The sequence below is a fragment of the Labeo rohita genome, chromosome 14 (genome assembly GCF_022985175.1).
Source record: "Labeo rohita strain BAU-BD-2019 chromosome 14, IGBB_LRoh.1.0, whole genome shotgun sequence".
Taxonomy (NCBI): Eukaryota; Metazoa; Chordata; class Actinopteri; order Cypriniformes; family Cyprinidae; genus Labeo; species Labeo rohita.
The window spans coordinates 24,202,728-24,341,636 of NC_066882.1; the positions used below are offsets into that span (position 1 = coordinate 24,202,728).

At 34.9% G+C, this 138,909-nt stretch overlaps 4 protein-coding genes and 1 long non-coding RNA gene across 9 annotated transcripts in view; 2 read left to right on the forward strand and 3 right to left on the reverse strand.

Annotated features, from left to right (window-relative positions):
- Nucleotides 1–51,500: 51,500 nt before the first annotated feature.
- Nucleotides 51,501–81,599, reverse strand: slc34a1a (solute carrier family 34 member 1a). The gene is made up of 13 exons (XM_051128329.1): nucleotides 81,468–81,599; nucleotides 77,149–77,208; nucleotides 75,668–75,802; nucleotides 75,342–75,485; nucleotides 72,944–73,087; nucleotides 67,380–67,491; nucleotides 65,314–65,509; nucleotides 65,068–65,163; nucleotides 63,020–63,140; nucleotides 60,774–60,941; nucleotides 60,468–60,584; nucleotides 58,354–58,478; nucleotides 51,501–55,328 (listed from the first exon to the last, which is right to left on the reverse strand). The coding sequence occupies exons 2-13, from the start codon at nucleotides 77,198–77,200 to the stop codon at nucleotides 54,750–54,752; spliced, it is 1,989 nt and encodes a 662-aa protein (XP_050984286.1). The 5' UTR covers nucleotides 77,201–77,208; nucleotides 81,468–81,599; the 3' UTR covers nucleotides 51,501–54,749.
- A 3,575-nt stretch (nucleotides 81,600–85,174) lies between these two features.
- LOC127175871 (uncharacterized) lies at nucleotides 85,175–95,571 on the reverse strand. The gene is made up of 5 exons (XR_007829035.1): nucleotides 95,348–95,571; nucleotides 91,232–91,307; nucleotides 91,054–91,125; nucleotides 86,997–87,053; nucleotides 85,175–86,044 (listed from the first exon to the last, which is right to left on the reverse strand). It is a non-coding gene; the product is annotated as an uncharacterized LOC127175871 (long non-coding RNA).
- A 1,794-nt stretch (nucleotides 95,572–97,365) lies between these two features.
- On the reverse strand, nucleotides 97,366–115,622 carry rgs14a (regulator of G protein signaling 14a). The gene is given in 15 exon segments (XM_051127893.1): nucleotides 97,366–98,500; nucleotides 101,549–101,623; nucleotides 102,553–102,634; nucleotides 102,728–102,854; nucleotides 104,537–104,622; nucleotides 107,274–107,489; nucleotides 108,252–108,355; nucleotides 109,408–109,486; nucleotides 110,758–110,925; nucleotides 111,235–111,378; nucleotides 112,348–112,440; nucleotides 113,059–113,225; nucleotides 113,373–113,394; nucleotides 115,420–115,479; nucleotides 115,481–115,622. Coding segments are annotated over 15 exon segments (1,707 nt in total). The 5' UTR covers nucleotides 115,601–115,622; the 3' UTR covers nucleotides 97,366–98,336.
- Nucleotides 115,623–121,692: 6,070 nt separating this feature from the next.
- Nucleotides 121,693–125,219, forward strand: LOC127176326 (uncharacterized). 5 transcript variants are annotated; one of them, XM_051127938.1, is made up of 8 exons: nucleotides 121,693–121,747; nucleotides 122,227–122,291; nucleotides 123,450–123,512; nucleotides 123,629–123,664; nucleotides 124,319–124,345; nucleotides 124,482–124,718; nucleotides 124,891–124,992; nucleotides 125,070–125,219. In XM_051127938.1, the coding sequence occupies exons 2-8, from the start codon at nucleotides 122,243–122,245 to the stop codon at nucleotides 125,201–125,203; spliced, it is 648 nt and encodes a 215-aa protein (XP_050983895.1). In that variant the 5' UTR covers nucleotides 121,693–121,747; nucleotides 122,227–122,242; the 3' UTR covers nucleotides 125,204–125,219. The 5 variants fall into 5 exon arrangements, with proteins under 5 accessions (XP_050983895.1, XP_050983898.1, XP_050983899.1 ...); XM_051127941.1 differs by having other exon boundaries at nucleotides 121,712–121,747; nucleotides 125,065–125,219; XM_051127942.1 differs by having other exon boundaries at nucleotides 121,712–121,747; nucleotides 124,894–124,992; nucleotides 125,065–125,219.
- A 5,222-nt stretch (nucleotides 125,220–130,441) lies between these two features.
- The window catches only part of arl3l2 (ADP ribosylation factor like GTPase 3, like 2), a 9,574-nt gene continuing 1,106 nt past the window's right edge, over nucleotides 130,442–138,909 (forward strand). The window contains exons 1-4 of the mRNA XM_051127896.1: nucleotides 130,442–130,662; nucleotides 134,404–134,547; nucleotides 135,405–135,521; nucleotides 135,624–135,674. Of these exons, the coding sequence (XP_050983853.1) occupies nucleotides 130,645–130,662; nucleotides 134,404–134,547; nucleotides 135,405–135,521; nucleotides 135,624–135,674 (330 nt within the window). The 5' untranslated portion in view covers nucleotides 130,442–130,644. The remainder of the gene's footprint in view (nucleotides 130,663–134,403; nucleotides 134,548–135,404; nucleotides 135,522–135,623; nucleotides 135,675–138,909) is intronic.

Below are 138,909 nucleotides of genomic sequence, written 5' to 3' on the forward strand. Positions count from 1 at the left end.
TGTAAAACATTCACAAGTCAAACTACCTTTTACTAACTGTAACCACATTGTCGGAATAAAGTATTAATGCTGTTTGTTCATGCAAAAGTTGTTATAGTTAAATTAGGTAAGAAGTTATAGAATATTTGTTATAGTACAATTAGTGGTGGTATTCAGGGTGTTGCCATGTGGTTGCTAAGAACTTTTTTTAAGCTAATTATGAATACTGATGAGTTGTAATGAACATTAAGGTGATTAGTTTGTAGCTATTGCTATGGGCAACCTCTGTGGAACCTAAAATGCAATCAAATGCAGTGACATTCAGCCCACACAGTAAATTAGTTGTAAATTCACATTTTAGTGCATATTAATCTTGTTCTGTACACAGAGTTCAGTCATTTACAGGAGTGACGACCACATTCTATAACCGAATTTGTTCTAAAAAATAAATTCTGCTTTTACAGAACTGCATTTACAGAAATTTAACAACTAGTTGTTAATGATGTATTTAAACATATCAGAGTCGTGTCTCTCTTCTGTATACAGGATGAAAGACAACGCAGAGCATGTTTTGACTCACTGTTGCTAGATATTGCTATAAAAATGGCAAATAAGCACAAAGCCTATAATAACTTTAAATCTAAATGCTTTATGTTGGAATTAAGCCACATACTAAAATATCGCGACCTGCACTTGCCTTCTTTATTAACTCTATTAACTGGATCGCTTTATGAGCCAAGCAAACAAGAAGCCCAAATAAGTGTCGCTTAAGTGGACATGGCAACGCTTCAAGAGTGCGCTCTGCAAAGTAGCCTTTTTCAACATAAACAAAACACGACATCTCCGTCAACAGACTTTCGGTTAAAATTGGCAAACAATTGACCCTTCGCAAAAACTTGCCCTCTTTAGTTATTGTTGCTATGTCCGACAAACAATGCTGCTCTTACACATCATGTTCTCACACAGTGAAAAATGTATTGCACAGCAAAGAGGAAACTGACAACATGCTGACAGACAAGACAGAGCAGGTTACTTCTGGTATGAAACAAATTCTAAACTTTAAAATGTTGTCATTTTTTAAGAAATTCAAACAATAAATAATGTTTTGTGGCTCTTTAATGTGTTGTGATAGATCATTGCCTTATTATATCAATGGCACATGAACAGATTGCTTTTCTTCTATGCTTAAAGCACGAAAAAACATGAATAACCATTATTTCAACCACGGAAAGACAGAATGTATTCAGACAGAATGGCGGATTCAGCATTATGATTGGTCAGATCGCCTATCAATAAAGCTGTTTGCGAAGGCTCAATTTTCAAGTCTTTAGTCGCTGTAATATCACTTTGGTTAAAAACAGCATGTACCAAATGTGTTGAGATACCAGAACATTGCTATAGTCACCACAGTGTCAATCATTGCAGTTTCTAGAGTGAGTTCTGTTCAGAAAGCACAAAACCGTAATTTAGACGATTCACTCCTGTATTTAACTATGGTTCGGTCACTTCTAAAACTTTACAGTGTGTGCATCGTGTTTAAGTGTGAATTGCATGTCTATTTTAAGGATGCTCCATACAAAGTGCTACATGGATGATTTTGTAGCCTAAAACTCACAAACAAGCATTTTAGCACTTCTGGTTCCATTGTACTGGGTTTTTTGAATGGGTTTTTGGTCAAATGCTGAAAATAAAGTATAAAGATATTATCACATTTTATTCTACAACATAAAATAACATAATCAGATCCTCCTGTCCACCCTCTCTCATCACTGGGCATTACAGGGATTCCACTTCGCTGGTTTGTATCCTATCTTGCTGGTAGGTCTTTCAGGGTGGACTGGAGAGGGGAGTCCACTACAGTTTCAGACATCAACTGGTCACTGGGGTACCTCAGGTATCAGTTCTTGAATCCTTCCTCTTCTCAACATGTACTACATATACAGGCACATGTTTACTCCTACCATTCCTATGCTGATGGCACACAGCTCTATCTTTCATTTTAACCAGATGATCCAACGGTAGCTGCATAGATCTCAATCTGCCTGGTGGACATCTCAGCATGGATGAAAGAACATCACCTATAACTCAACCCTTGCAAAGTCTGAGCTTGATTTCACCATCCAGCTAGGTTCATCAACAATTACCCTATCAAGTTCGGACAGAAATTGGTGTAATCTTTGAGGGCCAGCTGACTTTCAAAGACCACATTGCAAAAAAAAAAATTTGATCTTGAAGGTTTGCACTGCACAAAATCAGAAAGACCAGGCAGATATCTAGCATGACATCTCAAGACCAGACATCTCAGCATGGATGAAAGAACATCACCTACAGCTCAACCTGGCAAAGACTAAGATTCTCATCTTCCCAGCCACTCCAACTCCACAGCATGATCTCACCATCCAGCTAGGTTAATCAACAATTACCCCATCAAGTTTGGTCAGAAATCTTGGTGTAATCTTTGATGACCAGCTGACTTTCAAAGACCACATTGCAAAAACCACTCAATCTTGCAAATTTGCATTGCACAACATCAGAAAGATCAGCCCCTTCCTAATGGAGCACAGCTGCTGCAAAACTTCTTATTCAGGCCCTGGTCATTTCTAGGTTGGACTACTGCAGTGCTCTTCTGGCTGAACTTCCATCATGTGCAATCAAACCTCTACAAATGATTCAGAATACAGCAGCACGACTGGTTTTCAACAAGTCCCAAAAGGGCCCATTTTTTTCACCATTCCTGGCTGGTGGAATGTTATTCCCACCCCCATCCGCAATGCTGAATTCCTGGCAACTTTCAAGCGACATCTGAAAACTCATCTCTTTCATCAACATTTGACTGCATCCTAAAAAAAACACTGCTTTCTTCTTCTCCCCCCTGTCTAGTTGTACTAATCTAAAGAATGTCTGAAACTTTGTATTACAAGCACTTCCTGTGTTTATCTGACTCTTTATGATGAATCGCTTGTTGTGTTCCTCAACTGTAAGTGACTTCAGATAAAAGCGTCTGCTAAATGAGTAAATGTAAATGTAAAATAAAATAAATTAGTAATACCCACTTGGGAGTTTTAAGCTTTTACTTGTCTTGAAAAACACGGCTGCTAATGAGTGTCTAAATGGGACTACAGAGGTTGCTGGGAAATTAAACATCAACACTCCCAAGAGATAAACGCATCTACTCACTAGTTGCTTTCACAGCATCATGTTCATAATCACACTCTTGCAAACTATTCTAATTCAAAATTTCAGGAAAAAAAACATGAAGACTGAAAGAGTAGTCGGAAGGTAAATGGTGGTGACTCAAAGTCATGTGACATCGATGTAGTTTGTTTATATATACATATAGTCATGGCCAAAAATATCGGCACCCTTGCAATTCTGTCAGAAAATGCAACCCTTCTTTTAGAAAATTGTTGCAGTTGTGAATGTTTTGGTACTCACATGTTTATTTATTTATCTATTTATTTATTGCATTGGAACAACACAAAAAACAGAGAAGAAAAGTCAAATCTGATACAATTCCCCTGGTGAAAAAACAAGCATATGCTGGTAGGTATGTTTTGATGCTGGAATGCTGGTTAGGTAGGTTTTGATGCTGGTTTAAGCTGGTCCTTTGCTGGTTTATGCTGGTCCTTTGCTGGTTTATGCTGGTCCTTTGCTGGTTCATGCTGGTCCTTGACCAGCAACATGACCAGCAAAAACCAGCAAAGGACCAGCTTAAACCAGCATCAAAACCTACCTAACCAGCATTCCAGCATCAAAACATACCTACCAGCATATGCTGGATTTTTCACCAGGGTCCACACAGAACCCAAAAAATGCACTGGACAAAATTATTGGCACCCTTAACTTAGTATTTGGTAGCACCCCCTTTGGAAAAAAATAACCAAAATCAATCGCTTCCTGTAACCATGAATGAGTTTCTTACACCTCTCTACTGGAATTGTGGACCACTCTTCTTTTGCAAACTGCCCCAGGTCGGAGGATGCCTTCTCCCAACTGCTGTTTTGAGATCTCTCCACAGGTGTTCTATGGGATTCAGATCTGGACTCGTTGCTGGCCATTTCAGAACTCTCCAGTGCTTTGTTTGTAACCATTTCTGAGTGCTTTTTGAAGTGTGTTTCGGGTCATTGTCCTGCTGGAAGACCCATGACCTCTGCTGGAGACGCAGCTTTCTGACACTGGCCACTATGTTGCGCCCCAAAATTCTTTGGTAATCATCAGATTTTATGATTCAAAGCAACCCCAAAACATCTTTGAACCACCACCATGTCTGACTGTGGGGACTGTGCTCTTTTCTTTGAAGGCCTCATTTCTTTTTCTGTAAACAGTGCCATGATGTCCTTTAACAAAAAGCTCTACTTTTGTCTCATCTGTCCACAATACATTCTCCCAGAAGGATTGCGATTTTGTCACATAAGTTTTGGCAAACTCCAGTCTTGCTTTTTTATGCCTTTGTGTCAGCAGTGGTGTCCTCCTGGGTCTCCTACCATAGCGTCCCTTTTATATATTGCCCACAACTGTTACATGCCACAGGTGTGTCTAAATACAAACTACAGGAGGATCACATGCTTGAAAAGCAATTATTTTTCTAAAATTTTGACAAGAAGCCAATAGTTTTGTCCAGTCCATTTTTGAGTCCTGTGTGAAATTTTATCAAGTTTGACTTTTCTTCTCTGTTTTTTGTGTTGTTGCAGTGCAAACAAAAACAATAAGCATGTGAATACCAAATCATGTGCAACTGGAACAATTTTCTGAGAGAAGTGTTGCATTTTCTGACAGAATTGCAAGGGTGCTGATATTTTTGATACAATGACACAATGATACAATGACTGTAGCCTACAGAGCTAACCTTGAGCTTTTTACTTATGACAAATCCAAAGTTCTGTCATGAAACTCTAGTAGGTGCACTCCGATAGGTCTAATTCAATCTGTCATATTGCTGCTTAGCATTCAAACTGGCTAGTGCTTGCTGTAGCAGTTGCAATGCACTTCAGAAACCCTCCACCTTCCCCAGCTCCACCTTTATAGATCTGCTATGGGGTAATTCATGTATGCTATATATTGGGGTTATTTTATATATTTTATATGTGCAGCAGCAGTATTTCTTACAAACTCACAGCAGCAAGTCTCAGCAGCAGCAAGACTTAGACTTTTTGTCTTGTTTCCAGCCAAAATATCTAAAAATTCTAAAATCAAGAAGGATTTTCTAGACTAGCAAAAATTATTGTCTTGTTTTCAGAAAAAAGACATCAAATTTAAGTGTGTTTTTGCTTAGAACAAGTAAAATAATCTGCCATTGGGGTACGCAAAATAATCTTATTTCAAGCAGAAAACAAGATTATTTTGCTTACCCCATTGGCAGATTATTTTGATTGTTTCAAGCAAAAACTCTCTTAATATTATTTGTCTACAAAATTCTTCTTGATTTTAGATTTTTTAGATATTTTGGCTGGAAACAAGACAAAAAATCTAAGTAAGAAAAGCATTTTTTGCAGTGCAAACACATTAACATTGTCATGTACATTACCATGCTAAACTCTCAGAGCGTTGTCATGATGAGCATAAGAAATTATAGAGGTTGTGTTAAATTATGAACAAAACATGTAAGAATTTATTATTGGTCACAGATCCTGTTTTTTTTTTTTTTTTTTTTTTTTGTTTTTTTTTTCGTGGAAACCAGGGTACTACGAACTTATTGGTTGGCTTACCAAAATACATCATCATTGCAGTGCTCATATTTCTACACAGCTGTTATTTGTACCTTACTTTGACCTTGATCTGTTTGGCATTTATTTTGCAGATGGGGTGGTGGAGTGTTAAAAACCTGAAAAAACAAGTAACCAACTAAAAACTTCCGTTAATAAAATACTCTGTCACAACTGTTAGTTACTTTCATTAATCTGTGTGAAGAAAGCTTGTGGTTTAAACAAATATATTCTGACTGATGCTCCAAAAAAGCACTGTGTAGCAGAAAGACAGGATGAACTCTGTGACCAATCACTGGAGGCCTGAGAGTTTGACTCAGCAGAAGGCCAGGCTTATGTAAAGGGGATTTATTCAAACCTTCAGAGGGATTCACTCTGGATCAGAGAATTGTGAAGACATATTCAAACCGAACTGCTTGTCTTTCAATAGAGGAAGCCCCATCTGAGAGCAGAAAGGTCATACAAACTCCTTAAATCTCATGCGTGTCAGTTTAAAAAGTCACATTCTAGAATTTATTTTTGGAGTTATTCCACTTATAACCAGAGTAAAGCCTTCTTGCACCATGACTGAATGACAAACTAGGCACCCAACTAACAAAAATATGTTCTAAGACCATTTTGTTAATGTTTCCAGTGAGTTTAAGTGTTCTAAATGTTCTAAACTTAAAATGTTTTAAAACCTTTTTTTCTTAGCTATATATGGGAATTAAAAGAACACTTCATTTTATAATTTTGCAAAAATTCTGTGAATGTTACTTCTGAATGTTCTCTGAACATTCTGAAAATGTAGTAACATTTAAAAAAACCTGAGATGAGCATTCAGCTGAAATATGAAAAAAAAAAAAAAAACCTTTACCTCATATGAACAAACCCCTTTGTAAAAACCTTCAGATTATAGAAAGGTATAAAATGGTAAAGTGTGGTTTATGAAAGAAGTTGTTATGAAACAGTGGATATAAAAAACAGTGATTGTGCTTGTAGTGCTCTGCCTAAAAACAAAAGACAATAAACCAAATAACTTTTCCTTCTCCAAACCAGGACAAGAGATAAAAACAAGCATATAATTGTGGTGATTAAACAAACAAATACTGGCTTGCTCAGCAGAAACATCAGCTTATTAAGTCCAAGGAGAGATAAATCTTACCCGTGCTGCTCTTGACAGAAAATCTCTCACATCCCCCCTCTTTCGCTCTCTCGATCTTGCTTTCTCCGTCTTTATTAACATCTTCCCCAAGCTGACCCCTTCACTTAAAGCTGCTGGTTTGTTTGCTTTGCACCGAGGCCTGATTGATCACATTGGTATTTTAGCCTTAATTCACCTCACTTGCATCTAGATGGGAAGTCTGGCTTTAACCCGGGTACGAATTAATCACCCAGGAAGGCCAAATTTACAGCTATGTGCGTAACAGGCCAGAACGAAGGATTAATTGTAAAAGTTCACAATCTGAGTGGGGAAATTCATCACGCACCTAAACGACACACATTTGTTAACTGAACACACATAAATGCAGGTATTTTGTGGTTAATGCTGGTATTTGTCTTCCATTTATGCCTTGTTTGTTATTGCAGCGTTTCACATGGCAGACTTTAATAATGCTAAACGCAATCCAGATTTTGTTGTCTAGCTACATCAAGCAAGGGCCTAGAAGTCCCAGAAAATCATTTAAATCAACATGAAAACCCATTTGCAGTATGCTTTACTTCAGTAATGTGACATATTTCCAATTGAAGCCTACAACACCTGAACAAAGCCTATTCATCCCAATTGCATTGGTTGGGCTGGCTTGTGAGAATTGGAAGTTCATGCTGACTTTAAATTAATAGTTAAAAGCTAGAAAAATCACTGCAGTTACTTTATACCAGTTAAAATGAGATCATTTTTATTCATTAGGCCCGACAGTTTAATTTGACTTTGGGAGAGATGTTAGCTCTGCTTCAAAACGTAGTGATCTGCATTGTAAGATACCATAATACTGTAAATCTAATTTTCTGATTAAGGAAAGTACAAATAATCACACAGTCAGTTATCATGTCACTAAGCTAATGGCACAACAGGCTTAAAAATACATACGCTAGCACACAAAAAATTTTGGTTTCCCAAAGAACTTTTAAAGGGAACAAATTGCACACAGAGTACAATCATTTCACATCATTGAAACAATGCTCACCCCCTCACCCCCCCCTTCAGTTATTACAGGTTTTATATGATTTTTTTGGAGCTGATTAACCATAGTGCTTATGCACTTCAGTTTTTGAGTGAACATAGTTTTTTTTCCCCTTCATAAACTAAAGCACTACCATCAATCAGTTCCAAATACAAAACCTCTGCTAAGAAAGAAAACAAGTTTACAAAAAGACTGAATACAAGATTTGGTGATAATATTGCATAAGACATTTACAAGCTATTTTTAAAAGGCCAGTCATTTTTGACTGGGAACACCAAATTAGGGAAAGGGTTTTCAGCCCAGCACAAGGGTTAAAGAAGTAGTTTTTCTTACTGAAAGGATCATTTTAAAAATCTAAAGAAACTTTTATCACTGTAAAGAACTTTTTGTGGAATGGTGAAGTTCTGTTCTACATGGGACCACTGAAAAAGAATCAATTAAAGTGCCCCTATTATGAATTTTTATTATGAAAAATACCCTTCATGTAGTGTGTAACACAACTCTAAGTGAATGAAAGCATCCTGCAAAGTTTTAAATCTGAAAGTGCTTCTGGTAAAAAGTGATTGTTTTTCAAAAGAAAGAGTCGATTCTGTGCCATTTAAATGAGTCATTTTTTAAACGAATCTCAAGCTGTTTCAAGTTGAAACATTAGCATATTGCCTGTCCACTTGTTATACACACAGACCCCAACTCCTTCAAAAACTGTAGTGGATTCCTGACAGCATCATGTCAAAAAGAAGCTGTGCTCTGCACTGAGAGGGTAAATCCATTAGGGTACACTTAGGGTATGTCAAAAAAACTTCCATCTCATTTTCTCCTCTGTAGTGGACAGCACATTCCAGGGCCCAGTTTATGGCAAGGGGGCCCCTCTCTGACCACATAGTGGACAGAGGTTTGCTACATTTTGATTGGATCTTGGTGAACTAACATAAGCAAACTGTCCAACGCCATCAGATAAAGATGCCAGGACAACGGCCAGACATCTCTTAGAGCGCAAGAAGACCACCTTTGGTACAAAGCCCGGGAAGGACAGAACTTCCTACTGGTCAAAATGCAGTTTGTGCCCTTCACCCACCTTGAGACTGATTCCTAATGGTTTGGCCTGTGACCGACCATAAAAATTCCTTAGGACCTCCAGATGCAGCAGCAGTAGGTGAAACTAAGAGAGATCATGGAGATCCATCCAAATCCATTCATAACTGTTTTCAAACCTTAAAACTGATGCACACTACAACACACACATCTTATACTTATTTAGAGAAATAAGTATTCTTGGTGACAGCTATGTGTAGTGCAACATCTTACACAAATTTAGCTGTTAATGGACAAATGAATGCATGCATGACAGTTCAATCTTTTCCCATCATGTTTGGACTTAAAGTGTTCGTAACATTGCCAAATGCATTCTGGTTATGGTTTGGAAAGTGATAAATGCACCGATAAAACTTTAGTGACACTTTTCTAGCTTTGTGTTTGGACTATGCAAATAAATTCCACAGGGGGAAAGAAGGGTGGGCCACCCCATGTCCCCCGACTCTGATGGAACCAGCCAAATCACAGCACAGAAAAGGAGAAGCGCCAAATTGCAATCTCCTCCTCGTTGGAAAGGGATAAAGGTACCCTTCCAAAAGACACTCCTTGTTCTGAGTCTCCCGTTCAGAGAGACAGTAACAGATACACAGTTCTGAGTCTCCGGCACGTCCAGGGGACATTAACAGATACACAACGTTCTGAGTCTGCCGCCCGTCAGGGTGAGACAATAGCAGAAACACCTCCATTCTGAGTCTCCGGCCTGCAAAGGTGAGACAATAACAGATACCAAGTCCAAGTCCCCAGCTTTTGAGGCAGCAACAGATACGACCACGTTCTGAGCCTCCAGCCGGCAAGGAAAGTGATAATCTACGTTCAGAGTCTTCGTCCAGAGAGACAACAACTGATGCAGCGTCCTGCGTCTCCATCCTAGAGAGACAAAGCGGACTGACCAAGTTCTGAGTCTCTAGCCCAGAGAGGCAGAAGACACACAGACATTTGCAACAAGGTTAAGCTCCGGCGAGCAAACATTCACTTCAAGGTACTTTTGCTTGCATGTTCCAAGCTAAGGACCTTCAGCACCTACTCCAGGGCCACATCTGCGTGTTCCAGATCTTAGGACCCTTGGTGCTCCAGGAGATCAGCATCCTACAGCGCTTCATCTTTAAGGCTGTCGAAACGGATTCCTGCTCCTTTCCCCACTGTACTGCCACCAGCGCAACCAGTGGAAGAAGTCGCCGCCACCGGACTGCTCATCAACCACAGCGAACGTAAATATCACTTCCAAACCTCTTCCAGAGACCTTTGCATTGTTGTATATTATCAGTATATGATTTTCTAATTTACATTAGATATTATATAGCTGATTGCAGTTGATAACAAATCTTACACGTATTTGTTTGATGCATAGTAAGGTTATTCACCATATTTGTCTCAGAGTAGCAACAGTTTATCTTTCCAGATAACGTAGCTCTGACATAGCAACTCCCAACATAACCACTTGCTTTTTATGCATCTTATGCACTTTATCCCTTCTTCATCCATGGTATTCATTTAGTAGTTGATTACTCTTGTCTATCTTTTGTTAATAAAATTTATTTTATTACAACTTGTGTCTTCCTTGTGTTGATAATACAGAAGAGGTTCTACAAGTTAGAGATCCCACCAATCTTTCTTATGTGATGTACTCATAACCACACATTAATTGACACGTGATCCAAGAATCATAACGTCAGCTGTGACATTAGTACCCATCACTACCCTATTTCACCTCCCTAGGTTGGCGAAAGTTAAATTCACTACCTTAATTGGCGTCCCTAGGTTGGTGAAAGCGAAATTTATTACACCTCCAACTTCAAAATCGTCCTACATTGCTACAGAATTACCGTCCCAGTGTTTACAAAGTGAACCTGCAAGGAGAGTCATTTTACAACATTTTTTTTACGACTGAAGAAAGAAAGACATGAACATCTTGGATGACAAGGGGGGAGCACATTATCTGTAAATTTTTGTTCTGGAAGTGGATTCTCCGTTAAAGAATAGAGCAATACATTGCTGTACAAACTGCAGTGCTTTATCAATACGTTTCTGCATTTTGCTAACGCATATTCCATATCTGTTTGGGTGTTTAATGTAATGGTAATGGGCGTTTCATTTCTGACATGCGCTGCACGCAGTAGACCAATCACAACAGACTGGGACATCGGACCAATCACTGCAGATTAGCATCACGCAAAGGAGGAAATGAATCAACCGTTGGGAGTCGCTGAGCAAATACGGTACAAATAAATGCATATTTTTTGACCTTGCATGCATGTCAACCTGTTGTTGGGGACTTCTAAAACCAAAATATGAACCTTTCATAATCCATAATAGGGGCACTTTGAAAACCTTTATATATAAGAGTCTATTTCTATTGCTCTTTGCAATGCATATAAAGATTGTCTTCTCTACAAAGGATGCATGATGTGATGCAGCCTTATAACGTAGTCAAAAGACGTTATCTTAGAAGGATGCATAATCGTGCTGCCTACTGTTTGGAACAGGCCTCTCGTCAGGAACACGCGCCTTTAAATGCTGCCCACGTAAGCAGCTCACTAGATTTGAAACAAATCCAAAACTGCAGTCTTCCATTTGATATCATTTCAGGAAACAGACGTTAAGTAATGCTAAATGCTTTTTATATTGTTGCCTGATCTCTTTCAATGTTAGAGAAAGACCAAAAAAGTTAAATAAACAGCTGAATCCTAAACAGAGCTACTTTTCAAGTAGTTCACAACAACTTAATTATTTAATAGGCCTGACACTTCATTATGCGCTGGGAAAAGGTGTTTTGTTAACATTAAGTATTTCATTCAAAAACCATCACAATGAAAAATGCTTTATCTAATAGCTATTAATCTCCTGTTAGTCCACATATATGCCAACTTATAATATATTGCCGAGCACAAAACACAAGTCAATTTAATTAGTTAACAGGATCAAGTACGTTCACATTTCCTTAGAGGAAAATTAAGTGCTCTATCTTCAGCGCGAGAGTCGTTTGGCATATGGTGATGGATGTTTCTCAGGAGACTGAGAACCTACATATGTAATGCAGGATGATTTCACACTGCGGAGGCACGAGAAGAGAGAAAACACGGCTTCAGACGCCACTATATTAGGGTACACGGCTCTTGATTTTGGCTCTGAGCGATGGAGGGTAAATTCGATGTTGACTTTCACTGTTTGATTATGTAATGTTGCGTCCAAAGGTGAAATACGACTGGAGGAGTGGGAATACATGGTGGGTTGAGACTGCATTTAAAATATGAGTAATTTACTGCCACCTAGACCTGGACGTAAACAAAGTTTTAGGAAATTTTGAAAGAAAAGTTATAATCAGGTTTGTTTAAGGCCGCTATCAAGAAAGTAAAAGAGAGACACATTAAATATTAAGAGATTCTGAAACCCATATTCACATTTTACTTCATTGTTTACTCAAATTGATTTGCTGATTATATAAATGAGTGTTGTCAAGGGTAACTATACCTTAAAACTAATAAAAACTTACTTATTTATTGGCAAAACTGAATAAAATAAAATATTAATATATATTAGATGAACTTCAAAATTACTCAAATGAAAACTGGAATAAAAATAAATTAAAGCTAAATAGAAATATTAAATAAATTATAAAAGTTTAAGTACAACTACTTGATGAAAAAAATAGAAATTGAAAAAATAAATAAATAAAATCAAGCTTAAAATGACTAAAAATTAAACTAAAATGAAATGAAAATATGAAAACAAAAGTTTATTTTGAATTAACTTTTGTTTTTATATTTTCATTTTCATTTCATTCAGAAGCAAAATGAAACTAGTTGAAAAATAAATTAAACTAAATAGAAATATTTTTAAAAAATTTATGTTTAAGTGCAAAAATGACTGAAACTGAAATAAATAAATAAATAAATAAAAATAAAATATATAATTACAAAAGCATATGACAAAATGACTAAAACTTAAACTTAAAAATAAACATAAAATAAAAAATATATATAAAAATAAAAGTTAATTCAAAATAATAGAGTAAATAAGCTTTATTAATACTTTGCTGTCAATAAAGTAAAAGAGAGACACACTAAATATTAAGAGATTCTGAAACCCATATTCATTTTTAATTAAATTTTTCACTCAAATTGATTTGCTGATTATATAAATGAGTGTTGTTATGGGTAAATACACTTTAAAACTAATAAAAATCTACTTCTTTTTTGACAAAACTGAGTAAAATAAAATATGAATAAATATTAGATGAAAAATATAAATAACTTGGAAAAAAAGTAAAAATTACTAAAATGAAACTGGAATAAAAATAAATTAAAACTGGAATAAAAATATTAAATAAATTATAAAAGTTTAAGTACAATTACTTAAAAAAACAGAAATTGCAAAAAGAAATAAATAAAAATAACAAGCTTAAAAAATGTCTAAAACTTAAACTAAAATTAAAATGAAAATATGAGAACAAAAGTTTATTTTGAATTAACTTTTGTTTTTATAATTTCATTTTCATTTTAGTTTAAATTTGTCCAGAAGCAAAATGAAACTAAATAGAAATATATTTAAAAAATGTAGGTTTAAGTGCAAAAATGACTGAAACTGAAAATAAATAAATAAATAAATAATATATAATATAATTACAAAAGCACATGACAAAAAGACTAAAACTAAAATAAACTTAAAAGGAAAAAAAGGAAAATATAAAAACAAAAGTTAATTCAAATTCAATAATAAATATTATGACAGTACATTCAATTACAAACAAGCCTAGTAGTCTTTTTGCACAGCACTGTATTTATAAGACAAATATGTAAATTCATGTGTGCACAGTTGCATGCCAAAGTTTGATTGGAGGTCATAATGTTCTTGTTTTGCAGCATGTCCTGAAATTTGTTGTTTTATAAATTAAGATACTTAATGACAGTACTTAAACATTTACATTTGAAATTGTGTTTGCCAATGTCATTTACAGTAAAACATGTGCTACTCACAAGCGAGACTTGCAGCACCTGAATTATCAGTCTAATTCAACAAAAACTCCTGCCCTTTCAGATGACTTATGATTAAGCATGATAATACACCAAATAAGAGAAAGTCCTGAGGCAAAACTGTCCCAACCAAAGTCAATATTAGAAAGGTTTAGTATGAACAGTCATGAGTTGTTCTCTTTTAAAGCAAAGCTGATATTACAGATATGAAAGAGCTACATCAACAACTCAGGCATGGCCAAACAGGAAGAGAGAAATGGATAAATATTTAACGTAAAACTAGATGTACACCAGTGTTATTTTAGTATTAATTATAGACTATAACATATGCTTTTCTTGATATTCTGAATTAGCTTTTATTTGTATTTTCAGTTGCATTTTTACTTTCGTTACATTTTTAGTAATTGTGTTACAGTTTTTTATTAGTTTATATGTATATATTTAAAAAAAAACAAAACAAACAAAAAAAAAACTCAGTTTTAGTTTCTTTTTAGTTTTTTTTTTTTTTTTTTTTTTAGGTTTCGGTTGATATTCATAACTCTGGAAAGAATCTTTATTGGCATAAAAACTAAAATAAAATAAAGATTAGATTAACTATAATATAAAGTTAATAATAAAAGAGGTAGTTATAATAACCCAGGGGTACAGGGGTGTTAAATTTAGACTCTGGTGGTAATTCATGGTGCCCTAAACAACATATGGCACGACCTGAAACACAATTTCTGCGCCAAAGTCATATGTAATCATTTGCATATCAGTGGCTGCATTTTATAAATGTGGGAGTATTTTGGTTGCATTTTATTTTGTGATTTCACTGGAACAGAGAGTGGGCCGAAAAGCCAGTTGGAACAAATGTCTGAGAGAAAAACGAGGATCGTTCTAGCCCAATTTAACCCTTGGAGATGCACACACACACACATATGCGACAGCAGGGGAAAACTGCTCTTTTGGATTACACAACAAATAAACACATAAACTTTTAAAGAAACAAAAATAAAAAGGAGGTAAATTTCCTGCCAAAGTTACAAGACATTTAACACTGTCATTTTTCACTCGTAGCAGAAAAATGCAGTGACTGACTCCAAAACCCATAAACAAACAGTACTAACATTAGAGAACATATTTTAACATCAAATTAAATTTAACTCAATAATATAACAAATAAAATCCATTTATTTTATGCAAGGCAAAAGGCATTTCCATCATGCGAAGTCCTTATGTTGCACTGTGTAAAATAATACAACCTGCACAGTAAAGACTTTATAAATGAAATAAAATGTATACAAACCTTTATTTTGCTGAAGAAGTGCACCGAATTGGCAGCATTGAGAACCACTCAAAAAGCCAGAGTTCTTAACTGTAACCCAGCAGCTGGGTTGTTTTGTCAGAGATAGACAGCGGTTGGGTAGAAAAAAAAAAAGCCAGTAGCTGAGTTACAGAAAAACTACTCAGCACCTGGGTAAAAAAAATATTAAAAACAACCCAATAAAATGACCCAACAAGTTGAACCCAGCATTTGGGTTAAAAACAAATAACTCAGCACCTGGGTAAAAATATGAAAAATAACCCAATAAAATGACCCAACGGGCTGAACCCAGCATTTGGGTTAAAAAATAACCTAGCATTTTTTGGAGTGTAGAAGTGGAGGATGAACCAACTCCAGGGTAAGGCTAAGTATCCTGTCTTTTTAGACAAGTAACATGGGTGTCATGCCTTAAAATGTTTTTAATATGAATGAACTTGTATTTACGTGATCACAATTTAATAAAATATTGTAAGTTAATTATAACGCTTTCATTTCCAGTTATTCAAACAGTGAATAAATTATATATAGAAAGCGACATTATCAAAGAATATTATCACTGATTAGTCTCGCATGACACTCCCGTTGTAATCAGTGAAGCTGTTTACACATTGAATTGAAACTTATGTACATCTGCACCTTGCTGTTTATGTTGAAGGATTTTCATTTTATTTGTGACAGCCATAATTTCGTTTAAAGGGATAGTTCACTCTCATATTGTTCCAAACCTGTATGAGTTTCTTTCTTCTGTTGAACACAGAAGATGAAATTTTGAAGTATGTTGGTAACCAAACTGTTGCTAAGAGCCACTGACATTCCAGCATTTGTACAAAGAATTCATTGAGAATTCCCCACAAGACGCATCAGGTTGCAGGAAAACAATGTGTTTTTCTAAAAACAAATAAATAAGTAAAGCACATAAATAAATAATCCAATGCTCAATGACACTGACACGTTCTGTTTACTATTAACAAGCTTCGACTGACCTTCCCAAAGTCTGCGTATTGAGAACTATCGAGGGAAGTCACAAACAATCGCACTGACTTTCAAACAAGCGGCATCTTTCACTTCAGTGTTCACAGCACATTTATCTCATCATGACGCCATTTCCTTCAGAGTGCCAGGCAGCTGTTGTAAAATTAACTTTTACTCTCGGGTTTTATAGAAGTGACGTTTAAAGGCAGAATTCATTACGACACCGGACCCGGCGGACATGAATTATGCAACATTTAAGCAGCAATCTTTGCTCGCGATAACAGCCTGGCACAACGCTGTCAGAATGGCTCGCCCCAATGTCATGTACCCCGCTTTGGTTGTGTGGAAGATTCCGGGCGGTCAGAATCAGAATACATTAAAGCCATAAGCCTGGAAGAAATATGAATTATAAATCGCTCTTGTACCGGCTGCTGCTGACAGTTTAAAAGACATACAGCTGGATTTTACCTTCGCTTGCTGCACTACAGCCGTCTGCAGGTTTTTAGGGAATGCAAAGTGAATATAAATTTACCTGCATTTCTTCATTTTCTCCATTATATCTTCCTTCCTTTATTTTATTCCTGAAATGGAATTGAAGTTGGCTTCTGAGGCCCTGTTTACACCTATTCTGTTGGTAGTTACTCACCCTCATGTCTTTATGAACTCGTAAGACCTTCGTTCATCTTCGGAAAACAAATTAAGATCTTTCTGACCCTGCATAGACAGTGACACAATTACCACATTCAAGGCCCAGAAAGGTAGTAAGAACATCATTAAAATAGTCTATGTCACATCAATGTTTAAACCGTAATGTTATTAAGCTACAGGAATACTTTTTGTCCTCTGTAAGTCTTATAGGGGTCTTATTATGCTCTTTTACAAAGTCTTGATTTTGTTTTGGGGGTGTACAAGAACATGTTTTCATGCATGGTGGTTCGAAAAACACATTATTTTTCACATAATTTACACAATTACAATACCTTTCTCCCAGCCTGGCACAAATGGCTCAATTAGTTCCGGGTTTAATGAAGGCCCACCTTCCGAAAAACAAAATGTGTTGTGATTGGTTAGCTGTCCCACTGCGTTGCGATTGGTGAACAGCTTAGACGAAGTTTCAGTACTGCCATGCCCCTTACCAAAGTAGCAAGTTCCGTGTACAACTGTTAGCGCAAGCTAGATTAAAGCGATACTTACGTTTTAAATATGGATATTTTTCTTACAAAGACTCACTGATTCGCTACAGAGGCCTTTATTAACCCCCGCAGCTGTGTGAGGCACTTATTATTATGGATGGATGCACTTTATTGGACTTGTTTTGGGCTGATGAAGAGAAACACCCGTCTATGCCATTCTAAAGCTTGGAAGTGCCAGAATTTTTATTATAACTCTGATTACATTCGTCTGAAAGAAGGAAGTCATATACACCTAGCATGCATCGAGGGTGAGTAACATAATACGCTACAGTAGTGTTGGGTCCTATCGTCAACCTGCCAGATCGCCAATACAAGATATTTTTGTGCTAATTTAATTATTTACATATTTAGTTTCATTGCCCGAAACCAGCTCCAGCATGATGCTAAAAGCAGCCTAACATTATCAAAGAACATTATCACTGATTAGCCTAGCCTATTCTAGTGCAAGTCTGCATTTTAAAAAACACTCACGTTATAAGTGAAGTTATCTACACTGTATGATGAATGAATCTCTTACCACACACTGCATACATCTGTGGCGCGTTACAGCTCCGATGTGACCACTCTAGCCAATGCTTGTGTTTATACCTGGCATGCTGCGGCTCATTAAAGCATCTTAGAAGTTGCTCTCAGCGCTGCATTGCTAAAGTTAGGCTAATCTACACACACCCCCCAACCATTCGAAATTCCGTAGGTGGGATTTCATTTAATGATATTCTAATGTATAATGATAGTATAATGTACGTTGTGACATCATAACATGCGGAAAACAAACGTTGTAGTCCAAAGGAGCTGTTCGTCAACATTTGAAGTGGATGTTCATTAGTTCAGGTATTGTTTTGGTTTTAGGAAAAGGGACTTCAAATGTTGACTACTGTAGTTTTCTTTTTTTTTTTAAATGAAATATCTCCATTTGGAGTGGACTTTGAGATTTGTAACTTTGTAGATCTTTTTAATGCCCAAACATACATACCACACGCTGGCTAAAATTTCAAAAAGTGAAAAGGCATAATAGGTCCCCTTTAAGATCTATGTTTTGCTGGTTAGCTAGTTAGACCTTTTTGCTTAATCAGTCATCTGATAAATCTGAAGCTCTTACAGTCTTACTCTGTTCAGAAATGAACAGCCTACTGAAGATATCTGGACATATCTGGTTTGCACATGTGGACACATTTAACCTTTTCGATCTTCCTTACTAATAGACATGGATCGATAATTATAAAAATGTGTTTCAAAATGACCTAAGGAAGGGCTAAAGACAAGATGTGAAGAATTCTTCGCCTTCAGCAATTTCATTATCCCTATTTATGCATTTGTGACAACAAATGAGACCAAAGGTGGATTAAACAAACTGAAATGATCGAAATAGGTCACTATGTACTAATGTTCTCCAAGCTGTCTTCAGTCTGAAGCAATCAGATAAACAACAAGTTATTGTGGGCTTTTAAAAGAACCAAATGAGCTCCAGATGTCTTGCTGCTCGAACTCTAAATATGGCCGAAATTGAGCGGCCTGCCATAAGGTATCTCAGCACTGACACGATTGTTTCTCAAGGCCTAAATCACCAAAGTGGTTTCCAAATTAGTCACTTCAACACAAGCCAAAGAACAAAACTTTCTTATTCCACCAGTTCTGATGCTGAGCAGTGAACCATCAGGCTCTTCTTGTTGACTGATATTTTGCTTTGAATTCTCATGATTGTTTTTCTCAAGAAGATTTTTTCAATAGGGTCTGGCTGCAGACATGCATTTTCAGACAAAAAAAAAAAGCTAAATTACAATGTCACTCGCAATCGCCACGTGCACTGTCTGCTGTACCTGCGACGTCACTTGCAACTCACACAAAATTGCGCGTGTTGGCAATGGAGACAAGACACTGTGGTGGTTAAATGATTAAAATTTAATAGCATAACGTACAGGGTCATGCAAGTCATCTGTAGGAGATAAAGACAAGACCCGCAAAATCCGTTGCCACTGAACACCAGAATATGAACGAAATGCGCAAAATCTCTTGTTAAAGGAGAACTTCACTTCCAGAACAACAATTCACAAATAATTTACTCACCCCCTTGTCATCCAAGATGTTCATGTCTTTCTGTCTTCAGTCGTGAAGAAATTATAGTTTTTGAGGAAAACATTTCAGGATTTTCTCCATATAATGGACTTCACTGGTGCCCCGATTTTGAATTTCCAAAATGTAGTTTAAATGCAGCTTCAAAGGGCTCTAAACGATCCCAGCCAAGGAAGAAGGGTCTTATCTAACGAAACCACTGGCCTTTTTTTTTCTTGAAAATAATTTTTTTAAGCACAAAAGCTTGTGCACAGGCTCTGGGATGCGCGTTCACAATGCTACGTACTATTGAATCACGTAGAAAGGTCATGTGGAACGTACAGACGGAGCGTACAGACACTACAGACCCAGTGTTTACAAGGCAAATGCGCAAAGACTAAGAAAGTGCAAGTAAGTTTGTAAACACTGTAAACACATTTGAGTCTCGTTCAGCAAAATGAACGAACCTTTTTTCCGAGTCATTTCGTTCATTTTAGCAAAATATAATTAAAATGTTACATGTTACTTCCCTAACACATCTACTGCTTACACAAATGTTGATCACACTACAAACAAGACAAAACTATAATGCTATAAGAAACAGAAAATATTAATTCATTGTTTACTTGGGTCTTTAGTCTATGATTAGCTTACCTCACCTCCTATCTGACAAATTTTCGGGTTTGAGTCGTTCGTTCATCACGTGACAGCCCCATAAGATGAACGAACGACTCGAAAAACCCGAAGACGAGAAACAGGTGAACTAATTCTAATATGAACGTGCATTGCGTCTCTTCCAGAAGTGCTGTTATCTGAGAGTACAGGTCTAAAAACGCAAGTGCATGTCTGCAGCCAGACCCTTCTCAATTTTTTACCGCCCCAGCAGGTGGTATCTGACTAAAATATCTTGACAGCATCATGACAGACATCCAGGAAAACCATTTGATGGGATCTGCATCCTATCAGCAAGTTCTGCTGTGTTCAAACAAACTGATTAAACACAGCATTTTTGATTTATATTGTCAGTTGTACTTGGAGTTACATGATGGACGATGTTCAGATACTGCCTGTACTCTTTTGAAAAAGGTGCATGCTGTGTTTTGTGACCATACTCAGCACTGATCTGGCAGAAGAAGAATCGCATAAGATTAGAGTGCTTACTGCATTGCAGTGCTAAAGCCAGCATCATTAGCATTACTAATGTTCATACTCGGCATTAGGGATTTCAGCAAATCCCTAAAGGTGATTTGCTGAGTTACTGTAGAGTTACTGTATATGTTTATGAATGGATACTGGAGAAAACCTGTTAGTGACCCCATCATCTATAAAAGTTCACACTGAAAACTTGCATCCATATGTAGTAAAAACTAGAAAACTTGGACTCAGGGCCAACTTTCCGTTGGCAAAGAGGGGGAAAAAAAAAGATCAAGGATTTTCCCTAAAGAATTATGCATTAAAAAGTTACTGCAGGCACACAAAGTTCAGGAAGCTGCAGGAAAAAGCTAAATTTAATGTACCTGCAACCTTGATGGGAGAAATGGGAAAGTCCAACACAGGATCCTTTTGTTTTCCATATAAGCAATATATAGTTATATATTTAGTTTCTAATATATTTGCATTGTACCACAATATTGTCAAAATCAAACATTTAGATAATAAATATATAATAATTTCAGTTAAATTCATGGATATCTTAATTAACATTAATTATATATATTAGGGCTGTCAGTTTAACGCGTTTAAAATGTTTTAACGTTTAACATGATTAAAATGTTTTAACGCAGTTAACGCACTGGCCTCGCCCCCAGGCGTCATCTTATTATTTTTGTTTCATATTTTTATATATCACATATCACAGGATATCACACCAGCAGCAAGAGCAATATGAGTATAACAGTGCAGCTTAAATGTGATTTTGTACAACAGTTCAGTAAATAAGAAGTTGATATTGTGTTATATTTTAAATAAAATATTATGTGTAATAAATTCTATTTCGAATCAAATAAAATAAATTCCTAGAAATCGCATAACTTGATATAAACCACTCCCAACACCCTAGCAAGGCCCTGGAAACCACCTTTAACATTCATTGGAGTGACTGTTGCATGTACAATCCCAACTCATTTCTCATTCACACAATTAAAAAGATTAGTGAGCTTCTACTGTGTGTTCTACAGAAATATCTTTTAAAAATTTCCTGCAAGAAGCAAGCAATCGTTACAATTGCACCTCTGAGGAAAGAGCAACTTTAGGCAATCATGCACTCAGAACATTTCACATTCTTGTATTTCAGTAATGGCTCCAGACTCGGTTGTGATGGTTTTTCATTAGGGAATGCCGTGAGGGATGGTTCAATATTTAAGTGCTCTGGATGGAACACCGAATAATGACGGATATGGATTCAACCCATATGGTGTGTGTAGAATGCAAACCTGGGATCGCGAGAACAGCTGCCAAAATGAATCCGTCAGTTCTTCCTAAACGATCCGTTTTTCACCTGCTTGTCATTTTGAGTCAAAACAGGGACACCTTTTCTCATTATTCCTAATCGTAATTTAATTGACAGGATGTGCGCGGGCATACCTAATCCAGCACGAGCGGCACGGCGGAGATGACACTGACGCTCAACAGATGGAGGAGTAAAGCAGGATCTGGTGAGGTGACATGATCTGTGCCAGGAGGGGCTGGAGCCACTAATGCTAACTGTCATCAGTATTCTAATCCTAGCGTCTCCCGCTCACATTAGCGGATGTGCTGCTGTTTAAGGTTGGGCAAATCTGCTACAGAAACGCACTACTAATTTGCATTGCAAGTCCGTGTAAATGAATTGTATTGCAGAAACACCTTACAAAGACTGAACTAGTACTGGAAAATGGAGAGGGAGCATCCATTCAGGTTGTAGCGGTATTTGCCAGTTGAGGCGGTAGCTTTCCCATGAGTGGGCGTGGTTTAAGCATGACAGCAGACACGCCCCCAGCGTTTGAGAGAAGAGAATACTGCTTTTTTTTTTTTTTTTTTTTTTGTTTTTTTAAAGATTTTGATACCGTATTTTTAGGGCTGTCAGTTTAACACGTTAACTGAATTAATTAGAATTAATTAAAATATTTTAACGCAGTTACCGCATTGGTCCCGCTCTCATACCTCTACGTCATCTTATATTTCATATAGTTGACTGTTGACAAATATGATGCAGAGCAGGAACTCCATAAATGCACTAAAATTCAAGATATCGGTGCCAAAAAAATCCCTTGCATGTGTTTTGTCTCTGTGTTAAGTTTCTTACACCTCTCTACTGGAATTTTGGACCACTCTTCTTTTGCAAACTGCTCCAGGTCATTTAGATTTGAAGATGCCTTCTCCCAACTGCTGTTTTGAGATCTCTCCACAGGTGTTCTATGGGATTCAGATCTGGACTCATTGTTGGCCATTTCAGAACTCAGAACTCTTTCAGAACACTGCCCACTACGTTGTGCCCCAAAACTCTTTGGTAAACGTCAGATTTCATGATACCGTTCACACAGTCAAGGCATCCAGTGCCAGAAGCAGCAAAGCAACCCCAAAACATCTTTGAACCTCCACCATGTTTGACTTTAGGGACTGTGTTATTTTTTTTGAAGGCCTCAATTCTTTTTCTGTAAACAGTGCCATGATGTCCTTTACCAAAAAGCTCTACTTTTGTCTCATCTGTCCACAGTATGTTCTCCCAGAAGGATTGTGGTTTTGTCACAAAAGTTTTGGCAAACTGCTTATTTAGGCAGTGGTGTCCTCCTGGGTCTCCTACCATAGCGTCTGTTTTAATTCAGATGGTGACGGGTAGTGCGAGCTGACACTGTTGTACCCTGTGTCTGCAGATCAGCTTGGATTTGTTTGGAACTTAATCAGGGTTCCTTATCCACCAATTTTATCCTCCAGTTTTTCCTTAATTTTGCTCTTCCGTCCACATCCAGGGAGGTTAGCTACGGTGCCATGGGCTGTAAACCTCTTTATGATATTGTGCACAGTGGACACTGGAACGTTAAGATCTCTGGAGATTTACTTGTAGCCTTGAGATTGTCCATGTTTTTCCACAGTTTTTTCTCTCAAATCCACAGACAACTCTTTACACTTCTTTCTTTTCTCCATGCTCAGTGTGACACACAACACAAAGGTTGAGTCAACTTTTCTCCATTTTAACCGGATGCAAGTGTGATTACTATATTGCCCACACCTGTTACTTGCCGCAGGTGTGTCTAAATACAAATTAAAGGAGCATCACATGCTTGAAAAATAATTATTTCTTACTATTTTGACAAGATGCCAATAATTTTGATTTACACTGACCAAAAAGATAAATGCAACACTTTTTTTTGCCCCCATTTTCCATGAGCTGAACTGAAAGATCTGAGACTTTTTCTATGTACACAAAAGGCCTATTTCTCTCAAATATTGTTCACAAATCTGTCTAAATCTATGTTAGTGAGCACTTCTCCTTTGCCGAGATAATCCATCCACCTCACAAGTGTGGAATATCAAGATGCTGATTAGACAGCATGATTATTGCACAGGTGTGTCTTAGGCTGGCCACAATAAAAGGTCACTCTAAAATGTGCAGTTTTACTGTATTGGGGGGGTCCGGGGGATCTGAAAACCAGCCAGTATCTGGTGTGACCAAAATTTGTCTCCCACAGTGCAACACATCTCCTTCGCATAGAGTTGATCAGGTTGTTGATTGTGGCCTGTGGAATGTTGGTCCATTCCTCTTCAATGGCTGTGCAAAGTTGCTGGATATTGGCAGGAACTGGAACACACTGTCGTATACGCCAATCCAGAGCATCCCAAACATGCTCAATGGGTGACATGTCCGATGAGTATGCTGGCCATGCAAGAACTGGGATGTTTTCAGCTTCCAGGAATTGTGTACAGATCCTTGCAACATGGTGCCGTGCATTATCATGCTGCAACATGAGGTGATGGTCATGGATGAATGGCACAACAATGGGCCTCAGGATCTTGTCATGGTATCTCTGTGCATTCAAAATACCATCAATAAAATGCACCTGTGTTCGTTGTCCATAGCATACGCCTGCCCATACCATAACCTCACCGCCACCATGGGCCACTCGATCCAGAACGTTGACATCAGCAAACCGCTCACCCATGCGATGCCATACACGCTGTCTGCCATATAGTGAAAACCAGGATTCATCCATGAAGAGAGCACCTCTCTAAAGTACCAGATGCCATCGAATGTGAGCATTTGCCCATTCAAGTCAGTTACGACGACGAACTGCAGTCAGGTCGAGACCCCGATGAGCACGACGAGCATGCAGATGAGCTTCCCTGAGACAGTTTCTGACAGTTTGCGCAAACATTCTTTGGTCATGCAAACTGATTGTTGCAGCAGCTGTCCGGGTGGCTGGGCTCACATGATCTTGGAGGTGAAGATGCTGGATGTGGAGGTCCTGGGCTGGTGTGGTTACACGTGGTCTGCGGTTGTGAGGCCGGTTGGATGTACTGCCAAATTCTCTGAAATGCCTTTGGAGGCGGCTTATGGTAGAGAAATGAACATTCAATTCACGGGCAACAGCTCTGGTGGACATTCCTGCAGTCGGCATGCCAGTTGCACTCTCCCTCAAAACTTGCGACATCTGTCGCATTGTGCTGTGTGATAAAACTGCACATTTTAAAGTGGCCTTTTATTGTGGCCAGCCTAAGGCACACGTGTGCAATAATCATGCTGTCTAATCAGCATCTTGACATGCCACACCTGTGAGGTGGATGTGCTCACTAACACAGATTTAGACAGATTTGTGAACAATATTTGAGAGAAATAGGCCTTTTGTGTACATAGAAAAAGTCTTAGATCTTTGAGTTCAATTCATCAAAAATGGGGGCAAAAACAAGTGTGTTGCGTTTATAATTTTGGTCAATGTAGTTTCTTATTTAGAGTATCATTTCATAAAAAATAATAATAATAATAATAAATAAATAAAATAATAATAATAAAAAACATTAATATGTAAAACAAAGTTCACCCCCCCAAAAAAAGTCAATTCTGTTGGTAACAAAACTGTTTTGGTTACCATTACTTTTATTATATGAACAAAAAATAGTGTAATGTATATGTCTCAAATGATCTTTTCTGTTCCATAGTTTATGTTAGGCTGTTGCAATCTAAATGTTTATGTAATTTTATGCTGAATCAAATAAAATATTTCTTTCTAAAGCTGCAGTTTGTGATGTCTGCTTGCTTAATACTCATTTAACACAAAAATAGCTTTAAATAATCTTTTGTGGGTATTTTCACAGTCCAATTTATTTTGCGTTTATTATGCGATTAATTAGATTAATTTATCAACACATCATGTAAAAATTTTAATCAACTGACAGCCTTTATTTACTTGGTGTTTTTTATCATTCAAATTTGGTTAATAACACATTTTTTGCTGTTGTGTGACAAACAAACACATATTTAATATTGTTTTACACAGACTTAAAGCTATTTAAGTTCTGCGGGAAAAAATATTTCAATGTATTAGCTTAACTGTTTATACTAGACAGGCCATTTACTGAATAATTTCACAAAATGTTATGATTATATATTCTAAACATTTGTCTTCTTTGATGGCATCTGTTCACAGCCCACTGGAGCTCAGCAGTAGATAAAATACCCATTAAGTGTCCTGAACTATGAGCGATCTTTGAACATTTTCCCTTTGGGGGAAAAGATTGATCTGGATCAGAAAAGGGTCAAAAAAAGGTCAGAGGTGTTGCTTTGTGCCTGTAAAACTTCATCTGAACTCAGCCATATAACAGTCTGCTTTGATAGCTACACACTGAATCAGCTGGCAACAATGAGCATGTTCTGCTAAATAGGGTCTAATACTACTGTTCCCTTCTTTAATTAGCATTCATCTCCAAAATGAGTTCTGCTGGGAAGGCCAGACAGCTAGATTCATTTGTGCTAGGGACAGACTGAGTGCAGCCGCACAGCGACATTTAAGGGCTGTGTTGAGAAAAGACTACACTTCATCGTCCTCTGACTCCCTCTGAAGGCCTGGGCTTTAATTAAAAAGAGTCAGTTGTACTTTGAATGGGGTTTAGAGCTGCACTGGATTACTGGCTCATACTTTAGCTGAGCCAGTCAGTGACTCTCGCTCTAAAATCAAACAAATGCTCACACTGAGAAAGAAGAAAGTCGGCCTAAAAACACTCACTATTCTTCCCATTTAACTGCCTCTGTTTAAATCACAGGAGAAAAATAAGACAACTTAATATGCTTAATCTACACACAATTGATGTGAATTTTCTTAGTAATGTTTTTAAATGTTAATTCACATTTAAAAATGTAAATAAATACATAAAAAGTCTACCATCGAAGGAAGGGAGGAAGGAAGGAAGGAAGCTGAGGTATTGTATCAAACTTAATGGGCTTATGACTAGCTGTCTGTACTTTATCCTGCTTATTAAACATATATTCTAAATAAAAAAAAATTAAATACCTAAATAAAAAAATGAAATACATTTAGTTAAAGATGTAAATAAATCAAACATTTGAAATAATAAATAAATAAACAATTGATTATGAAAAATGAATTAATACAAAGAATATTTAATAATTTAATAAATAAAAGTAATATAATAAATAAAATAATTAAACAAAAATAACAATAAATAAATAAATAACTTTAAAAGAGTCTATCTGCCTATTTATTTAAAGAAAGAAAGAAAGAAAAGAAAACTGAGTTATTGTATCAAACTTATGGGTTTATGACCAGTGACTGTACTTTATCTTGCTCATTAAACATACATGCTAAAAAAAATAAAAATAAAATAAATAAATAAATAAAATTAAAAATTAGATAAAAACATAAATAAATTTTGCATTTTAATCAAATCAAACATTTTAATAATAAATAAATAAATTAACAAACAAACATTTTATTATGAAAAATGAATTAATACTAATAATTTAATAAATAATTTAAAAAATAATAAATAAATAAATAAATAAATAAATAATTTTAAAAGAGTCTATCTTCCTATTTGAAAAAAGAAAACGGAGGTATTGTATAAAAAATGTAACAAAAAAAGAAATATAGATAAAACTGTAAATAAATAAATACTGAATGTGTTTATGACCAGCTGACTTTACATTATCCTGCTTAGTAAACACATTTAATACATATATATATATATTTAATAAAAGCAAATAATACACAAATATTTAATAAAAGCAAATAATACACAAATATGTAATAACAACGCTGGAATGATTTAATCGATTGTCATGAAAACACATATGAGACACGCAAAATATATTATTATTCCTAAACAACAAGACAAAAAAAATGCTAACACAGCTGGTATATAACCAGTTAAATAAATAATTTTGATATGTAATAGAGGTATATAGTTTTAAATTTGAATAAAATCCCTGATCAGTTCAAGCTGATCTTAACAGTGTGTTCTTAATCTGTTAGCTTTATGAATCTCTTGCATAATATGATGCAGCTGTGCAAAGAAGCTGTTACTTCAGAGCAGAGCATAATGGAGTCATAACGGAGGTCATTTACATATAGAAGTCTTAAAATGTTGAAAAAGGAGGCTGTTCAATGCTTCGGTTCAGAGAGAGGGTGGATAGAGGTCATGTGAAAGCAAATCAAGTTTGCGCTGCAAGAAACCTTGACTAACATTATAAGTGGCTTGTATAAGACATAAAATGCTACAGAGTGCAGTGGATTTGACCTCTGCAATGTAAATACACCAGTGGGACTCCAGTTCACTGCACTCCCTTCTTTAATAAATGTAGCTTACACATTCCAGCAGTGACTCCAACAGAGGACATGCATGCGGGACGGATGTAACCCACAGTTTGTTGATCCCACACTAGTGTTAGAGAGCTGACTACAGCTGAAATTTGTTTGCCATTCACATAATTTCATAACTCAACTTTGCTTTTACCTACATTTAAAAGTGTCTTCTCTGATTCTTCATGAGCAACTATAATTGCTCAAAACAACAAATCCATCAAGTCAAATCCCTAGTCGAAAATAACTTTCATAATAGGAACACGGCCTTAAAACAACATACTTGACCAAACACACATGGTACACACAAGTAGCAAAAATATATATTTATATATTTTTACTATTGACATTGAGTCCTGATGATCATATGTGGAACACAAATCAGAGAATCAGTGACGCTAATGATGCAATCAAATATGAGACAAATGCAAATGTGAAGCAGCTCTAACAGGTCAATAGTGTCATTATTCAGCTCAAATTGGTGTTGATTCAATTCAGTTCAATACCAAAGCTGATGTTTCAAAATTTGGTTAAAAAACAGTTCTACAGAACATAACTGTCATTTTCCAGCTTAGTTTAGTTTACTTTTTGCTCTCATCTGTGCCAGTGCAGCCAGGTCAATCATAAAAGTGGATGTCAATTTTTAAAAATGTTAATATTTTCAATTAATGTACATTTAAAAAAAAATACTTAAATCCATAAATAGCCAAATGAATGCATATACACAGTATACACAGTAATATTCTGAAATATTATTACAATCTAAAATAACTATTTTCTATTGCAATATATTTTAAAATGGAATTTATTTCTGTGATCAAATCTGAATTTTCAGCATCATTACTCCAGTCTTCAGTGTCACAAGATCCTTCAGAAATCATTCTAATATGCTGAATTGCTGCTAAAGAAATATTTCTGATTAATGTAATTAATTCTGAATAAACAGTTGTGCTTCTAATGTTTCTTTAATTAATGGAAGGTTCAAAAAAGCAGAATCTATTTAAAATAGAAATCCTTTGTAATATCTTAAAGGGGTCAAAATCGGATGCCCATTTTCCACAAGTTGATATGATTCTTTAGGGTCTTGAAAAGTCTATAATATACGTTGGTTAAAAATTCTCAATGGTAGTGTAAAACAACACCCTTTTTACCTTGCCAAAATCAGCTCTGCAAAATCATCCCATTCTGGTCGAGGCTGCTTTAAATGCAAATGAGCTCTGCTCGCCCCGCCCCTCTCTTCTCTCTGTGGAGTGACAAGCCTGTTTACTTTAGCCGCGTTTAGCCATGTTTAGCCGCTAAACTTGCTAACTAGCACATTGTTCAAAGATTCATTAAAAAAACCCTTATACTCATATATGCTGTAAGTGAAGCTGGATCATGAATGATTCACGCGAACATAGACAGATATATGTAGATCGGGAGGTGCATTCCCTTCACAAACAAATGTAATCCACTGCATCTTCAGCGGCTCAGATGTCGGGTGTAAATGACGACCACTATGTTCATTATTTCATCCACCAACACAACACCTCAATCGCTCAATTCTTGTCTAACTTACATCCCTGCTCTGGCATCAAAACATGGAGGTTGGACTGTTACAACTGATCTGAGGTAAGACGCTCATGTCAATCAACTATGATGGGAGCGGCCTCTGAGGGTGTGATGCCACAACGACAGGCATCTGAGAATGGCTCGATTTGAAAAAGGGGATATTATTTTTACAGATTAATTAAAAACCACATGGATTTTTATCATTACATACACTGCCAACACACATTAATGTTCAAACAACATGTAAAAGTGAACTTAGCATCCGATGACCCTTTTAAATCCTTACCGTTTTGATAATTTAATGCATCCTTGCTGAACAAAAGTATTATTTAAGTGTCCATAATCGTATCTGTATCATCTCTCTTTCTCTCTCTTTCTCTCTCTCTCTCTCTCTCTCTCTCTCTTTCTCAGATAGGCAGTATAATGGTGACACCAAAGTTTTCCATTAACTAATCTACAAACAATAAATCTGTGAACCTTACAGAGACCTTTCAAATACTTCATCTTCCCCTGGTCATGGTCTCTAAGGATACCAGTGTAAAATAAACATCATTAAAGAATGGCCATTAACATCTCTGCCGAAATGCAAATCAGCCTCTTGTTTTTCCTTTTAAAAATGTTGAAATCAGGCAAGTGTGGCAGTTACAACTGAATGCACCAAATGTTCCAGAGCCTCTAATGGCTTTGAAAACTTACAGCTTTATTCAGAGCTGCAGCTGCTGATAGTCATGTGCTCTTAACCTGACTGCGCTTCAATCAGTTATTACTGTAGAAAATAACAGTCATGCTTACAGCACCTCCAGCATTCTAGAGCAGCTGCCATGCGATTGCTATGCAGTTGCGCAGGTGATATGTGGTTGCCACAGTATTGCTACACAGTTGTGAAGGGGATGTGTGTTTGCCATGACATTACTATACAAGTTCAAAGGTGGTATGTGGTTGCCATGGCGTTACTATACAGTTTTGAAGGTGGTATGTGGTTGCCATGATGTTATGCAGTTGTGCAGGTTATATGTGGTTGCCACAGTATTGCTACACAGTTGTGAAGGGGATGTGTGTTTGCCATTGCATTACTATACTGTTCTCAAGGTGGCATGTGGTTGCCATGGTATTACTATACAGTTCTCAAGGTGGTATGTGGTTGCCATGATGTTATGCAGTTGTGCAGGTTATATGTGGTTGCCACAGTATTGCTACACAGTTGTGAAGGGGATGTGTGTTTGCCATTGCATTACTATACTGTTCTCAAGGTGGCATGTGGTTGCCATGGTATTACTATACAGTTCTCAAGGTGGTATGTGGTTGCCATGATGTTATGCAGTTGTGCAGGTTATATGTGGTTGCCACAGTATTGCTACACAGTTGTGAAGGGGATGTGTGTTTGCCATTGCATTACTATACTGTTCTCAAGGTGGCATGTGGTTGCCATGGTATTACTATACAGTTCTCAAGGTGGTATGTGGTTGCCATGATGTTATGCAGTTGTGCAGGTTATATGTGGTTGCCACAGTATTGCTACACAGTTGTGAAGGGGATGTGTGTTTGCCATTGCATTACTATACAGTTCTCAAGGTGGTATGTGGTTGCCATGACGTTACTATACAAGGTCAAAGGTGGTATGTGGTTGCTATTGCATTGATATGCAGTTGCAAAGTCATATGTGGTTGCCATGGCATTACTATACAGTTGCGAAAGTGATATGTGGTTGCCATGGCGTTACTATACAGTTTTGAAGGTGGTATGTGGTTGCCATGGCATTGCTATAGAAGTTCAAAGGTGGTATGTGGTTGCCATGGCATTACTATACAAGTTCAAAGGTGGTATGTGATTGCCATGGCATTGCTATACAGTTTTCAAAAGTGATATGTGGCTGCCATGGTGTTACTATACAGTCATGAAGGTGGTATGTGGTTGCAACACTGTTGCTATGCAGTTTCAAAGGTGGTATGTGGTTGCCATGGCACTACTATACAGTTCTGAAGGTGGTACGTGGTTGCCATGGCATTGCTATGCTGTTGTGAAGGTGATATGTGGTTGCTATGGCACTACTATATAGTCGTGAAGGTGGTATCTGGATTCCATGGCATTGCTATTCAAAAGTGATATGTGCTTTGCTGTTGCCAAGGTGATATGTGGTTGCCATGGCATTGTTATGCAGTTGCGAAAGTGAAATGTGATTGCCATGGCTTTGCTATGCAGTTGTGAAGGTGATATGGGGTTGCCATGGTGTTGATACATAGTTGTGAAGGTGGTATGTGGTTGCCAAGACGTTGCAATGCAGTTTAGAAGGTGGTACTATATGTAGTTGCCACAGTGTTGCTATGCAGATGTAAAGGTGGTATGTTTTCCATGGCATTCCTACGCAGTTACAAAGGTGGTATGGTGTTGCCATGACATTGCTACACAGTTGCGAAGGTGGTGTGGGGTTGCGATGGCATTGCTATACAGTTTAGAAGATGGTATGTGGTTGTCACAGTGTTGCTATGCAGTTGTAACGGTGGTATATGGTTGCCATGGCATTGCTATGCAGTTACAAAGGTGGTATGGGGTTGCCATGGCATTGCTACACAGTTGCGAAGGTGGTGTGGGGTTGCCATGGCATTGCTATACAGTTTAGAAGATAATATGTGGTTGTCACAGTGTTGCTATGCAGTTGTAACGGTGGTATGTGGTTGCCATTGCATTGCTATGCAGTTACAAAGGTGGTATGAGGTTGCCATGGCATTGCTACACAGTTGCGAAGGTGGTGTGGGGTTGCCATGGCATTGTTATACAGTTTAGAAGATGATATGTGGTTGTCACAGTGTTGCTATGCAGTTGTAACAGTGGTATGTGGTTGCTATGGCATTGCTATGCATTTACAAAGGTGCTATGGGGTTGCCATGGCATTGCTATGCAGTTGTAAATGTAACATTTGGTTGCCATGGCTTTGCTATAAAGTTGCAATGGTGGTATTGTGATGCCATGGCATTGTTATGCATTTGTAAAGGTGGTATGGGGTTACCATGGCATTGCTACTGTATGCAGTTACAAAGGTGGTATGTGGTTACCATGGCTTTGCCATTCAGTTGCCAAGGCATTACTATGAATTTCCGAAGGTTCTCAGAAAGATTTTTCTAGCTGGTTGCTAAATGGTTACTTATTATCCCAGAAACTCCTGAATTTATTATGGTATTCTGATACAGCTTGTGTTGCTTAGTATGCATGCAGTAGTGAAAGTGATCATACAACACTAACTAGTAAGAAAGATACCAATACAGCATACTGATGTTTCCACAGCATAATAAAAACTCTTTCCAGTGATCATTTAAATTTGTGTCGTTCATTTGGTTAAAATCTTGTTTGCTTGTTGTACAGCACATTTCAGCATTGTGTTTAATATTGTGGCTTCGGGTCTGCAGCTTGATTTAGACCAAGCTAGAACAAGATAACAAATTACGCCTGGAAAAAGTCAAATGGAAGAGAACTGCAAAAAAACACTACGTTTTAGACAAGCACAGTCTCCTAGAAATTTCAGTGGCCTGAAGCTGTATTCAACCTCAGATCAACATCAGCCGTGCTCTTAAAGTTCGGTTCATTTAATGCGTATCGGGCCTTATTGATTTTCTCATATAAATGGAGAAAAGGTTTTAGAACATAAAGTCTTTACCCGTCTGTATTCAGACACTTGATAACAATGTCTAGTGAGTTTACAACCAAACACTAAGTTCAGGTTGGAGTGAGATTTTTTTTGTTTTGTTTTGTTTTGTTTTGGGGTGGGTGGGGAGTGGGGGGGGTCTCGATTCCATGTCTGTTTATATGTATATACTGTACATATAAGGGGATAAAAATGCAGCTGAATGCCTTTTTAGCACAATTTTAAACTTGGTTTAAATTCAGTATTTGCTTGCATTCACTGTGTGTACTTATACACGTATCATTAAAAAAGGATGTAAATTTCACATTTAAAAATATAGTGTTTAATAATTTCTAAATATTTATTCAAATGAAAAACTTAAAAATAAGTAAGTAGGTATGACCTGCAATATTCTAGATCCATAGTTTTTCTACAAATACTATGGTTAAACTATGGTTAGTGTAGCAAGACCATGGTTCATTTGTGGTTACCATGGTTTAACTATAGTAACCATGTTTTTTTTTTGGTTTTATTTGTAGTAAAACCTTATTTAATTTTCGTAAGGGTTGCCTCTCCATCACTCTCCAGAATAAAATTATATTGTAAATGTAATCAACGTAAAAATCAATGCATAATATGCTGTAATGTTTACCAAAAATTGCTGCAAATACCTGTATAGTGAAGCTGTCGTCTCTATCCTACTTAAACACATTCAAGTATACTGTCAACGCTGGTTTGTCCTGAGAGCTTCGTGAATCAGGTGACCGCGTGAGATCAAAGCTTGTTCCAGCTCTGATTTTCAATGCCTCTGGCATTAACAGAAGCGTTACATTTTATGATTTACGCCACATTACGTGCGCCTAAACGATATTTATCGTTTGAATTTAGTATGAAAACTTACAACATTTGAAAGCTGAAACTTTGCAAGCAGGGTTGCCAATTTGGTGTGAGATTTACATGGCCAAATGCATGAGAGTTGGCAACCCTGCACTCTGGGGCAGTACCACAAGGTACAAAAGGTCCAACTTTATATAGCTGGAAAGTAATATAGTTACATTTTGCAATTAAATAAATCAGGCGATTGAAATTAGCTATAGAGAATATATCACTTTATGTTATGCATGTATGAATGTGTATGTGTGTATATGAAGATTTCAGATGCAAAAGCCTCTAAATCCATCTGATGTATTTCTTTAAAATTAGCATTTCTTTCTAGCTACTTTGTATAGGTTTCTATGCAAGTATTGGTACTTCTGATTGGAATTTAGCGAGTTTTAAGTAAAAGTATTTGATGGACGTATACTGTGTGTCAGGAGCATTCACTCAGTCATTATCTAATTTTTGACCGAGATGGCTTTTAGCTGGCTTTGCATCTGAACTCTTCATATATATAAGGATGTACTTGTAGAAAATGTTGCATTCATACAACATGAGTAATTCAATTCAAATAAGTTTTATTGTCTTTCCCACAAGGCTAAACGCTTCAGTCCTCTTGACAGCTGCTCTCAAGGTCAGAAACACACACACACGTTACTCAGATGTATTCTAAATGTAAACACAGCGAGCATAAATTATGCATATCTTTAAAGGTCTTGTTTCTAAAACTCCTTTCTCTACAGATTTCATCAGCGTGTTGTTATACCGCATAGCTGCTGCCGGTCAGGCTGTCCACCAGGGACGTGTGCATCATTTATATGGTCTGATAAAGACCGTCACACATCAGAATAGATGCATTCGAAGGTTAGAGAATTGCTGCATGCGTAAAGGGCAGCCGTGTCCTGGGAACGGGATGTTTAGAGACACCCACATCTCCATCAGCCCGCTCATTTCAATATCTCAATCACAGAAATGGCCCCAGGGAAATCAAAATATTGAAATATGTTTTATACAAGATGTCTTCTTATCACAACCTCTACGTCACAGTGTCTCATGCCCTACAGGAATACAAACAACATATTCTACATATTCTCTAATTTGATTATTTCTTCAAATGTGATTTTACTTCATTTTCAACCGTTGCAATCTTCCTATCTCATTATCTATGAGAAGAAATGTTTAAGAAATTCTGAGCTTCTCTTTTCTATAGAAGAACAATTTGTAGAAATCACAGCTAGCAAACTCCAACAAGGTCAAAACACGAGAAACTCCCACATGACTCCATATTGTATCTCCATATCTTAAGTCATGCGATACCTTTATGTAAGGAACAGAATGAAATGTAAATATTCCTCTCCACTGAAGCACCAAAACCTCATTCACATTCAGATTTAATGTTACTGATGGCAAATGCTATTAATTCTGACATGTTGTAACAATAAGGCACAAGAATTTGATGTATATATGCTGAAGCAAGAATGAAATTTAAGGAAACTAAATTAATAGTGAACTACAGTGTTAAATAAAATATGGTCTCATGAAAAAAATGCATATTTGGGGGTAAATTACACCTTTAAATGTCATCATCCATGCTGTGTCTCTCACTCGTTTTCTCTCCCAGTCTGTTTCTCCAGGTGCTGTTCAAAAAAATACACAAGACTGGGAAACTTGAATTCTTAAAAAATAATAATAAAAATAAAAAAAGGGAAGAAGAAAAAGATAGAAAAAAAGTTCAAGCAAACCAAAAATGTTCTTTATCTGAACAGAGTTGGAGAAATGTAGCATTACATCACTTGTTCACCAATGGATCAGGTGCCGTCAGAATGAGAGTCCAAACAGCTGATAAAACATCACAGTAATCCACAAGAAAATCCACATTTTATGAAGTGAAAAGCAAAACAGTCCAAAACAGTCAAATAACAAATATGTTGCTGGATTTTGATGTAAGAGGACAACAGTGGATGGACTTTTTCACTGGAGGACACATTATTATGGATTATGGACTTTAGCTGGAAGTGATGTTTAAAGTTAATATCAAAATGCTGGATTTGTTTCATACAAGCTTTTCACTTGTTGAAGATGTTAATTAATGGACTGGTGTGGTGTGGATTGCTTGTGGATTATTGTGATGTTTTTATCAGCTGTTTGGACTCTCATTCTGATGGCACCCATTCACTGCAGAGGATCCACTGGTGAGCAAGAGATGTAATGCTAAATTTCCCCAAATTTTATTTACAGCAAACAGCTCGTCACACACTTAAACGCTTATAGTTAAAGACATTCACTGACCTTAGTGTCTCACGAAGGTCTGTGCTCTCCCTGATGGAATTTACATTTTCAAGGAAATCCAGCATGAAATCTCTGTTTATCCCATCTGCCCTTCTGGAATGTTGCACACGTCCATATGAGCATTAATATTAAACCTGTCACAGGCGTGTTTTCAGAAAAGAACTTACTGTTGATGGTGCAGTTTGGAATTTTAAGTATGTTTATTCAGGAATTCATTGTTTTTATGACCCTTAGGGAAACCTCTAGATGAGTTTCACCTGTAGGTTTAGGAAATAGCATTATATAACATGAACCAGCTGGTATGGAATTAATAAGCCACATAATGCAAATTTAGCATTCCATTTACATTTTGCTAGTTGATGCCCTGCTGACAAGATCACATTAAGTCATACATTTAATGTAGTCATTTTCAAAAATACTGCAGTAAAAAAAAACAAAAAAAAAAAAACATTTAATGTACTGCACTGAAAAAAAATGGTGTAGAATGTTTTTTTTTTTTTTTTTTCCTAGGATTTTTTCTAGGAGCTACCATGCATATACAGTTGAATTACAGAAGGTTCAAATGCTGACTGATGCCTCAGAAGGAAACACGATGCATTAAGAGCCAGGAGGTGAAAACTTTTTGAATTTGAAGATCAAAGTAACTTATTTTGTCTTCTGGGAAACATAAGTACCTTTTTGTAGCTTTTGAAGGGCATTACTACATGAAAAAATATATATGATATTTAGGAAAAATTAGAAAAACTTACACATCTACATTCTGTTCAAAAGTTTACATCCCCTCAGCTCTTAATGCATTGTTCCTCCTTTTGTAGCATCAGTTGAACCCTCCAATAGTTGCATATGAGTCTTTCAGTTGTCCTCAGTCTGAAAAATGGATCTCAAAATCATACAGTCATTGTTGGTAAGAGTTCAAATACACAGAAAAAAAAAAAAAAGAATTTGTGGGACCTGAAGGATGAACAACTATCACTAAACAAAAAACAAAAAAAAACACAGCTGTGGATCAGCAACACAGTATTAAGAACCAAGTTTATGTAAACTTTTGAACAGGGTAATTTTTTATAAATTCAACTATTATTTTCTCTTGTGGATTATATGTAAACGTCTTTTATGTGAAATATCTTATTCAGGTCAGTACTACATAAAAAATAAACATGCATTTTGTATGATCCCTCCTTTTTTGGTAAAATAATATTTTGCAGATTCTGCAAGGTGTATGTAAACTTTTGACTTTAACTGTGTGCTGAACAATAGGTAATTTTGTGACAATGCAATACACTTTATAAGTATATATAATATAAAAATACTGAAATGATGTATAATTTATGGTGGAACTGTTTGTTTTAAGACTAAATTTACAGTGTAGTAATTTAAAAAGTTTCCACCTTTCATGCATATGAATAGACGTGAATAGAGGTCTATTGATTAGCACGTTTACTGTTTTGATTATGTACTAAATAAATCAAATCACCACATTAAATATTTCAGTTGACACTAAATACTAAGTTCCATCTGTAATTGTCATTGGTAAGACAAGTTCATTAAAAAAAGGAAATAAAACAGATGACCAAACATCTGACTATCTACTGCAGCAGATCCTGCTATTAGCTGTTATCCTGGACCTTCGCCATGGCCGTAAGCCAAACTTCATTTGTTACAGTCAACCAATGAACAATTAAGTGCTTGACGTATTCGTCTGAGTGCATAAGCGTGTGCGATTGGCTCATTGGGAATCAATGTGCACGATGTTAATGCATAACACGCCCTCCACGCTTGAGCCAAAAAAAAAGCAGTTGTAGATTAAAACTGATGTTTATGTCGTAGACTGAACATCTGTGAGAGCCACAGAAAGAGAAAGATAAAGAGCAGCACTTCAATTCTAGTAGAGGGTTCTCAAAAGGAATAGTTTACCCAAAACTGAAAATATGCTCAAAATTTACCTTCAGGCCATCTAAGATGTAGATGAGCTTGTTTCTTGATCAGATCTTGAGAAATTCAGCATTACGTCACTTGTTCACCAATGGATCCTCTGCAGTCAACTGGCGCCATGATTTAAAACAGCTGATAAAAACATCACAATAATCCAAAAGTATTCCACACCACTGCAGTCCATCAATTAACATCTTGTGAAGTGAAAAGCTGCATGTTTATAAGAAACAAATGCTTGCTTTATTTTAATTTAACTCATGGCTAACTCATTAAGTTTGCTGAAGCTCATGTTTTTAAATCACATTCTTCAACTTTGTGAAAGGTAAACAGCAAATTTCCTAAATAACTTACCCAAAATCCATGTTTTTCACCATCTGGTCAAAATATTAGTTCATACTCCATAATAACTTGCTTCAAATCTGTTCAGGTGAAGACACAAACTCATCTACATGACCTGAGCGTGAGTACGTGTTTAGCATATTTTCATTTTTTTGGCTGAACTATTCCTTTAAAAAGCATTTTACTGCGCTTTTGCACTGTATAGTTCTAAGAACTCAGTTCTTAGAACTGCTGGCTAGTTCATAGAGAACCAAATTCCCCCCCTCAGGCCATTTTCCTGGTTGCATTCGCACCGGTAGCAGGAACTCTGAAGCGGCCGACAACAACATCTATATTCGCGGCATTGACAAGCATCAACAAGCGGTGAATTGAGGACATCAGTGGTCTGGTAGTTCCTAGGCTTACACACAGCCAAGTGCATAAGATATTTAAATTTTCCCTGAAGGAAAGAACAAAACCTCTATATTTTCAGCATTCAGGATCCCTCGTGTGCCAGAGATAGTTAAAAGAGACTGTAAATGTTAACATTCTACAAATTAAAGAAATGCTTCACTGTATTATTCTCCCTCACCGCATTGGCAGCTGCCCAACACAAACCTGGGCAGAGGATATGGAGACGTGGGATACTTTAATTTCTGTTTGTTCTCGCAGACGGATGAACTCCAGGGCCGGTAGAGCTCCACTTTGTTTCTGCGCTCGGATGCACTCACAGCAGTGCTGGATAGAGTGTAAATAAGAAGCAGCGCTGCTGAGAAACGATCCCACAGCTCAACACAATGTTCTTACCCTGTATGGCATCAGGACCCCCGCACACTCAAGAGGAGCCGAAAACAAGAAGCTAGAGAAGAGTTAGAGTCAAAGAAAATACAAGAAGAAAGGAAAGAAAAGGACAGAGAAAGAGAAAGAAACAGGAGAAAAATAAATATACAGTTATGCTCATATGTTTACATGGCCTTTGCAGAATATGCAAGATGTTAATCATTTTAACAAAATAAGAGGGTTCATAAAAATTGCATCTTATTTTATTTAGTCCTGTCCTGGATAAGCTGTTTCACATGTCTACTCCACTACAAGACTAAACCATCCTAATCCCACCACAGAATTGTGAAATAAAATACTGTAATTTCTTTTAGTATTCTATTCTGTAAACAAAAACAAAAACAAAAAAACAGAATTGTGGAATAAACTTGGAATTTTGAAATCGGAATTGTGTCATGTAAACTGGGAATTGTGAGATCAGAACAGAGATGTAAACGGATTTGTAAGATTTAAACTGGAAACTGTGAGAATGAAATGAGATGTAAATATGGAATTGTAAGATGTAAACTAGAAATTATAAGATTGGAATTGAGATGTAAACATGTAATTGTGAGATGTAAACTGGAAATTGTGAGATTGGAATTCAGATGTAAACATGGAATTGTGAGATGTAAACTAGGAATTGTGAGATTTGAATTGAGATGTAAACTGGAAATTGTGAGATCAGAATGAGAACAGAGATGTAAACTCGAAATTGTGAGATGTAAACTGGGAACTGTGACATGTAAACTGTAAATTGTGAGATTGGAATTGAGATGTAAACAGAATTGAGGTGTAAACTCAAAATTTTCAGATATAAACAGAATTGTGAGATTGGAACAGAGACGTAAAACGAAATTGTAAGATGTAAACACTGAATTGTGAGATATACAGTAAACTGGGAATTGTTACATGTAAACTGAATTGGGAGATCAGAATTGAGATGTAAACGGAATTGTGAGATGTAAACTAGGAATTGTGAGATCGGAATTGAGATGTAAACTGGAAATTGTGAGATCAGAATTTAGATGTAAACTCAAAATTGTAAAATGTAAACTGGGAACTGTGACATGTAAACTGGGAAGTGTGAGATTGGAATTGAGATGTAAACTGGAAATTGTGATATGTAAACTGTGAATTGTGAGATCAGAATTGAGATGTAAACTCGAAATAGTGAGATGTAAACTGGGAACTGTGACGTAAACTGGGAAGTTTGAGATCAGAATTGAGAAGAAAATATGGAACTGAGATGTAAACCCAGAATTTTAAGATGTAAACTGGAAATTGTGAGATTGGAATAGAGATGTAAACACGGAATTGTAAGATGTAATCTCGGAATTGTGAGATACAGTAAACTAGGAATTGTGAGATCGGAATGGAGATGTAAACACAGAATTGTAAGATGTAAACTTCAAATTGTAAGATGTAAACTGGGAATTGTGAAACTGGAATTGAGATGTAAACTCAAATGTCAGATGTAAACTGGGAATTGTGAGATCGGAATTGCGATGTAAATTTGAAAGTGTGAGATGTAAACTGGGAATTGTGAAGTCAGAATCCAGATGTAAACTTGAAACTGTGAGATGTAAATTCGAAATTGTAAGATGTAAACTTGAAATTGTGAGACGTAAACTGGGAATTGTGAGATCGAAATTGAAATTAAAATTTGAAACTGTGAGATGTATACTAGGAATTTTGAGAAAGAAATTGTGAGATGTAAACAGGGAATTCTGAGATTGAAACTGAGATATAAACTCAAAATTGTGAGATGTAAACTCATAATTGTGTAACAAAGCAATTAGAATTCGACTTCGTATCTTGCAGTTCTGACTTTTTTTTTTTCTCAGAATTGCGAGAAACAAAGTAAAAATTGTTAGATAGAAAATGTTACAATTACCTTTATAAAACTGATTTCATTCTGTGGAGGAAACAGTCTTCCAGACTTCAATAATAGTGCCTATTATGTCAAAAATAAGTAAAACACATTAGATATTATTCAATAGTATGCCATACTATGTATGATAGTATGTCATTATAACAGTATGCCATTATTCATTAATAGTATGCCATATTGTTGTCATTGCTATTCAGAGATCATAGAGATTGGAACCTGCAAACAGCTTCCTAACAACTACCCAGAACAACCTAGTAACATTTTAAAAACCACTCAAAACACCTTGGTGAGAAGAATAGCCTAGCATTGTGGTGGTGAGTAACACAGGCAACCACTGCACATCACAAAATGTATTTGGCAATTTTGCTGCGTGCAAACAGCATAATTTACTTTATTTTGAATAATGACTCTGATGCTTCTACTGTATTAAAAGGCTGTTTCAAAGCTGAATACAGATACATACAAACAGACAAAAAAAACAAAGCACTGCATGTACACACAAGCTTGTGTTTGTTAAAACAGAGCACTATTGTACATTAAACATAAAAAAAACAACTGCTCAAAAAAAAAAAAAAAAAAAAAAACTTTTGTAACACAAAGACCAAAAACATCTCTGGAACAAACTGTTCAGGCTGTCCTGAATGTTTATTGGCTTTGAACAGAAAACCCTTTTATTCCAAGAGTGAACAAACTGAGGAATTAAGGTGTGAAGGACATTTGTCAAAATATCAAACTCATTCTGAAGCCACAGCACATGGTTTTTATTGCACAGTGATATCATATTCCAAATGTGTTTTAAGTCAGACACTGTAAACACTAAATGCTTAACACAGTGTACCATTCACAAATGGCATCAAACTGGTTAGGTTCACATGCAAAAGAGAACAAAATTCCCAACTAAAGATGTATTTTTTAGCCCTAAGTAGTCTTGAAGAAGTCTGAGACTGTGAGCTGATTCGTGAGCGCTTGCACAATATCACTATACAAATTTATTGGCATGCACCACGTTTTTGGTTCAGAGATATTGTATGAGAACGGCACAACTTAATAGTCAACTCTAAAAAACATGCACACAGAACCAAACCTCAACTATGATTAGCTAAACCACAAAAAATGATCTCTGATTAGCCTGCTGAGATGGATTTAATAGTTACCGAAGCACATAAATTTTCATGACATCAAAAATCATGCCAAGAACCGATGGAGGGAAAAACAGAGATTTTGGATAAATTATGTAGAGAAGGACAATACAAAGTTGAGGAACTGTTGGTTTAATGTTTAGCTCAATAAGGCAGCTTCAACAAACTTAAAAAGGAGGCCATGGCTTAAAATTATTGGTTACACTTTATTTTGATAGTCTACTTTAGACATTCTACTAACTATAAGTAACTTTGCAACTACATGTCAACTAATTCTCATTAATTTGTAACTACATGTCTACTAACTCTCATAGCAGACTGTTAGGTTAGGTTTAGGGTTAGTAGAATAAGTTGACATATACTTGCAAAAATTTAGAAGAGTGTTAGAAGATATTAAGCAGACAGTCTACTAATACTCTAATGGCTAGTTGACATGCAGTTGCAAAGTTACTTACTGTTAGTAGAATGTCTAAATTGGACTATCATAAAGTGTTACCAAATTATTTTAAATAAAATAAAACAAACGTTTTTTGTGTTTTTGGTTTTTTTTTTGGTTTTTTTTTCTCACAAACTGTCACGGATTGGCCAGGCTCTAACCCCAGTCACACCCAGCGATCACAATCACCTGAATACTAATCATTTCACACCTGCATCTCATCACCAGCACCCTTCATAAGCACACACCGCACAACAGTCATTGTCTGGGCTCGTCCTTACGATACGGACTCATTGTGCTTCTCTCTACGAGTTCACAAACCTAATACTTACCTACCGTTACTTACCTGTATCTCTTGTGTTCTAGTCCTGTCGTCCTTGTCTCCCAGTCCTGTCAGCGGTGTGTGTGTGTTCAGCCGTCATCTCCAACCTGGATCATCTGCAAAGGGAAAAGATCGATCATCATCAGCGCTGTATCCAAACTATTCAAATCAAGTCTTCACCAGTTTACTCACCTGTCAAGTCTCATCTGTCTTCATCTTTCATCTGTGCTTATTCAATAAACTGTTTTACGATTCACTTACCTGGTTGTCCGTCTGCTTCCATGACACAAACATGCAGCTTTTTGCTTTGCAATTTGTTCATTGTTAGACTGAAGTGGTGTGGATTACTTGTGGATTATTGTGATGTTTTTATCACCTGTTTGGACTCTCATTTTAACGGCACCCATTCACTGCAGAGGATCCATTAGTGAGCATGTAATGTAAATTTCTCAAAATTTCTCAAAACTCATCTAAATTTTTTGAACTATTCCTTTAATTCATTCCCTTAATAACTGTTTGTTTTCTTTGATGAATTTTCAACAGCCTTGGGAAACCTGAATATGTATAAGGAAGCCTCATTTTAAACACATAATTTAGACCTGGTAAATTAAAGTGCCCCTATTATGGACTATGAAAGGTTCATATTTTGGTTTTGGGAGTCCCCAACAGCCGGCTGACATGCATTGAAGGTCAAAAAACACTTTCATTGTCTTTTAATATGATTTTTGTCCTTTTTTGCTCAACAACTCCCAAACAAAACACTCAACGAATCATTTGTAAAAAAAAAAAAAACAAAAACAAAAAAAAACACTCATATGCGTGACGCTAATCTGCGGTGATTGGTCCAATGACCCAGTCTGTTGTGATTGGTCTACTGCATGCAGCGCATGCCGGAAACAGAACACCCATCACCATTACTCTAACCCACAGCTCAGAGATAAACACCCAAACAACCATGGTATATGCGTTAGCCCAATCCAAAAACTTATTGATAAAGCACTGCAGTTTGTACACCAAGGTATTGCTCTATTCTTTATCAAAACTCCAAGTAATAACAACAACAAACTTTCACTATTCATCAACACATTTCTAGACAGTTGCTAGTGAACAGATATTACTGTTAGCTGGTAATAACAACACAAATAAATAATAAAATGTTGATGAAAAGTCAATAATATATGTTGGTTAAAAATTCTCAATGGTAGTGTAAAACAACATCTTTTTTACCTTGTCAAAATCAGCTCTGCAAAAATCATCCTGTTCTGGTCGAGGTTGCTTTAAATGTTAATGAGCTCTGCTCACCCCGCCCCTCTCTTCTATGTGGAGTGACGAGCCTGTTTACTTTAGCTGCGTTTAGCCGCTAAACTTGCTAACTAGCACATTATTAGGAAAGGCGATCGCAAAGATTCATAAAAAAACCCTTATACTCACTTCTGCTGTAAGTGAAGCTGGATCACACATGATTTGCGCGAACATAGACAGATATATGTAGATCGGGAGGCACATTCCATTCACAAATAAACGTAATCTACTGCATCTTCAGCGGCTCAGATGTCAGGAGTAAATGACGACCACTATGTTCATTATTATCTCATCCAGCAACACAGCACTTCAATCGCTCAATCAGAGATATTCTTGTCTAACTTACATCCCTGCTCCAGCATCGAAACAATGAAGGTCGGACCATTCCTGCTGATTTAACGTGGGTCTGAGGTAAGACGCTCATGTCGATCAACTATCGTGGGAGCGGCCTCTGTCTGTGTGACGCCACACCGACAGGCATCTGAGAATGGTTCAATGTAAAAAAGGGGATATTGTTTTCACAGATTAATTAAAAACCACAGATTTTTATCATTATAGGGTAGATTTGTACATGCACTGCCAATGCACATTAATGTTCAAACAACATGTAAAAGTGAACTTTGCATCTGATGACCCCTTTAAAAATGACTCGTTTAAATGATTCAGAACTGACTCCTTCTTTTGAAAGACAATAACTTTGTATATGGTGCACCATCAGATTTAAAACTTTGCAAGACGTTTTCATTCACTTAGAGCTATGTTACACACTGCATGAAAGGTCTTTTTCAAAAATCTGTAATAGGGGCACTTATATAAAAATGTGAATTAATTTATGCATGAATTCAATTTTGAAATGCTTTGTTTTTTGCATTTTCAAGCCAAGCTCTAAAATATTTTATACAGTAGAAAATATATGCATAAATATTTTCGAAAATCATCACCTTAATGCATCAAGTAAACTGGAAGAGTCGTTTTGAGACTTAAGTGGGATTCCTGAAGAACACTGAGTTTTAAAGCTTGATTATTGAATTTAACTACTTTATTTGCCTTTTAGTTACTTTTCATTTAATCTACATAAACTAGAGGTGCCTATAGATTAAAAAGAGTTTTGAAAACAAAACTTGGGCTAGTAGGCCTTCACATTTTGTGGAATGACTACATGTCAATGCATATCTTTAGAAAAACATTAAAATTAAGACTTGCCCAAATCCTAATCTCTGTCCTCTTAAGTGTCTCTATTTTAGGGTTTGGGGGGAAAAAACACAGGTTGGTATCCAGCAGAGCTGTTTCCACTGCCTGGGCCATTTACAGCGGACAAATAAGTGTTTAGTGACAGTGCAAATGAGGCTGAAATGACAGAGACACACACTCAGCCGTGACCCACTGTCACGACACGGACAGGCCCAGATGCACAAAATAGACCTTCACACGCAGTAGCAGCACTTACACACTGAATCTAAACATGAACATGAGAGAGAGTCTATGGCATGATGACAGGTTAGAAACTTACTTTTGTAAGATTCAACTCAACACAAAAACATTCCGAATGAGTAAATGCCCATAAAAATGATCAGGATCTAGATTGCCTTACCCTGTAAGCCAACAAAAAATAAACAGTCTGAATATCAAGTGGTTTATTCTCTGGATAAATTTCACACACGCACTCATCCGTGACATAATGGCCCAGTGCCTGATATATATTAGTTTTAGCTTTAGTGAAATATTAGTTTCATATACAATCAATAAAGGGTTTTCGAATTTGTTCCTCCAGGTCCTCATTTCTATGTTCATGTTTAGAAACACAATCGAATCTACGTCTATGCAGTGGAGACTGGTTAGTATGCACGTATGCATTTGCATGGAGTCGTGTGCGTTCGCAAGCAGCACGTTCATTAGAATGACTGATGGTGAGGAAGAGGAACAGAGAACGTTGCATCATTTAAAAGCCTGCATGCAACTTTGCCTCATTTCCCTCTGTTATATAACTCAAAGTTGCTGTATAGGCTCTGTACCAAAACTGAGCGAGCTGTCAACTATATAGGCATCTGTCTTCTAAAGCAGCATTCTAACAGAAATAGAACCTAGAAAATGACCACTTCGGGAACGCTCTGTGAGCAGAATGTCAGTGCATCATACAAATATATTATATAAGCTACATTATAGGTTTTTTGTTGTTGTTTTTGAAAGAAATTAATACTTGTATTTAGCAAGGATGCATTAAATGAACTGAGAATTAAAAATCCCCTTAATCTTTTAACATATACAGTAAGAGATTGTACTAGAAAAACATCCTGTTTCAAGTTTCAGAACTCAAAACGTTCTTGTTAGTCTAAAAACAGCTTATATTGAAGCCAAGCTGCTAAAATGACAGGTTGTGAAATGTGTTACTTTATGACGTAATAGTTCTCTCTGCTGGAGAAGATCAACGCTTGCTTCTAAATTAAAGAATCCTGAAATAACATGTAGGAGGGGGATCATTATTCTAGAGAACATCTGATTGGTCAAAACTCTGTGTAGTGCAAGATGAGTCATCAAAGTAAATCAGCTAAAAGCTGGTGAACATTTAGGAGCGCACTGGCATAAACATGAACTTAAAGCTAAAACATATAGACTACTTCATTTTGGAACAGAGCCTGAACGCTACAGCAATGAGTGTATGTGTGTGTGTGTGTGTAGTTAGCCAACACTTGTCCTCTCTTACTAGATGTATGGAAAGATGATTTCAACCCAACACTGATTACATAACCCTCTTAACATTTATGAGGCAAAAGTAGCACTCATTAGCAAAGAGACATGAGTGTGTTTTATGGCATCCCTGTTAAAAAAAATTCTGCATTAAACATCACTCTCTTTCAAATAAAGCACTTGTCCATAGCCATCCATTACAGGTAAATTGAAGGTGAAAGTTTTTGGTCTGGCAGAGCATGGCTAAAGCTACAACAAGGTCACATACTGATCAAATAATATAGTCTGAATGCACTGTAAATCACTTTAGATAAAAGCATCTGCCAAAAACATACTGTGCATATTATGTATTATTCGTGAAGAAAAATGTTAAGTGTGGAGTTCTGAAATGAGAAGGCAAAGTCCTTAAAGGGGTCATCGGATACAAAGTTTACTTTTACATGTTTTTTGAACATAAACGCATGTTGGCAATGTGTGTACATATCTACCCTATAATGATAAAAATCCACCAAGTGGTTTTTAATTATTCTGTAAAAATAATTTCCCTTCTTTCAAATCAAGCCATTCTCAGCATCTTGTTTGTGTGACGTCACACCGACAGAGGCCGCTCCCAGATAGTTTGATTGACACTGGCATCTTACCTTAGACCCACCCTGAATGAGCTGTTACAGTCCGATCACCATTGTTTCGATGCCAGAGCAGGGATGTAGACAAGAATGGCTCCAAAGCGACTGAGGTGCTGTGTTGCTGGATGTAATAATGAACATAGTGATCGTCATTTACTCCCGACATCTGAGCCGCTGAAGATGCAGTAGATTACGTTTGTTTGTGAAGGGAATGGGCCTCCCGATCTACATAAATCTGTCTATGTTCATGCAAATCATTCATAATCCAGCTTCACTTACAGCAGAAGTGAGTATAAGGATTTTTGGTAACACTTTACAATACGTGTTCACAAATATGCATTAATTCATGCTTAACTAATGCAGAGATAATCATGAGTTAATATATAACTCATGAAGAACTAAGCCATTTATTAATAATTACTTCATCAGCAACAAATGAACATTCTATATGATTCATAGATTAAGTAATCTGTAAATTGTTATTAGTTAAATGTGTCATGATGTATTAATTCCCTAATAACTTATTTTATTAACTAATGGTGTAAATTCATGTGTTAATTACCACAATGAGTTGAAGCCACACATTTCATCTTCCAGTTGTCTGCTTTAATTAATCATTAGCTAATGATTTGCAAAGATATCATTATGTTATGACTTTACTTGTTGAGGCACAGAACTATTAACTAATTGTTAAGCAATATGTCATTGTGGCTATGGATTTAGAATTAGTATGTGTGCCTCAACACGTTTGTCATAACATAATGATATCTTTGCAAATCATTAGCTAATGATTAATTAAAGCAGACAACTGGAAGATGAAATGCATGGCTTCAACCCATGAAAATGCATGGATCCAACTCATTGAGGCACATGACTAATGACTAATTCTATATCCATAACCACAATGACATATTACTTAACAATTAGTTAATAGTTCTGTGCCTCAACAAGTAAAGTCACAACATAATGATACATTTGCAAATCATTAGCTAATGAGTATTTAAAGCAGACAACTGGAAGATGAAGTACATAGCTTTGACCACTGTGGTAATTAACATATGAATTAACATCATTAGTTAATAAAATAAGTTATTAGGGAATTAATACATTATGACGCATTTAACTAATAACAATTTATTGATTACTTAATCTATGAATCATATAGAATGTTCATTAGTTGCTGATATAGTAATCATTAATAAATGGTTAAGTTCTTCATGAGTTATACATTAACTTGTGATTATCTGTGCATTAATTAAGCATGAATGAATGCACATTTGTGCACACATATTGTATAAGTGTTACTGGATTTTTTTATGAATCTTTGCAATCACCTTTCCTAATAAAGTGATAGTTAGCAAGTTTAGAGGCTATATGCAGCTAAATCCAGCTAAAGTAAACAGAGCAGGCTCCTCACTCCACAGAAAGAGGGGCGGGGTGAGCAGAGCTCATTTGCATTTAAAGGAACATGCATCAGACATATCAACTTGTGGAAAATGGGCATCCGATTATCCCTTTAAAGTTTTTACTTACACTATCAGAAAAAGACAAAAAATATATATTTTATATTTTTATATTAACAATGTAATCAACATTCTGTTTATTAAAACCAAGTATAGCTCATCAAGTTAGTATTTTTAAGCATTTTAACTCAAGGAAGTAACTATTTAAACAACATATTTTAGTTGTGAACTTATGTTTAGCTCTTCTTTAAATAGCTTACTTCTATTTTTTATTTTTATTTTTTCAGAACATTAGTTAAAGTCAAAGCTTTGTAAATAGAGTGTTTTTACAACGTCATCAATCGGCCATATTGGTGGCATGGAATGCAAACAATGCCACTGTACCGTGCAAATTTTGCTGGTCATTATTGCTGAAAATGGTCAATTATTGTCACATTTTGGGCTGTACTAATCGGTCAGACCAGGAAAAACATTACTATACTATAGACTCTCAAAAGTTATAACAAATCAAGGAGAAGAGCGCAAAAAACTGTCTTAGGAACAAAATGCTTTTGTGGTTGGTCAAACTGAACCAGGATTTCCAGAGCAAGAATTTTGACAACATTCATGTTTGTTCTTATCATTTCCGGTCAGGCAGGTGAAATATTACGCTAATATTTTAATTAATACTGCTCGTACGTATCTTTACCACCTATTAACTTTAGTTTGTCCAAATATTGCACCCTTTCCTGCTTACTAAGTCCTTCTCTGTAAGATTTAGCAGCTTTCACACGTTTTTTCCATGGTTTAGACAGCATAAATTAGAAGAACAACGTATTCAGTAGTACATTTACTGTACAATCCATGCTGTTGTTTACATCAGAGTATTTCCTCACATCCAGGTAAAAGACCAAATCGCAAAGTAAGTGCAAACCTTCATATTGGTCACAGAAACTGAGATTTACTTTAAATTTCACCAAGCTGATTACTCACTAAAAACTCCCACAGATCATGTTCCATGCCATTATTTGACATAACAAAGTGGTTCCATCTAAGTGTGAGTTGTTTACTTACTTACTTTTTAAAACTAGTCTTCCCAGTAAGGCCATTATATTGTTCATTCACAAACACAGAACGTGCAAGAACACAAGAGGTGGGATCAGTGACAGGAAAATCTGAAGGCCGTTCGTCACTGATGGTGATCTATTGTAAATTGTAATTCCCACCCCTGTCCAGTTGGTGGCGAGTGTGCTTCAGTGTAGCAGCAGAGCACTGGATAGAGAACAAAAACGAAACTGTCACAAATCTTTTGCTATGCCTTTGATTACACACAAGTGAGTGCCCAGAAGCTACAACGATCTATCATGCCACATTAAATAGCGCCAGAACCATATTTATTGCTTGAATTTCCTAATGAAATGGACAGAACTATGAGACTGTTTCATATCAAAAGGCCTATTGGCCTATTGCGATTTATTGTAATTTACTGTTCATTCATCAAACAAAAACAAACAGCATAGACCAAAAGATCAATTGGGATTTACAAATCGATATTGGTTCATAAAAATGAAAATATATTAAAATCACTGTCACTGCGGTGTGTGTGTGTGAGTCTAGTGTGAGCTCTAAAAATGCATCTTTAACATGTACAATGTGTTCAGTATGTGAAATATTAGTATTCAAAATAGCCTAGGGTCTGTTCGGCTTTTCTGGCCATTTATACATTTAAGTAATCTTAAGATAACAGCTGTGTTTTTCTTCTGAGACGTTTCTAGGGGATTCATCAGAAACTTGTTTTATATTATGGCTTCTGAGCTTTTATCATCAGAGCTGCTGTGCCGAGCAAAAACACTCTCAGGAATTTATCTCCGATCTTTCCATGAAAAGACTGCAAATCGCAAAGTCAGACACCAAGAGATGCTCGAGACTCTTACAGCTTGTTCAAGGACTCGTCACCGTTTGCGAGATAATAATCTTATAAGCAAAGGTCTGTGACAAATTCATGGAAAAAATCCTCTCAGAAAACACTTACGAACATTTAGTACATTCTCACCTTAATTACTTCCATTGCATTTGGCAGAAGTCTATCTTGAGCTTTCAGTCGCATACCTGGAACTCGCATTATAAGACCCAGGCAGGCAGACGTTTAATTAAAATGGTGTTACGTCCTTCACGTATACCACTTAATCTACCATTCACTCCTATGAACACACAATACAGCCTCAGCATATCAGGTTTCCAGTGCTGTTCCCAAGAAAAACCTCTAACATTTGGTTTAAATAAGCTCTTTTACTCCTTGACCCAAGACATAAAAGACCCGTCATTCAGACCCCAATTAAAATAATAGATTAAGCCTGGATGTGGATTCAACTATAATTTTTCATCAAAAATGTTTGAGTTGGATTTGCGTCCTAAGAACTGACCCATGGATACTTAAAGGCGTAATTCACACAAAAATGAAAATTTTCTGAAAATGTACTCACCCTCAGGTCATCCAAAATGTAGAGTTTATTTCTTCATCAGAACAGATTTTGAGAAATTTAGCATTACATAACTGGCTCACCAATCCTCTCTAAAAAGTAAAATATAAGTCCTCTATCTATATTTTTTCCTCCAGTAAAACAAAACTTGTCTGGTCTGAATCATGGACGTGTTATTATGGATTATGGACTCATATTTTGGCCTGAAGCAATGTGTTGAAGCTAAAGCACATAAAAAGCTGGATTTGTTTCTTACAAACATGCATTTCACATCACAAGACATTACCTGGACTGGAATGGTGTGGACTACTTGTGGATTACTGTGATTTATTTATCAGCTGTTTAGACTCGCATTCTGGCACCCATTCACTGCAGAGGATCCATTGGTGAGCAACTGACTATAAGAATTGTTTTAACTAGTACATTAAGGCAAAGCCCATCATTAAAATGATGAAAACTTGCCCTCTGCCCTTAAATTAACCTAATGTGCGTTGCACGTTCCACATCTTCTGCACGGACTGACACTGTTGTGCAACTGTTTAAATTATAGTATTTTTACACACGCAACTATTAACTGCAGTATCAGCAAAGGAAGTATGTGACACCCGGAGAGCGCTATCCGTTAGCATTCCCATTCATCTCAACGGTAGTCTACGTGTGTTTGTGTTCGTTTCTGTGAGTCAATGCGGCTATAAAAACATCTGAAATGTCATCTCCACAGTATCCAGATAATTAGCGTGCAGCCTGTCACGCGGACCCTAGCATGAGATGCTACCTGGGAATTAACATCACATCTGGTTTTCAAAATGGAACTTATTGAAAACAATGGTTACTATATACTGCATAAAAAATAGCATGAGAAACAGGATGCATTATGCAGTACCCTGCTGGAGACTCAGTCTGAGCTGGTTTGGAGGTCCTAGCCAGTCTCTTGGTTTTGTAAAACTGGGAGACTGGCTTAAACCAGCTAAGACCAACTTAGGTTGTTTTAGGTAGGTTTTACCAGCATTGTATGAAATGTTATTTTCAAATAAATGTTTATTTCAATGTAGAAATTGCAACATAAAAGAACATTTACACCAAAATAACATGCATGCTTTCATGCAAAGTCAAAAGTTTACATATACCTTGCAGAATCTGCAAAATGTTAATTATTTTACCAAAATAAGAGGATCATCCAAAATGCATTTTATTTTTTATTAAGTACTGACCTGAATAAGATATTTCACATAAAAGATGTTTACATATAGTCCACAAGAGAAAATAATAGTTTACATACACTTGATACTTTTTTTTTTTTTAAAGATTTATATATGGGCTTTTTATGCCTTTATTTGTACAGGACAGTGTAGAGTAGACTTTTTTATCCTGAACAGTTAAACTGCCTGCTGTTCTTCAGAAAAAATGTTCAGGTCCCACAATTATTTTGGTTTTTCAGCTGGGGGGAACAGAATCAAGATGTGTACGTTTTTCTTATTTTGCCTAAATACCTTTTTTTCATTTAGTACTGCCCTTCAGAAGCTACAGAAGATACTTACATGTTTTCCAGAAGACAAAAAAAGTTCAATTTACCCTGGTTTTCAAATTCAAAATGTTTTCACCCCCCGGCTTTTAAAGCATCGCTTCTTCCTTCTGGAGCATCTGTGAGTTTTTGAACCTTCTGTAATAGTCTCAAAATCATACAGTCATTGTTGGAATAGGCTCAAATACACAAAAATGCTGGAAAACCAAAGAACTTGTAGGACCTGAAGTAGTTTTAACCGTTCAGGACAAACAAGGAACTCATGAACAATTATCACTAAACAAAAAAATACATCTGTGAAATGTGAAATATCTTATTCAGGTCAGTACTAAATAAAAAATAACGTGCATTTTGTATGATCCCTCTTATTTTGGTAAAATAATTAACATTTTGCAGATTCTGTAAACTTTTGACTTCTACTGTATCTTTAAAAATATCAGATCTGTTCCTGAACATTTATCTAAAATGATGCATTTTTGACTATGAAGAAATACTTAATGAAATTTCAGTGTTTCTAAAACAGTTTTCTTGCAATTTCAGCATTTTGTAAGTAAAGCAAATATTCAGCTTTAAAATGAACTTTAATACAAAACACTGGAGAAGGTTTAATGCTTAATTAAAAACTATTTTCCAATAATACTCCATATGGTCCGTTCTCTCATTAACATTATGCAAGAAAACTAAAAAAAGCAAACTATTTGGGTTTTAATATCTGTATATTTAATAACACAAGGCATGGTGGGATGGCCCTGAGTTATTATGTTTGTGCCATACAGATCCCGTCTGTCGGTGCAGACTGTCAAACCGCTTATTCAGCGAGATTTACACAGCGCTGCAGATAATAAACATTCATGCATGACTGCAGGACAAAACAACAAAATGTTCACCCAGATTCCTCAGAGACAATGGCCTCAAGCTAGAGCTTCATATAATTCTCTGAATCTATTGTAAAAATATTACGGTGAATAAAATGAGAATGATTTGCTCAAAAAGTGCATTTGGACTTTGAATAAGCACCGTATGTAAAACTAAGCATCTGTTGCAAAACCTAGTGAAAGAAGAAAGAGTTTGGCATATTAGAATGATTTTTGAAAGATCATGTGACACTGATGCTAATGATGCTGAAAATTCAGCTTTTCATCACAAGAATGACATTTTGAAATATATTCAAAGAGAAAAGAGTTATTTTAAATTGTAATAATATTTAATCTGTTTTGGAACAGAGATTAAATCTGAGACTGACCATTTAGACCATGATGGTTTATTTTGGAATGACTACAAATCTACAATGGTGTGCTGTTGCATCTTTCTAGTCCTCTAAGTCTAAACACTTTTGGCTCTGAGGAGATCTCCTCAGGTAGGGACAGGGCAGGGTTGTCGTACCACTGTTCGGTTTGTTTCTTTGATTCTGGCTTGATGTTTGTTGTGTCTGGAGTCACTACAACCACATCTGGGTCATTAAGTCGAGCTGGACTACAGCACAGCGCCGTCGTTTTGGTAATGAGCTTGTCCAGCGGTTTAAGAGAGCGCATCCACTGCGGGAGAAAGTCCCAGCTGCGCAGTGTCTTCGGCAGGTGCGTGGGACTGTGGGACTGCATCAGGTTGACCAGGAGGACGAAGATGGTGAGCGCGACGAACGGCGCACCCACGCCGACCATGGCCTGCCATCCGGCCAGAGAGATGCCGAACACGAGGCAAGGCAGCAGTAGAAAACAGACCAGAAGGTACAGCACAGCAAACCAGCGGTACTTGGCAGTGCGTTCGCCCAGCGCAGACGCCATTCGGATGGGCAGACGAGTAAATGGGAATGGATACCACAGTAAAATCCCAAAAATATTGAAGTAAAAATGACACAAGGCAATCTGGAGGGAATAGAAGAGTACAAGAATAAAGCAAACTAGATTTCTCACTTTCTTGTGTGAGTGGGGCTATAGACATGGCTTGGATCTGTTTTTAAATATTCAGTATTTAAATGTTTTTTCTAACATTTTTAAATATTAATATTTATTGATTTGACTGCACTGATTTGATAAGAACAAAGCTTGAACTAAATTCAGCTGAATGATGAAACTATTATCTTCTGTGCACTGCAAAAAATGTCTTAGTATTTTTGTCTTTTTCTCCAGTAAAAACATCTAAACATTCTTAGATCAAGATAAATTAAGAAACAAAATTATGCAAGATATTAAAGGGGTCATCGGATGCCCATTTTCCACAAGTTGATATAATTCTTTCGGGTCTTAATGAAAAGTCTATAATAAACTTTGGTTAAAAATTCTCAATGGTTGTGTAAAACAACACCCTTGCCAAAATCAGAGTAGAATGCAAAAATCATCCCATTCTGGTCGAGGCTGCTTTAAATGTAAATGACCTCTGCTCGCCCCGCCCCTCTCTTCTCTCTGTGGAATGACGAGCCTGTTTACTTTAGCCACATTTTGCCACGTTTAGCTGCTAAACTTGCTAACTAGAACATTATTAGGAAAGGTGATCGCAAAGATTCACAAAAACCCCCTTATACTCACTTCTGCTGTAAGTGAAGCTGGATCACGAATGATTTGCGCGAACATAATAGGATATATGTAGATCGGGAGGCGCATTTCCTTCACAAACAAACATAATTCACTGCATCTTCAGCGGCTCAGATGTCAGGAGTAAATGACGACCACTACGTTCATTATTACATTCCTTACATTTATATAGCGCTTTTCTGGGCACTCAAAGCACTTTACATAAAAGGGAGAATCTCCTCAACAACCACCACCATGCGCAGCATCCACCTGGATGATGCGACGGCAGCCATATTGCGCCAGAATGCCCACCACACACCAGCTTATTGGTGGAGAGGAGACAGAGTGATGAAGCCAATCAGAATCAGAATATGGGGATGATTAGAAGGCCATGATGTTCAGCGCCAATGGGCAAATTTGGCCAGGATGCTGGGTTACACCCCTACTCTTCTCGAAGGACATCCTGGGATTTTTAATGACCACAGAGAGTCAGGACCTTGGTTTTAACGTCTCATCCGAATGATGGTGCTCTTTTGAGAGTACAGTGTCCCTGTCACTACACTGGGGCATTAGGGACCACACAGACCACAGGGTGAGCACCCCCTTCTGGCCTCACTAACACCTCTTCCAGCAGCAACCTAGTTTTCCCAGGAGGTCTCCCATCCAGGTACTAACCAAGCTCAACCCTGCTTAGCTTCAGTGGGCAACCAGTCTTGGGCTGGAGGGTGATATGGCTGCTGACTAACACATGTAATACATGTAGTGCACATGTAAATGCACATGTAAATTAGACTGCATTTAGGGTTCATATTAACTTATCATTCAGATCTGAAGTTGGGTTATTATTATTATTATTATTAATTTAATGTGTGTACAAATACCTACGACAGCATTTTAGCGCCACAGTAAAAAAAAATAATAATAAAATTACAAGATTAAAGTCGTAATATTTCGAGAATAAAGTTGACATGTTTTGAGAATGAAGTCAAAATTATGAGAATAAAATCTAAATGTTTCGAAAATAAACTCAAAATTACGAGAATTAAATCATAGCAGTTAAAGTTATAATATTTAATATAATATAATATAATATAATATAATATAATATAATATAATATAATAATATAGCCTGCACATGCAAATTGCCCAGATTGGGAGCACTGGGAGAAGTTGCTAGGCTACCGGAATTCATTTGAATATATATGGATTATTAGCAGAAATCATACCATGTGTTATATTCGTAGGGACAATATGCTTGGAAATAATATTTCACGTCTTTGATTGCCTTCATTAAGCCTATTTGTAGTGCACCAGCCACAAGTCTCATCTTTTATAGCAAAACACAAACAATGTGTCTTGCAATAATGTGTTTTTCACACTCTGTAATGTGGCGGAACAGATCGCTGTATTCATGTAAATCAATTGTCTTTTCGATTACAATGAGATATTCGTTTCATTAAATTATACTGTTTTCTTTATGCAAATTCCACCACCTACTCTGCAAAAACGTCTGTGGCGTCCAGCCTTGAATTCCTCACATGTATTTATTTAAAAACAACAATAAAATGTTCTAAAGGTTGAAGTGGACTCCAACTCCTTAACATAAGTTATATTGTTGTCTTTTCTGAGGTATATAAGTGACTATTCACAAGCTGTTTAATTCATGGTATAATAAAGTAAATGATTGGAAATAATATTAAACGTCTTCCATTCATTATTGTAGTGCGTTTTTGTGCTCCCAATCCGGGCCTTTGGCTTGCGCCGAAAGGCTAGAACATACTGTCAAAATATTATAACTTTGATCTCGTAACTGCTACAAATTTTGATGTTATTCTCGAAATATTTTGACTTTATTCTGAAAACTATTCGACTTTATTCTTATAATTTTGACTTTATTCTCGTAATATTTAGAATTTATTCTCAAAATATTATGACTTTCATCTTGTAATATTAGATTTTTTTTTAACGTCGCACTAAAACGCCATCGTATATATCCAGTGTAAGTCTATGAGACTTTTTCTTGAACATTTCATTGCCTGCCATGAAAATATAACAGTTTTCAAGAAGTAATAGTACGCCTTTCTTCAACATGCTGAAACGGTTTACTTATTCATGACATGATTCATAAACAAATGATGCAGAACGAGTTAAACTCTGAGTTAAATACTTCTGTTTAGGGATGTGAAAACCCCAAACCTTCAGTATAAGTAAGCACCACTAAAATGCATAAATAAATGCAGTAATAATGCTATATCCTAAGTGCTATGTGTCCAGAAGATATATTTTGCTCATCATCCAGTTGTAAAACCAAGCAGATTTGCCCTGAATTTTTGATAAGGTGCACTGAGTGTTCAGTAATGGCTGTGTGTCGTTCTCGTACCTGGCAGGCAGCAGGAAGCTTCTCTCTGGGGCTGGCGAGAGCTGCGAGGATGGCCGTGGTGGTCGTGCCAATGTTGGAACCCAAGGTCAAGGGATACGCTCTGTTGAGACTGATCACTCCAATACCTGCAGAAGTCAGAGACGGATACACAGGAATCAAAACGTGTTTTGCCCAGGGTTATGAAGCATATATGGTATTGTCTTTTGATCTGAAAACCAAGACAGTTTGTATCAAGACTTACAAAACAGCTGATAGAGTATCAGCTGTTTGTGAACATTTGGGAACATTCATAGTTGCTGAAATTGAAGTCCAACTACACTGTAAAAAATAAAAGACACAATTTGTTGAGTCAGCTTAAAATAATTTGTTACCCTGCTGCCTTAAAATTTTAAGTTCAGTCAACTAAAATAAGTTTAGTCAACTTGAAATGTTAAGTTGTACTAAGTAACAACTTAGATATTTGTGTTTGCTAAACTTAACAGATGGGTAAGTAACCCAACTGCCTTAAAATTTAAAGTTGATTCAAATCAAATATCTAAGTTGTCACTTAGTATAATTTAACATTTCAAGTTGAATAAACTTTTTTTGAGTTGACTTAACTTAAACTTTTAAGGCAGCCAGATTACAAATTATTTTAAGTTGACTCAACAAATTGTTTGTTACAGTATATGAAGTCCAATTTCATAATTAGTTACTGGGATACAGCCCTTGTGACAAGTTAATATTTTATGTTTTTGAAATATATCTGCTCACCAAGGATGCATTTATTTGATTAAAAATACAGTAAAAACAGCAAAAATTTGATATATTTTTAAAATTTAAAAGAACTGTTATCTGTTTTTGTCTATGTGAATATACTGTAAAATGTAATTTATTTCTGTGATGCAAAACTACATTTTCAGCATCATTACTCAGCATCATTCTGCTCAAGAAAAATTTATTATGATTATCAAGGTTGAAAACAGTTCTGGAGCTTCATATTTTTGTGTAAGCTATTATACTTTTTCAGGATTATTTGCCAAATAAAAGGTTCAAAAGAACAGAATTAATTTCAAATAGAAATGTAACAAATGTCTTTACTGTCACTTTTGATGAACTTAATGCATCCTTGCTGAATATAAGTATTATATTCTTTCAAAAATTAAATATATATTTATAAACAAACCGCAGGGACATGTAAATGTTCTTCTCATAATGAATTGTAACAAAGTCTGAGGTCACAGGGTTTCTGTCCCTTTGTCAGCGCTGATGATCTTTTAACCCTCTTTCTACAATTAATAATACATCCAGTGACACTTCAACTCTTCAGGGGCTTTAATAAATGATGATCTCCATAGTAACTGTAATCTCAGAGACACAGAGGGATCCCCATTGGCTGAAAAGTTAATAATTATCATAATCATGTGGCAGCCGATGAATCATTTCCAGATAATGGGTGTAAATTAATGATGAAATAATTGAATGGGAAAGCACCATCATTTTGCCTGATTTCACAGAGGTGCGGTCAATATTTAATTTGAGCCAAAAGCACCATTAGCGACTAGTTCACACTCACATTTGCTCTACTTCTGAACAGGCTGAAGAAAACATCAGGGTGTATGTCAAAAATTAAATTTTAATCAGAGCTGCTGATTATTTGTGTTATTAATTTACAGCAGAACAAAACAGCTGAATCGTCACATATGGTTTTGTAAAAGTCTTGTAGTTAAATAATAATAATTTTTGAACTTAGAACTTATTACAACATTTTTCCAGCTCCTTTTTAAACGTTTGCACATCGAACCAAAACACAATCCTCTTGACAGACTTTCACAATTGCCTCAAACTTCATTTCGGTGATGGAGGTTTATGGTTTTACCTAAAAAAATGCAAGAGATTCTCCTCGATTTTGTTAACTTGACTGTTGCATGCTCATTTTTTACATTCCTGGCCTACAGTATGAACTTTTGGAGTCTTTTTAGACTCGGGTGGATGCATTATTAATGTGTTTTTAAGCAATCTTGTGCTGCTGCCTGCTGGTCGTCTCATTCATGCGATGTCAACAATGAGCTTTTGTTGGCAGGATGACTTCTAACACAACAATCTGTTGAAGAAGTCATTCATTAGAGATGTACCTATGAGTGGAGTCATGGCCGAGGTGAAAACAGAGCTGCTCTGGATGATAAAGGTCATTCCTGCTCCCATCAACATGGCCAGATATCCTGACAGCCAGCCGAGAGGGTATGGGAAATCTATATGGAGTTAAAAATAGACACAAAAGAGACAGCTGTTGATGTACAGTATAAGAGTACAGGGCTGTACCATACATTTTCAGTACAAACATGTGTACAGTTACACCTCTACACTAAACCCTACTGTAAACACGTCAGTAAAAATTGTCATTCACTGGCTCTCCCTCCTCCAGGCCTGCGGCTGCTCACCCGTGTTGATGACCCCTTCGATGACCTTTGCGACTTGACCTTTGAGGAGAGAGTTCAGCACTTTGACGATGAGCAGCAGGCAGGTGCACAGCACCATCAGAGAGCTGGCTAACAAAATGAGTCCCACCGCCAGGTCTGACAAACCAGAGTCCACAAACAGATGCCGGCCTGTGGAAACCAGACAGAGGAACAAGAGGGGAAAATGAAAATGAATGCAAAAGCAAGGTTGACAGTAATCAGGTCATGACAAATGACTGAATACCAAACAACTTTTTTTTTTGTGTGTGTATAAATAAATAAAAAACTAAATACAAGGTACACTACATAAAATACAAATACATACAGAAAAAGAAAAAAATAGAAATAAAAAAATAAAGATAAATAAATACAAATGAATTATTAATAAAGCAATTCAATTATCAAAAGAAAGAAACTAAGACAAAAATTAAAAGTACATAAAATATAAAAAAATAAACATAAATAAAAATTAATTAATTAATTAATTAATAATAAATAAGTTAGAAAGTAAATAAATGGGTATAAATAAAGTAAAGATAAAAGGGAATACAAAAGTAATGAATAAAAACAAAATAGTACAAATAAATAAAAATAACAAAGAATGAGAAAGGAATTAAAATGAGAAAAGTACATAAAATACAAAAATAAATACCAATAAATAAAAATAAACAAAGAAACATAAATAAAAAATAAAGATAGATAAATAAATAAACAAAAAATACATAGAGAATAAAGAAATTACACTGTGAGAAGAAAGAAAGAAAGAAAGAAAGAAAGAAAGACATTAAAAGTACATAAAATATAAAAAATAAACATGAATAAAAATGTAATAAATTAATTAATAATAATTTAATCGATAGACAGTTAGAAAGTAAATAAATGAGTATAAATAAATAAAAGTACAAATAAAAGGGATGACAAAAATAATTAATAAAAACAAAATAGTACAAATAAATAAAAATAGCCAAGAATGAGAAAGGAATTAAAATTAGAAAGTACATAAAATACAAAAATGAATGCCAACAAATAAAAATAAACATACATAAATAAATAAATAAATAAATAGAGAATAAAGCAATTAAATTGTGAGAAGAAAGAAAGAAAAAAAGAAATTACAAGTACATAAAATACAAAAAAAATGTAAAAATGAAATGAAATAAAATAAATAATATATAATAATAATAATAATAAATAAAGAGATAGATAGTTAGAAAGTAAATAAGTAGGTATAAATAAATAAATACATATACAAATAAAAGGAATACAAAAATAATTCATAAAAACAAAATAGTACAAATAAATAAAAATAAACAAAAAATAGGCATAAGAAAGAAAGAAAGAAAGAAAGAAAGAAAGAAAGAAAGAAAGAAAGAAAGAAAGAAATTAAAAGTACATCAAATACAAAAAAATGATATAAATATATAAAAATTAAATAAAATAAATTAATTAATAATAAATAAAGAGATAGACAGTTAGAAAGTAAATAGATATGTATACATAAATAAAAGTACAAGTAAAAGGGAATACACAAATAATTAATAAAAAACAAAATAGCACAAATAAATACAAATAAAAAAGAATGAGAAAGAAATTAAATTAGAAAGTACATAAAATACACAAATGAATACCAATATTTAAAAGTAAACAAAGAAATAGAAATCAAAATATAAAAATACAAATACAAGTGAACACAAAAATAATTAATAAACACTAAATAATAAAAATAATTAAAAACAACAAAGAATGACAATGAAAATAAATAATTAGAAAGTACATAAAATAAATGCCAATAAATAAAAATAAACAAAGACATAAAAATACATTATAAATAAAAATAAATTGATAATAAAGAGATAGAAGGTAAACACATATAAATTAATGAAAATACAAATAAAAATAAATACAGAACAAAATAATACAAATAAATAGGAATAACATATTTACATTTTTACAATTTTCACATGCACACCTTTACTCTAACCCCTCACAAGATAAATGCTTCAAATTTAAAATAAATCATTTCATTTCATTTCATTATTAAGCCTTTTGATTTATAACATCACAGGAAGTGTAAACCTCATAAACCATGTTTATTTTTTAGTACCCACGTTATTATACACATTTGTGTGCCCATAAACCAAGCACACACACACACACACTAATCCTGGACTGGAGAAATAAGTCAAATCACACATTTCAGTTTTAAATTCCTCCAAAATTACACTCACATTTCTCTGTGTTGATCTGCGAGGTGATATTTTGTGTGAACCAGGTGAGATCACTGTCCTTCCCACAATCCAGTTCACTGGAGCAGTTCTTGGCAGCAGCTGCTGTCACATTCATTGAGGACTGGAGAGGGAAAAAGAGTAATATTGCCCTGAAAACCACTACAGAACAGAAAAGACTAAGTGTTTTCTTGTGAAATATAGTCAGTTAGAGTGGATAAACATGAGAAGGTGCCACACAGTCTTGTGAACTATGACGTGACAGTGTGGAGCAGATGACAAGTGGCAGAATGACTGACACAGATCATCTGGAGAGGAGATGTGTTTTCTCAATAGTCTGTAAGTGTCTGAAAATCCTGTCCAAACACAACCTGACCAGGAAAAGTTTATTTATGAAGTGTTGAACTGACTACCAAATGTAGTCCTGTTCACCATTAGGGTGAAACTTACAAAACCAGTTCTCATTTCACCCCAAAACCAGAAGAACATTTTTTTTTTTTTTTTTTTTTTTTTTGTATCCACCCAAATTTCTATTGCTATGTGACAAAAATGGTATATTATTTACATTGTGAAGCATTAAACATTATAGTATTCATATTTTATGCTGATTTATTAAACAGAAAACAACTGCTTCTGTATTAATGAGAATATTGAAAATAAAATAAAAAGCAACAAAAAACACATCAGTAAACCATTTTGATGAATTGCAGCATTGAGAATTTGAAATAAATCAGAGAATGTGTTTAAAGGTTGACAATTACACAAATCATTCTGTTTTATATTTATATTACTATTTAAATATTTATATTTATTATTGAAATCTTTCTTGTCTCTTTAATTTTGTGTTTTTATTTATAATAATATTAGAGTACATTTTTATTTTTTATTTACTTATTAACTTATTCATTCATTTATGCAAGCTTAATTTCATTATCTTTTTCACAGAGAAGAAAAATAACAAAATAACAAAAATAATAGGCATAATAAATAAATACAGAAAGAAAGAAAGAAAAAAAAAAAGAAAGAAAGAAAGAAAGAAATTAAAAGTACAAAAAAAATAAAAATAAATAAAAATTAAATAAAATAAATTAATTAATGAAAAATAAAGACGTAGATAGTTAGAAAGTTAATAATATTTAATAAAAACAAAATAGTTCAAATAAATACAAATAAAAAATAATGAGAAAGAAATTAAATTAGAAAGTACATAAAATACACAAATGAATACCAATAAATAAAAGTAAACAAAGAAATAGAAATCAAAATATAAAAATATAAATACAAGTGAATACAAAAATAATTAATACAAACTAAACAATAAAAATAATTAAAAACAACAAAGAATGACAACGAAATTAAATAATTAGAAAGTACATAAAATAAATACCAATAAATAAAAATAAAAATGATATTAAATAAATGATAAATAGAAATAAATTGATAATAAATAGATAGAAGGTAAACACATTTATTAATAAATTAATAAAAATACAAATAAAAATACAAAACAAAATAATACAAATAAATAAGAATAACATATTTACATTTTTACAATTTTCACATGCACACTAATGCGTAATGTAAAATGTTTTTTATACTGTACATACTGTATTTTCTATTTTTACATCCCCTTACTCTAACCCAACCCCTCACAAGATAAATGTTTCAACTTTAAAAGAAATAACAATTTAGTTTAATTTAATTTAATTTAATTTAATTTATAAGCCTTTTGGTTTATAATGACACAGGAAGTGTAAACCTCATAAACCATGTATATGTTTCAGTACCCATGTTACTATACACATATTGAAATCTTTCTTGTCTCTTTAATTTTGTGTTTTTATTTATACTATTATTAGAGTAAATTTTTATTTTTTATTTATTAGTAACTTTTTCGTTCATTTATGCAAGCTTAATTTCATTATCTTTTTAACAGAGAAGAAAAATAAACTTCAGGTTAATGGGAAAATTTATAGGTAAAAGTTTCTGAGTAAATTTGTGAGGTGTGCAGATTTGGAGCATGAAAAATATTCGTGTCAGGAGAAAGTTACCACAAAGATGCTCGACTTGCACCAGACTTTCACAAGGCTGTGATTCCTCACGGACTCGTCGCCCAGAGCGATGCCCGTTATTACCGATTTATCCAGCTAGAAGTGTGAGACGCCACAGTCAATATCAGACTCTCTGTGTCACTGACAGAAATAACAGCCTCACACAAAATATTCTGCATATCTCAGCACTTAAAGAAATATGAGCATGTCTAAAAACATAATGCATGCACACACAAACACACACACCTGTATTATGAGTTTGGTGAAGGGTTCGGTGAGCGTCTTAAGCAGTTCAGGTGCTTCTTCTCCACTGTGCAACTGAAAGCTGCTGACAGTTACTCTGGCCAGGTAACTCACCAAACCAGACGCCACCTCCAGCGGCAGCATCACCAGCACAGACAGCCAGTTAAAACAGTCGTGGATCGTCGCCCCGGCAAAAGCCCTTGAGAACAAGAACGGAGGAGGTCAACGGGAGGTCAAAAAAAGAGACATACACGTACATGTAATCACTATTAAAACATAAATAAATAAATTAGGGCTGGCAAACGATTAATCACGATTAAGTTTGCCTAATATATGTGTGTGTACTGTGTGTAGTTTTTATGTATATATAAATACAAGCACATTCATGCATATATTTAAGAAATATTTACAAGTATATGTATTTATTAGAATTTTTATAGAATTTCTATTATATATAAATAAAAATATGTTGTACATAACATATATCTCTTAAATATATACATTAATTTGTGTGTATTTATATATACATAATAAATACACGCTGTACACACACATATATTATGCAAACTCAAACTTTTATTTTGTATGCGATTAATCGTAATTAATCGTTTGCCAGCCCTAAAATAAATACATAAATAAATAAAAAGAAATAAAAATAACAATGGAAATAGAAAATAAATAAATAATATAAATAAAAACAAAATAATACAATTCAATCAATCAATAAATTAACACATGGATAACAATGAATGCGAACAGAAATAAAAAAAAAATTACAAATTAACAAAGACAGAAATAAATATGGTAAGACACCATGAGTGAACAAGAGAAAAACATGTAAAATTAAATACAATTAAAATTACATAATTAAAATAATTAAGTAAATTAAATAAAATAATAAAATTAGTTGAATGAATGTATGGAAATAAATAAGAAAGTAAAAAATAAAGAAAGACGGAAATAAAAACAAAACAGGGCAAGACGCCATGAGAGAACAAGAGGACAGGAAGTCAGCAAATAAAACTAATTTTGAATTTAATACTACTAATAATAATAAACAAATAAACAAAATAAATATAAAAAAGATTAAATCAAGAGGCACTTACTTAATAAACGAAATTACACAATGTATAAAGACTACTTTATGCTAAAAAATAAAAACAAATATATTTGGAAGCCCATTTCCGCCACTGAATAATAATAAAAAAGACTTTTTTTCTCAGAATTGTGATATAAACTTGCAATTCTGACTTTTTTTCTTGCAATTATAAATTTATATCTCAAAATTCTGACATTTTTTCATGCAATTCTGTCTTTTTTCTCAGTCCAGTCCAGTTTTGAGGAGAAAAAAATACTGATAAGTTCTCAGAATTGCAATTTAATAACTCACAATTCTGACTTAATAATTTGCAGTTGTGTGTTATAAAGTCAGAAATGCGAGATATAAACTCATAATTCTGAGTATATATCACAATTCTGACTTTACAACTCGCAATTGCGAGTTTATATCTCATAATTCAGAGTAAAGAATCAGAATTGCTAGTTTGTATCATGCAATTCTGAGAAAAAAGTCAAAATGTAATAAAAAAAATATATATATATTTATTATTCAGTATAGCAGAAATGGACACCATATGCAGATTTTTGTTTTATTGTTTTAAGTATAAACTTTTAAAATTATTTTTTTTTTTTTTATAAAACAAGAACAAGTACTTTTAAGTAATTTTGCTTCTCATGTAGATGTATCTTGAATTACAATATTTGTACTGATAAACCAGACAAAAACTACTTGACTATAGCATAACAGTCAACAGTTATTGCATTTTGATAACAGATTAGAAAGACAATTTGTTTTCTTTGGAATAACATGCACTGACGAATTAATCACAATAAGACGCAGAACATGCAGTGACAATGGTAATGGGAAAATGTTGATTTTTTTAGAAATCAGTTCTGCCAAAATTAAGAATGCATTTTGCAAATGAACCCAACTTTAAGTGATCAGAATGGTTGCATACCAGTTTGATTAAAAACTGAAGATAACAGCAATGGTGAAAATCAATATGTACCGTTTAAACTCATTCCTCTCTCCTGCTTGCATCAAGGCGACGATGGTGTTGGTGACAGACGTGCCGATGTTGGAGCCCATAATGATGGGAACAGCAGACTTCACTTCAAGCACTACACACACACACACATCACATGAATCAATAGCAGCAGTGACGCTTGCTTTAGCAAATACCACTAAATATGGTCCATCTCTTGTTCTATGACGGCACATACGTCACCGTGTTTTTTTCATTTGTTTCTAATGACTCTTAAATCAGGCGAGCATTAAAGTCAAGTCAAATTTCCATTCGCATACTATGAATGGGTAGTTTAGCATCAGTAATTGCAGTAATTACTGCCCTTTACGCTGCTGGGGTTTGCAGCTGGAGCGAAACGTGGTTCTTGTTTTAGCTGAAGGCCCACAGAGCTTCGCGTGAATGGACACACACCCACTCCTGACATCCATCAGCTTCAATTCATTTACTCAGAGAAAAGCCAAGTCACATGCAAAGAGCTTTGTGACACTCAAGGTTGATCTCTTCAAACCATTTCAAAAGAACAAGATTTGATTGCTGTGGCCTCAGAAATACACAAAAACAACTACACATACTCTATTCATGTTGCCTTCACATGCTATCAGAAATGTTGCCGGAAGTCGTGATTACGAGATTGTCGTACTCAAGTGCTTTAATGTCAGAAAGAATAAAATGTAGTATCCGACTGGTTGGTAATCATATATAACATTCACCATGCTACACATGCAGTTCGCTGACAATTCTGAAATTCTGGACAAATACATAATTATTTTGCTGCTTATAAAACATACAACATGCTTCGAATGATCTTTCATATTTAGCCTATACACTAAATATGAATATACTACATACATAGTTGTTGTGAGAACATAATTGACAGCAGCAATGGTTGTTCACTCCACCATGTTTAAAAGTGGACTTGGCTGTGTTTTGTAGTCTGGAAAATTTCCACTCTATGAATACTTTTGTTCGAGACGGATGGCTGTTATTTGTTTTACAAACAAGTCTTCAAATTTAATCAAAATTATACTCAATACAGAAAAGCCATTTTTCAAGTAATTTCAAGTAATTAACAAAAATATGTGGCACAATTCCAGATGTGAATCAGCAGTTACAAACTAGATTTGACTAGGTGTTTTTCTAGGCAGATGACTGTTCTCTCTAAAACACATGTACGGTTTTCATCAGGCATTCTGGGTGTTTGTGCATTATTTAAAATTTATGACTCACCTAACTGTGGTATCAAAATTATTTCTTATTTATGCATTAAATCCAATCCAGTAGTAAATACGACTTGAGAGGAGTTCACGTCTAATTTTTTGATAAGGAAACTCGTATTTCTGATATTTCCGATAGCAAGTGAAGGCAGCATTACTATATCCACACTCATTTGGTGAGGTTCAAAGGTTAAGGCCACTAGTGAAAATGCATTTATTTTGCTTTTTTTTAGTTGAAAGAATAGTTCACCCCAAAATTTAAATGTGCTAAAAATTTACTCACCCAGATGAATTTGTAGTTTGTTTTTTCATGGGAACAGGTTTGGAGAAATGTAACATTGCATCACTTGTTCACCAATGGATCCTTTGGTATGCAGTGAATGGGTGCCGTCAGAATGAAAGTCCAAACATCTGACAAAAACATTACAATAACGCACAAGTAATCCACACAACTCCAGTCCATCAATTAACATCTTGTAAAGTGAAAAGCTGCATGTTTGTAAGAAACAAATCCATCTTTAAGACGTTTAAAGTCCATAATTCATAATAACTCTTCCACCAGTGAAATTCCATTGCCTGTTGTTCTCTCATATCCATCAAGATATTTGTTTGCAACTGTTTTGGACTGTTTACACTTGTAAACATTGCTTGATCTGTGCATATTTCTCTCATTATTCAAATGAGACAACTTTTGCACAGAAAGCATTTTGGATAAAGGACTGGATAAAGCAATGGTTTTTAGTTAAAATATCTTAAAGCTGGAATTATTTGCAAACACAATGTTTGGCTTCACAAGATGTTAATTGATGGTCTGGAGTGGTGTGGATTACTTGTGGATTATTGTGATGTTTTTATCAGCTGTTTGGACTCTCATTCTAATGGCACCCATTTAGAATCCACTGGTGAACAAGTAATGTAATGCTAAATCTGTTACAATGAAGAAGCATCTTGGATGGCCAGAGAGTACATTTTCATTTTTGGGTGAGCTATTCCTTTAAAGGACACCTATTACGCCCCTTTTTTCAATATGTAATATAAGTCTCAGGTGTCCCTAGAATGTGTCTGTGAAGTTTCAGCTCAAAATACCCCACAGATCATTTATGAAATAGTTTTGAAAATTCCTATTTTGAGTGGAAGAAACATGCTGTCTCTTTAAATGCAAACGAGCTGCTGCTCCCCGCCCCATTTTCCAATAGGGCTGTGCCTTTACAGCTTGTACCTCTCTGCTAAAAAACGTCTGTTTGGTTTTGATTATCATATTGCGCTGAAATCATGCATTTTAAACTGATTAGTATTTTCTGAGCACACACATCCGAAGCACGCTCACAGAAACAGACTGACACACGGCATGTGAGTACTAAACTAAGTTCTCTTTCAGGTCTTATTGCGCTTAAAACTGTCAAATACACACAAGTTTATGATAAAAACACACAGGTGTTACAAAAACAGTCGGTTATATCCAGTGTTGGGGAAAGTTACTTTTAAAAGTAATGCAATACAATATTGCGTTACTCCCTAAAAAAGTAACTAATTACGTTAGTTACTTTTTATTGAAAGTAATGTGTTTTCTTCGTTACTTTTTAAATCTGGGCAGGACTTGCTTGTTTGTTTTTAATATAAAAAGTTCTATTTTTGGCAAATGTAAAAGCCCTTTCATACCAAAAGACTCAGGCTGAAGGAAAAGTAAATTCATGTCTGTACAGCTGAACACAGAAGAAGAAAGTTCAACACTCTTCAGCAATAAAAAAAGAACAAATTTTAGTTTATCTTGAGTAATTTTTGCTTATTAGTATGGTTAAGCTGGATCACTGAAGGTCAGCAGCAAAGACACTGGTTAATAAAATGGCATTAAATACACAAAGGATATTTGTGTTATTTAAAATATTTAATTATTGCAGGTTTGCATAATATTTTAAGTTGCATTTCACTGTTTTTATTAATTTTGAGGAATACTGAATCTGTTTTTTGTGAGTGGGATTAATTAATGCATGTTCACAATTATTCTAGAACTAAAGTAACATCTTACTCCTGATTCTCTCAAAATGGGAAAAGGATAGCTTTAAATCAATAAATGGAAAAAAGTAACTTGCGTTTTTATATTAGATCTGTGTGGCAGCAGCGTAATATACAGTAAATAAACTAATAAATCCACTGCTCTCTTGTCTCCTTTGAGGCTGGGACTCTAAAGTGTGCAGCCAATGACAGAACAGTTAGCATGCTTTGCTCAAAGTTTTGCCATTAGAACTGCTTCACCCTTTTCGCTTGCGAAAACAAAATGATGGCACCGTGAGCCGAACATGGTCTCATACTTTTGGTCCCCATGCATCTATATATTAAAACTCTTTATTGTGTCCAACATGAGCTCATTAACCCAAACAAAACTTCCTAATTATATTGCCGCATCTGTTGTGATTCCGTCTGAACTCTGATGTTTATTTGGAATGAGCTCTGACAGTCACACTTCACAAGCTTCTCAGACTTTGAGGCCACCGCTGCATATGCACAAGCTAATTAGCTCATTTGTGAGAGATGCCACTTAATTAAAGCAGGAACAACATCTAGAGATAAGGATTTCTGGAAATAATGTGGAATAGAAAAAGGACATGGTTGCGTCGTCCAAGTTTTGCAAAGAAGCTAAGTATCTAAAGTCACAACAGTTTTACAGATGATCGCTGTGAAAAAAGCCACGAATCACAGCTGTTTTGTTAAGAGACAACTGAAAAGGAATGAAGTTTTGCAACAGATAAAAAGTTAAGCTACTGTCAAAAGGCTTTTAAAATAAAGCTGACTTCAAAGGCAAGGTGCCAAGATGGTTTAATGGCCTTTGAACACAAGAAGTTCTTATTTTACGCCTGTCTGAACTAGTACACAACCGTTAAAGGGGTCATCAGATGCCCATTTTCCACAAGTTGATATGATTCTTTAGGGTCTTAATGAAAAGTCTATAATATACTTTGGTTAAAAATTCTCAATGGTTGTGTAAAACAACACCCTTTTTACCTGCCAAAATCAGCTCTGCATAAATCATCCTGTTCTGGTCGAGGTTGCTTTAAATGTTAATGAGCTCTGCTCGCCCCGCCCCTCTCTTCTCTCTGTGGAGTGACGAGCCTGTTTACTTTAGCCACATTTACCTGTGTTTAGCCGCTAAACTTGCTAACTAGCACGTTATTAGGAAAGGTGATTGCAGAGATTCATTAAAAAACCCTTATACTTACTTCTGCTGTAAGTGAAGCTGGATCATGAATGATTTGCGTGAACATAATAGGATATATGTAGATGAGGATTCATTGCGCATTCCATTCACAAACAAATGTAATCTACTCCATCTTCAGTGGCTCAGATGTCAGGAGTAAATGACGACCACTACGTTCATTATTACATCCAGCAACACAACACCTCAATCGCTCAATTGTTGTCTAACTTACATCCCTGCTCCGACATCAAAACATGGAGGTTGGTACAACTGATCTCAGGTAAGATGCTCATGTCAATCAACTATGGTGGGAGCGGCCTCTGTGCGTGTGACGCAACAACGACAGGCATCTGAGAATGGCTCGATTTAAAAAAAAAAAGGGGGATATTATTTTTACAGATTAATTAAAAACCACTGTATGGATTTTTACCATTAAAGGGTCGATTTGTACATACACTGCCAACACACATTAATGTTCAAACAGTATGTAAAAGTGAACTTAGCATCCGAATACCCCTTTAAAAGAACCCCTATATCTACCTTAGAAAGACTAAGTGTAGGATCAAGAATGTAGTAAGTCTGTAATATTTTGACAAATTATTATAATTAAGAACAAATGCTTTCTATTGTAATATATTTTAAAATATAATTTATTTCTGTTTATTTTCAGCATCATTACTCCAGTCTTCAGTGTCACATGATCTTTCAGAAAACATTCTACTATGCTGATTTATAGCTCAAGAAACATTTCTGTTTATTAATGTCAAAAACAGTTGTGCTGCATATTTTTCTTTTCTTTTCTTTTTTTTTTTTTTTTTTTTTTTTTTTGTAGAAACCCTGATGCATTTTTTCATGATTCTTTGATGACTAAAAAGTCCAAAAGATCAGCATTTATTTAAAATAGAAAATCTTTTTAGCATGTCTTTACTGTCACTTTTGATCAATTTAATGCATCTTTGATGAACAGCTATAATTTTTAGCTAATAGAAAAAAAAATACCAACCCCAAAATTTTGAACAGTATTGTACTTCAGTTAATTAAATGTAATCTTTTGCTAGACATAATGAGAAGATATTAATCTGAGGTTATTGGTTTAGTCTAAAAATCTGACTGTACTAAAAATGAGTTGTGTTTCTTACATCCAGATGAGACCAAGCTGACTATAATGGATGTGGAAGTACTGGAGCTCTGGACCAGAACCGTGACCAGAATCCCCACCATGAGTCCTGCTACGGGATTGGACAGGATGGCATTGTCCTGGAAAATGTCTCCAGCCACTTTGCCTGACAAAAGAGCATAACATTTGATTTATTTTATTGAACTAGGTTTGATGTTGTCATCATCTTAAAGGGGCCAGTCCACCCAAAAATGAGCATTCTGTCATCATTTACTCACCCTCATGTCATTGTAAACCAGCGTGACTCTGTTTCTTCCTTGGAACACAAAAGTTTACGCGCAATGAAACTGTATAGGGACAGGTACTGTTGAATATTTTGATTTCATTTTTTCCATCTGTCCCTATTCACTTTCAATTTATAGGAAAGAAAAACATACATGTTCTTCAGAACAACATCTTTTGTGTTCCACAGAAAAAATGTATTCAAATAGGTTTGACAAGGTATGACAGGTGAACAATGGGGGAAAAAAAACATTTTTAGGTGAACTGAACCTTTAACAGTTTTAACATTACGGTTTGTTTTTGGACAGATGACATGCACCACGGCACTGCTGAAGGTAATCATGCAAAGCCATTTCTTCATTGTCATAAACATATATTTAGAATTGATTAACTAAATCTTAATGCCTAACCAGTGATCACAACCTTGAGAACACAGCATTTTTGAAATATGTCACAGTCTTTGAAATATGACAAACAATCCTCTTTATAGAGAAGCAGGTGATCAATAATATATTTAAAAAAAAAAAACATACTGTACCATACCAGTAAAAAGTTTTCGAACAGTAAAATTTTTATTGGTTTTAAAGAAGTCTCCTCTGCTTACCAAGCCTGCATTTATTTGACATATTTGAAATATTTTTACTATTTAAATTAACTCTTTTCTATTTGAATATATTTTAAAATGTAATTTATTCCTGTGATTTCAAAGCTAAAATTTTAGCATCATCCTCCAAAAATCATTGTAATATTTTGATTTGCTGCTCAAGAACATTATTATTATTTTTATTATGTTAAAAACAGCTGAATAGAATTTTTTTTTTTTTTAGGTTTCTTTGATGAATAGAAAGTTCAGAAGAACAGCATTTATCTGAAATAGGAATCTTTTGTAACATTATAAATGTCTTTATCATCACCTTTGATCAATTTAAAGCATCCTTGCTAAATAAAAGTATAACATTTAATAATTTCTCTAATAATAAAATGTTTCTTGAACAGCAATTCAGCATATTAGAATGATTTCTGAAGGATCATGTGACACTGAAGACTGCAGTAATGACGATAAAAATTCAGCTTTGATCACAGGAATAAATTACATTTTAAAATAGATTACAATAGAAAGCAATATTACTGTTTTATTACTAACTGTTTAATATTATTAACATTAAAAATCCTACTGTTCAAAAACTTTTGACTGGTAGTGTAGGAGCTTTAATAACTAAAAAATTGTGTCTTGCATAAAAACAAATCACATTTGACCCCAAAGAGAAAAGAAAAGGAATACAAAAAAAGGCTGAAAAGTAAAAGTAAACATCAATAAATATATATTATGAAATAAAAACAAATAATATATTTACTAAAGGACATGATTTGTCTATAATAAATTAAATATTTCAATTTTCCATTTCAGGGTTCAAAAGTTTGGAATCTGTCAGATTTTTTTAATATTACAAGAATACAAATTACACTTAACCCTGAAAACAAACCAAAGGAAGAAGAAATTGGGAGTTTGTCTGGAAAATGTGTTCAACTGTCAAGACAAGCTGGGCTGTTAAAGTAAGTAAATATATGAAGAGTTCAGATGCAAAAGCCTCTAAATCCATCTGACGTATTTCTTTAAAATGAGCATTTCTTTCTGGCTACTTTGTATAGGTTTCTATGTACTGGTACTGATACTTCTGATTGGGCTGAGGCTGGAATTTGCAATATACTGACTTCAAAAGATACTTTTTGTCTATTTTTTTCATCTTTCAATTATCTTCATTAAATTGTGTTCATCAGCAAAAATAAAATGTATGTATATTTATGTAAGTGCAATATTCATATTTATGTATAGTCTATGTACGTAGATAAATAAATAAAAAAATAAATGTAAATAAAAAGTTTGGAGTCTGTGAGATTTTTTTAATATTGCACAAAAGCAAATCACATTTGACCCCAAAAATAAAAGGAAAAAAAGACATTGGGAATTTGTCTGGGAAATGTGCTTAATTGTCATGACAATAAAGTTTGAAGGCAAAAAAAGGTTGAAAATTTTAAAGAAAACTTTAAAGCAAGTAAAATGCCAGTGTGCAAGAAGAACAGATGTGGTTAACAGATGCAGAAAGTGGAGTAAAGTACCGTTAAGGATGAATAATTACCTCCAGCCAGCTGAAAAGCAGAGCTTAGGATGTCCAGTGAACACACAAACCCATATAGCAAGAGCAAAAGGATAGGAATCCTCAGTAAACTAAAGAACGGTGAAGACATTTCTCCACGTCGGTCCTCGCTGGTCTTTGTAGGCACTACCAGAGGAGAGCAAACGTCATCAGATGTAGTTTATTACATTTTCAGCTACAATGTTCCTGTCTCAATGTGCATGTGAGCTAATTTATACACAATGTTACTTTGTAGAGTTAAAAATAAGCATTCTAGAATGCCTAAAAAGTCCTGTAAAATTCAAACAGAACATTTGACTTAGACCCACAGTGGACTTTGGGAAGATGCCCTGCTTCCCAGGGTTTGGATGAAGGATGGTCAGCATCGGTGTTGGAGGTCTGGTCATGGCAGCCACTCACCAGGTCCAGGACTGTGCTGGTTTTTCTGGGGTCGTGACCCCCAGCTAGGTCAGAAAGGAGAAAATAAAGAAGAAATAAATTATGAGTATTAGGTTACTCATGCTTTGTTCTACATGACAAATATGTGACCAAAAATGTATTACACATACATAAACATACATACACTACCAGTCAAAAGTTTTTGAACAGTAAGATTTTTTTGTTTTTCAAAGAAGTCTCTTCTGCTCACCAAGCCTGCATTTATTTGATTCAAAGTACAGCAAAAACGAAAAAAAAATTGAAATATTTTTACTATTTTAAATAACTGTTTTCTATTGTAATATATTTTAAAATGTAATTTATTCTTGTGATCAAAGCTGAATTTTCAGCATCATTACTCCAGTCTTAAATCTCACATGATCATTCAGAAATTCTAATTAAAATAATTCTAATATGCTGATTTGCTATTCAAGAAACAATTTTTAATATTATTATTATTAATATTTAAAACAGTTGAATAGATTTTTTACAGGATTCTTTGATGAATAGAAATATGCAAAGATCAGCATTTATCTGAAATAAAAAGCTATTGTAACATTATACTCTATACCATTCAAAGTCAGTTTAATTCTTTTTTTCCCCTAATTTTTTAAAAGTGATGATACAGACATTAATAATGTTACAAAACATTATATTTCGGATAAATACTGTTCTTCTGAACTTTCTATTCATCAAAGAAGTCTAAAAAAATCTGTTCAGCTGTTTTCAACATAATAATAATAAATGTTTACTGGAGTAATGATGCTAGCTAAAAATTCAATATTTTAAATAGTAAAAATATTTCAAAATTTTACCGTTTTGCTGTACTTTGGATTAAATAAATGCAGGCTTGGTGAACAGAAGAGACTTATTAAAAAAAAAAAAAAAGCATTAAAAATCTTACTGTTCAAAAACTTTTGACTGGCAGTGTATTTGTTAATATATGAAATTGTTCAAATTTTGAATAGGTTTATATATATTTTTACTTCATATGACTTTATTTAATATATGGAAATGTAATATATGTACATACATAACATTTGTCTATACTTTAAGTTTTGGGGTCAGTATATATATATCAAATTAAAGTAAATTTTAGTGTCTTACGCTCACAAAGGCTGCATGTAATATATAAAAAATTCAGCAAAAATATTACTCAAATTTTAAATAACTTTTAATTTTTACATTGTAAAATGTTATTTATTGCTGTGACGCACAGCTAAATTTTCAGCATCATTACTCCAGTCTTCAGTGTCACATGATCCTTCAGATATCATTCTAATATGCTAATTTGCTGATTAATAAAAATTATCAACATTGAAAATTTAAAAATAACTTAAAAATAACTGTCTAAATGTTTCAGACAACTTACAACTGAAGATAGTTTGCTCCGCTGTGGTGATTCTGATCGGTCGTGAGGACATGTTGCAGTCTGTGTAGAGATCAAACGATATTTCATGACAATTTCCATTTATTGCACATTGATCTTTGACTAGAAGGTGTTCAGTTTTTTCCATTTAAAGGTTACAGTAACAACAAAGAGGATTTGCATGTTTATATTCATATGCAAATGATAAGTGTTCTACAACATACAGATTTGAAACAACACGAGGGTGAATACATAAAATGTTCTACTCTAGTATTTGTTCAAACAACATCAAAATGATTAACCTACTGTCATTTCAGATCCATTAACGTCTGCTTAATTTACTTTTATTCGACTTCTGCCTGACAATCTTTCAAATGACTGAATGCTTGTCAAGATAGTGAAGATGACAACACATTTGTGGTCCCTCACGGGCCCGTTTCCCATCTGAACGCCTCTACAGCCATCAGCTTTGTTTCACAGGTGCTCTGTTTTAATAACAGGTAAATGTGCTTTTTATGTCAAGGTTACTGTCGAACACGCAGTCTGACTGGAAAGCGCTCTCACAGGACGACATACTAATGCGTTTCTGAAAGCAGGGGCTCTTGAATGTCAAAGCAATTAAAGTGAATGACAGATTATGTTCTTGTTCAGCGGACGCGACATCGTCACAGGTACTTCTTCTGGCTCTCTGTGGAGGAACACACGTTTAATCTGAGTTTTAGTTAAAGCCACTTTAGTTTACCTTGAAATATTAGTTTTAAAATCATTCTCCGTCTTCATATGGCGAATATGCTTTGGCTTCTTTCCCGCGATCTCATCTAGACTTTATGTAGCTCCGCCCCTTTTGAGCGCTGCGCTCCTTGTTTTCTATTCCGTTTACTTCCATAGCATAAAGGTAAGGTCGTACAAATTTATGAATGAACCACTTGTTTTAAAGTCTTCTGGTCTACTAACATTTGTTATCACATCCACTTAAAACATTACAATGCTCAACCGCGATAACATTCGTTAACATTCGGTAAGTAAATCCACTTCATCAGCTAATTGCTCTTGAGTATTTTCACGACACGTCATCAGTCGGCCATATTAGTGGCACAGAGCGTAAACAGTGCCACTGAAGTCGCAAATTTTACTCATTATTGCTGCTGAAAATGGTCAGTTATTGTCATGTTTTGGGCTGTAGTAATCAGTCGGACTGGGAAAAACATTTAGAGTACTAGAGACTACCAAAAGTTATAACAAATAAAGGAGAAGAGTGCAAAAAAACTGTCTGAGAAACAAAAGGCATTTTTTGGTTGGCCAGACTAACCCAGGATTTCCAGGGCAAGAATCTTGACAACATTCGTGTTTGTTCTTATCATTTCTGGTCAGGTAGGCGAAATGTTAGGCAAATATCTTAATTAATACTGCTTGTACGTATCTTCACCACCTGTTAACCCTCTGGGGTGGAAGCCCTGTCTTGTATTTTCTTGATGACCGCGAAAAGAACCAAAAACACTTAATCATATTTGATCATACAGATTAGAATAAAGTACCGTTTGAAACTGCAAAGGGTCTACTTTTATTTGTGTATAGTCATAATGGCAACAAAACAATGTGCTTTTGTAAAATAAAGAAAATAAATGTTTCGACAGCATAAACTAGCAGAACAGATTCAGATTCAGTAGTACATTAACCGTGCAATCCATGCTGTTGTTTACATCAGAGTATCTCCAATATGGTCGCACATCCAGGTAACTGACAAAACTGTGACGTAAGTGCAAACCCCCTATAGAGATACCACAAAAAAACGGAAGTTTAAAGACAATTCTAAAGATGGCTGCACGCTTGTTTCTCTCTGTAATGTCTGTACTTGGAGTATGTTAGTTTGTTGAGCGGGTAAGAAGTTAAATGGCGATCGCAACAAATGCGTGTGTACAGGAAGTCACTGAATAAAAACGAAAACGTTTTCCTCAGAACTGCGACATTTGAACAAGCAATTGCCACTTAAGTCACAATTCCGTGTTATAAAGTCAGAATTGCATGTAATGAAGAAAAAGTCAGAATTGTGAAATAAAAAGTTTTTAAAAATGATTGTATCTCACAATTCTGACTTTTTTTCTCAAAATTGTTTATATTTCTGACCTCATAACAAGCAATTGTGAATTATAAAGAGATCGCCAATACATGATATTATCGTGCTAATGTATTTAATTATTTACATACTTAGTTTCATTGCCTGAAACCAGTTCCAGCATAAGGCTAAAAGCAGCCTAACATTATTAAAGAACATCATCACTATTTAGCCTAGCCTATTCTAGCGCAAGTTTATGCATTTTAAAAAACACTCGCGTTATAAGCCGTTGCGGCTCGGTGAAGCGGTTCTTTGCACTGCATCGCTAAAGTTAGGCTAATCCCCCATCCCGTCCCTACCCTCCCTCCAACAATTTGAATATCAGTGGGCGGGATTTATTTTAATGATATTCTAATGGACTGCATTATGACATCATTGCATGCAGACAACAAATGCTGTAGTCCAAAGGAGCCGTTCATTGTTCTTGAAAAGGGATTTTTTAAAAATTAAATATCTCCTTTTGGATTGGACTGAGATTTGTAACTCTGTAGATCTTTTTACGCCCAAAGATACACACCACACTGACTAAAGTTAAAAAAGCATAATAGCACCCCTTTAATGGCTAAAGTTGTGATTACACTGTAATCAGCACCAACTGGGCTACAATAATATGTAAGCAACATGAATGTGCATGTTTGTGTTTTTGACAAAACAAGGTGTATGTGTGGTTAGTGAAAAACATTTTGAAGTGAAATAAGGCCATGAAACACATACAGAACATTTGAACATTTTAAAAGGATCTGAATGCTTGTATATTTGCAAAGTCAAAAACTTTGAATATAATAACTTTGAATATAATTTATAGGCAAGGAAACAAATGTACTGGAATGAATCTGCACAGTCAAGACTTGTAATATTTCCAGTGAGATGTCAAAACAAATACATAATTTCATTTTGTGTTAAATTATTAAATTGTTGTGGTAAAGCTCTAAAAGTTTGCTGGTATCACATGTTTTTCCTCAAATGAGTAACATTTTATGTCAATTTCAGAACAAATTGTTTTGTACATTTGAGCATGCCAACTAGCTCAACACAAGTTTGGAGTGAAAATACATGTTTCTAGAACTATCAACCAATGACAGATTCGAAAAAGATTATAGTGAAGTGCAACTATGCAGTGTTTGACTTTTCTAATTATTTTAGCTAAACCATTATATTGTGGCTCAAGCATGGACGAGAGTTTCCCTGCCCTAAAACATATGTTTTAAGATGAACCAAGACCTAAACACATACATTCCACACATTTGCAGCAAATACATGATAAGCCCAAAGACACCATTTCATTCTCAGCTGTGCCACTGAATGAGCTCTGCATTTGGAGCCTGTGCTCTCACACTGACCTGCTTTTGTATAAATGGAGCCGCACATGGCATTAAAATCTCACCCTTATCAGCACAAGAGCACAGCAAGCGACAAAATGGCAAGACGGCTTGTGCAATGCCATTCTGAGCACTGGACCGGGCTCTCCATTGTGACCCTGAGAGCCAAATATGGTTTTATTGAATGCAAGCCCGCCACAACACTGCATGAACTCAATCAGGAATACGTGCACAGAACAACAAGAGTCCTGAGAGTACTTTCTTTCAAATAAATGTCACTTGTTTGTTGTCAGTGTAATGACATCAAGACACTTTAAAGTGTCCAAATACGTTTTGGAGTCACTATATATATACACTTGGGGGGGGAAAAATAATAAAAAATATCACAATTACAAAGAAATTTTACTTTTTTGAAGTAGAAAGACTGAAATAGTATCTTCTTGTAAAACATACTTCAATAATCTGTTTTTTTTTTTTTTGCATTTTGCATTATTATTACTGTTATTATATAAATTAGTAATTATAGTTAAGATTTTTTAAATTGTTTTGTCATTGCTATAGGTTTTTTTTAATTAATTTTTATTTCTATTTTAGTTTTGATTAGTTTAATTCAAGTTGAATGAAAATGAGAAATAAAATAAATAGCTGAAATACAATAAGGGGTTTACAGGTTTTTGTTATTTTACGCATTTCAGTTCAACTTTATTTCAAGTAACATTTTTTTATGGTTTTAGTTTAAGGTTACCTAAACAATGTCATTTTTTATTAATTAAATAGAAAGACTGAAACAGTATTTTCAAATAATAATAATAATTAATAAATTAATTAAAAAGAGACACTGCTAGCTAGTTACACTGACAGATTGATCTAAAGGTCACACTGAATCTTACCTTTTAGGGGTCCGGATTTGATTCCACAGTGGTTGATGAGGCTCTTAAATTGACAGTCCGCATTGTAAAGGAGGTTTATATGGGAAACCCTGTCATGAGGTGTCAATAATGACCTTCTCTGACTAATTAACTCATGGGCCATCAGTTCAGTCAGATCATTTACAGTCAAACGAGCGAAGACCCAAATGCAGGATCAGTGATGCATAAACTGCTGTGATGAAACCACTTAAAAATCCATATCAAAGTCAGATAGACTGTTTTAAAGATTTAATTAAAAAACAGCCATTTTCTATCAATTCTACCTGTTTGCTCAGACTTCGGCGTCTCTTTACTGTAAAATCATGACATCTTGTGGTGAGATGCCAGAATGTCCATTTTTCTTAATTTTTCCCCCTAATGTAATTTCACACTGCACATCTTTGTAAATGTCAGATATCTGTCTTTAATATTTAAATTTTCTATTTTAATATGTGTGGAATGTCTCTGTATATTTTCATAGTGGGTTTTAATAAATATATAGACACTACAGTCTTATTTTAGTGTCACTAAGACAAATATAATTTTTATTAATATTTAGAATTTTACTTTTATAGCTTTGAATTTTTTAGTAACTTTGTTGATTGTCACCTTCTAATTAAATGTCTATGGAGGTTTTATTAGCTTTTACTTCAGCTTTACATATAGAAAATTTTTAAAATAGAAAATATTGCTTGGCAACTAGCAGAAATAATTTACTAAATGTATATTTTATTTTAGTTTAGTTAAAGTTTATTTTATATCAATGAACAAATGTTTATTATAGAGTTCATTTTAGTTATGGTTTTTGATTATTGAAGTACATTCCCATTGTTTTTGTAGAAAATACTATTTCAGTCTTTTTACTTCAAATTTTTTGTTCAATGTGATCTGTCATTTCTTTGGAATTAATTGTGATATTTACTAGCAATTTCTGAGTAAGAGACCGCTTGTACACCAAACTTTTTTTTTTTTTGACTGTAAAATTTCATCTCATCTTCCTGAAAAGGTTACTTAGTAAACAATGACATTTTTTTCTTAATCTTAGGCTCTTCTAGTTTATCTGACTTCCTCGATCTTGTCAACACAGGTGAACTTTTGAGACGCTGCCAGCTGGCATTAATGTCATTACTCGAGGCAACAAAACAAGTTTTGTCTAATGTCTTTGCTGACCTTCACCACACTATTAATTTATACTGTGTTAGATTTAAAGTCTTCAGGATAGCTGTGATAAGAAAGAAAGAGAAAACTGTGTTTGGCCGTACAAAACTTGTCCAGGTTTGATCTTTAAGGTTATGGGTTGATTAAATCACTAAGCCCAAGTGTGAGTAATAGTGATTCTTAAAACAAAATGATTAAACTTGACATTAGATACTGAAGATAAAAAATGGACCAGTATGATTATTTTAGCATTAGCTCATGGTGCTGTGGTCAGTTATCAGTCATGTGTGGTTTGGTCTGATTAATTATTGTCGAGTGGCCTGCCATGTCAGCAGTCAGACAGCATGATGCACTGGTTCACCTCTGAAAAAATTTAATCTGAGGACAGCCACAAAAAAAAAAGGGGGGTACCACTGTTTAGGCCACATTCACTGTACACACAGAGTTTGGTTATTTACATAAGTGGCAACCGTATTTAAGAACTGAATTTACTTCCTATAAAATGCAGTTAATGAAAAATTAGTTTAGTAAACTGTGTGTACAGAACCAAACTGAACAACTAGTTATTATTGCAGTGTCAAACAGGCACAAACAAGCTGCATGTCAAAGGAACAGATCACCAAAAAATGAAAATTTGCCAAAAATATGCTCCATGTAGATGATTATTTCTTCATTTGAAAAGATTTCAATAAACTTAGCATTACATCACATGGGTGCCGTCAGAATGCGCCTAAACAGCTGGTAAAGACAGCACAATAATCCACAAGTAATCAAAACCAATCCAGTCCATCAATTCTTGATGGTAATTCTTAACATCTTAAGCAAATGCATGCATATTTGTAAGGACCAAATCCATAATTTAAGCTTTTCAACCTCAAACCATTGCTTTAAGTCAAAATAAAAGCCTATAATCCATAAAATTTCCTCCAGTAAAAAAAATCGAAACAGTATGAAATCTCAGTGATGGATTTGTTTCTCACAAGATGTTAATTGATGGACTGGAGTTGTGTGAATTACTTGTGGATTATTGTGATGTTTTTATCAGTTGTTTGGACTCTCATTCTGACGGCACCCATTCACTGCAGAGGATCCATTGTTGAGCAAGCGATGCTACATTTCTCCAAATATGATGAAGAAAAACTCATTTACATTCTGGATAACATAAAGGTAAGTAAATTTAATCAAATTTTCATTTTTTGGGTCAACTATTAATCAAACACGTCTTCAAAGGGCTCTAAACGATCCCAGCTGAGGGGTGTGAAACGATCGGTCATTTTTTTCGAAAAATAAAAATTAGATAAGAGGTGAGGTGAGCTAATCATAGACTAAAGACCCAGGTAAACAATGAATCTTTTCTGTTTCTTATAGCATTATAGTTTTGTCTTGTTTGTAGTGTGATCAACGTTTGTGTAAGCAGTAGATGTGTTAGAGAAGTAACATGTAACATTTTAATTATATTTTGCTAAAATGAACGAAATGACTTGAAAAAAGATTTGTTATTTTGCTGAACGAGACTCAAAGGTCAGAGTCGGTAAAATGATCCGAATTTCCCATCACTACTACGAATCACGTTTCATCGTCTGTGTACTGAGTATAGCGAAAAACTCCATCTTATTTTCTCCTACAACTTGAGAGGAGGACATCGTTGTACCTTTTTGTTTGTAAACAGTGTTTGACTTACTTGCACTTTCTTAGTCTTTGCTTTGTAAACACTGGGTCTGTAGTTCTGCGTCACCTTCCGACATGATTCAATAGTACGCAACTTCGTGGACACGCATCCCAGAGCCTGTGTTACACGAGCTTTTGTGCTTAAAAAGTATTAAAAAAAATTATTTTCCTAAAAAAATGACTAGATAAGACCCTTTTTCCTCTGCTGGGATTTGTTTAGAATCCTTTGAAGCTGCATTTAAACTACATTTTGGAAGTTTAAGATCGGGCCACCAATCAAGTCCATTATATGGAGAAAAATCCTAAAATGTTTACCTCAAAAAACATAATTTCTTCATGACTGAAGACAGAAAGACATGAACATTGTGGATGACAAGGGGGTGAGTAAATTATTTGTGAATTGTTGTTCTGGAAGTGGACTTCTCCTTTAACACTTGTTGATGGTAGTTGATGATAATTTTACTTTGGTCAGAAATTGCTTGCACTAAACACTGCACAGTTTTCGTGTATCTTGTTTACAGCTGTAAGATGTTGTGACTCCTGTATTCACTCACTTCATCACTGAACTTTAGCATGATGCGCGGTTAAAACTTTATTAACACAAACTGTTTAACTTATGTCATGGATACTGTAAACACTTACACAACATCTTCAGCTGACTCATACAGTATGTCAGCTCTGTGGTTCAGCTGATGCCAATAAATAAGTCAACAAATAAGCATTTGACACCATTTGGCTTATAGGGGTCCAAATACATAAGAGAGTCAAAAATGTATGACAAATATTTTCTATTAGACTAAAGAAACAAGTCTGCATTAAGAGTTTTTAGAAAAGAATGTACTGAATGATGTTTTTTTAAAAAAAAAAAAAAAAAAAAAAAAAAAAGCATTTCATTGCCATTGCATTAACTCATAAAAGTCATAGTGAAATAATTCTTCCATTTCATTTTTTCCCATCACCATGTTTCTTTGGGGGAGCTCTGTAGATTTATGATGTCAGACACCCAAAATTTACACATTAACACCTACTGGTTATGCAGAAATTGCCCTGCCCAATTATGATGAGGTAACAAAAAAAAAAAAAAAAAAAAAAACAACAACGCATAGATACTGTTAATTTAAAAAACAAAAAAAAATCTTGATACTGACAATAAAACTTAGTATACTGATAAATAAATTCTATTTGTTTTTTTTAGTCAGACGTACATTTATAGAGAGCATTTATTTGGACAATTTTATATACGGGCCTAAAAAATAAAAAATAAAAAAAAATTGTAAATTTAAAATGCATGTACTGTACATTATAGATGTGCTAAAAGATTTAGACTAAATGCCACAAAGTTGCAAATTTGAATTTCACTGAGTCTATAATTTTATATTTATTTGCATTAACCACTGATTTTATTTTGCTTGAGCTTCTTTTGTAAAAGCATACATGCTCTGATGTTCATAGTGAAAGCACTGCGTTTATATAAAAAGCATGTCTGTGTACATGTGTGCAATGCAAACAGACTGAATGTGCTGCAGGTCGACGGGTTTCATGATTCTGCATGTTGAGCTGTATTGAAAATCATTCAACAAAATGAAGAGCTAATGCTTTTACTGTACTATACCAAACCTTCTTTATAAAAACCAAGCATTTATCTTTATGTGTGTGAGAAACACAGATTAATGGCAGCATCACTTTAGCTCTTCTGTGGATGATGCTGGAGTCACATTTTCTTCTGCTCCCTCCTGAAACATACAGAACCAAGAGATAATCATACGGTTTTACATCATGCTGGATATTTATTCATAATTTCTTCTGTTCTATATAAAATCTTTCATAGCTAGTTAACTAATTTTAACTAATTCAAAGAAATATTATATTTTAGGCAAAATAAGAAAAATGCACACATCTTTATTCTGTCCAAAAGTTTTCACCGCCCAGCTCTTGCATTGTGCATAATGCATCGTGTTTCCTTCTGAAGCATCAGTGAGCGTTTGAACCTTCTGTAATAGTTGCATATGAGTCCCTCAGTTGTCCTCAGTGTGAAAAGATGGATCTCAAAATCATAGAGTCATTGTTGGAAACGGTTCAAATGTAGATTATTCAGGTGACAACACAGGTTTAAGAATCAAGTGTATGTAAACTTTTAAACGGGGTAATTTTTATAAATTCAACTATTATTTTCTCCTGTGGATGTAAACGTCTTTTATGTGAAATATCTTATTCAGGTCAGTACTAAATAAAAAAATAACACACATTTTGTATGATCCTTCTTATTTTGGTAAATTAATTAACATTTTGCAGAATCTGAAAAGGGGATGTAAACTTCTGACCTCAAACTGTAGATCTCACAGCCCTTATTTGTTAGAAATTACCAGTCACCACAGAGAATCGTTTTAACTTTTTATTCACTTTTTTAAAATAATGGAGGAAAAGCATTTATTATGGAAGCAAATGGGCCATTTAGAAGTATTTATTTTACGTACTGACAATATATGAATATACTGAAAAATAAACTAAATATTGGGACAGATACTACTTTGAAAAGTATTTTTTTTTTTAATAAAAAATTTAATATTTGTCAAATTATATTATAATTTAATTATATTATCAATTTATTTATTTATTAAATCATGCTTTTAAGTTTTGCTATCATTATAGGAATATTCAGTCATAAACGCAAAGTTCAATACTCACCTTCACCTTTTCCAGCTCTGACCCTCCAGGCAGTGATTTCTGGGGGATGTGGAAGGCCTAACATTAATCAAAAGATAGTTACTCACGCAAATAATGTTTAGGAAAAGCATTGCATAGTGGTCACATACATCAACCACAATCAATCTTGCAGCACTGTTATGTAAATAATCCTCAGTACTCAAGGGAGCAATAGAGTTCCCTTTCAATCAGTCACGTTCGACGTTGTGTCGACACTGACATTAGGGGGCTCACTTGGGAGTCCCAGCCACCTCTGAGAATTGCAAGAATTGGCCAGTCGCTATTGGCGAATAGAATTAGCATACCATATAAGATGGCACTGTGCATCCACTTATTCAGATTTTTACCTTGAAGCCGAACACTTTTACTCACTTTTTAGTAACCTCTGCTAAAAAGACAAAATTACTATTACTGTATTAACTGCACTACTATTACTGTATTAACTGCACATTCAGCAGTGGGTTCACCACTGCATTTGCATAGATAAGTACAGCATTCCTCCTTTGGGTGCTTCAGCCTAAAAGAGCATTTTCCTATAACAGCTTGTATAGTCGCGAGTGTCTTTTGAAGTGCCTTTCTGACCGTGTGTTTCTGGGTGCGGTGGTTTCCTTACCTCCGATGATGGGCACAATCACTGTCTTACATGTCTGGGCTGTAATTATGTGAGTGCATGTCCATGGCTACACTGAGGATACCTTGGATACTATCCAGTCTGGTTCCTCTAGTCAGAAAGACCATGAGGCCACATTGATTAGAGACAAAGGTGATCTTAGAATCACTGTCAGGAATATTCTGCCAAGCCAGCCACCCACAGACGTCCTGCACCTCACAGCATAGCACTGTCACACTCCCAGGTGAAGGCGGCAGTCTGTCCATCCAGTGGGGGACCCAATATCTCATTCAGGGCTCCTGAGGAGGATAATATGTCAATTGCAGCATCAGTGGAAAGGCTTTGTCTTCTGATGCTGAAAAGTCTGCTGAGCAGCCCCTGGAAACGGTGGCGGCTCAGTCAGAGTCAAAGGCTGAGTTGACGCCCATGCTCCTCCGGGCCTCCAAGAGGCTGGAGGTGATTCCGCCATCCCCAGAGTGCTTGAGGCTGGATGGCTGGTATTTAGTCCGGAGTGACGCTCTGCTTCCTCTGCATCAGTTCTGAAACACTTTTTTACCACGCAAGAGGTTGCGGGTGCAGGACACTTAGCTTCCTCACGTTCCCCTTGCAACCTCACTATGGGGTCCAGTGAATCAAATGAAAGCTCCTTGTTTGTCTCTACTCCAGGATGATATGCTTACCGGGCTGGGCACTCTTTGTTCCTTTTGCTGTCCAACACTGGCTACATAAGGTATCGTCCTATTGTGCCACCTGCAGAGAGTTTGAGGCCCTGGCTAGTGCCCCCCAACCCGTCTTGCTGGCATATCTGGACGATTTGACTCTGCTACGCAATTTAATTTGACAGGCGCCATCTGAGGTTCAGGAGCATCTTCTATATGCCAGTGACAGACAAGAACCAGGATTGGTTTGCTGCAATTGACCTGAAGGATGCATACTTTCACGTCTCAATTTTGCTTTGACACAGGCTGTTTCTTTAGTTTGCTTTCGAAGGTCAGGCGTATCAGTACAGACTCCTCCCCTTCGGGCTGTCCCTGTCTCTCTGTGTCTTCCTGTAAGTTGTGGAGGGTGACCTGTCTCCACTATGGGAGAAGGGAATCTAAATCCTCAACTATGTCAATGACCGGCATAGTTATATTACCTCACTCGCGAGATCTGTTGAGCGAGCACAGGGATATGGTGCTTCGGCATCTCAGCCAATTGGGGCTTCAGGTCAACTGTGAAAAGAGCAAGCTCTCGTTGGTGCAGATAGCCTCTTGGTTAGCACAATGACATGTGGTTCCAGTGAGCTCTGGGTGTCCAGAGTTCAAGTCAGACCTTTCCCAATCCCACTTTCTCCCACTTTGCATCCAGCCAACTTACTGTCTTGTTCAAAATAAAGGTATAAAATGCCAAAAATAAATTTGTAAAGAGCAAGCTCTCCCCTGTACAGAGCATCTGTTTACTCTGTATGTTTCCTCGGGAACTGGACTCACGTCTCACATCAACATCACAGCATGTCTCACAAACAAGCATGCCTAGACACATGCCCAGAACAGCCTGAATTTGTTTTGGGGGGGAAAACAGCAGTTCCTCTAAAACAATTTCAGAGGCTCCTCGGGCATATGGCATCCACAGTTATGCCTCTCAAGTGCTATATATGAGACTACTTCAGCACTGGCTGCACAGTCCCAAGATAAGCATGTTGCTTAGCAAGTTGATAGCATTACTGCTTGGTCTTCACCGGTTCCATTTGCTGCTACAAGACAAGCATGTACTCAACACTGTGATGGTTGCGTATATCAACTATCATGTTCATGTTCTGGAGGAGCTCAGTTGTGCAGCCGACACCCTCTTAGGTGTCGAGCCATACTACTAGGCAGACCTATGGTCTGAAGTGGAGTCTGTTCATGGACTGTTGTTGTTGTTCTTGTTGAGAGTAGCCCAAAGATGCCCAGTCAACATTGTGCTTTGCTTCCTGCAAGAAAAGTTGGAGCGGAGTCTGTTCCCACATTGAAAGTGTATTTCACCGTCATCGCAGCGCATCTCATCCTTGGAGAAGCACCTGTTCATCAGGTTCCTGAGTGGTGCAAGTAAATTAAACCCCCTAGATCGCACTTCATGCCCTCTTGGAATGTCTCTGTGGTCCTTGCAGGACTATGGTATGCCCCCTTTGAGCTGCTTGACTCCATTAAGCTAAACCTCCTGTTGTTTAAGACAGTGCACCTGGTCGCGCTCACATCCATCAAAAGGATTGGGGACGTGCAGGCATTTTTGGTCAATGAATCGTGACTTGAGTTTGGGCCGGCTCTCACCTGAAACCCCCTGGTTATGTGCCCAAAGTTCCCACTACTCCCTTTTGGTACCAGGTGGTGAACCTGCAAGTGCTGCCCCTGGATGAAGCAGAGCCAGCCCTTGTGTTGCTATGTCACATTCGTGCTTTGTGCATTTACATGGAACACACCCAGACCTTTAGATGCTCTGACCAGCTCTTTGTTTGCTTTGGAGGTCAGCAGAAGGGAAAGCCTGTCTCCAAACAGAGGCTGGCCCACTGGCAAGTGGATGCCATCGGTACACCAGACACAAGGTGAAGGTGTCCCTGGTGTGAAAGCTCACTCCACGCAGAGTGTTGCCTCCTCCTGGGCATTAACACATGGCCTCTTTCTATATCTGCAGAGCTGCAGGCTGAGCGACACCCAATACCTTTGCAGGAACTCTAGATTCAACAGAGGAGTTTGTTGCCAGGTCCAGTATTCTTACTGTCTGCCATTAATCACCCCTTGCAATCGACTAGATAGCCAAAAATTATTCTTGGGTTATCCTGTATGGCAGGTGCCATCTCTCCTGGCATGCTCGCCTGCCAGCACCTGCATACTGACATGATATTATGTCGAACATGACTGACTAAAGGGAACGTCTCGGTCACATTATGTTATCCTCATTCCCTGAAGGAGGGAATGGAGAGGTTACGTCCTTCATGTCACAACACTGAATGCCAGGTTGCTTTCTCCGCTATAGTCATTGGCCGTTTCTTGTAACGTTGAGAGATGGTTGGGGCTCCCAAGTGAGACCTCTGACATCAGTGTCAATGTAACATCAGTGTTCCCCTGAACCAGGGTTACATAACGGAAGCAAGACCTTTTCATTTAAATGTCTGAGGCATCAAACCGGATACTTATTCAGGTAGCTGCTATAAGCATGTCAAACGTTTAAAACTTCTTAGTATCTTTATTCTCTTGCTAATGAATGCCTCACACACTGATGATATTGGAAATACTTTTTCCTTTCAAAATAGTGGCAAAAATCCCATTTAGGATCCAGTTTTAGTGTTAACTAGACTAGACTTTATAAAAAAATAAATAAATACTCATCTTAAGGAAAGTACATGTACATTTATATTGATGCAACTGTCAATTATTCATTCAGTTGTTGATGTAGAAAGGTTGTCTCCACCTTTTTAGCTTGCTGGACTTCCTCTGTAGACTTCGACCTGCTTTTCACTGCTTGTCTCTGGGGTGAAGTGGACTGCAAAGATGCACCACACACACACATATGAACAGAAATTCAGCACAGTAAAATGAACACATCAGCAAAAGAGCCATTTTCTGCCAGCTCAGCAGGTTTTACTCACCTTTTGATCCATGATTTAGCCGTGAGCTCAGACTGAGTGTCTTCTCAAACACAATCTGATCTTCCTAAACAGCTGCCTATATGGTAAAGAAGAGAATAAAACAGTATATACACATTATACACACTATATGGAACCAAAATGTGTCTCACTAACACTAGAGGGCACTACAGCACACTGACCAGTGTCTAAAGAGAAACAATCAACCATCAATTTGCATTAATCCTGTAAAACCTGTTAAATTAGTCTTTTTTTTTTTTTTTAATAGAACAGTTTATTGAAACTCTAGCTTGTAAATTAATGAGATCTTCATAATATGCTCTAAGATATTTACATGATTAGTTTGATTGACAGTATAAATGACTACATGGAAAAAAGCAGCTCTGACATTAAACCTAAGATCTACTTTTTACATTTCATGCCAAAAAAATTGTAGCAGGAAAGCCTTGAGGGTGAATTAATGCTAATAAAATCATCATTTTCAAATCAACTATTCATTAAACCCTCAGAATCCACTGCCTGTTGAGCAGCGATTATCACACATCCACTGCTGAAAGTATGCGTGTGAGAAGCTCAAGTGAAAGCGATGAGTGCAAGTGAGAGAGGTTAAACTCTCGATGTTCTGGTGTCACTGTGAAGAGCTCTGTGGCTCGAGAGGAGGAAGACACACTTCCTATCGATTCATCCACACCACTGAGTCAACAACTCTAAAGGTGACGTTTCTGAGCTAGAGAATCCGCGATTCAGCGACTCACACACACGCTCACATGAGTGGATATTTGAATGATAACAAATGAGTGATCTCCACGCTTTTAACATTGTTCTGTGAGCCGTGTACAACATTTTGTGCTTTTAGCTTTCTAGGACAGAAAAACTTGGGGGGAACACTTAAGACGCCACTGTGGTTTCTAGGGTGTTCAAGGTGGTTTCCAGAGTGTTGAAGCCTAAGAACCGTGTATTTCACTGGTTTTCAACCAGGGGGTCGTACAAGAGAGCCTCAAGTGTTTACATTAAAAACTATAAATAAATAAATAAATCTAACTCTAAAACTTAAAATCTAAATGTAAATTTTAAAATGTTACAAATTCTACATTAATAATTAATTGATAATAATGTTGTTGTTGTTATTTTTAATCTAACTCTAAAGTCGTTCAACTCTTTAAAGTCTTTACTCTAGAAACTATATATATATTATGCAATTATATAATTACATAAAATATAACAATAAAATTGTTAATAATAATAATAAATTCTGTTATTATTATTAATCTAACAATGTCTTTATCCTAAAACTCTAAAAAGTATATATTAATGTATTCTATTATTAATACAGACCAAGTATTGAGTGCATAAATAAACATACTTTAAAGAACTTGAACTTTTCTGTTTCGTAGATCTTTTTATTATTATTATTATTATTATTATTATTATTATTATTATTATTATTATTATTATTATTATTATTATTATTATTGATCTTAGGAAATATTCAAATATTTTGAGATACAGAAGTGACTTTCATGAGCTGTAAGCTCTAATCATCAAAATTAATACAAAATGTTGTTATTATTATTATTATTATTATTATTGAAAGTCTTTACTCTAAAACTCTAAAAAGTATATATTCATGTATGCAATTATATAAATTACATCAACTATAAAATAATAATAAATAATGTTATTATTAATCTAACTAAAAGTCTTTATAACTCTAAAATGTATAATGTATGCAATTATATAGATTACACAAACTATGTAATAATAATAATAATAATAATAATAATAATAATAATGTTTATTAATAATAATAATAATGTCTATTAATCTACTATTAATAATCTTTTAGTCTATTATTAAGCTACTCTATAACTCAAAAAAGTATAATGATATGCAATTATACAGATTACATAAACTATGTAATAATAATAATAATAATAATTAGTTATTAATAATATAAGTTATTAATAAATATGTTATTAATTTTAGTCTATTGTTATTAATCTATTATTAATCTACTATTAATAATCTTTTAGTCTATTATTCATCTACTCTATAGTTCAAAAAGTACGATGATATGCAATTATATAGATTACATAAACTATAAAATAATGATGATGATAATAATAAATGTATTATTCAGTTTAGTCTATTATTATTATTATTATTAATCTATTATAATAATCTACTATTAATAATCTTAGTCTATTATTAATCTAACTCTAAAAAGTATATATTAATGTATGCAATTATATAAATTACATGAATAACAATAATAATAATAATAATAATAATAATAAAGTAATTATTAATAATCTAACAGTCTTCACTCCAAGAATATATTTATTAATGTATGCAATTATATAGATACTACAAACTACAGTAAAATTATAATATAAATTTTTATAACATCACCTAAATTATAGAATATGCATTAATTATATAATTGTATTCCACATTAATGTTAACGATTGCATACTAATGTATGCAATTACATAAATTATATAATAAAGTAATAATCTAACCAGCATGCTAAAAACAGTTAATGGAAATTAAAATGCATCTCATAACACTGCATAATTTATATAAGTGTATAATTATATGTAATTTATGCAGTTTTATATAATAAATACCTATTGTTACAGCACTTGAGTTACTTACATAATAAAATTGCATCACTAACAACAATAATAACAACAACCTGTAAAATGTTTAAAAAAGAACATCAGCCTCTAAACTGAAATGGATAATTATGTAATTCTTACATAATTACATATACATACATACGCACATACACATAATTAAACAGCTCTTGAAACTTCTTAAAGAATAGGTAGATTTAAACAATTCATTTTGGGATTTAAGTTTGTTAATTTTTTGTTAATGTTGATGAGCACTGGTCTAATGGATGATTCTGCCCATTTTACTGTGGGATTTTGAACAATCCCCAACTCAAAACTCAAATATGAGCAATAATCACAATCACACTTGACTTTAAATCCACTCACTCATTTCTGTGCAAAACAAGAGAGATACAGGCTGAAAAAAAAAAAAGGCTTAAAACCAGTGAAGTGATTTAGATGTGAAACGAGGGTGAGGTGAGATGTGACTGCACACGCTTCGATTAAGACGGCTAATGTAACACCTATCAGCCATTTTGTAATTCAAATGAGGATTTAATAATACTGAGAAAGAGAGAGACACTGTCATCTTTCTGAAGGTCGAGAAACTTAACTCTTTGAAGATTCATTTGAATGCCAATCCAAATTTGAATGTTTGAGCTTTTGATCAATTCAAGGCATTAAAGTTGGCATGACGTTAGAAAGGACACCCAAAAATACCATAGTATTACTATAGTAAAGCATCTTATTGTAGCATTTAAGTACTCTGCTATATACACATCAAATATCTGATACAACTTTCTTTATTAAACACAAAAGATGATATTTTGAAGAACAGTTGACAATAACCATTGACTTCCATAGTATGAAAAAAAAAACTAGTCAATGGCAACCGTCAACTATTTGGTTACCAACATTCTTCAAATATCTTATTTTGTGTTGCACAGAAGATGGAACAACATGATCATGGTTGTGTAAATAATTGCCATTTTCATTTTTGGGTGAACTATCCCTTTAACATCAGTTCGAGTCATGTCAGTCATATTCTCATGCTGTGATGATATTTCTGAGTCAGACCTGCAGTACATATTTAATAACACACTAACACCTGCATTTGCTGTTCTCAATCAATTATTAAAAGAAAACATTCAGTGGGGAGGACAGAAATAGAAACATTATCCTCTTCCATAAACACTAAAGAGCAAAGATTTGCAGTCTAGCATCATAACATCATGACATCAGAACCAGGGCTCTGATTTTCATGACACAAACACATTTTGTCCATTTTAGCCTTTGGTACTAAAACAAATCATCAGAATAGGGAGCTGTTTGAGGCAATTTGCCCTTCAGTGATTCTGGAACAACTGCTGCATACAAATACACCAGCATAAAACACATACTGATGTTCAAGAAAGGAGCACATTATACAAATACAGTAAAAACATACTATTAACGGTCTCATAATGCAAAGATCATAAAACAGAGATAGATGAAGGCTTACCCTTCTCCTGTCTGTCTGTCTGTGAAGGTGAGCAGCCAGTGAGTGAATTCTTCTCGTTTCATGATGCAGTGTCTCTCCATCCCTCCCTTTTTCCTCTCTCTCTCTCTCTCTCATACTCACATCCTACAGCCCATTCATAATTTCACAGACAAGTGTACACACCCACCAGCCCAGTCACGAACACACACTACTGATAAATGTGATGAGGAGGATGATGAGGGTGAGACAGGAAGAGACGAAGGACTGGAAACATTTGAACGGTAAAATGCCTTTATATAACAGGTGACAAAATTTTTGGCAGTATTTACTGATAAAGTGGACCATTCATTCACATCAATGTGTCTGATTAAAATGTTGAAATAAAGTCCAAGGATTATTAAAACTGTAATGATGTCAAATGAATATTTAAATATATTTGAATATTTTACCAACAATGACTGTATGATTTTGAAATGCATCTTTTCACACTGAGGACAACTGAGGGCTCATATGCAACTATTACAGAAGGTTTAAACGCTCACTGATGCCCCAGAAGGAAACACGATGCATTAAGAGCCGGGGGGCGAAAACTTTTTGAATTTGAAGATCAGGGTAAATGTAACTTATTTTGTTCCCTGGGAAACATGTAAGTATCTTTTGTAGCTCCCGAAGGTCAGTGCTAAATGAAAAAATATGATATTTAGACAAAATAAGAAAAATGTACATATCTTCATTCTTTTCAAAAGTTTTCACCCCCTGGCTCTTAATGCATCGTTTTTCCTTCTGAAGCATCAGTGAGTGTTTGAACCTTCTGTAATAGTTGCATATGAGTCCCTCAGTTGTTAATAAAATGGATCTCAAAATCATAAAGACATTGCTTGAAAGGGTTCAAACACACAAAAATGCTGAAAAACCAAAGAATTTGTAGAACCTGAAGGATTTTTCTGAAGAACAGCAGGCAGTTTAACTGTTCAGGACAAACAAGGGACTAATGAACAACTATCACTAAACAAAAACACAGCTGTGGATAATTCAGGTAACAACACAGTATTAAGAATCAAGTGTATGTAAACTTTTGAACAGGGTCATTTTTTTTATAAATTCAATTATTTTCTCTTGTGGACTGTATGTAAATGTCTTTTATGTGAAATATCTTATTCAGGTCAGTGCTACAATTTAAAGAAAAAAAAAAAAAAAAACATTTTGTGATCCCTCTTATTTTGGTAAAACAATTTACATTTGCAGAAACGCCAAGGTGTAACATTATTAACATGTATATTTAATTTGCTTACATTTATTTTTAGTTTTCAACAGGACAGCCAAATGTTTATTCGCATCCGAAATAAAACCAAACCAAAAAGTCTGCATTTATGTAATGTGTGTGCGGTGTATATTTTCGTATATATAAATACACACAGACACATGTATTTCAGAAAAATGTGTGTTTATTTATATATACAAATTACACATTATGCAAACAAACTTATTTTGGATGTTTAATCGCGAATGTTTGACAGCACTAGTTTTTTCATTTTATTTTAGTTTAAGTTGTCACATGCTTTTGTCAATTTGTTTTGTTTCTGAGACAAGCATATCAAAAAGGAAGTGACACGTTCTACACACGCTAGAGAGAAAGGGGGAGGGGAAAAAAAAAAAAAAAAAAAAAAAAAAAAAAAAAAAAAGTAAAGTGTCGTGAAAAGAGTAAAAGTTAGTAGTAGTTACGATGCAAGTACCTGATTCAATTTCACAGTAGAGCTGCATTTAAATGCAATTTAATGATCATTTACTTACCCTCACGCTGTTCTAAACCTGTATAACTTTCATTGGTAGGAGGAAAGGAGACATTTTGAAGGTTCACACTGCTCTTTGCTCATACCATGAAAGCATGACTATAGATGACTTGGAATATAGCATGGAAGCCTGTTTACTCTTGCAGGTAACTAGACTCTCACAATTTAGACTTTTCTCAAAAGACATAAACTTGCAAGTCAGAGAGATGTAAAATAGCAATAGCAAGAAAGAGATCCTGAATTGTAAGATTAAGTCACAATTACCTTTATTTATTTATTTTTTTCTGCAGTTGTGAGATAAAAAGACAGAATTGCCAGTCTAAATTATAAAGTATGTATCACAACTCTGAATTGAGAGAGTCAAAATTCCAGGTTCATATCTCACAATTCTAAACCTTTTCTTAGAATTCCAGAGGTTAGAAAAAAATAATTTAATAAGTTTTAAATGCATAAATTTGTCCAATATATGCTTTAATATTAAAGAAAAGAGCAGCACTAACCACATAACAAAAACATTTTAACTAAATGATCTGAAAGAAAAAAAAAAAGAAAGAAAGAAAGAAAGAAAGAAAAGAAAAAGTCATACAGTTTTAGAACAACATGGAGTGGAAATGACATTTAATTCTGAAATTAGAAATAAATTACTCCTTTAAAAACTAAATACGACCTCGCTCGCCTTATTTCATATCAGATTGTCACCACACGAAACAAAGTGCATAAAACTCCACAAGCCACACAGTGCAATTTCCCACGCCAGCTCACACAAAACCTTCTTTTAATCAGACACTAAAATTCACTGTGAACAAAAAACTCTCAATATAAAGTCATACTAATGTGTTCCTATACCAAATATGTTCTAATAAATAAGAGCACACTTGATATTGCACAACACAATCTGATATGAAAATAAATACATTAGTTTTAACCGGCAAATGTAGTTTGATCGTTTTTTTTTTTTAAAGCAACTTCTCATAATTCTGCATTATTTGATGGGCGGCATTTTTAAGAGCTCTTCATGGCAGTGTCTGTAATATACAAAATATACACCTGGCTCAATCACTCTCAGGTTAAGAAATCTCAACTCACTCGCTCATACATACATACATACATACATACATACATACACACACTTGCCGTAACCTTATAAGAGTTTCTCTCCTCCATACAGCTAACTGATTTGAGTCTTAAGTTGCTTGAATAGTGCTTGAATAGTTCTCAGGTCAAAGGGCGCAGTCCTCATCCTGTGTCTGGTCGAAGGAAGTCTGCTCTTCGTTCCCTGCTGGCAGCTGCAGGAACTGTGGTAATTCCAGCTGTTCTTTGGTGAGTAAACCACGCTGGTCATCCACACGACTGCACTGAGCACGGTTCAACAGCTCAACAAGACCTGAGAGAAAACAGCCCAGCAGATTGGACGTCAAATAAATAGCATACTTTGTAGTACACTGACTAGTATGCAATATTGCTCACATTTGGTCAAATTTGGTATTGTTTGATTCAGTAAGCTACTCTAATGAGATCACTTTCATAAATTTCTCACAAGCGATTCTATAATATTCATAATACATTAAAGTGTTTAAAATGCACAGCATTTTACAACAAAATTGAAATGGTCCGCGCCCAATATGGCTGCCATTTGGTAAAATTTAGTTTTGATTCAGCATGCTACTCCAACTCTAACAAGATCACTCTTATGATTTTTGGTCAAACTGTTGAAAATATAAACAAATGACCATTTTTTTATATCTTTTGACCTGTAGTTGGTGCTGTGCCAAAACTACTTATGTGCTCTCAGGTCAAGCTTGGTATAACACGTACCAAGTTTGGTCAGAATCTGCTACAGCATTGCAGAGATACAGCCTCATGATCTTTTATTCATGAATTTCAAATTCGTTAGTGCGCTTTAATGTATTAACTGTTTGTTTTTTTGTTTGTTTGTTTTTTTCAAAAAAAAAAAAAAAAGCTTTTTATAACTTTTTCCAGAATACTCTGAAGATGATCTGAGCCAATTTTGGTGAAAATTGGACAAACTGTCTAGGACAAGTTCGAAAAAGTACATATTTTGAAAAATTCAAAATTGCCAGAAATAGTGACTATAGAAATACAAGTAGTGACTATAGAAATAGAAGTTTTGTATGCATTTAACTCAGTATGAGCGAAGGAATCAGAAGGAAAAACTTTGATTCCAGACCTTGCAGTTCAAGGTATTAGCAGAAACATGAGTGCAAATTTGGCCTGTTGGTGGCACTAGAGAGTTTGCATTAGAGACTCCAAATTTTCTGTGGTTAATGATGAGACCGTTCTCTATCTGGGTGCCAAATTTCATACATTTCTCGCTAGCGTTTCTATAAGATTCATAATACATTACAGTGTTTGAAAAAGTCGCAAAATTCAAAATGGTCCACAATCAAAATGGCTGACATTTGGTAAAATTTGGTATTGTTTGATTCGGTATGCTACTCCAACTCTGAGATTACTTATGAATTTTGGTCAAACTTTTAAGGAAAATATGAACAAATTTTTTTTTTTTTATATATATATACATCTTTTGACCAGTAGATGGTGCTATGCCAAAGTTACTAATGTGCCCTCATGTCATGCTTGGTATAACCCATACCAAGTTTGGTCAGAATCCGCTAAAGCATTGCAGAGATACAGCCTCATGACCTTTTTTTGCATGAAGTTAGTCGAATTCGTTAGTGTGCTGTAACGAAAAGAGGTTTTTTTTTTAAAGCTTTTGATAACTTTTGCTCTGAAGTTGATCTGAGAAAAATACAGCATTTTACTGCAAAATTCTAAATCAGAGGTTCTCAACTCTGGTCTGCAAGATTAATTTTCCTGCAGATTTCAGCTCCAACCCTAATCAAACACACCTGAACAAGTTAATCAAGGTCTTTAGGATCACTAGAAAGTTACAGGGAGGTGAGTTTGATCAAGGTTGGAGCTAAACTCTACATGAAAAGGAGTCTGTTCTAAATGGTCCATGCTCAAAATGGCTGACATTTGGAAAAATTTGGCATCAATTGAGTTGGTATGCTACTCTAACAAGATCACTCATGATTTGAGGTAAAACTGTTCAGAAAATATAAACAAAAAAGTAATTTTTATTTCTTTTGACCAGTAGGTGGCACTGTGCCAAAACTACTTGTGTGCCCTAAGGTCATGCTTGGTATAACACGCACCAAGTTTGGTCTTAATCTGTTAAACTGTTGCAAAGATATAGCCTCATGTCCATTTTTGGGCAAATTTGGTCAAATTCGTTAATGGCTTACGAAAACCGTTTGCTATATCAAAAGGCTTTTGATAACTTTTTGCCAGTATTGTTTGAAAATGATCTAAGCCGATTTTGGTGAAAATCAGACAAACCGTCTAGGACGAGTTTGAAAAAGTAGATTTCTCGCAAAATTGCATAAAAGTATTTATTTAACTTGGTATGAGCCAAGGAATCAGAAGAAAAAAAAATTGCTTCTAGACCTTACATTTCAAAAGATATTAGCAGAAACATGAACGGAAATTTGGCCGGTTGGTGCCGCTACAGAGTTTCCGTTAAAGATTCCAAATCTGCTGTGGATAATGATGAGACTGTCCTCTATCCGTGTGCCAAATTTCATAACTTTCTCACAAGCGATTCTATAAGAATCATAATCCATGCTCAAAATGGCTGACATGAAAAATTTGGTATCGTTTAATTCAGTATGCTACTCCGAATCTAATGAGATCACTTATGATTTGTGGTAAAACTGTTCAGAAAATATAAACAAAAAAAATATTTTTTATAACTTTTGACCAGTAGGTGATGCTGTGCAGAAACTACTCATGTTCCCTCTGGTCATGCTTGGTATGCATTTGGTCTGAATCTGCTAAAGCGTTGCGAAGACACAGCCTCATGTCCATTTTTGTGCAAATTTCGTCAAATTCTTTAACACGCTTTACAAATACAGTTTGGTATATCAGAAAAGATTTTACAAACCTTTTGCCAGCATTGTCTGAAGATGATCTGAGCCAATTTTGGTGAAAATCATACAAACCGTCTAGGACAAATTTGAAAAAAGTAGATTTCTCAAAAATTCAAAATTGCCAAAAATTTTAATTTTGAGGGACATTCGCCATGAACCAAGAAATCAGAAGAAAAAATAATTTTGCTTCTAGATCTCATGGTTTTAAAAGTTATTAGCTGAAATATGAGTGCCAATTTGTCCTATTGGTGGCGCTAGAGAGTTTGAGTTAGAGACTCCAAATTTGGTATGGTTAACAGACCTATCTGTGTGCCAAATTTCAGAAGTTTCCTACAAGCAGTTCTAAGGGCTGCTATAGACTCATGAGCATCAGCAGAAGAAGGAGAGGAGATATAAAAGGTGCCCAAGCACCTTCGGCGGAGTGAAGGTTGCATAACTAGCATGTTAATATACACCACAATGTCAGACGTCTGCATTACCATCCATGTCCTGATGTTTTCTGGGTCTGGGATTTGTTTTGGATGTTGGAGAAGAGGCTTGAGTCTCAGAACCAGCTAAAACACACAGATACACACTATTAATCAGTCTGATGAGTGAGGAAATGAGATCACTGGAAAGAGAGAAGCTGGATCTCATGTCAGTTAACACCTCCCCCATAATCCTATTTTTAAGGTCTGGTGTAATGCGGTGGTCCCTCCAGCCCTCTCCGCTCCATCTGAAGAGCTACAGTGAGAAAATGAGCTTTAAAACGCTGCTTTAAAGCCTGCGATGACCCCTGAGGTAGAGGGTTCATTTGTGCCAGGCAAAAATACTGTGACGGGAAAGTACAATAAGCCTAACTCAAACTGACACGAGAGAGACAGAAAGAAAGAATCTCACGAGCCGTTTGCATAACTAAACTCAGAGACATTGACGTAAATCCTACAGGAAGATACTAGATGATGTAGAAAAGAAAATAAATATAATAGAGTTCATAGCTTGAGTTTGAAACGTCAACAGTATAGCTAAAATATAGCTTAAGTTTATGCGTTTAACAGTTTACAGTTTGTTTTTTCTTCACTATCAGGTTCAACTCATCCATTTATTTTTTTATTTTATTTTTTTTTTTTTTACATCAACTACTTCTGTAGAAAAAAAATCAAAATTAGGCACAATTTATTTTTGTCAAAATAATTTGAAGCATTTGAGCAGATCTTCTGAAATTTACTGGGTTTAAACTTTTGTTTGGTAAAGCACTTACACAAATATACATAAAATAAAATACAATTATATAATTACTTAAATAGAATAAAAAAATATTTTTTAATAAATAATAATTACTTTTTTTATTCATTTTAATTTAATTAATTACTTTTATTTCTATTCAAGTATAATTATTAAATACATAAAAGGCTTTTGTTTTAAAAATCGCTATAAATTGTGCCTAATTTTGAATTTCTCTGCAAAACAATTCATCAATTTAAACCGACAGCTGATAACGCACCTTTAGCTTTGTCCAAACGCACCGTTTTGCCGGATAGACGAAACACATTTGTGTTCATCTTTAGGGGATCATTTGAGCCACTCTGGAATGAGAAAAAGTTTCACTTTATCATATACTCATTATGTTCACAAAACTCTCACAACAGTTTTTGACGTGGGATAAAATGTTTACATACCAGAGTAGCCTGCACATCCTGAGGTCGCAGCTGATGTTTCTGTAGGAGAGTGGAAAGCGCATCGCCCAAACTCTTGCTCGATTTTGCAATGATCCCTATCGTTCTTCCTAAAAACACAATTTCCAGCCTGCACATAAACAAACCTGTTAACATATTTGAGCAGCAGGGCTATTACAGGTAACAAAATATGGAAAACTTTTTCCTCCACTGAATGAAAAATAGGTAATTGTGACAAAACTTTTCTTAGAATTGCGTGATACAAACTGAATTGAAATTCTGACTTTTTTCTCAGAACTGAGATATAAACTCGCAGTTCTAAGAAATTAAGTCATTCTGACTTTAAAACACGTAATTGGGAGTTAAGTCAGAATTGTGAGAAACATATCAGTCATTTTTCCCCCTTGTGAGAGATAACTTGCATTTGTGAGAAAAAAATTAAGAATTTACTTCACGCAAGTGAGTTTATATGACTTCATTACTCGCAACTCTGAGTTTATTGTAGCGTTTCAGAGCGAATTGGTTTAGGATTCGATCAGAACCTTATTGAAACACAAGGAGCCAAATTCCACAAAGAGGCCCAAGACAACATAGATGATCATAAATCAGATCCTAGTGCCAGCCAGCCTGAAGTGTGTTGTCAAATTTGGGGCAATTAACCAAGATTAATGGTCAAACAGATGCAGAGCATGACCATCACAAGTAGAACACATCCTCACGTTCACAGAACGGCCCAGAGACTGCCTTTACATATACATAACATAACGCCCCAAGTCCATGTTTAATTGCTCAAGACACCATTCGGGATGTGTCCAAATTTTATGACACCATAAAACTTAGCTTTTTGCCTATTCTGCACTTAGCCATGCTTTTAGCTATTGCTTTTTGCATTAGGCTCTTAGACATGCGCATTTTGTGCCTTTTCACCTTCAAGTTCTTTGAGCGCTCTTTCAGCGGGCTCTGGCTTGAATGCCAGCCGCTCATCTAAAACTGAGGAGACACGCCATCTAGTCTCGTCAACTTATTTCTCTCTTTCTTTTACTTTAGTTTATTTTCTTTACATTGAGAGTTTCGTGTTCTGAGTAAAGTTCCGCTGTAAAACATGTCCCAGACGTCTGTGCCCACCTAGAACTTAACAACCAGCCCACAACTCTGCATGTTCAGCCAACACCAGTTAAAACAAACCCCCTCAGTGAGACGGTTAATTAGATCATTGATGGTTGTTCAGGTCTAAGCAATTGCATATATTGCTATGAACTATGAACATATTTTCTCTCTTCTAAACTCATTCTTTCCTCACTTTCCCTCTTTCTGCAACTTGGGTAAACGCGTGAATGCGTGCGTCTATGTGTTTGATTAGTTTACATGTCTTAGATTTATCCAATAAAGTCTTATTAATATTGAAAAGAAAAGTGTCTTGTGTTTTGTGCTTACAATGTTTTAAACTGCCGATCTTGTTACTGTGTAAATAAACAACATTTTTGGATATTAATTCTGATAAACAGAATTGCAAGATAAAAAGTTGCAATATCTTTTTTTTTTTTTTTTTTTTTTTAATTCAGTGGCGGAAACAGACTTCCATAAACAAACTAGAACCATAAAAAAAAGTTAGTAGAAATAACAACGACTACAGAAACTGTCAATAGGGTATTGTTATTAGCTGATGCTATCATCATCAAAACAGCTAATTATTAGCCAATTTAATTGCCTAGATAACATGTTGGTGTATCCTTAAAAGGCTAATCAGTTAATATTTTATTAATTTAAGGTTTATTTTAAACTATCTGTGTGCGTACAGTATGTGTGACTCACGTGAATGTAATTTTGAGCTCCAGAGTGAGCTGCTGATCTCCAAACACAACGCTGTCCTGATCCAGAGAAAGAGGCTGCTGAGATAACTGTAATATAATATAACATTGATTACTGTTAATTCTCCAAATCAGCCAAAAAGAGCCGTACCTTTATGTGAGAAAACATTTTAAGAGTGTTTTAGCTGTGGCCATTTACATAAAAGAAAAGAAAAGAAAAAGAAAAGAAAAAGAAAAGGAAAAGAAAAGAAAAAACAAAAACAAAAGAAAAGAAAAATAAAAATTATTAAATTATTAAAAATCATGCTATTATAGTTAACTACAACCAAAACCATAAAACAGTTCAAATAAAATAAAGTTTAACTGAAATAAAATATATACATTACATATTATAAAAAGTTAATATAAAACTTATCTTGGCTAATTAATAACTAAAACCAAAATAAATTACATAGATATATTAAAAAACAAAAATAAGGGAAAAAAAAAAAAAAAAAAAAAAAAAAATCAAATCAATTAAAATCAAGAACAGAAAATATAAACATAAAAACTAATTAGAAATAATAATAAAACAGTTATATTACATCAATGACCCTAAACTCATTTCACATGTAAAGCAGTTAACAAGTCACAGCAGGGCTCATTTACATACTAAAGTTTTAAAGGAGAAGTCCACTTCCAGAACAATTTACAAATAATGTACTCGCCCCCTTGTCATCCAAGATGTTCATGTCTTTGTCTTCAGTCATGAAGAAATTATGTTTTTTAAAGGAAAGCTTTTCAGCATTTTTCCTCCATATAATGGACTTCATTGGTGCCCCAATTTTGAACTTCCAAAATGTAGTTTAAATGCAGCTTCAAAATACTCTAAACGATCCCAGCCGAGGAAGAAGTGTCTTATCTAGCAAAACAATCTGTCATTTTTTTGGAAAATAATGTTTTTTATACTTTTTAAGCACAAAAGCTTGTGTAGCACAGGCTTTGGGATGCACGTTCACGAAGCTACGAAGGGTCATGTGGAACGTAGGTGGAACTACAGAGCCAGTGTTCACACAGCGAACGCGCAAAGACTAAGAAAGTGCAAGTAAGTTTGTAAACGCTGTTTACAAACAAAAAGGTCCAACAATGTCCTCCTCTCAAGCTGTAGGAGAAAATAAGATGGAGTTTTTTGCCATAATCAGTACACAGATGATGAACTTACACGTGATTCGTACTAGAGATGGGAAGTTCGGATCATTTTACTGACTCAGACCTTTGAGTTTCGTTCAGCAAAAGGAACAAATCTTCAAGTCATTTCGTTCATTTTAGCAAAATATGATTAAAACGTTACAGGTTGCTTCCCTTACACAAACGTTGATCACACTACAAACAAGACAAAACTATAATGCTATAAGAAACAGAAAAAATTAATTCATTGTTTACCTGGGTCTTTAGTCTATGATTAGCTCACCTCACCTCTTATCTGACAAGTTTTCGGGTTTGAGTCATTTTTTCCATCACATGACAGCCCCATAAGATGAACGAACGACTCGAAAAACCTGAAGGCTCGAAACAGGTGAACTAATTCCAGTACAGAACCTAATAGGATGTTGCGCATGCGCGACTGAACGAATCACTCACTGAGATGACTCGTTCTTCCCGAGTCACATCAAAGATTCGTTCAAAATGAACAAATCGTTCAAGAACGACCCATCACTAATTCGTAGCATCGTGGACGCGCATCTCAGAGCCTGTGCTACACAAGCTTTTGTGCTTAAGTATACAATTTTTTATTTTTCAAAAAAAAAAAAAAAAAAAAAGGCCTGATCATTTCACTAGATAAGACCCTTCTTCTTCGGCTGGGATCGTTTAGAGTCATTTGAAGCTGCATTTAAACTACATTTTGGAAGTTCAAAATCGGGCACCAATGAAGTCCATTATATGGAGAAAAATCATGAAATGTTTTTCTCAAAAACCATAATTTCTTTATGACTGAAGACATGAACATCTTGGATGACAAGGGGGTGAGTAAATTATTTGTAAATTGTTCTGGAAGTGGACTTCTCCTTTAAACAGTCTTTGCTACTTAACAAAAAACATTAAAAAAATACATATTAGATATAATGGTAAAACTTTACAATAAGGTCATTTGTTAAGATTAGCTCATGTATTAACTAACATGAACAATACATTTATTACACTATTTATTAATCTTTGTTAAGGTTAGTAAATAAAAATACAGTTCATTGTTTATTCATGTTAGTTCACAATGCATTAACGAATGTTAAACAACTTGTGATTTTAATAATGCATTAGTAAATGCTGAAATGAACTAAGATAATGAATGCTATAGAAGTATTGTTCATTCCTAGTTCATGTTAACTAATATAGTTAACCAGTGTTAACTAATGCACCTTATTGTAAAGTGTTACCAATATAATAAAGTATGTGAAAATGCTTTGCACTATAATTGAACTCAGCTAAATCACCACTGAACTGACTTGAGCTAAATAATGACACCTTTTCACAGTTGCTTTAAAGCTGAAATTGTAGTTGCTTCATAATTGAAACACTTTGCAACATTAATACTGTTATTTCCTTATTACCGTGAAGCTGCTTTATAACAATCTGTATAATCTGTAAACGTGACTTGACAATGCTTGCCGTTGTTAAGGAACTTGTAGAGTCATAATGCTGAAGTCACTGGTTATATGAGAGTGTGAAGGCAGATAGGTTGCCCTCACGTAGGTTCCCCAACTGACCTTATCTTTGCCGTGCAGGTAGATGATGACATCCTTCAGAGGAAAGCCTCTTTTCTCACACAGACTACTCAGCATGTCTCTGAGGCTCAGGCCGGGTTTGGCAGGGGCAAGGCTGGCGGTCCCGTCCGGCAGGTAGACGCAGCAGTACTTATCTGCTGTAGGAGAACCGCAACTCAAGGCCTCTGGATCAGAGATGGCCACATTACAGCGTCCGTTCTGACAGAGAAAGAGACTTCAGTGAGGAACAAAACTTAACATTTAAATTTTTCCATCTCACATTTTCCTGCAACTGCTTAAATGATTTCAAACTATAGTTTTGAGTCTTTGGTTCATGTCTATTATCTCGTTTGAAGGGGCATACACAAGTTTTTGCCCCCAAAAACAAAATTACTCCACTTTTAGCTATTACGCTACCTGCAGTTGGGGAGAAAAAAAAAAAAAAAAAAAAAACTTTCAGAACAGATCAGATGTCAACAATTTAGCCAATTTTTAGCCACTATTTAAGCACTAATTTAATATTAAAATGATAGATGGGCTATTTTAACAACCTCTTCACTACCTTTCTGGGCCTTGAATGTGTGTTGCTTCCTATGCAGGCTCAGAGAGCTCTCAGATTATAAAATATTATAATTTGTGTTCAGAAGATAAACAAAGGTCTTATGAGGGCGAGTAATTAAGAGAATTTTCATTTTTGGGTGAACTATCCCTTTAAGTATATTATTTCCATACTAAATACCTTTTGTATGCTAAGGCATACCTTTTTTCCACAAGTGCAGCTAACAAAAGCAAGTAGTAAATCATGTTTTTGTTAGACTGTAATGGCTATTGGCTATTTAAAAGAGGACTAGACCTTATATTTTAAAGCAATACATATTTTAATACTGCATACGTCACTTTATTTTTGCAGTCTTGCACACACTTGCATTCCTCTTATGAAAAGCAAAATCTTGTTCATGCACGAATATTTGGTTTAGTTACCTCAGCTCGCCCGAATCCAGAGACTAATTCCAGACTGCTGTTAGACTTCACTGAGATCTGAGACTCTTTACGAGACACCAACACATGCTGATACGACTGGTCAGCTGAGAAACATAAATGCTGTTAGCGTAATTGCAATGAATGGCTAAACACACAGAAAAGAAAACCATGCAAACAGAAAAGACATTAAAGGAGAAGCCCACTTTCAGAACAAAGATTCACATATAATGTACTCACCCCCTTGTCATCCAAGATGTTCATGTCTTTCTTACTTCAGTCGTAAAGAAATTATGTTTTTTGAGGAAAACATTTCAGGATTTTTCTTCATATAATGGACTGATATGGTGCCCCGAGTTTGAACTTCCAAAATATAGTTTAAATGCGGCTTCAAATGATCCCATCTGCGATTGTAAATGATCCCAGCCGAGGAAGAAGGGTCTTATCTAATGTAACATGATTACATAACATAATTTAATTCGTTTGAAGCTGCATTTAAACTGCATTTTGGAAGTTCAAAATCAGGGCACCATATCAGTCCATTATATGGAGAAAAATGCTGAAATGTTTTCCTCAAAAAACAATTTCTTTACGACTGAAGACTGAAAGACAAGAACATCTTGGATGACAAGGGGGTGAGTACATTCTGTGTGAATCTTTGTTTAGGAAGTGGACTTCTTTAAAGGAGTCATGAAATGGAGACTCAAAATGCATTAAAAAAAAAAAAAAAAAAAAAAAAAAAAAAAAAAATGCAGTAAAGGTTTTAGAGAAAGTTTCATATTTCATATGCAAAGATGTTAGCCAATCACAGCAGTGGGTGTTTCCACTGAAGTCTCACAGCAGACACACTCCTCCAAACAGAGTTCAAATCAGAGGCTAAAATCAGCTGCACATCATGACGGTTTATGATGAAACACTTCCTGAATGAACTTCAGAAAACAAAATAATATAAAAAAAAAAAAAAAAAAAAAAAAAAAAAAAAAAAAAAGCATTTCATGAGCATTTCATGACCTTTAAAAGAAAACTTAACCATTAGTCACTGACATGCATGAAACATGCATGTTCATAAGAGCAACTCTTTTTGAGACGGTGGCATGCACTGCAGACGTGTCCACAAAGATACTGCACACAGATAGAGAAGCGCTGAGTCAGATGGTACCTCCCCATGAGCCTCTCTTCTCTAACCTCTTCTTCCTGTTGGTCTTGCTGTCAGATGAGGGCACTTTCAACTCAACACTCTGTTCCAAAACACAGAGTTATATACACATAAGGACTTTTTCACGGTGGTTCATAGTTTAATAACTCACAGCATATACCCACGGTGAAGTGTCAATACTTTCTCGCCAATTTTAACAGCTCACACCTGCACTGTACGCAATGCAGATTCAATTCAGGGCCCATTTTAAATGGCACATGCAAGCAATTTATAGAATAGAGTATGAGTATTTTTACTGCACACTAAACTCAACAAAAGATATACTAAAAGAGCGCTACAGATATTTTGCAATATAGACATTATGAAGCAACGACCCATGGAGCAAAACTACCCGCTCACTGTTCGGGGGAAAAAACAACAAAAAAAAAAAACCTTCTGCCCCGATTCAATATCAGCAGTAACACTTTCTAATCTGTACAGACTGAATGTAGACAAATTCAGCATTTTATAGCTGAAGTTTGTGGTTTAGGCTCTGTTCAGTGCAGATTTACCGGCATATAGATGCAAATGTGATTAACGCCACGTAAACTAGTTTTCATTATAGCTCACTCCTGATAAGCATTTTAATTGAATATTTCCAACCAATGTAATAACATTAAGCACTATAAATTTGTGTGATTTATGTTGTTAAATCACTGTAATTTTACTGGCAGGATGTGTAAAACAGTCCTATACCAATCAAAAATGTATAACTGTTCCACAAAAATGTTAAGTACCACAACTGATTTCAACATTGATGATAAATCCTTCTTGAGCAGCAAATCAGCACATTAGAATGATTTCTGAAGGATCGTGACACACTGTAGGCTGGAGTAATGACGCTAAAAATTAAGCTTTGCAACACCGAAATAAATTATAATTTTACAAAATATTTACATAGAAAACAGTTATTTTAAATTGTAAAAATATTTCACAATATTACTGTTTTTACTGCATTTAAAAAAAAAATAAGAAGAAGAATAAGAATAATAAATAAAATAAAATAAAATGCAGTCTTGGTGAACCAAAGAGACTTCTTTCAAAAAAGAAGTCGTGGACAGACGGCACTGCCGTATAACCGTGACCTTGTTGTACACAGGTACATGTTGACTTCCTGCCAGCTTTTTGTCAGAATAAGCTGCAAATTTTTCACCACTAGTCAACACTCTGAATCGATATGACAAGGGTTGGGGCTATGGTTTGTGTCAGAGAAATGACTTGAAAAATGACACAAAAATCATACCACTCCCACTCCCAAATTTCAGGAAATTTCTTAAGTAACTCCTTGCCTTGAATGGATTTTAAATGTATTACCTTTCTGTTACTAGGTGGCGTTGCACTCTTTTTGGCCATTCTGCTTTTGGGCTCCGGGGTTCCAATGTTGGGAAGAGGACGACCCTCCACACAAGACAGCATGCAGTTCTGGTACAGTGGAGAGCGGACAAACCTCGTATAGCTGTCCATTTTCATTAGCTTGAAGATCTACAGCAGGGGAAAGAAAAAAACCACATGAGACTTTGAGTATTTATAGTCAGAACTCAAGTAAAGCAGTTGCAATGCCAAACTTTTAGTCATGTTATGAATAAACAGATTTTTTTTGGTTTAACTCTTAATTTTCAAAATGAAGGAGAAAAAAAAAGTGAGAAGTATATGTATCATATTATGCAAGAAAACATGGTTTCTAAATTTACAATCCCATCGTATTTATATTTCATGATACACACCATGATGAGTAATTTTATGTGACAGTATTGGCATGTTGATTTTTGTCATACCACCCACAGCACGTACCTGTGCCTGTGCTTTATCGAACATGTCGGGTGTAGGCGTCTCCAAGGCGCTCTCTTCCATCTGGGCCGTATCGTCGATATTAACCGCATGCAGAGAGCTTTCAGAAAGAAAATTGTCGTAGATGGAACGCGCCTCTTTCTTCAGCTGATGAGGGACAAGATTCAGAACATACAGAGACAAATACTCAAACTCAAATCAGTGTGTAAAAATGGCATGTCCAGGGGATATAATGATGTTGTGGCTATCAAGAAAGCAAAAAGAAATGCTTAGCTCAGATTCAAACTATTAAATGAGGAGCAAGATCCTGTTTTATGCTACAAGCAAGTGATGTTGCGCAACTTACTAGTTTTAGTGCATTGCATCAGTTGCTTACAATGTAGATGGAGTGAATACTATGTGCAAAGAAAACAAAAATGACTTTACTCAATTTCTTTGCATGTGTTGTGTCACTCTTGTGAACATGCTTTGACTGAAACAGAAAAGAAGAAAGTGTTAAATAAAGTCATTTATGTTTTCTTTGTGCACAAGAAGTATTCTCGTAGCTTCATATCACAGTGGAACCACTAATGTCACATGGACTATTTTAACAATGTCCTTACTACCTTTCTGGATCTTGAACGTGTCAGTTGCGTTGCTGTCTATGGAGGGTCAGAATGCTCTCGGATTTCATCAAAAATATCTTAATTTGTGTTCTGAAGACAAACGAAGGTCTTACAGGTTCGGAACGACATGAGGGTGAGAACTTAATGACAGAATTGTCATTTTTGGGTGAACTATCCCTTAAAATCCAGAACGTTTCAAGAAGACTGTTCTGCCGTATTAGTAGTGTACCATAAATCACTTAAATAAAATAAAAGTATAAAAAATTTACTTTTATAAATTTACAATCCCATCGTATTTTTTTCATATTCACATATTAAACATCAATATATAACAGGAAAAAAAATCCAGTTACTGCACTGTTTAAAAAAATAATAATATATACAAATTTCTTACTCATTTTAAGTCAACGCACCTACAAAAAAATAAATAAAGAATAACAAATAAAATTAAATTAATTAATTAATTAATTAATTAATTAAAAAAAAAAAAAAATTCAACAAAATCACAAACCTCTTCCAGTCTAGAAGGTGGGATTTTCTTGAACTTTTCACAGGCTTGGTAAAACAGGATATTCTCAGCACTGACCTCTGATTTCAGAAACTCCTGTGATATGGGTTTGCAGTCAGAACGAAAGAGAAAGGAAAACAAAAAAACAAACAAAAGATTCACACATGTAATTCACAGAGGCTCTAGTTGCAAATGTGTTTTTTACGAATGAATGCTTCCCGTTTATCATGCCCAATAACATTTGTGAATTAACTTGCTACATGCTGACACATAAAACTAGTTTTAATAACCTGAAATTCTCACCAACTGCTTTTATATCAAAAGCCATATATTTTGAAAAGTAATACAATTTATATAATTTGCACAAACAAGAGGTTTGTTTAACCCCCATCTCTAACAAATGATGAATATTAGTTGTCACATTATATTGTATCACTGATATATGGCTTAGTAAGATGACATTTAAATGCATAATGCAACACGATGATGACAGAGATGAACAAATAAACGTTCCTCAAAAGCCTGATATTTGATACTCACATTTAAGCATGATTTTTCTAAACAGTCAAGTAAACCGTTGCTTCAGTCCTTTTACAGAACTTCTGCTTGCTAAAAAGCTAGGTTTTTCAGCAATTAGAGGTTTTAGAAAAATGCATATCCAAAAGCTTAGAGTAAGCTTTACAGAGTAAAGGCAGTCAGAGCATCAAAACTTACGGTAAAGTATCGCACACCGACATGGTCTTCAAGCAGGCGTTCGAAACACACCGCCCACGTCACCACCCGACTGGCTGGACCATCAGGACTTTGAGGACCCCCTGACCTGCTCAAGCTCTCTGATAAGCTGGAGCTGCTGCCACGACTGGTTAACTTAAAGTTCAACTCTGTATAAAAATGACAGTTAGAGATGACTAAGACACTCACAAAAAAGTGGTTTTTGTGATTGACATGATGCACTGGGTGACCCACTTGTAAACAGATCACAAGATTTATGAGAACAGTACGTTTTAGTGTAAAGAGATAACACTTACCCCCATCAGAAACTGCCTGGGTCTGCAAGAGCAAACAAACACAATCAGTGTACCATGAAATCAATGGAGGCCTTCAGTATCATAGTCATGAATTAATGCATCACAGGAAATCACATTTTAACAGCTGCATGCTGCTTTTTTTTCTGAGCTGTACACTCACACAGGAAATGGGTGTGCTCTACGTTAAAAGTTCATTAGAAGACATGTCACATTAGTGAGGTTGTGCTTTCAGCTGACCTACTGGGCAAAAACACAACTGTGTGATTGAAAGTCTCATTGCCATGGAAACAATGTGAAAACCTGATTGCGAACCGCTTATTTCCTCAGTGGCTCATCATGCATTTGCTTTTCTTCTTAAACACACAATTAGGCAAGCCATCTAAATAAAGACACACCACAGCTTTTTATATAGGCTAAGCACCATACCATACCATGAGTCAGTATTTTTTTTGGAAATAAATTATAGAACTTAATCCTTTTATTTAGCAAGGCTGCTTTAAAGTGATGACAAAGACATTTATAATGTAATAAAAATCTATTTCAAATAAACGCTGTTCTTTTGAACTTTTTATTCATCAAAGAAACCAAAAATAAAAGCTACTCAGCTGTTTTCAACATCATAATAAATGTTTTTTAAGCAACAAATCAGATCATTAGAATGATTTCTGAAGGACCATGTGACTGGGGTAATGCTGCTAAAAATTTCAGCTTTGAAATCACAGGAATAAATTACATCTTAAAATATATTAAAATAGAAAACAGTTATTTTAAGATGTAAAAATATTTCAAAATTTCACTGTGTTTTGCTGTACTCTGGAACAAATAAATGCAGGCTTAGTAAGCAGAAGAGCCTTATTTAAAAAAAAATAATAATAATTAATTAAATAAAAAAAAAAAATTAAATGTTACTGTTCAAAAACTTTTGACTTCTGCATACATATGCATATTTATTCATATACGGTTACCTAATTGAGCATAATTTTCTATAAAGCTAATTATTACACTACAGACTTAAAGGAATAGTTCACTCAGAAATTAAACTTCAGAAAAGGCTAAATTTTCACTGGAGGAAGAGTTATTGTAGATTACGGACTGGTTAAAATTTTTTTAAATGCCTTAATTATGGGTTTGTTTCTTACAAACATACAGCTTTTTGCTTTTTAACACATTAACTGATAGACTGGAGTTGTGTGGATTGCTTGAAGATTATTGCAATGTTTTTAACAGCTGTTTGTACTTCTGACGGCACCCATTCACTGCAGAGAATCCACTGGTGAGCAAATGACGCAATGCTACATTTCCCCAAATCTGTTTCCATTAGGAAACAAACTCAGCCACATCTCAAAAGGCTTGAAGAGGAGTACATTAATCAGCATATTTTAATATTTGGGTGAACTATTCCGTTTACCTAAAAAAAAAAAATGGAATTTTTTGTATTACCTTTACTTCTATACATTCGGCAGACACCTGTCCTAATAATTTACACTGCATTCAAGCAACGTGGTCTATTGGTCCCATGACCTTGGTGCTCGCTAGATCCATTATGACTGCTTTTGTAGACATTCCTAGACTTCTCAAAAGCTGCTTTGTCAGTTTCAGCTGATCTTCCTGGGACAACTTTGGCCACAAATCAAACATACAAAGACCACTTTGCAAATGCAAAGTGTTCTCTGACTGATAGTGGATGGAAAAACGGTCCAAGACTAGTTAAACAAGCCAACTAGCAGAAAACACCTGCAACAGCAACACATTTGAGACTTCTCAAAGCAAACCGCTAACTTATCTCCCTGTGCCACAATCCGAATTTCTCACGGTTGCAATGCTCAACTTAAAACCGCAAACCAGAATTCACCTTCAGGACAAATTTTCATGCGTCAAACCTACTGGAATAGTTATTTTGATGTAAAACTAAACACGTGATCGCGAACCTACAATAAAACAGCTCTTAACATATGCACACTACCACACACCCATCAAACCAAGCCAATCAGCGAAGCTGCATCTCTGAGCTGGAGAAAAACCATCAGTAGGTCTGAACCAGACTTACCATCTGACCCGCTGGCACTGCCAGAGTGTTCATTTTCTTGGACATGGCCACATCAGGGTAGGGACGACCGTGCCCACACAAAGGACGTCGCTCCAAACTGTTCCCCTCTACAGCTACGCTGTCTGCCAGCCCTCTTTCTTACAGCTCTGTCACTTCCTGTTTCAAAGGGAAGTCTTACCATAGCAACACACCGCAAGAGGAACTGTGGTTACTCTGACTAAAACCTCTTTTTCGACTGTAAGCAACCCTTTGTGTGATACGAGACCTACGTTACGGCCCACCCACCTCTAAGCTTATCCACTCAAATGAACCTGACGAATGAGAGAACTAACAACCAACCACGGCAGATAACCTCAACCTGTTACTTAAACAGTCAGTAAAGCCTACGAAAGCATAGTAAGGAAACATGTACAACAGGCCTGAGAACTTGCACAATGAAACGTCCACGTCCTTTCACGTGGACAGAAATTAAGCAATACTTTTCACACCATTTGTCATACTGTGATGTCACACATGCAGTGAATCAGGGCAGACAGATCACTGTGGTAAATGATAAAATAAATAAATAGACTGCCAGCATAATGGATTACATTTGATTACTATCATGTCAGGGGAAGCTGTCTGAAAATTATAGTTTGATATTAACTTTAACAATTTTGCTTATCTTATGTAATAGCTTGCTCTATATAGTATGCCAACATGGCTTTATATTGTGTCGATCAACTGGATTAACAATGGTGTTGACTGAAACTCAACAGTCTCGACTAATCATAAACAAAAAGCATTTGAGAAATTTGGGGATAAAATAATAATACATAGACAAAAAATAAAAACAGGGTGTAGTAATTGATTACATGTAATCTGGATTATGTAATCAGATTCCAAAAATTAAGCACTTGTAATTAGATTAAATTACATTTTAAAATACTCATAATCAGACTACGGTTACTTTTTATGGATTGAATGATTGCATATTATTTACACAATAGCAAAAAATGATTCATAATTTATTGATTCTCCCCAGTTCCTCTTTTTCATCTTTTAACTTTTCCTTTATAAAATAATCTACTGATTATATATACTCAGAAAGACTTCCAGTTTTGTGGACATTCATACAAAAACCAGTCATTACTGACTGAAAACTACTGCGTGCGACTATGAAAAAAATTTAGGACCCGATCAGCATATTTGTGTTTGCACTGATGGGAGCTTCAAAGGCTTCTATGCGTTTTTGCATGTTGAGTAATGTATCACACATATCTCACGAATCCTTTCATAAACAAAGTGTCGAGAGAGTGTAAATAAAGGATTCATTGTGCAGTGTAGAGAGCTTCATTGATTATAATGGCACTTTGTGAGATCGCGATGAACTAAGATGAGTGACAGCTTTTAATGATTTTTATAGGAATTTGTAAATGAGATGTTGATTTAATACAACAGTTAAATAAACAAGTTAATATTAAGTGACTTTTATTCTCTGACTATAACACCATTGCCGTCGTCAAAATAGTCTGAGACAAGTCACAACTGAGACACTGCATAAACATTGTTTATAAATGAACATGCGTTTTTAAACGAATGTAGTGTGTCAATGATTTAATTTCCCACTCATAAAGACAGTCACATGCTTTATTCCTGAATGAATCAACAGTTCGAACGAATCGAATGAATGATTCAGTAATTAAACCAGTGACTTGCCGCCACCCGCTGGCAGTTTTAGTTTCATTTTTAAAGTATCTTGTCAGTTATTTAAATCATTTCATATTTCTATATTCAAAATTTTATATTTAAAACATGAATCTCAGCATGAATTTATGAATTTGATTGCACTCATGGCACCTCTGAGCCTCATAAAACATGAAAATACACCCACAGGTCACTTTTGTGCTCTCCTGTGCCACCTCCGTAGTACTAGGGTTGCAAAGGGGCGGAAAATTTCCGGTAAATTTCCGGTAAATTTCCGGAAACTTTCCATGGAAACTTTGTCCGGGGAATTTTGGAAATATTCCAATTTGGAAATTTAACAGAAATTTACGGGAATTTATGGGAATTTATGGGAATTAATGGGAAATTTGGGGAAATTTAGAGAAGCTGTATCATAAACAAATATAAATTTCAACATTTTGTTTGATTATAAGCTAACATGCATGCAAACTAATACAAATTTTAAAAATGACATTTTTTTATTTTTTTGGAATCTGTGATGCTTTTTTCCTGGATTTAACTTAAAAAGAACATAATTTATTCAAAACTGAAATCTTTTCTAACAATATAAGTCTTTACTATTACTTTTTATTAACTGAACACATCCTTGTTTAATAAAAGTATTGAAAAAAAAACATACTGACCCCAAACTTTTGAACAGTACTGTACTGTTAAAAAAGGATTTATATTTTAAATAAATGCTGTTCTTTTTCATTAAAGAATCCTGTAAGAAAAGGGAATTTAAAAAAAATATTAAGCAGCACAGCTGTTTACAAAATTGATAAATCAGCATTTCAGAATGATTTCTGAAGGATTACGTCAATGTGACAGTGAAGACTGTAGTAAATTCAGCTTTTTTCATAGCAATACATTATATTTTAAAGTATATTAAAACAGAAAACCATTATTTTAAATTGTAATACTTCACAATATTACTGTTTTGTTCTGTATTTTTGCTGAAAAATAAATGAAGGCTTGATGTACATAAGAAATCATAAGAGATGTTCAGAAAACATTAAAAATAGGAATGTGTCCAAACTTTTGACCAGTTCTGTACTTCTGTATGAAACTGGCTAGCAGAAGGTATAAGGAATAGCACTGCAACTTAAGCTAGCTAGCACATGATACTTCCTAAATAGTAAATGAAATAATTGCTAACTAGCTTAGATTGTTCATATCTGATTTACTGGCCAGCTACTGTATAAACACTGGGACATGAGATATACTGTATAAACATTTTGGTTTTTGCTAGTTAAACTTACCTAAACTTACTTACTTTACATAAGTAATATCAAAATTTAGATGTAGCCCTTGGGCTCAAATGCAGCAACTGTGCCTTCAGAGAAAATGGGGGGAAATTCCCCCCTTAGGTGACTACTAGTGGGACTGTGTGGGGGAGGGTCGTTTTTAGACTGTTTTTTAAATTATTATTATCTCACCTAAATGTTTGCTCAGCCAGTGTATTTGTTTTAACAATGGCATAGTTTAGTTGCACAGTAGCTTACACACAGCACAAGGAAGTTTTAAACATATATATTTTTGTAATATTTATGTAATTTACATGAACACTAACCATAATATATTTTGATAGTTTGATCTGTGCATGTTATAGAGGAATGTACAGTGGATGTAGGGTGTGTGGCCTTAACAGCCCTGCAGTAGTGTGCATGTGACTGAGCAGTGTGTAGGTCAGAAATTAAACTAAAATTGCATTAAACCTGGTTGTTTTATCCAAGATTATGCTGCAAGTTTTTCTTCTCATCTACATTTACATTCCCAGTTCCTGCAATTTTGCAAATTCCCAGTTCATTCCCAATAATTCCCAATAATTCCCAATAATTCCCATTAATTCCCGTTAATTCCCATATATTCCCGTTAATTCCCATGGAAAGTTTCCAGTCTTGAAAATTCCCGGAATTTTGCATTGTTTTTTTTTTTTTAATTATAGGTTATTTAATCATGTATTTCTACGTCTTAGAAAGGCTTGTGTTTGGCTTCCAAACACATTAAAATGCACAAATTTACAAATTTCTTTGTCATCTGATCTTCTTTCACCTAATATATTTACTTCAAGAGCCTCTTAATTTTAAAATACATATTTAGTATAATAATATAATCAGGCATCACATTTGTATGTCATTGGTTCTCTGATGTTGGTTATAGTCACATGACATGCAGGTAAACAAATAAAATAATTTTTTTTTTTGCGTTTTATTTTGATTGATTTTATAATTACTTATTTTGTGATTTAAAGAAGTCCACTTCCAAAACAAAGATTCACATGTAATGTACTCACCCCCTTGTCATCCAAGATGTTCATATCTGTCTTTCTTCAGTTGTGTGGGGCACCACACGGTGCCCCGATTTTAAACTTCCAAAACGCAGTTTAAATGCGGCTTCAAACGATCCCAAATGCGGTTGTAAACTATCCCAGCCGAGAAAGAAGTTATCTAGCAAAACGATTGGTTATTTTCATTTAAAAAATACAATTTAAATACTTTTTAGTCTTAAACGCTTGTCTTGACTTTCCCTCTATGAACTTAACTCAGACAGTTAGGGTATGTCGAAAAACTCCAATCATATTTTCTCCACTTCAAAAATCATTTCAAAATCATCCTACATCACTGCAGAAGTTTTGACCCAGTCATTGCAAAGTGAACATGCAAAAAAGATCAAACACCCTTAACAAAAAAAGGTAAAACAGCGATATAGGACGATTTTAAAGTTGAGGGAGAACATGAGATGGGAGTTTTTCAACATACCCTAACTGTCATGAACAGGAACAAAAACAGTCCAGGCAGAGTAAGACAAGACGAGCGTTTGACATTAAAAAGTATATAAATCGTATTATTTTTATAAAAATAACCAATTGTTATGCTAGATAAGACCCTTCTTCCTTGGCTGGGATCGTTTACAACCGCATCTGGGATCGTTTGAAGCCTCATTTAAACTGCATTTTGGAAGTTCAAAATCGGGGCACCATATCAGTCCACTTTATGGAGAAAAATGGAGAAATGTTTTCCTCAAAAAAACAATTTCTTTACAACTTAAGAAAGAAAGACATGAACATCTTGGATAACAAGGGGGTGAATAAATTATTTGTAAATTGTTGTTCTGGAAGTGGACTTCTTTAATTAGTAGCTTTTAATTAGACTTACAAACCCCCTGCAGTTCCTTCATTTTGGGAAACCTTGACACTATATAATGTTTAATGCACTTCATGTTGTTAACAACAATAAATGGAATATATTTTCTTACTCTTTGTATTTTTGTGTCTTTATGGTACAAGATAAATCTATTTAAATCAACGTGATGAACGAGTTAGGTCAAAAGTAATCAAAAAGAAGTCTTTTTACATTATCTGAAATATGTAGCGTAACGGATTACGTTGCTAACTACAATTTTTGTCATGTAATTTGTTAGTACCCAGCTGTGTGTTTGTGAGCATAGATAGATAGATAGATAGATAGATAGATAGATAGATAGATAGATAGATATACAGATGTAACCAAATGCGTTTGTATTCGTACAGATTTTCATCATTCCATAAAATATAGTCATTTTTATCCACCTGTCCGCTCACCTGGTACGAGCACGAGCGCATCTTCAAAACGCGACTCTTGCTGAATTTTATCTGTAAAGATGCTCCTCTGGCCAGCCGAGAGAAGCTTTGGCTTAAACCTCTAATCGCCACCATAATAACTGCAGTCGAAAACACTAGAAACAGCGTTTGACCTGCGTTTCGAGTGCGTTTAACGCGCCTCAACTTCAAACAGGTGAACGGAGAATCAGCTGACGCGCATGCGCGGACCGCTCAAGGGACTTTTATATTGCACAACAATTAAATTAAATTAAATTAAATTAAATTATGTAATATATTTTTACATTGCTTGCTAAAAATATTGTTTTAAAACCTGCTTATATCATAGTATGCCATTTCTGAAATATGATACTGTGTTTATTTACATGCAAAGTTGTTGTTTTTTTTTTAACTTGGTAACTCACATTTCCTCTGTGAGCTGCCATTTTGTCCTTAACATAATATTGTGGTGAATTAAATGTTCTTTGGCCTGCTCAGTTGATTTACATGATACAACAGCATGCATAGAGGTTAAAAACAAACAAACAAGCAGAAATGATTTATTGCACTTCATAGCATGGCAGTGTTTAATGTTTTTAGTGTCTATAGGACATTTGATGGTTTATGTATGCCATCTGATGGCAGTCTTTATATCAGGTTTGTTATTTTTTTTAAACAGTTTATGCATAACTAGCATAACTTTTTTGATTATAATATAATACTTGCTAGATAGCACACAACACAACTTCTATTCCATGAAGTAAATAAAGATACAGAATTTACATCTCAAATGAAACACAGATATCTAAACCATTCATGTAATATATTCAACAGCTCTTCATGTTTGCTATAGGATCCTACGTGCATCACTGTAAGCAAAGCAGTCAGCTGTATACAGAAATTTATTCCTGTGCTGGGTTACTGAGGCAATTTGCATGATTATCTGTGTGCATATCAGTGTGTAAATATATGTCCATGAACAGAGCTCTCCTGTCCTGACGCCTTACACTATCACATCTGAAACCTACAGCCTTAAAAGATCAGGTAAAAGACTTTTTTTTTAATATATTTTCTATGTAAGGGAAAGTGTGTGTCGTTTAGGATTTTGCTTTAGTAGCATTTGTAATAAAATAAAAAAATAACATAACATTCTATACCTCATAGAAAGTCCTATACTGTCAATAAATAAAATACTGAGTATGTTTTACAAGAAAAAACTAATATGCTAAATGCTACTATATACTAAACACTAATAATATGAACATTTCACTTTTCATTCAATATTACTTGTTGTTTCTTTGTAACTGAATGTGAAATTTACTTGCAGTTCCTGAGTGAAAACTATTAAATTGTTAAAGCCAGTCATATTTCTTGTGATTATTTATTTATTTATTTAATATTTTATTAGGTTTTTAATAATTGAAAAAAAATATGTTAGAATTAAAGTGAGATGTTGAGTAAAATAAACAACAATTCTGTGTCTTGATTTTGTATTTTTGGTGGCTGAAACATATTCCTCTCAGGTCAGGACGAGCGATCATGAGAGTGTTTAGCAGAGCGCTGCTTATCATCGTCTGCCTTCATCTCTGTGAGTAATTTAATAAAAGCCAGTTTCAGAAATATGCTCTGATCAAGCTTAGACACTTCAACTTTATTTAGGATTGCTTTAATATACAATATTTTTTACAATTTTACACTGTAAAAAACAATTTGTTGAGTCAACTTAAAATAATTTGTAACCTGGCTGCCTTAAAATTTTAAATTCAGTCAACTCAAAAGTTTATTCAACTTGAAATGTTAAATTACACTGTGATATTTAGATATTTAGATATTTGAGTTGAATCAACTTAAAATTTTGAGGCAGCTGGGTTACTTACCCATCTGTTAAGTTTAGCAAACACAAATATCTAAGTTGTTACTTAGTACAACTTAACATTTTAAGTTGACTAAACTTATTTTAGTTGACTGAACTTAAAATTTTAAGGCAGCAGGGTAACACATTTTTTAAAGCCGACTCAACAAATTGTGTTTTTTGTTTTTTACAGTGTAGTTGATTAAATAAGCTTCAGTTTTTATATTGTATTTTATTTCAGTGAATGTTTATTTTATTTCAAGCAATGAATATGCTTCTAATTGTTTTAGTTTAAGTTTTAGTTCACAGTAATGCCAATGGCGAGGGGTTAATAGTTAGCTTACAAAAGCATGCCAGTTTAAAGTTATTCTTTAAATCTTTTAACCATGTTTTGAAACATTAACTTTATGAAATAACTACAACACCCTCTGACTAACTGTAATACCCAACAAACCCAGAAATTGACTAATAGTGATGCTTATGCCGTTGTTTTCCCACCGAAATAATGTCACTTCCTGGAAGATAATATATGAGAAACGAAAGTGGCTTAGGTTAATCAAGATATTGTCAGTCAAAAAAAAAAGTAATTTTTTAGTTTACGGTAAAAGACAAGCAGGAAGAGATTTGTCAAGAAACATGAAACTATAGTGGTCATCAAGTGGATCAGAAAAGTTTATAAAGTTGTCCTATAAGACAAGAACTGGTTTTGGTTTCAGGATAACTTTGATGAAAGGTTTTGATCCGCTTCAAATGTTGACCACTGTAAAATCAGTTCTTATCCGTTTGCCAACTGTCATATGATAAAAGAAAACAAACATGATTTCCATTTTTACATTTTGTATGGTTAATATTTTAATTTTATCCAACATATTTTATCGTCTTCTTCTCTCTCAGTAGGTGAAAGCATTGGACAACTTGAAACATGTGAACCGGCTGAATGTTGGAACTGTTCTGCAGGTAGAAACACAGCAGAAAACCTGCACAATGTACTTTACATTTGACTTTTGTGTGATTTTTTTAGTTTCATTTTGCAACGTAAATAACCTGATTATATCTATTTGTTCTCTATTAAGCCACACAATCTCTTTCAACGTCACATAACTGCAGCGGTCAGTAACATTTTGTTTTGTGATTATGAATTGTGCGTACAAAAATTAGTGCACAAATTGTAGTTCAGGGGAAAGAATAGTTTTGTACTCAACAGGAAATCTTATGGAATAAAAAAAAACATAAGATAACTGTGAAATTGATATTTCACAATTCTAACGTTTTTCTCGCAATTCTGAAATGTAAACCAAAAAGAATTGCAAGATATAAACTTGCATGTATTGCATGAGGAAAAAAAGTCCAAAGTGCGACATATAAATTCAGAATTCTGGCTTTTTTATACATATTCTTAAATTCTTAAATACTTAAAATTCAGAGTTTACTTCTTGCCTTTCTGTTTCCACCAAGGAATAAAAAATAAAAAAGGTAATTGTTTATTTTTATTTTATTTTTTTATTGACAATTCTGCCTTTTTTCCAGCAATTGCTTTTTTTGGGGGGGAGATATAAACTCACAAACGTGAGTCTGAAAAAAAAAGTCTGACTTGTGAGATAAAAAGTTGCAATTAGCTTTTTTATGTTTTTATCCTGTGTCGGAAACAAGCTTCCATACTAATCAGAAATTTCTGAAAATATAAAAATACAAAATATATAATCAGAAAAATAATTCAGTTTATACGAATGCTTAAATCTGTTCCCTTTCTCCTTTCCCCCCAGAGGTTTGGAAATATTGCATGAAAAAAGGTAAAAGTACTGTGCCTTAATACCTGAAACACTGATCAAATCAATACTGCTGGAGACTGGTGATTGGATCTGTCCAATCTAATTTGTAAGTGGGTGAAATGTATGATGACCTTTGACCTTTTGCTCTCTTTCCCAGAATTTAATGTGACCCTATATATCTCTCCCAGCGTAGTTGAAGAGGGCATGACTGTGAATGTTAATTGCACTCATAATATCCCCAACGGCTCCATCAGCTGGCTACAGAGCAATGAGTTACAGGAAGAAAAAAAAGAAATATTGCAAATCAAGTACATTTTAAAAACCTCAGTCGTCAACTGCAGCGTTAATAGTGTTTGTGGAAACTACAACTCTGGTTTCACAATTGAAGTAAAAGGTGATTGTACTAATTGTTATTTATGACTGATTCTTTCTGTGAAGCATTTAGAATAACTGACCAACTAACTTAATATTTTTAGATTTAATACATGAAAATACAATGCATAGATAGATAGATAGATATTGTGACAGTATTTCTGATGTCCCTCTTGTTTTCTTTCTGTTGTCAGCAGCTAATAATATGGTGGTTTTATTGATTTGTGTCGGAGCAGCAGCTGGTGTCCTCATGCTGTTCGCAGTAGTCATGAAGATCACGCTCAAGAGAGGACAAGGTACATAACCTTCTGCAATTAAACAGATGTATGTTGTACTACAGTGTTTCATACCATCTCTCTCTGTTTCAGCTCAGATTCAGGCCAGGAAGATACAGAGGCAGCAGAACCTGGAAAACATCCACAGCACTGTGAACACCGTCACCAGCTACTACTGAGAGAGAGCCTTTCTACTGCTGAAGCTCCTGATTCACAGCCGTTTCAGTTCTAAACTGAAGAAAAAAAAAAAAAAACAGACCTAAATTTAAGATTTATGTTTTTGAATTGCATATAAAGTTTATTTATTTTTTATGTTAGAACTGTGTAATCAGAAATTTTGTATAAAAAGTTTTTTTTGCAATTTATATGCAATTCAAATATATTTTGTTTACATAATTGTTATTTTAATTTCAAAACTTACTTTAGTCATATCTATTTGATAAATATGGAAGCCTCTTTCCACGAATAAAAAATAAAAAAGGTAATTGCGACTTTTTATCTTTTTATTTATTTTTTTCTCAGAAATGCATGTTTACGTCTTTTTTTTTTTTGGAATTGTGAGATATAATATTTATTTTGTTGGAACTGCATGATTTAAAAAAATCATGTTTTTTTTTTTTTTTTTTGTTTTTTGTCTTGGGATTGCGTAATACAAACTTGCAATTCTGACTTTTTTCTTGAAACTGCGTAATACAAACTCACAATTTTGACTTTTTTTTCTGAATTGTGAGATATGAACTCACAGATTTGGCTTTTTTTTTTCTTTTTTTTTTTGGAACTGCATAACACAAACTCGCAATTCTGACTTTTTTCTGAGTTGTGAGATATAAACTTGCAGTTCTAACTTTTTTTCTTGGAATTCCATAATACAAACTTGAAATTCTGACCCTTTTTTATTGCGTGATACAACCCACAATTCCCAAAACCCAGAATTGCCTATAAACTCACAGTTGCATGTTATAAATGCAGAATTGCTTTTTCTTAGAATTGTGAGATACAAACTCACAATTTTGACAATTTTTCTTAGAACTGCATAACATAAACCCGCAATTCTGACTTTTTTTTCTCAGAATTGCATAATACAAATCCGCAATTCTGACTTTTTTCTTGGAATTGCATGACACAAACTTAAAATTCTGACTTTTTTCTTGAAATTGCATAATGCACACTCGAAATTCTGACTTTTATAAATGTAGAATTGTGAGACAGAAACTGAGAAATATGTCAATTCTGAGATATAAGCTCACAATTCTGACTTTTTTCTTGCAATTGCGTAATACAAACCCGCAATTCTGACTTTTTTTCTTAGCATTTTGACTATTTTTCTTGGAACTGCATAACAACGAACTTAAAATTCTAACTTTTTTTCTTGGAATTGCATGATATAAACCCGCTATTCTGACTTTTTTCTTAAAATTGTAAGATATAAACTCGCAATACTGACTATTTTTCTTGGAACTACATAACACAAAATCAAAATTCTGACATTTTTTGGAATTGTGTGATACAAACCTGGAATTCTGACTTTTTTCTTGGAACTGTGAGATATAAATTTGTAATTATGACTTTTCTTTCTTGGAATCGCATGACACAACTCAAAATTCTGACTTTTTTTTGGAATTGCATGATACAACCCACAATTCAGACTTTTTTTCTCAGAATTGCCTAATATGAACTCACAGTTGCATGTTATAAATGCAGAATTGCGAGACAGAAACTGAGAAATATGTCACAGTTCTGAGATATAAACTCACAATTCTTTTTTTTTCTCAGAACTGCAGTTCTGAGTTAGTAACATGCAACTGTAAGTTTACATCACACAATTCTGAGAAAAAAGTCAAGACTGCAAGAAAAAAGTCAGAATTGCGATTCTATGTCACACAATTCTGAGAAAAAAAATTCAGAATTGCGAGATAAAAATTTGCAATAATCTTTTTTATTTTTTATTTAGTGGAGAAAACAGGCTTCCATAGGATAAGTGATTTGGTGTGAAGTTAGGGCTATGGTATGGAATGCCTCAGTTTTTTTTTGTTTTTTTTTAACTGGTGTCATCCTAAAATCACATGCACAAATGAACAATATACAATACAGCGAACATCCACAGTAATCAGTAAAAACAGCAAATGAAGGAAGATTCATTTTCCACCATTTTCTTGTGTTGCACAACTTATTTTTTCTGTATATATTATGTATAATTAGTTCCTTTTCTAACTTATTTTATTTTTACCATTCTAAAGATGTGTCTCAATTTCTGTCATGCACTATTCTATGCAGATTTGTAGCATAAATAGTGTGATTAGTGTGTTCACACTGAAAATTACACAAAAAAGTGCAATTCACATGCAACGATGATGCTCTTAATTCACCAAAAAATGTCACTTTAATGTCATCTTACATGGTGTAACAACATTTAATTACATTTCATACAATTCAATTAGATGAGGAGGAGCTATTACACAAAATAACCTTATATAATTCATACACTAGATGGCTGAGTACATTAATTGTTTAGTGCATAGTGCATCATTCGGAACAACTTAACTTGCTGTGTTAGACTGTGCAGTTTTCATCTTGGGCAATAAAAAAACAACACTTGCACTTTTCTACATTTGCAGTCTTTGTGTTATGGCACCTTTTTAGCAGTTTTTTTTAATATACATATGCATGATTATTTGTGTATTTGTTTAGTATTTTCAGAGAGACTGGAGCATTTGTTTTTCTTTAACATTCTGATTGTTTCTCCTAGAAATAAATGACACTGAATAGAGAGCAAATTGAGACTCTTGTTTACAGTATTGCTTCTTTTGGTTTTTCTGCTGAGAGAAAGACTCCAGTTATCTCACATCTTAAAGGAGAAGTCCACTTCCAAAACAAAGATTCACAGATAATGTACTCACCCCCTTGTCATCCAAGATGTTCATGTCTTTCTTACTTCAGTCGTAAAGAAATTATGTTTTTTGAGGGAAACATTTAAGCATTTTTCTTCATATAATGGACTGATATGGTGCCCTGATTTTGAACTTCCAAAATGCAGTTTAAATGCGGCTTCAAACGATCCCAAATGCGGTTGTAAACAATCCCAGACGAGAAAGAAGGGTCTTATCTAGCAAAACGATCAGTTACAATTTATTTACTTTTTAATGCCAAACGTTCGTCTTGTCTTAATCTGCCCGGACTGTTTTTTCCGGATCATGACAGTTAGGGTATGTTGAATAGTTCCATCTCATGTTCTCCCTCAACTTCAAAATCGCAATAATAGTTGAATTTATAAAAATGACTCTGTTCAAAAGTTTACATACACCTGATTCTTAATATTGTGTTGCTACCTGAATGATCCACAGCTTTGTTTTTTTTTTTGTTTTTTTGTTTAGTGATAGTTGTTCATGAGTCCCTTGTTTGTCCTGAATAGTTAAACTGTCTGCTGTTCTTCAGAAAAATCCTTGAGGTCCCACAAATTATTTGGTTTTTTAATGCATCTCACTCATTTGAACCTTCTGTAATATTTGCATATGAGTCCCTCAGTTGTCCTCAGTGTGAAAAGGACAACTCAAAATCATACAGTCATTGTTGGAAAGGGTTCAAACACACAAAAATGCTGGGAAACCAAAGAATTTGTGTGACCTGAAGGATTTTTCTGAAGAACAGCAGGCAGTTTAAGGTCCAATCCCAATTCTACCCCTTACCCCTACACTTTCCCCTACCCCTCCGTTTGGCAGGTTCATGTGTAGGGGTAGGGGTGTTTCAATTCTCTTTTGGTTGGAGGGGTAGGGGGAAGGGGAAGGGCTAGATAGCCCTCCAAACGAAGATTTTTCCGGACCTCACTTCAAACTAAGGGCTAAGAGAAATTTCCAACATGGCTGCTCAATCGAGCAAGCAGACCCATAAATGTAAGTAATTTTTGCCATTAATAATGATTTTTATGACAAATTTTCATTATATGTATATTACCTTCAATCTTGTGTTTGAATTTACGGTGATGTTCTGTAAAGAAACGTTTGCAAAAAAATCACTAAAGTTTGCTAGCGGATAGGGGCGAGGGGTAGGCAAAGGGTAGAAAATAGAATTGGTTTTGGGCCTAACTGTTCAGGACAAACAAGTGTCTTATGATCCAATATCGCTGTTTTACCTTTTTTGTTGAGGGTGTTTGATCTTCTTTGCATGTTCACTTTGTAAACACTGGGTCGGTACTTCTGCAGTGATGTAGGATGATTTTGAAATGATTTCTGAAGTTGAGAGACAAAATACGATCTTTTTCGACATACGAGTTTTTCGACATACCCTAACTGTCTTGAGTCAGAATACACAGAGTTCAGGGAGAGAAAGGCAAGACGAGCGTTTGAGATTAAAAAGTATTCAAATTGTATATATATATATTTTTTTAAGTAACCAATCGTTTCGCTAGATAAGACCCTTCTTTCTCGGCTGGAATCGTTTACAACCACATTTGGGATCATTTGAAGCCGCATTTAAACTGCATTTTGTAAGTTCAAAATCGGGGCACCATATCAGTCCATTATATGGAGAAAAATGTAGAAATGTTTTCCTCAAAAAACATCATTTCTTTACGACTGCAGAAAGAAAGACATGAACATCTTGGATGACAAGGGGGTTGAGTACATTTTATGTGAATATTTGTTTTGGAAGTGGGACTTCTCCTTTAACAATATTATGTGAACTGATTTGCCAAATTACTAAAAACTGCATTAAAAAAGGTAAAAATCTCAATATCAACAAACATTTGTCATCAAACTCTCTCAAGATTAAACAAACTACCACAAGTACTCCAGTTTATCATTTAACATCTTGTGAAGTGAAAAGCTGTGTGTCTGTAAGAAACAAATCTATCATTAAGATGTTTTAACTTTAAACTGTCACTTCAAGCTAAAATATGAGTCCATAATCCAAATTAACACTTTCTCCAGTGAAAAGATCCATCACATGTTGTCTTCTCATATTTGTTTAGAGCTGTTTTGTACCATTTTAGCTTGTGAAAGGTGCTTGATCTGTGCATATTTCTCTGATTCAGATGAGACAACTTTTTCACAAAAGAAACCAATATTACGGATTGAAGCTGGAATCAATGGTTTAAAGTTAAAAAGGTCTTAATGATGAATTTGTTTCTTACAAACATGCAGCTTTTCCTTTCGCAAGACACTAATTGATGGACTGGAGTGGTGTGGATTACTTGTGGATTATAGTGATGTTTTTATCACCTATTTGGACTCTCATTCTGACGGCACCCATTCACTGCAGAGGATCTGTTGGTGAGCAACTGATGTAATGCTAAATATTTCTCAAAACTCATCTACATATTGGATGGCCTAAGGATGAGGCCTAAGTAACAGTAGGTTACCTTTAACCTAGTAACAGTACTAGTTAGCAGGGTTAGTAAGTCCCTGTAATTTCTCCTACAGCTAGAGATAATTCTGTTAAAGTCTCAGTGGGGGTGGGAAGGAGAGAGACACTAATTCCGTCTTTCCTAATCCTCCATTCGGCAAGTCTTCTACGCTCATTGACAGAGTCCAACACAAGCTAACAATTTTAGCTCTCTATAACACCTGAATATGGGAGAGGGATTGTTAGGACAGTGGTAACCGTGATTTAAACACACGTCTGTAAACCTGCAGAGACAACGGGAGAATGTAAGACAACTGGGACGGGACAGAAGTCAAGATGGGTGAAGCTCCAAAGGTACGTTTGTCACTTTCTCTGTGTCAGTATGACCACCCAATACAACTGTAATCAGAAAATCCAGTGTAAACTAGTACTCTCTGCTATATTATACACTAGATTACAAAAGGACACAGTGATAGTAACATGGATCTGCAAACGGAAGCTTATTTGGATTCAGCATCTGCCAAATAAACATAAATGTAGCATGTTCAATAATCTGGATCAGTTTTGTATGCTTTATGTTTGAGTTAATCTGTTTTATGTTCTGGGATGATTAGCATTGTCTTATATATAGAAAGGGGCCTAAACAATCAGAGATGGGTCACGTGACCCAGATAAATCTCATTACTGTAAGCCTTAACCACATGAATGGAGCCTGGCTGACCAGTCTGTGTTTCACCCTGAGAAACAAAGTTTGATAACAGTGCAATAGCATGGGCGTCGATAGGCCATTTTTAGGGGGGGTATAGCCTGTACTGTACAAGAATTTGTGATCGCCTCAGTCCCCTTTAAATTTCATGGTTTAAACTGGTCCTTTGCTGGTTCATACTGGTCAAGTTGCTGGTCAAGGACCAGCATAAACCAGCACCAAAACATATCTAACCAGCATCCCAGCATCAAAACATACCTACCAGCATATGCTGTTTTTTTTCACCAAGGTCTGTGCAGTTTAAATACAGTATATAAAACTTCATGGGGGAGCAATCGGTTTCCCATCTATTGTAGCCTACATTTTCGCTGTGTTCACCCCTCATCACACCACAGCTGTTTCCTCCAGTGAAAATGAAGCTAACTTTCAATAATAGTTTCTAGTGCATGTGGCAAAGAGGTTTGCATACTTAAGCTAAGGAAAGGCTTGTACTAGAAATGTAAACAGTAAAATGTTGTATTTGTACAGGTGTGTGTGAGAGATCAGAAAGTCTTGATTTTGGCTTATTCAGTAATATTATATATATATAATATATATATATTTTTTTATTTATTTTTGTTATTATACCCTCATTGGGGGCTGAGCCCCCCTAAAATGAAAATCCTAGAATCCCCTGTGCAATAGTCAAACATTTGACCGCTAATTTATACTGCAGCTTTCTTAAAAACCTACTTCATGTGCTAGAGTAAATTTGCTAAAGCAAAGCACCATTAGCTTAATCTGTTCACCTCAGAATGAGGCTTAATCTGTGCTTGACAAAATACCTCTTCTTGCTAGTTTCCTTACTGCTTAAAGAAGTAAAACATTGTTAGGCAACAGCATTTTCTGTAAAAATTTATATTAGTCAAGAATCACTTTAGAATTATTCTCACTCAAGAATTATTACTTATATGGGATTTAAATAACTGTTACTTTAGCATAATTGAGACCATTTTTAATAAACATTTTGAATTATTTTTTCATGTTTGTTTGTTTTTTTTTTTTTTTTAGCTCAGGTTTTAGTAAATTTGTAGTGTTTTGTCATTTTTACTCATTTTCTTTAGATGTGTCATAAATGTGTCCTAAATATTGTGCCTTGCTAACTAGCTGAAATTGTCAGGGTTCTGTCACTTTTGTCTAGGTTTCTTGTGGTTTTGTGACAGAGCCCTGGCACTCCCATCATGTCTAGTTTTCATGTTGTCTGCTTGCCTTGTTTCTTGTTGGAGCATGGTGTTCGGATCCTGGCACTCATGTCTTGATGAGTTTCGGTTTTGTGTTGGGGTTTGGACACTCATGCTCCATGTTCTGTCTTGTTGTGGGACAGTGTAGTCTTGAGCTTGCTCAGGCCGCATGCTCTTTTGTCCATGTGATTTGTTTTGTGCTGTCTTATGCTGTTGTTGCACGCAGCTCAAGTTTTTGGCTGCATGCTTTCATGTTATGTTCTGTCTTGTAATGTGTAGCACGCAGCTGGTTTTTTGCTGGCTGCGTGCTTTCATGCCGTGTGTTGTGTGAACACACAGCTTATGAGTTTTCTCATTAGCTGCGTGTTTGTCCTGTTTTGCACATGGTTGGAGAATTGTTTTGCTGGCCATGTGCTTGTGTTTTTGTTTTTGTGTGAGCACATGGCTTTTGTCCTGTTTCTATGTGCCATGTGCTCTCATGTCTATTGTCTTGACCCCACCCATCTTGTTTCCTGATAACTGGTTGATTTGCCCCACCTGTGTTTTCCTCATTACCTGCCTCGTTTGCTCACTATTTATTGTCCTTGTGTATTCAGTCCTGGGCCAGTTTTTCATCGTATGTTCCCTGTTTGTGTCCCGATCCTGTCCTGCCAAGCTGCCAGCAGTGTTTTTCCCCCATGGGGTAGTTTTTGGTTGTGGTTTTTGTTTTATATTTATATTAATAAAAAGCCCATTCTCCTGCAACTTGAGTCCTTGCCTCTTCCCTACACCCCAGTCCTGACAGAAATAAAACAACTTGTTTAAACAGGTTTAATATATAATGTACATGTTTAATATAATTATAATATTAATTTAATATTAATTATTTTACCAAAATAAGAGGGATCGTACAAAATGCATTTTAATTTTTATTTAATACTGACCTGAATAAGATATTTCACATAAAAGATGTTTACATATAGTCCACAAGAGAAAATAATAGTTTTTTTAATTTATTTATTTTCTTTTCTTTTTTTTCTTTTTTTTTTGGGATAGTTGTTCATGAGTCCCTTTTTGTCCTGAGGGACTCATATGCAACTATTAAAGAAGGTTCAAACGCTCACTGACGCTTCAGAAGGAAACACAATGCATAAGGAGCCGGGAGGTGAAAACTTTTTGAATTTGAAGATCAGGGTAAATTTAACTTATTTTGTCTTCTGGGAAACATGTAAGTATCTTCTGTAGCTTTGGAAGGGCAGTACTAAATGAAAAAAATATGATATTAAGGCAAAATAAGAAAAATATACACATCTTCATTCTGTTCAAAAGTTTTCACCCCCGCCTCTTAATGCATTGTTTTTCCTTCTGGAGCATCAGTGCGTGTTTGAACCTTCGAGTACCTCAGTTGTTCTCAGTGTGAAAAGATGGATCTCAAAATCATACAGTCATTGTTGGAAAGGGTTCAAATACACAAAAATGCTGAAAAAACAAAGAATTTGTGGGACAGAAGTTGTATTTTCCTAAAGAACAGCAGACAGTTTAACTGTTAAAGACAAACAAGGGACTCATGAACTATTACTAAACAAAAAAACAAACAAACAAAAAAAAACACAGCTGTGGATCATTCAGGTAACAACACAATATTACGTATGAAGTGTATGTAAACTTTTGAACTGGGTAATTTTTATAAATTCAACTATTATTTTCTCTTGTGGACTACATGTAAACATCTTTTATGTGAAATATCTTATTTAGGTCAGTACTAAATAAACAATAACGTGCATTTTGCATGTATGCAGATATTTTGCAGATATTTTGCAAGGTGTATGTAAACTTTTGACCTCAAATGTAATTTCAGTTAAATGTCAACATTTGAGTAATAACACTAAAATAAATAAAGTATAGCGATGCAAAGTCATGGGTTCTATTCCCAGGGAATGTATGAACCGATAAACGTAAACCCTGAATGCAATGTAATTTGCTTAGATTTAGTAAAATGCATAAATGTGAATGTAAGAATGTTCCTAAAACATAAGGAACTGTTAATGCCAAAAAGCAAAAAAAAAAATGACACATTTTAATCTGCCTCAAAACATTTCCTCTTCTTTTTGGCAAAAAGTACACATTTTAACTAAAAATATAAATATAAACTCAGTATGCTTGAATAATGTAAGTGTTTGTGCTTTTTAGGGTTTGCTCTCTGTGATGCAAAAGCTGAAGGGATCCACAGAGCTGGAGCTCAGGATAGTTCTGTTGGGTCTGGACAACGCTGGTAAAACCACACTGCTCAAGTGTCTCGCCTCGGAGGACGTAAACACCATCACACCAACACAGGTAAGTCTAAACACACACAAAAGCAGCTGAAGAGCCCAACATAAACCAGCAAGTTTAGTCTTGTGGAGATCTTCTGGTCCAGGTTGCAACTTATCCTGACCGAGAACTGCTCATTTAGACAAGAAGAAACCATCTGACTGACGTTTTGGAAAAGTTTATCTACAGTATCCCAACTGAAACAGAACCTCATAAATGAATGATTTGGAACACTAAAAATAAAGGTTCCAATACTTTGGTTAAAACACCTCAATGGTTGTGTAAAACAACACATTTTACCTTGTCAAAAACAGCTCTGTTTACAGTGACCCATTTCGGTGCATGTCTCTTTAAATGAGCTACTGCTTACTCCGCCCCCTCTTCCGTATTTTTTGTGTATTTGGTGGCACATTAACTATCAAAAATAAAACTAATCCACTGCTTCAGGAGAAAATAAAGAGTTTTATATTCACTTTTACATCATACAAAACATCTTTATTGCTTACGAGACATTGCTGCTACAGCTGCTTGAGTGGGGAAAAAATAGCAGATAGCATACAACTGGCTGAGGGCGGAAGAATGCTGATACATATTTTAATACATGGATTTTTATTATTGTAGGGTGGTTTGTGGAATGTGCTAAGATAAATTTATATGCAAACGCCATGTAAAAGTGAATTTTGCGTCTGATGACGCCTTTAAAATATTTTTTTTTCTTAGTGTATCATTTGTTAGTTCATACTAAAGTAATATTTAATTAAGGAATTAGTACATGATTATTGTATATGTGTTACCCATACTCTTGTATCAAATTACATATTCTTTGATTTGCAAATTATGCAAGTTATTTTGGGTGATACTGACCATTAAGATGCTTTCAGGGCTTTAATATCAAAAGCGTGGCCTCCCATGGGATGAAACTGAACGTGTGGGACATTGGCGGACAGAGAAAGATACGTCCTTTCTGGAAAAAATACCTAGAAAACACAGATTTATTGGTAAGAAGTGAGCCCATTCAGAGAGATCATACTGTAATACAAACAAATGCCTTTGTTTGTGTCACTGTTTGCTAACTAACAAGTTTGTTGGTTCATCTGTAGGTTTATGTCATAGACAGCGCTGACAAGAAGCGGTTTGAGGAAACAGGATTGGTAAGGCAGGAAATCATATGCAAATATAATTCCTAGAATCATTCCACAGCACAAAGGTTGTTTGTTATTTGTATGTGAACTGTGTTAAATGACACAGTAAAACAGGGTACAACATACAGTGGCGTCCAAAGTCTGATAGCTTATAGAAAATCAGCAATTTCTGTCATTTAAACCTACAAATAAACATTCAATTGTAGGATCTTGTACATATGAAAGCAAAGTTGATTCTATCAAAACAAAACAAAACAAAAACAACATGATCCAACGGGCTGAACCCAGCATTTTGGTTAAAAAAAAAAATAACTCAGCATTTTAAGAGTGCTGAAAAACTACCCAGCACCTGGGTTAAAAAAAAAAAAAAAAAAAAAAAAAAATTTAAATAACCCAACAGGTCAAATCCAGCATTTGGGTTACAAATAATAACCCAGCATTTTTATAACGCAGAAAAACCATCACTTAGGTAAAAATATCAAAAATAACCCAATAAAATGACCCAACAGGCTGAACCCAGCATTTGGGTTAAAAAATTTTAGAGTGCAGAAAAACTACCCAGCACCTAGGTAAATATATATATATATATATATATATACATATATATATACAGTCATGTGAAAAAGTTAGGACACCCTATTGAATTCCATGATTTTAAGTATCAGGACATCATTAAAAAAAACTGGTCCTTGGCTGGTCTTAAAATTTTGTAAAATAAAACCTCAGATGAACAACACATGACAGATTACACCCTGTTATTATTTACTGAACCAAAATAAAGCCAAAATGGAAAAGCCATGTGTGACAAAGTTAGGACGCCCTTACTGTTAACATTGAAATTAAGAGGTTAAATAACAGTCAAGCACTGCTAATCAAATACTTTTGATTAACTGATCATCAGCAAGTCTGAGCGCCTCTATAAAAGCATAAGATTTGACAGTTTGCTGGTTTGGAGCCTTCAGGTGTGTGTTAACACAATGCCAAGAAGGTAAGACATCAGCAATCATCTTAGAGAAGCAATTGTTGCTGCCATCAATCTGAGAAGAGTAATACGGCCATTTCCAAACAATTTGAAGTTTATTCACAAGTAGAAGACATTTAAAACAGACACCTCTCCTTCCAGGAGTGGACGTCCCAGAAAATTCACCCCGAGATCAGACCGTGTAAAGCTCAGAGAAAATGGCAGACAACCCAAAAACTACACCTCAGACTCTGCAGGCCTCAGTTAACATGTTAAACAATAAAGTTCATGACAATACCATTAGAAAAATATGGGACAAAATGGCATGTTTGGAAGGCTTGGCAGAAGAAAGCCTCTTCTATCTACAAAAAAAAAAAAAAAACATTGCTGCACAGTTTAGGTCTGCAAAGTTGCATCTGAACAAAACACAAGTCTTCTAGAATAATGTCCTTTGAACAGACGAGACCGATGTGGAGATGTTTGGCCATAATGCACAGCGCCAAGTTTGGTGAAAACCTAAAGAGCTTGTCAACACAAAACCTCATACCAAAAGACAAGCATGCTGGAGGAGGGCTGATCATTTTGGGCTTGTTTTGTAGCCACAGGACCTGCGCACCTCACAGTCATTGAGTTGGCCATGAACTCCTCTGTATGTCAAAGTATTCTAGAGTCAAATGCGAGGGCATCTTTCCGATATCTAAAGTTGGGCCAAAATTGGGTCATGCAACAGGACAATGATCCCAAGCACACCAGCAAATCTACAACAGGATGGCTGAAAAAAAAAAAAAGAATCAAGGTGTAGCAATAGCCCAGTCAAAGTCCAGAGCTCATTCTGACTCAAATGCTGTGGTGAGAGCTGTGCATAAGCAAATGCCCACAAACCTCAATAAACTGGAGCAACGTTGAAAAAAAGAGTGGTCCATATTCCTCCAGAACGATGTGACAGACTGATAAAGTCACACAGAAAATTAATGCTTCAAGTTATTGCTGCTAAAAGTGGATCTGCAGGCAACTGACTCATAGTGTGTCCTAACTTTGTCACACATGGCCTTTCCCTCTTGGCTGCATTTTTGTTAAATAAATAATGACACTGTGTGATATGTCATGTGATGACGTTGATCTGAGGATTTATTTTTCAAATTTTAAGACCTGCCAAGGACCAGATCATTTTTTATTATGTCCTGATACAGAAAACCATGAAATTCAATAGGGTGTCCGAACTTTTTCACATGACTGTATATATATATATATCAATAAAATGACCCAGCAGGTTGAACCCAGCATTTGGGTAAATAAAATAATAATAACCCAGCATTTTTAAAGTGCAGAAAAACTACCCAGCACCTAGGTTAAAAAAAAAAATAAAAAAAAATTACCCAACAGGCTGAACCCAGCATTTGGGTTAAAAAAAAATAAATAACGCAGCATTTTTAGAGTGCAGAAAAACTACACAGCACCTAGGTTTAAAAAAAAAAATAAAAAAATTACCCAACAGCCTGAACCCAGCATTTGGGTTAAAAAAAAAATAACGCAGCATTTTTAGAGTGCAGAAAAACTACACAGCACCTCTGTAAATACATATAAAAAACTATATATATATATATATATAGTTTTTGAAGCTTTTAAAATGATATATATATAACAGCATTTTTAGGGTGCAGTATAATACAAAAAATAACTCAAGAAAATGACCCAGCAGGTTAAACCCAGCATTTGGGTTAAAACAAATAACCCGGCATTTTTTAGAGTGCAGAAAAATATCAAATATAACCCAATAAAATGACTCAACAGACTAAACCCAGCATTTGAGTTAAAAAAAAAAAAAAAAACAACCCAGCATTTTTTAAAGCGCAGAAATATATATAAAAAAATAACCCAATAAAATGACCCAGCAGGCTGAACCCAGCATTTGGGTAAAAAAATAAATAAATAACCCAGCATTTTTAAAGTGCAGAAAAACTCAGCACCTGGGTTAAAAAAAAAAAAAAAAAAAAAAAAAAAAAAAAAAAACATAAAATGACCCATCAGGTTAAACCCAGCATTTGGGTAAAATTGGGTAAAAAAAAAAAAAAAAAATCATTTTTTTACAGTGCAGAAAAACTACCCAGCACCTAGGTTAAAAAAATGATATAAAAAAAATTACCCAACAGGCTGAACCCAGCATTTGGGTTAAACAAACAAAAAAAAAACCACACACACACACAACCCAGTATTTTTTAGAGTGCAGAAAAATATCAAAAATAATAAATAAAATAAAATGACTCAACAGACTAAACCCAGCAT

Coding starts and splice junctions, on each gene's coding strand:
- slc34a1a (XM_051128329.1), bottom strand. CDS start 77,200: ATGTCCTCACGACCGATCAGAATCACCACAGCGGAGCAAACTATCTTC. Junction 73,088..75,341: donor TGCTTTTCAGCTGGCTGGAG/GTAATTATTCAT, acceptor CTCTTTTGTCAG/GCAAAGTGGCTGGAGACATT. Junction 65,510..67,379: donor GAGAGGAATGAGTTTAAACG/GTACATATTGAT, acceptor CTTGTTCTCAAG/GGCTTTTGCCGGGGCGACGA.
- LOC127176326 (XM_051127938.1), top strand. CDS start 122,243: ATGAGAGTGTTTAGCAGAGCGCTGCTTATCATCGTCTGCCTTCATCTC. Junction 123,513..123,628: donor ATGTTGGAACTGTTCTGCAG/GTAGAAACACAG, acceptor TTCTCTATTAAG/CCACACAATCTCTTTCAACG. Junction 124,993..125,069: donor CACGCTCAAGAGAGGACAAG/GTACATAACCTT, acceptor GTTTCAGCTCAG/ATTCAGGCCAGGAAGATACA.